This window comes from Mesoplodon bidens (genome assembly GCF_964165515.1).
Source record: "Mesoplodon bidens genome assembly, chromosome: X".
NCBI lineage: Eukaryota > Metazoa > Chordata > Mammalia > Artiodactyla > Ziphiidae > Mesoplodon > Mesoplodon bidens.
The window spans coordinates 142,664,279-142,804,830 of record NC_138163.1 but is presented as its reverse complement, the minus strand read 5'-3'; the positions used below and the strand labels follow the sequence as shown (position 1 = coordinate 142,804,830).

At 56.2% G+C, this 140,552-nt stretch overlaps 4 protein-coding genes and 1 long non-coding RNA gene across 9 annotated transcripts; all 5 read right to left on the bottom strand.

Moving 5' to 3' along the window:
* Positions 1-6,036: 6,036 nt before the first annotated feature.
* Positions 6,037-8,836, bottom strand: LOC308609570 (putative GTP-binding protein 6). Its single transcript, XM_081223267.1, has 6 exons — positions 8,701-8,836; positions 8,443-8,573; positions 8,046-8,116; positions 7,040-7,198; positions 6,750-6,838; positions 6,037-6,358 (listed from the first exon to the last, which is right to left on the bottom strand). The coding sequence occupies exons 1-5, from the start codon at positions 8,716-8,718 to the stop codon at positions 6,765-6,767; spliced, it is 453 nt and encodes a 150-aa protein (XP_081079393.1). The 5' UTR covers positions 8,719-8,836; the 3' UTR covers positions 6,037-6,358; positions 6,750-6,764.
* A 1,507-nt stretch (positions 8,837-10,343) lies between these two features.
* LOC308609569 (putative GTP-binding protein 6) lies at positions 10,344-13,154 on the bottom strand. The gene is made up of 6 exons (XM_081223266.1): positions 13,008-13,154; positions 12,750-12,880; positions 12,353-12,423; positions 11,347-11,505; positions 11,057-11,145; positions 10,344-10,665 (listed from the first exon to the last, which is right to left on the bottom strand). The coding sequence occupies exons 1-5, from the start codon at positions 13,023-13,025 to the stop codon at positions 11,072-11,074; spliced, it is 453 nt and encodes a 150-aa protein (XP_081079392.1). The 5' UTR covers positions 13,026-13,154; the 3' UTR covers positions 10,344-10,665; positions 11,057-11,071.
* A 4,307-nt stretch (positions 13,155-17,461) lies between these two features.
* Positions 17,462-22,367, bottom strand: LOC308609568 (putative GTP-binding protein 6). The gene is made up of 7 exons (XM_081223265.1): positions 22,252-22,367; positions 21,624-21,694; positions 21,366-21,496; positions 20,969-21,039; positions 19,963-20,121; positions 19,673-19,761; positions 17,462-19,281 (listed from the first exon to the last, which is right to left on the bottom strand). The coding sequence occupies exons 1-6, from the start codon at positions 22,319-22,321 to the stop codon at positions 19,688-19,690; spliced, it is 576 nt and encodes a 191-aa protein (XP_081079391.1). The 5' UTR covers positions 22,322-22,367; the 3' UTR covers positions 17,462-19,281; positions 19,673-19,687.
* Positions 22,368-22,410: 43 nt separating this feature from the next.
* On the bottom strand, positions 22,411-26,529 carry LOC308609571. 2 transcript variants are annotated; one of them, XR_014014312.1, is made up of 4 exons: positions 26,221-26,529; positions 24,806-25,055; positions 23,417-23,591; positions 22,411-23,285 (listed from the first exon to the last, which is right to left on the bottom strand). It is a non-coding gene; the product is annotated as an uncharacterized lncRNA (long non-coding RNA). The 2 variants fall into 2 exon arrangements; XR_014014313.1 differs by lacking the exon at positions 22,411-23,285 and having other exon boundaries at positions 23,322-23,591.
* A 19,811-nt stretch (positions 26,530-46,340) lies between these two features.
* On the bottom strand, positions 46,341-103,123 carry LOC308608454 (serine/threonine-protein phosphatase 2A regulatory subunit B'' subunit beta-like). 4 transcript variants are annotated; one of them, XM_081221559.1, is made up of 14 exons: positions 102,442-103,123; positions 80,906-81,091; positions 68,555-68,644; positions 60,429-60,532; positions 60,087-60,189; positions 59,267-59,341; positions 57,713-57,799; positions 56,484-56,640; positions 52,574-52,622; positions 51,941-52,030; positions 51,434-51,609; positions 50,664-50,782; positions 50,390-50,496; positions 46,341-47,122 (listed from the first exon to the last, which is right to left on the bottom strand). In XM_081221559.1, the coding sequence occupies exons 1-14, from the start codon at positions 103,057-103,059 to the stop codon at positions 46,972-46,974; spliced, it is 2,112 nt and encodes a 703-aa protein (XP_081077685.1). In that variant the 5' UTR covers positions 103,060-103,123; the 3' UTR covers positions 46,341-46,971. The 4 variants fall into 4 exon arrangements, with proteins under 4 accessions (XP_081077685.1, XP_081077686.1, XP_081077687.1 ...); XM_081221560.1 differs by lacking the exon at positions 68,555-68,644; XM_081221561.1 differs by lacking the exons at positions 68,555-68,644; positions 80,906-81,091.
* Between the last annotated feature and the right edge of the window lie 37,429 nt (positions 103,124-140,552).

Below are 140,552 nucleotides of genomic sequence, written 5' to 3'. Positions count from 1 at the left end.
TCCGTGGAGACCTGTGTCCTCACGGGGACACTGACCCACTCCCTCAGCCGCCGTGGGCGGGAAACAGCGAGCTTCTGAGGTACCTTGGTGGCTGCAGCCATCCTCTCCGCATTCAGGAAGACGGCGGTGATTTCCGGGGACCCTCTGATTTTCTCTAGGAAAAGAGGCTGGCCTCTCAGAGGCCTGCATGCCCACGATGTCTGTCTGGGGACCCTGCACTTTGGCCGTGTTCGCCGGACACCCCGAGTCTCTGAGCACAGTATTTGTCAAGTGTGGGTCGGGGAGGACCGGACCGGGTCCCTCGTCAGGGGAGTAGATCTCACACACATGGGGGTCCCGTGACCCCACGGGGACTGAGTGCCCGTTAGACAACAGATGGGCGGTGAGCGCCCCCCTTGGCACGTCTCCGGCTCTGAGCTGTGAGCTAGACATGGGTTTGGGGCGGGGACGTCGGGGTCCATGGAAGGCAGGGGTCACACGCAGGACCCCCTCCGCCGGGCACTGGCGGGGCGTGGGCTGGGCTGGGCTGGGGCGCGGGGCTGGCGTGCGCCCGACTCTCACAGGTCCCGCCTGTGTCCTGGGGCCTCGTTTGAATTCTCACGCGGGCGTGGTGGCTTTTGCCGTCTCATCCAAGTTCCTGTGAGGCCCAGAGGGACGGCCATGCTTGCTCTGTTTCTGGGAGGGTGATGGGGACACGTGTGCTGGACTCACCTGTCAGGCGCTCCAAGGTCCCTCTGCCGAAGATGAGCTTCCGGTCTGGCGTTTTGGTGGGCACCACCATCGTGTCCACCACCGACCAGCCATCCAGCGTGCGCCCCAAGCCCCACGGGAGGCCAGCCCCCCATCCCGTCCCCACGCCCCCGCCCCCTGGGAGGCCACCCTCGCACAGAGTCTCAGAGCCGCGGCCCCTCTGTGGCGCCCCTGCTTCGCTGTCTGTCCCCACTCCCCGGACACCTGGGTGCTGCCGTCTCTGGGGTCACCTGACCCTCCTCAGGGCACAGCCAGGACACAGGCCAGAGGCTCGGGAGTAGGGGCCGGGCAGGGCCTGAGGCCACAGAGCAGGGTCCCCCCATTCTCTGGGCTGTGCGGGGGTCCCCATCTTCTGGGACATGGGGGGTGGGGTCTCCCCATCCTCTGGGACATAGGGGGCGGGGTCCCCCATTCTCTAGGCCAAGGGGAGGCGGAGTCTTCTTGGGTGTGACTCCCCATGGGCCCGCCAGCTCGTCCCACCTCCTCCAGCTGCTGGTCGCTCAGGTCAGCAGGTGCTTGGTCACGCCTGACCTCCGTCCTTCAGCTGCAGGTCTGACCCAGCAGTAATCCCTGCAGGTGCTGTCTCTCCCGATCCCAGGTGCCGCGGCCCCAGCTCCGTGGTGAGAGCCTGCGCGGGGGCCAGCGGCCTCCCTCCTGCTGCGCTGCACAGCTGCTCGCTTGGGGGTCTGGCACCCCGCAACCCCACCCCGAAGGCCAGGGTTAGGATTCGGTGGGGATGGAAACGGAGAAGCACTTGTGCAGGTGACAGCCCAGGGGCACAGGCACCGTAAGGCACTGAACCCTGATCCCAGGACCACAGCAGGCTTCCCCTCCCCCACACATCAGCCCCTCCCCACAAAGGTCCACTTACAGCAGTTCCTTTCACCTCGTGCATCACGTCCAGCTATCGAGAAAAAATTACCAGGCGCACCAAAAGGCAACCCGAAGAGACACAGCAAGCGTGAGAACCAGACGTGCCAGGGATGCTGGAATTACTGGACCAGGAATTTACAACAACTATGATGAACGTGCCAAGGGCCCTGATGGATTTAGTAGACAGCATGCAAGGACGGATGGGCAAGGCAAGCAGAGGTGGAAATCCCGAGAAAGAACCAAAAAGACCTGCTAGAGATCACAAGCGCTCTGGCAGAAATGACGAGCGCCTCTCATGGGCCTGCTGGTAGACTGGACTCGGCAGAGAAAGGATCCCGGAGTCTGAGCATATGACAACACGGAAAATTAAACACGCCTGCTCTGCAAAGACGTCATCAGCGGACTGAGAAGTTAAGCCACAGACCTGGGAGAAAATACGTGCAAAACACGCATCCATAAGCACTGGTATCCAAAATATAAAAACAATTCTTAAAGTTCAGCAATAAGGAAACAACCTACTACAACGTGGGCCAGAGGCCGTAACAGACACCTCACCAAAAAGATATACTGATGGCAAATGAGCGTGTGACAAGATGCTCCACGTCCTCTGTCATCAGGGAAATGCAAACTAAAACAGCAATGAGGCACCACCACACACCTATCAGAACAGCCGAAATCCACAATCCTGACAACACGAAATGCCGACAAGCATGTGCAGCACCCCCCCCCCACGCATCGCTGGGAGGGACGCAAGATGGTACGGCCACGTTGGAGGATGGTCTGGCAGTTTCTTACAAAGCTAAACACACGCTTACCACACAATCCGGCTCTCACTCTGATCCCTGGAAGATCCTGCCCACTGTCAACGGACTTACAACTGTCCCCACTTCGTCGTTCTCAGAGTCTGGAGGACATCCACTGAGAGGGACGTCAGCGCACAGCAGTCACACGGGGGCCGCGTCGCCCCCGAGACGCCCAGGGATGGGGCCCGAGTCCCATCCTCCTCACCGGGGGCTATAGCCCTCCGCGAGCACCCAGTCTCGCCGGGTCGGCAAGCGGGTTCTCCTAGCACACCCCGCCCAGCCCCGGCGGGCCCACTCCTCACCGCAGTTTGTGTAGCCCACCACGGAGACCACAGGGATCTCCCGCCGCCTCCGCTGCGGGCCCAGGAGAAGCCTCTTCCGGCGGAGTCTGTCCAGGGCCTTCCGAATCTTCGCTTCCTTATCTTTCAGGAGGCGCTGCTGCCCCTGCAGGAAAGACTCTCCTAGAAACATGCAAGATGGCAAGATGTCAGTGGGCAGACACGAAAGGCGCAAGAGACACGGGGGTGCCTGCGGGGGACGTGGACAGGCTCCCTCTTGGGGCTGCAGGGACCCCCCTCCCCATCCCAGCCTGCTCCCCTGTACACTTGGCCCCCACACCTTCTGTCCTGAGACAGCTCTGCCCAGCGCGAGGCGGCCTGGCACTTCTGCCCTCTGAGGTCACCTGGGCTCCCCTTTACCCAGGAGGAAGAGGCCAAGGGGAGAGCCTCAGAAGGGCCCCCATGATACCCACAGCGGGCTGAGTGGTGCCCCAAAGATGTGTCCACACCCTGACCCCCAGGACCTACAAATGGGGCCTTATTAAGAAACAGGGTCTCTGCAGGTGTGATGCAGGGAAGGGTCTGAGATGAGGTCCTCCTGGAGGAGGGTGGCCCTACGTCCAATGACAGGGTCCTTCTAAGAGACAGAAGAGGAGAGACACAGAGGAGAAGCCACGTGAAGATAGAGGCAGAGACGGGAGGGACGCGGCCACGAGCCCAGGGACGCCCGGAGCCCCCAGAAGCTGGAAGGGGCGGGAAGGACCCTCCCCTGGAGCCTCCAGAAGGAACCAGCCCCTGTAACTCCTTGATCTGCTCTGCGGGACTCACGGAGGATCAATGTCTGTGGTTTTAAGGCACCGGTTCGTGGTCCTTCGTTACGGCCGCACCAGGGAAACACCTTGACACCCTCCTTTGACTGTGACCACGGACGAGGCCCCAGCAGGACCTCTGAGGGACGTCGTCCCCTTTGTAGGGGTGGTGGCCACGACACCCGCCCTTCTGAGCTCCCGGTGACAAGACGTCAGACACTGTACCTGACCCCGTGACGTTGCGGGAGTCCCGCCCTCGGCCGCCCAGGTGGGCAACGTGGTTTTTCAGGCAGGACCTGGCGTGGAAATGGGTCGGCGCAGGAGACGGGGGCACGTGCCCGTGGGAGGCTGGCACAGAGCCCTGGGTGGGGAGTGGGCATCTAGACAGGAAGAACAGGCTCGCTCGGGACCTCCCCGCCGCGTGGGCCTTCACGGGCGGGGACGCAGGGTCCCTTGCTGGGTGGCGCTCCTTGTGGGCCGCGTGCCCTGGTAGGTGTGCCGCTTGGCCACGTCCCCACTGGCCACATTCCACCCTCACCATCCTGGCAACACTCCAGGTAGGGAAAGCAAGAAGGGGTCCAAGGAGGGTTCCGTCTGCCCCGAGCCCAGGCTCTGCAGGTACCTGAGCAGGGGGAGCTCGGCCAGTGCCACCTGCAGCCGGGCCTCCTCGGTGCGGGCGCTGCAGCGGAAAATATTAAGAACCACCGTGAATCGGTCGAACACCCGCACGCCCCAGGCGGCTTCCACTTCTTTCTAGAAGATGGAGTGCGAGGGAGGGGACCTGTGGTGACCCCAGGTCCGTGGAGACCTGTGTCCTCACGGGGACACTGACCCACTCCCTCAGCCGCCGTGGGCGGGAAACAGCGAGCTTCTGAGGTACCTTGGTGGCTGCAGCCATCCTCTCCACATTCAGGAAGACGGCGGTGATTTCCGGGGACCCTCTGATTTTCTCTAGGAAAAGAGGCTGGCCTCTCAGAGGCCTGCATGCCCACGATGTCTGTCTGGGGACCCTGCACTTTGGCCGTGTTCGCCGGACACCCCGAGTCTCTGAGCACAGTATTTGTCAAGTGTGGGTCGGGGAGGACCGGACCGGGTCCCTCGTCAGGGGAGTAGATCTCACACACATGGGGGTCCCGTGACCCCACGGGGACTGAGTGCCCGTTAGACAACAGATGGGCGGTGAGCGCCCCCCTTGGCACGTCTCCGGCTCTGAGCTGTGAGCTAGACATGGGTTTGGGGCGGGGACGTCGGGGTCCATGGAAGGCAGGGGTCACACGCAGGACCCCCTCCGCCGGGCACTGGCGGGGCGTGGGCTGGGCTGGGCTGGGGCGCGGGGCTGGCGTGCGCCCGACTCTCACAGGTCCCGCCTGTGTCCTGGGGCCTCGTTTGAATTCTCACGCGGGCGTGGTGGCTTTTGCCGTCTCATCCAAGTTCCTGTGAGGCCCAGAGGGACGGCCATGCTTGCTCTGTTTCTGGGAGGGTGATGGGGACACGTGTGCTGGACTCACCTGTCAGGCGCTCCAAGGTCCCTCTGCCGAAGATGAGCTTCCGGTCTGGCGTTTTGGTGGGCACCACCATCGTGTCCACCACCGACCAGCCATCCAGCGTGCGCCCCAAGCCCCACGGGAGGCCAGCCCCCCATCCCGTCCCCACGCCCCCGCCCCCTGGGAGGCCACCCTCGCACAGAGTCTCAGAGCCGCGGCCCCTCTGTGGCGCCCCTGCTTCGCTGTCTGTCCCCACTCCCCGGACACCTGGGTGCTGCCGTCTCTGGGGTCACCTGACCCTCCTCAGGGCACAGCCAGGACACAGGCCAGAGGCTCGGGAGTAGGGGCCGGGCAGGGCCTGAGGCCACAGAGCAGGGTCCCCCCATTCTCTGGGCTGTGCGGGGGTCCCCATCTTCTGGGACATGGGGGGTGGGGTCTCCCCATCCTCTGGGACATAGGGGGCGGGGTCCCCCATTCTCTAGGCCAAGGGGAGGCGGAGTCTTCTTGGGTGTGACTCCCCATGGGCCCGCCAGCTCGTCCCACCTCCTCCAGCTGCTGGTCGCTCAGGTCAGCAGGTGCTTGGTCACGCCTGACCTCCGTCCTTCAGCTGCAGGTCTGACCCAGCAGTAATCCCTGCAGGTGCTGTCTCTCCCGATCCCAGGTGCCGCGGCCCCAGCTCCGTGGTGAGAGCCTGCGCGGGGGCCAGCGGCCTCCCTCCTGCTGCGCTGCACAGCTGCTCGCTTGGGGGTCTGGCACCCCGCAACCCCACCCCGAAGGCCAGGGTTAGGATTCGGTGGGGATGGAAACGGAGAAGCACTTGTGCAGGTGACAGCCCAGGGGCACAGGCACCGTAAGGCACTGAACCCTGATCCCAGGACCACAGCAGGCTTCCCCTCCCCCACACATCAGCCCCTCCCCACAAAGGTCCACTTACAGCAGTTCCTTTCACCTCGTGCATCACGTCCAGCTATCGAGAAAAAATTACCAGGCGCACCAAAAGGCAACCCGAAGAGACACAGCAAGCGTTGAGAACCAGACGTGCCAGGGATGCTGGAATTACTGGACCAGGAATTTACAACAACTATGATGAACGTGCCAAGGGCCCTGATGGATTTAGTAGACAGCATGCAAGGACGGATGGGCAAGGCAAGCAGAGGTGGAAATCCCGAGAAAGAACCAAAAAGACCTGCTAGAGATCACAAGCGCTCTGGCAGAAATGACGAGCGCCTCTCATGGGCCTGCTGGTAGACTGGACTCGGCAGAGAAAGGATCCCGGAGTCTGAGCATATGACAACACGGAAAATTAAACACGCCTGCTCTGCAAAGACGTCATCAGCGGACTGAGAAGTTAAGCCACAGACCTAGGAGAAAATACGTACAAAACACGCATCCATAAGCACTGGTATCCAAAATATAAAAACAATTCTTAAAGTTCAGCAATAAGGAAACAACCTACTACAACGTGGGCCAGAGGCCGTAACAGACACCTCACCAAAAAGATATACTGATGGCAAATGAGCGTGTGACAAGATGCTCCACGTCCTCTGTCATCAGGGAAATGCAAACTAAAACAGCAATGAGGCACCACCACACACCTATCAGAACAGCCGGAATCCACAATCCTGACAACACGAAATGCCGACAAGCATGTGCAGCACCCCCCCCCCACGCATCGCTGGGAGGGACGCAAGATGGTACGGCCACGTTGGAGGATGGTCTGGCAGTTTCTTACAAAGCTAAACACACGCTTACCACACAATCCGGCTCTCACTCTGATCCCTGGAAGATCCTGCCCACTGTCAACGGACTTACAACTGTCCCCACTTCGTCGTTCTCAGAGTCTGGAGGACATCCACTGAGAGGGGCGTCAGCGCACAGAAGTCACACGGGGGCCGCGTCGCCCCCGAGACGCCCAGGGATGGGGCCCGAGTCCCATCCTCCTCACCGGGGGCTATAGCCCTCCGCGAGCACCCAGTCTCGCCGGGTCGGCAAGCGGGTTCTCCTAGCGCACCCCGCCCAGCCCCGGCGGGCCCACTCCTCACCGCAGTTTGTGTAGCCCACCACGGAGACCACAGGGATCTCCCGCCGCCTCCGCTGCTGGCCCAGGAGAAGCCTCTTCCGGCGGAGCCTGTCCAGGGCCTTCCGAATCTTCGCTTCCTTATCTTTCAGGAGGCGCTGCTGCCCCTGCAGGAAAGACTCTCCTAGAAACATGCAAGATGGCGAGTCAGTGGGCAGACACGAAAGGCGCAAGAGACACGGGGGTGCCTGCGGGGGACGTGGACAGGCTCCCTCTTGGGGCTGCAGGGACCCCTCTCCCCATCCCAGCCTGCTCCCCTGTACACTTGGCCCCCACACCTTCTGTCCTGAGACAGCTCTGCCCAGCGCGAGGCGGCCTGGCACTTCTGCCCTCTGAGGTCACCTGGGCTCCCCTTTACCCAGGAGGAAGAGGCCAAGGGGAGAGCCTCAGAAGGGCCCCCATGATACCCACAGCGGGCTGAGTGGTGCCCCAAAGATGTGTCCACACCCTGACCCGCGGGACCTACAAATGGGGCCTTATTAAGAAACAGGGTCTCTGCAGGTGTGATGCAGGGAAGGGTCTGAGATGAGGTCCTCCTGGAGGAGGGTGGCCCTACATCCAATGACAGGGTCCTTCTAAGAGACAGAAGAGGAGAGACACAGAGGAGAAGCCACGTGAAGATAGAGGCAGAGACGGGAGGGACGCGACCACGAGCCCAGGGACGCCCGGAGCCCCCAGAAGCTGGAAGGGGCGGGAAGGACCCTCCCCTGGAGCCTCCAGAAGGAACCAGCCCCTGTAACTCCTTGATCTGCTCTGCGGGACTCACGGAGGATCAATGTCTGTGGTTTTAAGGCACCGGTTCGTGGTCCTTCGTTACGGCCGCACCAGGGAAACACCTTGACACCCTCCTTTGACTGTGACCACGGACGAGGCCCCAGCAGGACCTCTGAGGGACGTCGTCCCCTTTGTAGGGGTGGTGGCCACGACACCCGCCCTTCTGAGCTCCGGGGACAAGACGTCAGACACTGTACCTGACCCCATGATGTTGCGGGAGTCCCGCCCTCGGCCGCCCAGGTGGGCAACGTGGTTTTTCAGGCAGGACCTGGCGTGGAAATGGGTCGGCGCAGGAGACGGGGGCACGTGCCCGTGGGAGGCTGGCACAGAGCCCTGGGTGGGGAGTGGGCATCTAGACAGGAAGAACAGGCTCGCTCGGGACCTCCCCGCCGCGTGGGCCTTCACGGGCGGGGACGCAGGGTCCCTTGCTGGGTGGCGCTCCTTGTGGGCCGCGTGCCCTGGTAGGTGTGCCGCTTGGCCACGTCCCCACTGGCCACATTCCACCCTCACCACCCTGGCAACACTCCAGGTTGGGAAAGCAAGAAGGGGTCCAAGGAGGGTTCCGTCTGCCCCGAGCCCAGGCTCTGCAGGTACCTGAGCAGGGGGAGCTCGGCCAGTGCCACCTGCAGCCGGGCCTCCTCGGTGCGGGCGCTGCAGCGGAAAATATGAAGAACCACCGTGAATCGGTCGAACACCCGCACGCCCCAGGCGGCTTCCACTTCTTTCTAGAAGATGGAGTGCGAGGGAGGGGACCTGTGGTGACCCCAGGCCCGTGGAGACCTGTGTCCTCACGGGGACACTGACCCACTCCCTCAGCCGCCGTGGGCGGGAAACAGCGAGCTTCTGAGGTACCTTGGTGGCTGCAGCCATCCTCTCCACATTCAGGAAGACGGCGGTGATTTCCGGGGACCCTCTGATTTTCTCTAGGAAAAGAGGTTGGCCTCTCAGAGGCCTGCATGCCCACGATGTCTGTCTGGGGACCCTGCACTTTGGCTGTGTTCGCCGGACACCCCGAGTCTCTGAGCACAGTATTTGTCAAGTGTGGGTCGGGGAGGACCGGACCGGGTCCCTCGTCAGGGGAGTAGATCTCACACACATGGGGGTCCCGTGACCCCACGGGGACTGAGTGCCCGTTAGACAACAGATGGGCGGTGAGCGCCCCCCTTGGCACGTCTCCGGCTCTGAGCTGTGAGCTAGACATGGGTTTGGGGCGGGGACGTCGGGGTCCATGGAAGGCAGGGGTCACACGCAGGACCCCCTCCGCCGGGCACTGGCGGGGCGTGGGCTGGGCTGGGCTGGGGCGCGGGGCTGGCGTGCGCCCGACTCTCACAGGTCCCGCCTGTGTCCTGGGGCCTCGTTTGAATTCTCACGCGGGCGTGGTGGCTTTTGCCGTCTCATCCAAGTTCCTGTGAGGCCCAGAGGGACGGCCATGCTTGCTCTGTTTCTGGGAGGGTGATGGGGACACGTGTGCTGGACTCACCTGTCAGGCGCTCCAAGGTCCCTCTGCCGAAGATGAGCTTCCGGTCTGGCGTTTTGGTGGGCACCACCATCGTGTCCACCACCGACCAGCCATCCAGCGTGCGCCCCAAGCCCCACGGGAGGCCAGCCCCCCATCCCGTCCCCACGCCCCCGCCCCCTGGGAGGCCACCCTCGCACAGAGTCTCAGAGCCGCGGCCCCTCTGTGGCGCCCCTGCTTCGCTGTCTGTCCCCACTCCCCGGACACCTGGGTGCTGCCGTCTCTGGGGTCACCTGACCCTCCTCAGGGCACAGCCAGGACACAGGCCAGAGGCTCGGGAGTAGGGGCCGGGCAGGGCCTGAGGCCACAGAGCAGGGTCCCCCCATTCTCTGGGCTGTGCGGGGGTCCCCATCTTCTGGGACATGGGGGGTGGGGTCTCCCCATCCTCTGGGACATAGGGGGCGGGGTCCCCCATTCTCTAGGCCAAGGGGAGGCGGAGTCTTCTTGGGTGTGACTCCCCATGGGCCCGCCAGCTCGTCCCACCTCCTCCAGCTGCTGGTCGCTCAGGTCAGCAGGTGCTTGGTCACGCCTGACCTCCGTCCTTCAGCTGCAGGTCTGACCCAGCAGTAATCCCTGCAGGTGCTGTCTCTCCCGATCCCAGGTGCCGCGGCCCCAGCTCCGTGGTGAGAGCCTGCGCGGGGGCCAGCGGCCTCCCTCCTGCTGCGCTGCACAGCTGCTCGCTTGGGGGTCTGGCACCCCGCAACCCCACCCCGAAGGCCAGGGTTAGGATTCGGTGGGGATGGAAACGGAGAAGCACTTGTGCAGGTGACAGCCCAGGGGCACAGGCACCGTAAGGCACTGAACCCTGATCCCAGGACCACAGCAGGCTTCCCCTCCCCCACACATCAGCCCCTCCCCACAAAGGTCCACTTACAGCAGTTCCTTTCACCTCGTGCATCACGTCCAGCTATCGAGAAAAAATTACCAGGCGCACCAAAAGGCAACCCGAAGAGACACAGCAAGCGTTGAGAACCAGACGTGCCAGGGATGCTGGAATTACTGGACCAGGAATTTACAACAACTATGATGAACGTGCCAAGGGCCCTGATGGATTTAGTAGACAGCATGCAAGGACGGATGGGCAAGGCAAGCAGAGGTGGAAATCCCGAGAAAGAACCAAAAAGACCTGCTAGAGATCACAAGCGCTCTGGCAGAAATGACGAGCGCCTCTCATGGGCCTGCTGGTAGACTGGACTCGGCAGAGAAAGGATCCCGGAGTCTGAGCATATGACAACACGGAAAATTAAACACGCCTGCTCTGCAAAGACGTCATCAGCGGACTGAGAAGTTAAGCCACAGACCTAGGAGAAAATACGTACAAAACACGCATCCATAAGCACTGGTATCCAAAATATAAAAACAATTCTTAAAGTTCAGCAATAAGGAAACAACCTACTACAACGTGGGCCAGAGGCCGTAACAGACACCTCACCAAAAAGATATACTGATGGCAAATGAGCGTGTGACAAGATGCTCCACGTCCTCTGTCATCAGGGAAATGCAAACTAAAACAGCAATGAGGCACCACCACACACCTATCAGAACAGCCGGAATCCACAATCCTGACAACACGAAATGCCGACAAGCATGTGCAGCACCCCCCCCCCACGCATCGCTGGGAGGGACGCAAGATGGTACGGCCACGTTGGAGGATGGTCTGGCAGTTTCTTACAAAGCTAAACACACGCTTACCACACAATCCGGCTCTCACTCTGATCCCTGGAAGATCCTGCCCACTGTCAACGGACTTACAACTGTCCCCACTTCGTCGTTCTCAGAGTCTGGAGGACATCCACTGAGAGGGGCGTCAGCGCACAGAAGTCACACGGGGGCCGCGTCGCCCCCGAGACGCCCAGGGATGGGGCCCGAGTCCCATCCTCCTCACCGGGGGCTATAGCCCTCCGCGAGCACCCAGTCTCGCCGGGTCGGCAAGCGGGTTCTCCTAGCGCACCCCGCCCAGCCCCGGCGGGCCCACTCCTCACCGCAGTTTGTGTAGCCCACCACGGAGACCACAGGGATCTCCCGCCGCCTCCGCTGCTGGCCCAGGAGAAGCCTCTTCCGGCGGAGCCTGTCCAGGGCCTTCCGAATCTTCGCTTCCTTATCTTTCAGGAGGCGCTGCTGCCCCTGCAGGAAAGACTCTCCTAGAAACATGCAAGATGGCGAGTCAGTGGGCAGACACGAAAGGCGCAAGAGACACGGGGGTGCCTGCGGGGGACGTGGACAGGCTCCCTCTTGGGGCTGCAGGGACCCCTCTCCCCATCCCAGCCTGCTCCCCTGTACACTTGGCCCCCACACCTTCTGTCCTGAGACAGCTCTGCCCAGCGCGAGGCGGCCTGGCACTTCTGCCCTCTGAGGTCACCTGGGCTCCCCTTTACCCAGGAGGAAGAGGCCAAGGGGAGAGCCTCAGAAGGGCCCCCATGATACCCACAGCGGGCTGAGTGGTGCCCCAAAGATGTGTCCACACCCTGACCCGCGGGACCTACAAATGGGGCCTTATTAAGAAACAGGGTCTCTGCAGGTGTGATGCAGGGAAGGGTCTGAGATGAGGTCCTCCTGGAGGAGGGTGGCCCTACATCCAATGACAGGGTCCTTCTAAGAGACAGAAGAGGAGAGACACAGAGGAGAAGCCACGTGAAGATAGAGGCAGAGACGGGAGGGACGCGACCACGAGCCCAGGGACGCCCGGAGCCCCCAGAAGCTGGAAGGGGCGGGAAGGACCCTCCCCTGGAGCCTCCAGAAGGAACCAGCCCCTGTAACTCCTTGATCTGCTCTGCGGGACTCACGGAGGATCAATGTCTGTGGTTTTAAGGCACCGGTTCGTGGTCCTTCGTTACGGCCGCACCAGGGAAACACCTTGACACCCTCCTTTGACTGTGACCACGGACGAGGCCCCAGCAGGACCTCTGAGGGACGTCGTCCCCTTTGTAGGGGTGGTGGCCACGACACCCGCCCTTCTGAGCTCCGGGGACAAGACGTCAGACACTGTACCTGACCCCATGATGTTGCGGGAGTCCCGCCCTCGGCCGCCCAGGTGGGCAACGTGGTTTTTCAGGCAGGACCTGGCGTGGAAATGGGTCGGCGCAGGAGACGGGGGCACGTGCCCGTGGGAGGCTGGCACAGAGCCCTGGGTGGGGAGTGGGCATCTAGACAGGAAGAACAGGCTCGCTCGGGACCTCCCCGCCGCGTGGGCCTTCACGGGCGGGGACGCAGGGTCCCTTGCTGGGTGGCGCTCCTTGTGGGCCGCGTGCCCTGGTAGGTGTGCCGCTTGGCCACGTCCCCACTGGCCACATTCCACCCTCACCACCCTGGCAACACTCCAGGTTGGGAAAGCAAGAAGGGGTCCAAGGAGGGTTCCGTCTGCCCCGAGCCCAGGCTCTGCAGGTACCTGAGCAGGGGGAGCTCGGCCAGTGCCACCTGCAGCCGGGCCTCCTCGGTGCGGGCGCTGCAGCGGAAAATATGAAGAACCACCGTGAATCGGTCGAACACCCGCACGCCCCAGGCGGCTTCCACTTCTTTCTAGAAGATGGAGTGCGAGGGAGGGGACCTGTGGTGACCCCAGGCCCGTGGAGACCTGTGTCCTCACGGGGACACTGACCCACTCCCTCAGCCGCCGTGGGCGGGAAACAGCGAGCTTCTGAGGTACCTTGGTGGCTGCAGCCATCCTCTCCACATTCAGGAAGACGGCGGTGATTTCCGGGGACCCTCTGATTTTCTCTAGGAAAAGAGGTTGGCCTCTCAGAGGCCTGCATGCCCACGATGTCTGTCTGGGGACCCTGCACTTTGGCTGTGTTCGCCGGACACCCCGAGTCTCTGAGCACAGTATTTGTCAAGTGTGGGTCGGGGAGGACCGGACCGGGTCCCTCGTCAGGGGAGTAGATCTCACACACATGGGGGTCCCGTGACCCCACGGGGACTGAGTGCCCGTTAGACAACAGATGGGCGGTGAGCGCCCCCCTTGGCACGTCTCCGGCTCTGAGCTGTGAGCTAGACATGGGTTTGGGGCGGGGACGTCGGGGTCCATGGAAGGCAGGGGTCACACGCAGGACCCCCTCCGCCGGGCACTGGCGGGGCGTGGGCTGGGCTGGGCTGGGGCGCGGGGCTGGCGTGCGCCCGACTCTCACAGGTCCCGCCTGTGTCCTGGGGCCTCGTTTGAATTCTCACGCGGGCGTGGTGGCTTTTGCCGTCTCATCCAAGTTCCTGTGAGGCCCAGAGGGACGGCCATGCTTGCTCTGTTTCTGGGAGGGTGATGGGGACACGTGTGCTGGACTCACCTGTCAGGCGCTCCAAGGTCCCTCTGCCGAAGATGAGCTTCCGGTCTGGCGTTTTGGTGGGCACCACCATCGTGTCCACCACCGACCAGCCATCCAGCGTGCGCCCCAAGCCCCACGGGAGGCCAGCCCCCCATCCCGTCCCCACGCCCCCGCCCCCTGGGAGGCCACCCTCGCACAGAGTCTCAGAGCCGCGGCCCCTCTGTGGCGCCCCTGCTTCGCTGTCTGTCCCCACTCCCCGGACACCTGGGTGCTGCCGTCTCTGGGGTCACCTGACCCTCCTCAGGGCACAGCCAGGACACAGGCCAGAGGCTCGGGAGTAGGGGCCGGGCAGGGCCTGAGGCCACAGAGCAGGGTCCCCCCATTCTCTGGGCTGTGCGGGGGTCCCCATCTTCTGGGACATGGGGGGTGGGGTCTCCCCATCCTCTGGGACATAGGGGGCGGGGTCCCCCATTCTCTAGGCCAAGGGGAGGCGGAGTCTTCTTGGGTGTGACTCCCCATGGGCCCGCCAGCTCGTCCCACCTCCTCCAGCTGCTGGTCGCTCAGGTCAGCAGGTGCTTGGTCACGCCTGACCTCCGTCCTTCAGCTGCAGGTCTGACCCAGCAGTAATCCCTGCAGGTGCTGTCTCTCCCGATCCCAGGTGCCGCGGCCCCAGCTCCGTGGTGAGAGCCTGCGCGGGGGCCAGCGGCCTCCCTCCTGCTGCGCTGCACAGCTGCTCGCTTGGGGGTCTGGCACCCCGCAACCCCACCCCGAAGGCCAGGGTTAGGATTCGGTGGGGATGGAAACGGAGAAGCACTTGTGCAGGTGACAGCCCAGGGGCACAGGCACCGTAAGGCACTGAACCCTGATCCCAGGACCACAGCAGGCTTCCCCTCCCCCACACATCAGCCCCTCCCCACAAAGGTCCACTTACAGCAGTTCCTTTCACCTCGTGCATCACGTCCAGCTATCGAGAAAAAATTACCAGGCGCACCAAAAGGCAACCCGAAGAGACACAGCAAGCGTGAGAACCAGACGTGCCAGGGATGCTGGAATTACTGGACCAGGAATTTACAACAACTATGATGAACGTGCCAAGGGCCCTGATGGATTTAGTAGACAGCATGCAAGGACGGATGGGCAAGGCAAGCAGAGGTGGAAATCCCGAGAAAGAACCAAAAAGACCTGCTAGAGATCACAAGCGCTCTGGCAGAAATGACGAGCGCCTCTCATGGGCCTGCTGGTAGACTGGACTCGGCAGAGAAAGGATCCCGGAGTCTGAGCATATGACAACACGGAAAATTAAACACGCCTGCTCTGCAAAGACGTCATCAGCGGACTGAGAAGTTAAGCCACAGACCTGGGAGAAAATACGTGCAAAACACGCATCCATAAGCACTGGTATCCAAAATATAAAAACAATTCTTAAAGTTCAGCAATAAGGAAACAACCTACTACAACGTGGGCCAGAGGCCGTAACAGACACCTCACCAAAAAGATATACTGATGGCAAATGAGCGTGTGACAAGATGCTCCACGTCCTCTGTCATCAGGGAAATGCAAACTAAAACAGCAATGAGGCACCACCACACACCTATCAGAACAGCCGAAATCCACAATCCTGACAACACGAAATGCCGACAAGCATGTGCAGCACCCCCCCCCCACGCATCGCTGGGAGGGACGCAAGATGGTACGGCCACGTTGGAGGATGGTCTGGCAGTTTCTTACAAAGCTAAACACACGCTTACCACACAATCCGGCTCTCACTCTGATCCCTGGAAGATCCTGCCCACTGTCAACGGACTTACAACTGTCCCCACTTCGTCGTTCTCAGAGTCTGGAGGACATCCACTGAGAGGGACGTCAGCGCACAGCAGTCACACGGGGGCCGCGTCGCCCCCGAGACGCCCAGGGATGGGGCCCGAGTCCCATCCTCCTCACCGGGGGCTATAGCCCTCCGCGAGCACCCAGTCTCGCCGGGTCGGCAAGCGGGTTCTCCTAGCGCACCCCGCCCAGCCCCGGCGGGCCCACTCCTCACCGCAGTTTGTGTAGCCCACCACGGAGACCACAGGGATCTCCCGCCGCCTCCGCTGCGGGCCCAGGAGAAGCCTCTTCCGGCGGAGCCTGTCCAGGGCCTTCCGAATCTTCGCTTCCTTATCTTTCAGGAGGCGCTGCTGCCCCTGCAGGAAAGACTCTCCTAGAAACATGCAAGATGGCAAGATGTCAGTGGGCAGACACGAAAGGCGCAAGAGACACGGGGGTGCCTGCGGGGGACGTGGACAGGCTCCCTCTTGGGGCTGCAGGGACCCCCCTCCCCATCCCAGCCTGCTCCCCTGTACACTTGGCCCCCACACCTTCTGTCCTGAGACAGCTCTGCCCAGCGCGAGGCGGCCTGGCACTTCTGCCCTCTGAGGTCACCTGGGCTCCCCTTTACCCAGGAGGAAGAGGCCAAGGGGAGAGCCTCAGAAGGGCCCCCATGATACCCACAGCGGGCTGAGTGGTGCCCCAAAGATGTGTCCACACCCTGACCCCCAGGACCTACAAATGGGGCCTTATTAAGAAACAGGGTCTCTGCAGGTGTGATGCAGGGAAGGGTCTGAGATGAGGTCCTCCTGGAGGAGGGTGGCCCTACGTCCAATGACAGGGTCCTTCTAAGAGACAGAAGAGGAGAGACACAGAGGAGAAGCCACGTGAAGATAGAGGCAGAGACGGGAGGGACGCGGCCACGAGCCCAGGGACGCCCGGAGCCCCCAGAAGCTGGAAGGGGCGGGAAGGACCCTCCCCTGGAGCCTCCAGAAGGAACCAGCCCCTGTAACTCCTTGATCTGCTCTGCGGGACTCACGGAGGATCAATGTCTGTGGTTTTAAGGCACCGGTTCGTGGTCCTTCGTTACGGCCGCACCAGGGAAACACCTTGACACCCTCCTTTGACTGTGACCACGGACGAGGCCCCAGCAGGACCTCTGAGGGACGTCGTCCCCTTTGTAGGGGTGGTGGCCACGACACCCGCCCTTCTGAGCTCCCGGTGACAAGACGTCAGACACTGTACCTGACCCCGTGACGTTGCGGGAGTCCCGCCCTCGGCCGCCCAGGTGGGCAACGTGGTTTTTCAGGCAGGACCTGGCGTGGAAATGGGTCGGCGCAGGAGACGGGGGCACGTGCCCGTGGGAGGCTGGCACAGAGCCCTGGGTGGGGAGTGGGCATCTAGACAGGAAGAACAGGCTCGCTCGGGACCTCCCCGCCGCGTGGGCCTTCACGGGCGGGGACGCAGGGTCCCTTGCTGGGTGGCGCTCCTTGTGGGCCGCGTGCCCTGGTAGGTGTGCCGCTTGGCCACGTCCCCACTGGCCACATTCCACCCTCACCACCCTGGCAACACTCCAGGTTGGGAAAGCAAGAAGGGGTCCAAGGAGGGTTCCGTCTGCCCCGAGCCCAGGCTCTGCAGGTACCTGAGCAGGGGGAGCTCGGCCAGTGCCACCTGCAGCCGGGCCTCCTCGGTGCGGGCGCTGCAGCGGAAAATATGAAGAACCACCGTGAATCGGTCGAACACCCGCACGCCCCAGGCGGCTTCCACTTCTTTCTAGAAGATGGAGTGCGAGGGAGGGGACCTGTGGTGACCCCAGGCCCGTGGAGACCTGTGTCCTCACGGGGACACTGACCCACTCCCTCAGCCGCCGTGGGCGGGAAACAGCGAGCTTCTGAGGTACCTTGGTGGCTGCAGCCATCCTCTCCACATTCAGGAAGACGGCGGTGATTTCCGGGGACCCTCTGATTTTCTCTAGGAAAAGAGGTTGGCCTCTCAGAGGCCTGCATGCCCACGATGTCTGTCTGGGGACCCTGCACTTTGGCTGTGTTCGCCGGACACCCCGAGTCTCTGAGCACAGTATTTGTCAAGTGTGGGTCGGGGAGGACCGGACCGGGTCCCTCGTCAGGGGAGTAGATCTCACACACATGGGGGTCCCGTGACCCCACGGGGACTGAGTGCCCGTTAGACAACAGATGGGCGGTGAGCGCCCCCCTTGGCACGTCTCCGGCTCTGAGCTGTGAGCTAGACATGGGTTTGGGGCGGGGACGTCGGGGTCCATGGAAGGCAGGGGTCACACGCAGGACCCCCTCCGCCGGGCACTGGCGGGGCGTGGGCTGGGCTGGGCTGGGGCGCGGGGCTGGCGTGCGCCCGACTCTCACAGGTCCCGCCTGTGTCCTGGGGCCTCGTTTGAATTCTCACGCGGGCGTGGTGGCTTTTGCCGTCTCATCCAAGTTCCTGTGAGGCCCAGAGGGACGGCCATGCTTGCTCTGTTTCTGGGAGGGTGATGGGGACACGTGTGCTGGACTCACCTGTCAGGCGCTCCAAGGTCCCTCTGCCGAAGATGAGCTTCCGGTCTGGCGTTTTGGTGGGCACCACCATCGTGTCCACCACCGACCAGCCATCCAGCGTGCGCCCCAAGCCCCACGGGAGGCCAGCCCCCCATCCCGTCCCCACGCCCCCGCCCCCTGGGAGGCCACCCTCGCACAGAGTCTCAGAGCCGCGGCCCCTCTGTGGCGCCCCTGCTTCGCTGTCTGTCCCCACTCCCCGGACACCTGGGTGCTGCCGTCTCTGGGGTCACCTGACCCTCCTCAGGGCACAGCCAGGACACAGGCCAGAGGCTCGGGAGTAGGGGCCGGGCAGGGCCTGAGGCCACAGAGCAGGGTCCCCCCATTCTCTGGGCTGTGCGGGGGTCCCCATCTTCTGGGACATGGGGGGTGGGGTCTCCCCATCCTCTGGGACATAGGGGGCGGGGTCCCCCATTCTCTAGGCCAAGGGGAGGCGGAGTCTTCTTGGGTGTGACTCCCCATGGGCCCGCCAGCTCGTCCCACCTCCTCCAGCTGCTGGTCGCTCAGGTCAGCAGGTGCTTGGTCACGCCTGACCTCCGTCCTTCAGCTGCAGGTCTGACCCAGCAGTAATCCCTGCAGGTGCTGTCTCTCCCGATCCCAGGTGCCGCGGCCCCAGCTCCGTGGTGAGAGCCTGCGCGGGGGCCAGCGGCCTCCCTCCTGCTGCGCTGCACAGCTGCTCGCTTGGGGGTCTGGCACCCCGCAACCCCACCCCGAAGGCCAGGGTTAGGATTCGGTGGGGATGGAAACGGAGAAGCACTTGTGCAGGTGACAGCCCAGGGGCACAGGCACCGTAAGGCACTGAACCCTGATCCCAGGACCACAGCAGGCTTCCCCTCCCCCACACATCAGCCCCTCCCCACAAAGGTCCACTTACAGCAGTTCCTTTCACCTCGTGCATCACGTCCAGCTATCGAGAAAAAATTACCAGGCGCACCAAAAGGCAACCCGAAGAGACACAGCAAGCGTGAGAACCAGACGTGCCAGGGATGCTGGAATTACTGGACCAGGAATTTACAACAACTATGATGAACGTGCCAAGGGCCCTGATGGATTTAGTAGACAGCATGCAAGGACGGATGGGCAAGGCAAGCAGAGGTGGAAATCCCGAGAAAGAACCAAAAAGACCTGCTAGAGATCACAAGCGCTCTGGCAGAAATGACGAGCGCCTCTCATGGGCCTGCTGGTAGACTGGACTCGGCAGAGAAAGGATCCCGGAGTCTGAGCATATGACAACACGGAAAATTAAACACGCCTGCTCTGCAAAGACGTCATCAGCGGACTGAGAAGTTAAGCCACAGACCTAGGAGAAAATACGTACAAAACACGCATCCATAAGCACTGGTATCCAAAATATAAAAACAATTCTTAAAGTTCAGCAATAAGGAAACAACCTACTACAACGTGGGCCAGAGGCCGTAACAGACACCTCACCAAAAAGATATACTGATGGCAAATGAGCGTGTGACAAGATGCTCCACGTCCTCTGTCATCAGGGAAATGCAAACTAAAACAGCAATGAGGCACCACCACACACCTATCAGAACAGCCGGAATCCACAATCCTGACAACACGAAATGCCGACAAGCATGTGCAGCACCCCCCCGCCACGCATCGCTGGGAGGGACGCAAGATGGTACGGCCACGTTGGAGGATGGTCTGGCAGTTTCTTACAAAGCTAAACACACGCTTACCACACAATCCGGCTCTCACTCTGATCCCTGGAAGATCCTGCCCACTGTCAACGGACTTACAACTGTCCCCACTTCGTCGTTCTCAGAGTCTGGAGGACATCCACTGAGAGGGGCGTCAGCGCACAGAAGTCACACGGGGGCCGCGTCGCCCCCGAGACGCCCAGGGATGGGGCCCGAGTCCCATCCTCCTCACCGGGGGCTATAGCCCTCCGCGAGCACCCAGTCTCGCCGGGTCGGCAAGCGGGTTCTCCTAGCGCACCCCGCCCAGCCCCGGCGGGCCCACTCCTCACCGCAGTTTGTGTAGCCCACCACGGAGACCACAGGGATCTCCCGCCGCCTCCGCTGCTGGCCCAGGAGAAGCCTCTTCCGGCGGAGCCTGTCCAGGGCCTTCCGAATCTTCGCTTCCTTATCTTTCAGGAGGCGCTGCTGCCCCTGCAGGAAAGACTCTCCTAGAAACATGCAAGATGGCGAGTCAGTGGGCAGACACGAAAGGCGCAAGAGACACGGGGGTGCCTGCGGGGGACGTGGACAGGCTCCCTCTTGGGGCTGCAGGGACCCCTCTCCCCATCCCAGCCTGCTCCCCTGTACACTTGGCCCCCACACCTTCTGTCCTGAGACAGCTCTGCCCAGCGCGAGGCGGCCTGGCACTTCTGCCCTCTGAGGTCACCTGGGCTCCCCTTTACCCAGGAGGAAGAGGCCAAGGGGAGAGCCTCAGAAGGGCCCCCATGATACCCACAGCGGGCTGAGTGGTGCCCCAAAGATGTGTCCACACCCTGACCCGCGGGACCTACAAATGGGGCCTTATTAAGAAACAGGGTCTCTGCAGGTGTGATGCAGGGAAGGGTCTGAGATGAGGTCCTCCTGGAGGAGGGTGGCCCTACATCCAATGACAGGGTCCTTCTAAGAGACAGAAGAGGAGAGACACAGAGGAGAAGCCACGTGAAGATAGAGGCAGAGACGGGAGGGACGCGACCACGAGCCCAGGGACGCCCGGAGCCCCCAGAAGCTGGAAGGGGCGGGAAGGACCCTCCCCTGGAGCCTCCAGAAGGAACCAGCCCCTGTAACTCCTTGATCTGCTCTGCGGGACTCACGGAGGATCAATGTCTGTGGTTTTAAGGCACCGGTTCGTGGTCCTTCGTTACGGCCGCACCAGGGAAACACCTTGACACCCTCCTTTGACTGTGACCACGGACGAGGCCCCAGCAGGACCTCTGAGGGACGTCGTCCCCTTTGTAGGGGTGGTGGCCACGACACCCGCCCTTCTGAGCTCCGGGGACAAGACGTCAGACACTGTACCTGACCCCATGATGTTGCGGGAGTCCCGCCCTCGGCCGCCCAGGTGGGCAACGTGGTTTTTCAGGCAGGACCTGGCGTGGAAATGGGTCGGCGCAGGAGACGGGGGCACGTGCCCGTGGGAGGCTGGCACAGAGCCCTGGGTGGGGAGTGGGCATCTAGACAGGAAGAACAGGCTCGCTCGGGACCTCCCCGCCGCGTGGGCCTTCACGGGCGGGGACGCAGGGTCCCTTGCTGGGTGGCGCTCCTTGTGGGCCGCGTGCCCTGGTAGGTGTGCCGCTTGGCCACGTCCCCACTGGCCACATTCCACCCTCACCACCCTGGCAACACTCCAGGTTGGGAAAGCAAGAAGGGGTCCAAGGAGGGTTCCGTCTGCCCCGAGCCCAGGCTCTGCAGGTACCTGAGCAGGGGGAGCTCGGCCAGTGCCACCTGCAGCCGGGCCTCCTCGGTGCGGGCGCTGCAGCGGAAAATATGAAGAACCACCGTGAATCGGTCGAACACCCGCACGCCCCAGGCGGCTTCCACTTCTTTCTAGAAGATGGAGTGCGAGGGAGGGGACCTGTGGTGACCCCAGGCCCGTGGAGACCTGTGTCCTCACGGGGACACTGACCCACTCCCTCAGCCGCCGTGGGCGGGAAACAGCGAGCTTCTGAGGTACCTTGGTGGCTGCAGCCATCCTCTCCACATTCAGGAAGACGGCGGTGATTTCCGGGGACCCTCTGATTTTCTCTAGGAAAAGAGGTTGGCCTCTCAGAGGCCTGCATGCCCACGATGTCTGTCTGGGGACCCTGCACTTTGGCTGTGTTCGCCGGACACCCCGAGTCTCTGAGCACAGTATTTGTCAAGTGTGGGTCGGGGAGGACCGGACCGGGTCCCTCGTCAGGGGAGTAGATCTCACACACATGGGGGTCCCGTGACCCCACGGGGACTGAGTGCCCGTTAGACAACAGATGGGCGGTGAGCGCCCCCCTTGGCACGTCTCCGGCTCTGAGCTGTGAGCTAGACATGGGTTTGGGGCGGGGACGTCGGGGTCCATGGAAGGCAGGGGTCACACGCAGGACCCCCTCCGCCGGGCACTGGCGGGGCGTGGGCTGGGCTGGGCTGGGGCGCGGGGCTGGCGTGCGCCCGACTCTCACAGGTCCCGCCTGTGTCCTGGGGCCTCGTTTGAATTCTCACGCGGGCGTGGTGGCTTTTGCCGTCTCATCCAAGTTCCTGTGAGGCCCAGAGGGACGGCCATGCTTGCTCTGTTTCTGGGAGGGTGATGGGGACACGTGTGCTGGACTCACCTGTCAGGCGCTCCAAGGTCCCTCTGCCGAAGATGAGCTTCCGGTCTGGCGTTTTGGTGGGCACCACCATCGTGTCCACCACCGACCAGCCATCCAGCGTGCGCCCCAAGCCCCACGGGAGGCCAGCCCCCCATCCCGTCCCCACGCCCCCGCCCCCTGGGAGGCCACCCTCGCACAGAGTCTCAGAGCCGCGGCCCCTCTGTGGCGCCCCTGCTTCGCTGTCTGTCCCCACTCCCCGGACACCTGGGTGCTGCCGTCTCTGGGGTCACCTGACCCTCCTCAGGGCACAGCCAGGACACAGGCCAGAGGCTCGGGAGTAGGGGCCGGGCAGGGCCTGAGGCCACAGAGCAGGGTCCCCCCATTCTCTGGGCTGTGCGGGGGTCCCCATCTTCTGGGACATGGGGGGTGGGGTCTCCCCATCCTCTGGGACATAGGGGGCGGGGTCCCCCATTCTCTAGGCCAAGGGGAGGCGGAGTCTTCTTGGGTGTGACTCCCCATGGGCCCGCCAGCTCGTCCCACCTCCTCCAGCTGCTGGTCGCTCAGGTCAGCAGGTGCTTGGTCACGCCTGACCTCCGTCCTTCAGCTGCAGGTCTGACCCAGCAGTAATCCCTGCAGGTGCTGTCTCTCCCGATCCCAGGTGCCGCGGCCCCAGCTCCGTGGTGAGAGCCTGCGCGGGGGCCAGCGGCCTCCCTCCTGCTGCGCTGCACAGCTGCTCGCTTGGGGGTCTGGCACCCCGCAACCCCACCCCGAAGGCCAGGGTTAGGATTCGGTGGGGATGGAAACGGAGAAGCACTTGTGCAGGTGACAGCCCAGGGGCACAGGCACCGTAAGGCACTGAACCCTGATCCCAGGACCACAGCAGGCTTCCCCTCCCCCACACATCAGCCCCTCCCCACAAAGGTCCACTTACAGCAGTTCCTTTCACCTCGTGCATCACGTCCAGCTATCGAGAAAAAATTACCAGGCGCACCAAAAGGCAACCCGAAGAGACACAGCAAGCGTGAGAACCAGACGTGCCAGGGATGCTGGAATTACTGGACCAGGAATTTACAATCATCAACTATGATGAACGTGCCAAGGGCCCTGATGGATTTAGTAGACAGCATGCAAGGACGGATGGGCAAGGCAAGCAGAGGTGGAAATCCCGAGAAAGAACCAAAAAGACCTGCTAGAGATCACAAGCGCTCTGGCAGAAATGACGAGCGCCTCTCATGGGCCTGCTGGTAGACTGGACTCGGCAGAGAAAGGATCCCGGAGTCTGAGCATATGACAACACGGAAAATTAAACACGCCTGCTCTGCAAAGACGTCATCAGCGGACTGAGAAGTTAAGCCACAGACCTGGGAGAAAATACATGCAAAACACGCATCCATAAGCACTGGTATCCAAAATATAAAAACAATTCTTAAAGTTCAGCAATAAGGAAACAACCTACTACAACGTGGGCCAGAGGCCGTAACAGACACCTCACCAAAAAGATACACTGATGGCAAATGAGCGTGTGACAAGATGCTCCACGTCCTCTGTCATCAGGGAAATGCAAACTAAAACAGCAATGAGGCACCACCACACACCTATCAGAACAGCCGGAATCCACAATCCTGACAACACGAAATGCCGCCAAGCATGTGCAGCACCCCCCCCACCACGCATCGCTGGGAGGGACGCAAGATGGTACGGCCACGTTGGAGGATGGTCTGGCAGTTTCTTACAAAGCTAAACACACGCTTACCACACAATCCGGCTCTCATACTCCTTGCTATTTGCCCAAAGGATGAGAAAACTTACAGCCGCACAAAAACCTGCACATCGATGTTTATAGCAGCTTTATTCATAATTGTCAAAACGGAAGCAACAAAGATGTCCTTTAGTACATGACTAGATAAGTAAACTGTGGTCTATCCAGACAACAGAATATTATTCAGCGCTAAAGTGAAATGAGCTGTCAGGCCATGAAAAGACATGGAGGAACCTTAAATGCATATGACTGAGTGAAAGAAGGCAGTGAGAGAAGGCTGCAGACTGTGTGATTCCAGCTCTATGACACTCTGGAAAAGGCCCAACAATGGAGACAGTAAAAGGCCCACTGGTTGTCAGGGGTTTAAGAGGGGGAGGGAGGGATGAATGGGTGGAGCACAGGGGATGTTCAGGGCAGTGAAACTACTCTGTGTGATGCTGTAACGGTGGATACATGTCACCATCCATTTGCCCAAACCCACAGAATGTACACCACCAGGAGTGAACCCTAATTAATGTAAACCGTGGACTTGGGGTGACGACGTTATGTCAACATAGGCTCGTCAGCTATAACAAATTCACCGTCTGGCGGGGATGCTGAAAACGGCAGAGGCCATCCATTGGTGAGGGCACTGAGTATATGTGAAAAATCTGCATACGTTCCTCTCAATTTTGCTGTGAAACTAAAAGCACCCTAAACAAAAGTTTTTAAGAAAAAAAAGGAATGAAGCACTGACACAGGCTACGACATCCGTCTGCCTCAGAAACGTGGCGCTCAGTGAGAGAAGCCAGACACACAAGGCCACGTATCACTCACGTGAAATGTCCACGACAGGCAAATCCACGGGGCCAGAAGGCCGATTCCCGGTTCCCAGGGGTTGGGTGCGGGAGAAGCAGGGGGGAGGCCTGCTACTGAGGGCACAGGGTCTCCTTCCGGGGAGATGAGCACGTTGTGGAACCAGACACAGGTGGTGGCTGCACAAGGCTGTGAACGTACTAGTTGCCTCCGAGTGGTACCCTTCAAAGCGGTTCATCTTACGCTCTGCGAACTGTATCTCAATAAAGGTCTAAGAGGAGGAAAGGAATACGGAGAATGCCACCCCTCCCCCGCAACTGGGTCACTGCTCTGCTCAAACCCAGAAGACCTGTGATGACCTGACTCCTCGCATGGCTGCACCACTGCAGTGACTTGCCTCTGACAGCCCCGAAACAGCCGAGGAGCGGCGGTCCCAGGAGGGCCCAGGACGTGCTCGCTCAGGAGCCCTAACCCTGGACACTGTCCCTGTTCATCCGTGGGGTCCGTCTCCCCAGGCCATCCAGGACCACCCTGGTGAGACGGCCCCGTCCCCGCCCCCCTCCGTCCGCCTTCCCGCTGGGTTCTGAACACAGCACTCAGGTCAGGCGGCGGGCTCCTGCCTGGCGTGTCTGCTGTCCCCCCAGCCCCACCGGAGCGGGTACAGTGGGGTTGCTGATGGCCGAGGGCCATGGAGGCAGGTCCCAGGCGTCTCAGGGGCTCAGCCGGGCTCACGGTTTCTGCTACAAAGGGCCTGTGAACACGCCTGTGCACAACCTTTGGGCGCAGTACTCAGTGGTACACAGTGAAAGCGGGTCAATAAAGGCTTAAAGCTGAGGGACACACCCCGTGCAAACCGGCGTTAGTTGTTGGATTCTCTTCCTTTACAGATGGGGATGCTGCGCGCGGCAGCAGGGCCGAGCGACAACCTGGGGCGCGTCCGAAAGGGGAAGGGGCCCCGGACCCGCTGTGTGCACGGGGGAAGGCGCCCCAGCCCAGAATTAGCATTTCCAGGCCCGCTGCAGGGATGCGGCTCCCGGGAGCGGGTCGGGTGGGGGCGGCCCAGCCTCCGAGTCCCCGCCCCCATAAGCCCGGCCCTAGGGGTCCCAGCCCTCGGAGTCACGCCGCCATAAGCCCCACCCCTTCAACCCGGCCACTCAGGAGCCCCGCCCCCGACGTCCCCGCTCTACGAGCTCCAGCTCTCGGAGCCCCGCTCCCTGAAGCCCTGCCCTATGGGCTCCAGCCCTCAGAGTCACGCCCCCCAACACCACGCCCCTTCAGTCCGGCCAATCAGAAGTCCCGCCCTTCGGCGTCTCTGCCCAGAGCGCCAGACCTCGAAACCCGCCCCCGGCGTCCCCGCCCTTTAAGTTCCGAGACTTGGCCCTCTTCATGACTCCCACCCCCACCCCCACCGAGTCCACGGCCACAGTCCCGGTCACCTCGGGTCCCCTGCGGCTTCCCGGGTCCCCACTTGACGTCAGGGTGAAGCAAGCACACGCGCTGGGCTCCCGCCGGCAGCAAAGGGTCCCTCCTCAGCAGCTCCTCCTCCTCCGCTTCCTCAGCCTCCTCCTTTCCTCCAGTCCGACTTCTCCGGCCACCTGCATGTGGGCCCCGCCCCCCACCCCCTCGCCCCTCCGGGCCCCCCAGGCCCCCGCGGAAGGCGGCGAGCGCGCGCTCGGGGCAGGGTGGCAGCGGCGGCGCGGCCCTCGGAGCCCCGCAGCCACGAACGACGCGAAAGAGCCAGGACCCCGGGCGGACAGCTGCTCGCAGGGCGCACATACCGCAAGCGCTCCTACGCCACGGGCGGGGCCTCGGGAGCGTGCTCTCGTGCAGTTGCCCATTGGCCGCCCGGGTCACGTGCTCGCAGACGCCTGATTGGTGCGCGCGGTCCGGGCCGGGAGGCCAGTCTGGGACGCCGCAGCCTGGGGATATGCTTTTCTCTGCCGCGGGTGGTCGAGGCGACCTCCCAAGGCAGGTGGTGCCGGAGCAGGGCCCGGCCGGGCACCCAACCCGGTGGGCGCTCCCCCACGCTCGCCACCTCTCCGCGCCCCGGTCAGGCCTCCGCGCAGGGTCCGGGTCCGGTCCTGGGGATCAGTTCCATCTGGGGATCAGTTCCGGAACCCTGAACTCTGCCTTGGTGGATCCGAGTGTGGCTCCAGGGGTCCCAGACCCTGCCTTGGTGGGGGTCCGAGGGCGGCCCCGGGAGTCCCAAACGCTGCCTTAATGGTCCGAGTGCAGCCGTGGTGTCCCAGGTCCTGCCTTAGGGCTCTGAGTGTGTCACAGGAGTCCCAGATCCTGCCTTGGGGGTTCAAGTGCATTTCTGAGGGTCCCAGACCCTGCCCTAGGCGTACAAATGCCCACCCGGGTCCTAGACGCTGCCTTAGGGGGAGTCTGAACTCTGCCTTAGGGGTCCCGGTTCAGCCTGGGTTTCAGACCCTGCCTTGGGGAGGGGTCCCGGATCTTACCTTAAGGGTCCGAGTGCGGCCCCGGGGGTCCTGGACCCTGCCTTGGGGATCCAGTCCCATCCCTGGAGGTCCCGGACTTTACCTTGGGGTCTGGAGTCTGGACTGGATCGGTATTGCAAACACTGCTTGGGGGGTTCAAATCCAGTCCGGGGATCTGAAGTCTATGGTGGTAGCTTGACTGTGGCCCTGGGGGTCCAGGCAAGTCGCGGTGGATCCTAAATTCTGACTTGGGGCTGTGTGTCTGGCCCAGAGGTCACAAACTTGGCCTTAGAGTCTCCTGTCTGGCCCTGGCAGGATGAAGTCAGCGCTGGTAGCCCGAGTGTGGGAATGCAGCCCGGGGGCCCAAGACCCTGCCTTGCCGGTGGGGGTGGGGGGTCCTAGTGGGACTCCACAGGTCATGAACCCTGCTTTGGGGGTCCCATCCTATTCCTGGAGGTCTCAAACCCTGTCTTGGGGGTTCCACTCCATCCTCGGGGATCCCAGACCCTGGCTTATGGGATCTGAGTGCAGCCCTGGGAGTCCCCAGCCTTGCCTTGCAGGCCCAAGTCTGTGACAGTGCATTCCCAGGCTCTGCTCTGGGGGGTTGGAGTGCCGCCCTTTGGGTCCCAGACCCTGCCATGGGAGTCCAAGCCCATCCCCAGGGGCCCCTGACTTTGCCATGAGTGTCCGATGCTGTCCTCCTTCAGGGGTCCCAAATGCTGGTCAGAGCTTCCCAATAGGATAAGGGGGTGTTCCAAAGTCTGCGATGGTAGCCTGAGTGCAGCCTTGAGGGTGTGAGTCATGCTAGGGGTCTCAGGCCCTGCCCTGAAGGTCCGAATCCAGCTGGCAGATGGAGCTCGGTTCATGATAGCAGAGTCCTCGGCATCACAGAAAGTGGGAGGCGGGCTGATTCCAAAGGAGCACCCCTCGCGTTCACACTGTAATCAGTCATGTCCTCCTGGCAAAACTTAAAGATGGCATATGGTGTGGAGAGCGTCACAAGGAACCCCAGCCGTCTCTAGGGGGGTCTTGTTTTTACGGGAGAATGGTTTCAATGGGAATGTTCCTTCATAAGTGTCTGCAGAAAGCCATGGCCTTTCTGATGTTTCAGGAGACGGTGTTCAACCACATCACTGTAACATAGAGAAGGAGGGAGACCCCAGAGGGACGTGGAGACGTGTGGCCTGAAACGGGGTTGCAGACACAATTTCCATTTAGGAATGGGTGTGGAGGCTGAAAAGGAACCTTTGAGGCCAGGACCTGTCATGTGCACAGCTTGGCAAGTGTGGTCAGGCTGTGCACAGTTACAAGTTTAAATTGAGATGGAGATTATCAGCCTCAAAGAAAATGGGTGAAGGCTTAGAATCTTGACCCAGGGTTGCCAGTGGGGCCCCGGACAGGTGGTCATTCCTGGGGGCCATTTCCCCGTGGATAGAAGGAGAGGCGGAATTAAAACCCCCAACACAGAAATCACGCATGTGTAAGTTCTGGTGGCTGGTCCTTTTGTGGCTAGTCCCCCTGCCCTCCTCCATCACAACGGCGGGACACAGCCGGGAGGCCCAAGGAACGCCGTAGACCGGGTCCTGTTAAAACCTTGAGCTCCTTTGTCCCAGCCAGCACGGGTGCGTCCGTCCGTAGGGCCGGCTCCGGTGCTGGGGTTGTGCAGGGCTGCATGGGGAGGGTGGCTGACTGCTCCGGTCCTGCCACGCCACCTGGCGGGAGATGCGGAGAGGTCACCTCGTTCCAAGCCCTCCTGCACGGCCTTACTTGGGGGGTGGAAGGCCCGGAGCTCCTGTTTCCTGAGCACTCGGTCTGAGGGAAGCGCTGGTCCCCTCCTGCACACAGACCTCTCCGGCTTTTCTCTGCTTTGGGACTTGTCTCTGTGCTGCCCTGGCGTCGTCACCAGGCTGTCCCCCAGAGCCTGCCTTCTCCGGGGTTTCCAGGGGTGTGTGGGGGGAGAGTTAACAGACTCGATCATGAGGTAACGCAGTTGTTTACTGCTTTACTATTGATCGCATGTCATACGGCTGCTGACAGAGGGCAGATGGTTTCCCCCTGAGTACGCTGGGAGCCCTAAAACCTCACCGAGATGAAACTGCAGGCCTCTGTGGAGACGACTCAGCAGACAGTCGTAGAACATCTACCACTGTTCATGGTAAACAGCATAGATGTTGGTGTGACGACGATGATGAGGCTGCGGGAGGAGCTGGGAAACCGGGTGAAAGAAGTGACCGCTGCCTGGTGTCGTCCTGTGAAGGCGGGTTCCCAAAGGTGCACCGAGGGCCACAGGGCTGGAGACACAGCGTAGACCGCAGCTTGCAGTGGAACATATTCCATGTCCTTGATTCTCTCCTACCAGTGATTTTGAGACACATCGTTGATTTAAAAACTTTTTACCACCCTTCCCACCCCCAACGCAAAAAAAAAAAAAAAAAATACAGACAAGCCCCAGCCATTACAGATTTGCTTGTGGGGGTGCGGTGAGAAGTCTCGGATTCACGGACGATCCTGCACTTAGAACCAGCGGAGCTGGTGGGTCACCTCTCCCCCTTCGCAGCAGTAGGAAACGATGACTTTGATGCGGTGCCTCTGTCCCCATGGTTGTTGCCAGTTTTTTTCAGTGGTTCCCTTTTGTAACTTGCTTCCCTCTACTGACAAGAGGTGTTAAGAAGTCTAATGATGGGCTATGCACTTAAAATCCCCAGGGTTCAGGGGTGTCCGCACCTTTGCGAGAGATGTCGTGGGTGAGTCGGGGTGGCAGTGTCATTACATGGCTTACAGCTTCAAGGGCTGCATTTAGCAACGTGACTTTTCTTGTACCTTAGATGAAGGTCTGGCCAAATTGTGATGAAATCAGAGTCTGTCTCAAAAGGCAGTGTCCCTGAGAATGTGTGTAAATGCTCCTTATTAGGGATTTTGTCAGTACAACAATCTGCTCAATTTATATACGTTCGTTACTTGGGCTTGAAAATGCATTTTCCCTCCATGGAAAAAAGTGACATCTTTGTGTAGATACTTAGAAGGTGCAGAAAAGAACCCAGAAGGAAATAAAGATCACCTACAATATGACCATACAGAGATAACTGTTGTTAAGATTTTGTTATGTATTTTTCCAATTTTTTTAAGGTACATATACACACAGGTTTGTGGATTTATATAGTATATATTGTTTTATAAAATTTTTAACTTAAATTGTGTCCTGCATATACTTTCAGTACATAAAGTAGCACTGTGTCTTGACTGCGTAGAATGTGATTCAGTGGCTATTTCATCAGTGACTTCATCCCTCATGTTAACTGGGCTTACATGCACGCCTGGGGATGTGACTGCCGTGTGGCGAGGTTACTGTTCTCTAGTCACTCCTCATGCGTTTCATATGAAAATAAGTGGCAGCCCGACTATAATTTGGATAGTTATACCGGGCAAATCACTGAAATGTAGAGGAGTTTCCCATTTGGGCATTAAGCGTGAGTGAGTGAGAACCGTTTTTTCTTAATTGAAGTGTAGTTGATTTACAATGTTTCAGATATACAGCAAAGTGATTCGTTTATATATATATATATATATATATATATATATGTGGTTTTTCATATTTGGCTTTTATTGTGTTGAGATAGCTTCCTTCTATTCCTAGTTTTCTTTTTCTAATCATGAAAATGTGTTGAATTTTGTTGAATGCTTTTTCTGCATCAATTGAGATGATCATGTGGTTCTGTCCCTTAATTCTGTTGTTGTGGTGTCTTATTTTGATTTTGCATGTTGAACCATATTTGTAATCCAGGAATAAATCTCACTTGGTTATGGTGTATAATTCTAATACGTTGCTGAATTTGATGTACTAGTATTTTTGCATCAGTGTTCATAAGAGATATTTATCTGTAGTTTCCTTTTCTTGTAGTGTCTTTGGGTTTGGAATCATGGTAATGCTGGCTTCATAGAATGAGTTAGGAAGTGTTCCTTCTTCTTAAACGTTTGGAGAAGTTTGAGAACGATTGGTACTAGTTCTTTAAATATTGGGTAGAATTCACCAGTGAAGCCATCAGATCCAGTGCTTTTCTTTGGGGAGATTTTTGATTACTGACTGAATCTCCTATTAGTTATAGTGCTATTCAGATTTTCTACTTCTTTGTGACTTAGTCTTGGTAGGTTTTGTGTTTCTAGGATTTTTCCATTTCATCTAGTTATTCCATTTGTTGGTGTACAATTATCCTTAGTACTGTCTTAGAATCCTTTTTTTCTTGTTCTGTAGAATTGGTAGTAATGTCCCCACTTTCGTAATTCTGATTTTAGTAATTTGAGTCTCCACACTGTTTTCCTTAGTCCACCTAGCTTTAGGTTTGTTAACTTTGTTGATCTATTTGAAGAACCAACTTTTGGTTTCATTGATTTTTTTTCTATTGTTTTTCTCTCGTCTATTTTATTAATCTCTGTTCTAACCTTTATTATTTCCTTCTCTTTGCTAGCTCTGGATTTCATTTTTTCTTGGTAATTCCTTAACTTATAAAGTTATGTTGTTGCGATCTTTCTTGTTTATTAGTGAAAGCATCATACAGCTATAAATTTCCCCTTAGCACTACTTTCCCTGCATCTCATAAGTGTCGGTATCTTATGTTTTCATTTTAATTCATCTCTAAATATTTTCTAATTTCCCTTGCTATTTCTTCTTTGATCCATTGATTATTTAAATGTGTGTTGTTTAATTTCCACAGTTTTGTGAATTTTCTGGTTTTCCTTCTGTTACTGATTTCTCACTTTATCCCATTGTTGTCAGAGAAGATAACTTTGTATGATAGCTATCTTTTTAAATCTATGGAGACTTAATTTGTGGCCTAACATATGGTATCTCCTGGAAACTGTCCCTTGTGCACATAAGTGGAAGGTGTGTGCCGTTGTTTTGGTATTTGCCTGGTAACCTAGTTGGTTTGTTGTGTTCATTTACCTTTTCGTCACTTATATTCTGTCTGGTCGTCCCATTCCCGAGAATGGAGTATTGAAGCCACGAACCGTTTCTGTAGTGCACTGTCTGTTTCTCCTTTCATTTCCACTAACATGGTATATCTCATTGTTTCTTAAGATATTACTTGATTTTTTTCATCAAAGTCTTGTAGTTTCCAGCCCACAGATCCTATACCTATTTTGTTAGATTGATACCTAAGAACTTACTTTTTAGGGTGCTCTTCTAAATGGTGCTGTTTTTTAAGTTTCAGTTTCCAGTTTTTCATTGCTTGTTTACAGAAGAATGACTGATTTCTTCATACTGACCAACCTTGTATCCTGCGGCCTTGCTAATAAATTCAGTTTTGATTTCGAGGAGACTCTTCGGTTACGTTCTTTGGGATGTTCTGCGCAGCCCATGACGTCATCAGCAGATAGGCGTGGCTGTATCTGTTCTTTCCCAGGCTTACTGGGCCTTTCATTCCCTTCTCTCCCTTCCACTGACCAGGACTCTGGGACACAGGAGGAGCGGCCGTCTCTGCCCTGTTCTCGGCCCAGAGCACATGCAGGTGTGCACCTGCATCCCCTCCTGCATAGGAAGGACACTGGTGCCTGCAGTGCTCGCTGGTGCTCAAGGGCAGCCCTGCCAGCCACAGGGAGCAACTTTTACCTTTGGCCTCGACTTGTCCTGTTAACATCTGAGGAGTGGGTTAAAAATGAGATACAAAAGGCATTTTCCGCAGTATTATGTATAACAGCAGTAAATGTCCCAAGGGGGAGTGGTGGTTAACTGAGTTACGTTACATCCAGGGCTGGGGGGCACAGGCAGCAGCAGACAAGGTGTTGAAGAACTTCAAAATGTTTTAAACCTGTGTGTGTGTGTGTGTGTGTGTGTGTGTGTGTGTACACTTGTCGTTTTATTTTCCTGAAGACACCTGGGAGCATGTGGCTGAGGTGAGGTCCCTTCCGTGTACTCGAGTCAGCAGTGCTTCCTTCAGCCAAGACCAGGGGCCTGTCGCAATGGGGCTGTTGGTGGCAGGGAGCCACCTGGGCTCAGCGCTGTAGCCTGTGGACATTGGCCACAGTCCTGTCGGGCAGCTGTGTCCACATGTGGCCCCTGGTTTCTGCTGTCGAGGCCATACCCCCAGGTTGTGCCATCTCCAGGCATGACCCCTGGGTTCCACCATGAACCCAGGGTTCCGTCATGATTCCAGGCTCTGCCGTGACCCCCAGGTTCCACCATGACCCTGGGTTCCACCATGATTCCAGGCTCTGTGACCCCACGAGGCTGCGGTGGTCTCGACCCCTCCTGCCAGGCCACTAGGCTGTGCCCTCCCCGGAAGCGCAGGGAGAGCGGTTCCCTGCCTGTGTTTTGTGGTCTCACTCATCCCACAGGACTTCTGTCCCTAGTCGCTGGCCTGAGTTCCCTGTCTCCATCCTGGGTCCTGACAGGTGGGGTGATGGGTGCCCTGTAACCCTGCAGACAGGGTTGGGGGACAGGTCTCCAACCCTCCAGGCATGCACATGGACCTCCCTGGACGCTGGTGGTTCATGGCCATGGTGGCAGGTCAAGGACCCCGGCTGTCAGGCTGTGGCAGGGACAAGGGCGGGGAAGCCCCCATGGAGGCTGGAGGCTGTGATGCTCCCCTCAGGGCCCAGGGAGGATCAGAAACCCTGGCTGAGGCCCCGCCTGCAGACCGTGTCCCCTCCCCCGACCCCAGATGGGGTGTTCGGTCCCCTGTCCTCAGACCCAGTGTCTCGTCACGGGTACCTAATAGTTCACATTCACAGGTGTGCTCACCGCTGCCTGTCGCCCCCAGGCCACGTGGGTCGAGTCCTATGAGCAGGTCGGAGTCTCCCTGCTGGACCTCATCAGCCGGTCCAGGGCTGCAGCTGCGAAGAGGAGCCTCACACGGGTGCTTCCTGGCGTCCTTCACACTCGGGTCCTGAGGCGCACTCTCCTGCCCAGTCAGTTTCCAAGAGACCAGGCAGGCTCGGACCTCTTGGAGGGGCTGGCTTAGGTAAGGGGCTGGCTTGTTTCCTGGGCAACGTTATCTGGTATCTCAGAGGGAAGCGGGACTGTGTCCACCCAGGGAAAGAGACGTTCACGTCCTGACCCCAGAGCCTCAGGACGTGACCTCGTTTGGAAGTAGGGCCTGGTTGTGTAAGTAGGTGAGACAGGGGCCTTAGGGTGGCCCCAGTCCTGTGTAACTGCGTCCTTATAAGATGAGCGGAGACACGGACACAGAAGGGAAGCCACGTGAAGATGAAGGCAGAGACGGGAGGGACGCGGCCACGAGCCCAGGGACGCCTGGAGCCCCCAGAAGCTGGAAGGGGCGGGAGGGACCCTCCCCTGGCGCCTCCGCACTTCCCAGCTAGACGGCTACCGTGAGTGGGCCTGAGCTGAAGGCAGCACCATGGCGCTGACCATCCGGTCTTGCCCGCGTGGCGCCCTGGGGAGCGGCTCTCACAGGACACAGACCAGCGAGTTGTTTTCCCTTGAGACCGTAGGACGCTGGTCCTGTAAACAGGCAGGCCTGTCTCACCCTTCCTCCTGGGCTCTGGTCTCACAGGGGACTGGGCACCGTGTGGGGCTGGGCGTTCAGCCTCTGCACAGGACCCCTGGGTGTTGCTGAAAAGTGCGGGTTACACCCCAAGAATGACGGAAGGTGAAATTCTCATCTGTCTCTGGGGATCTGACTCTCCAGGGGCCTCGTGTGAGTGGAATCACACAGTATTTGTCCTTTTCTGTCTGGCTTATGTCACTGAGCATAATGCCCTCAGGGTCATCCACGCTGTAGCCTGTGTGAGAATTCCCTTCCTTTTTAGGCTGAATAAAATTCCTTTGTGTGGATGGACCATGTTTTGGTTTTTTGTTCACCCATCAATGGACACAGGTAGTGTCTACATTAATGCCTCATGTCTCATAATATTCAGGGAGGAACTCGCTCAGTGCAGCCGCAACTCAGATGGGCCACCTCCTCTGTCCTCACGGGGTCCTGACACCCGGTCAAGGGGGTTCATTCTCGCCAGACTCGGCATCAGGAGGGGGTTTTTGACACCCCACATTGGGTCTCCTTCCTGTGAGACCCTGTGTTGTTTTTTTTAAAACATCTTTGGAGCATAATTGCTTTACAATGGTGTGTTAGTTTCTGCTGAATAACAAAGTGAATCAGCTATACATATACATATGTTCCCATATCTCTTCCCTCTTGCATCTCCCTCCCTCCCACCCTTCCTATCCCACCCCTCTAGGTGGTCACAAAGCACCAAGCTGATCTCCCTGTGCTACGTGGCTGCTTCCCACTAGCTAGCTATTTTACGTTAGGTAGTGTATATATGTCCATGACACTTTCTCACTATGTCCCAGCTTACCCTTCCCCCTCCCTGTGTCCTCAAGTCCATTTCCTATGTCTGAGTCTTTATTCCTGTCCTGCCCCTAGGTTCTTCAGAACCATTTTCTTTTTGTCAGATTCCATATATATGTGTTAGCATACGTTGTTTTTATTTTTCTCTTTCTGACTTCATTCTGTGTGACAGACTCTAGGTCCATCCAGCTCACTACAAATAACACAATTTTGTTCTTTTTTATGGCTGAGTAATATTCCATTGTATATATGTGCCACATCTTCTTTATCCATTCGTCTGTCGATGGGCATTTAGGTTGCTTCCATGACCTGGCTATTGTCAATAGTGGTGCAATGAACATAGGGATTCATGTGTCTTTTTGAATTATGGTTTTCTTTGGGTACATGCCCAGTAGTGGGATTGCTGGGTCATATGGTAATTCTATTTTTAGTTTTTTAAGGAACCTCCATACTGGTCTCCATAGTGGCTGTATCAATTTACATTCCCACCAACAGTGCAAGAGGGTTCCCTTCTCTCCACACCCTCTCCAGCATTTGTTGTTTGTAGATTTTCTGATGATGCCCATTCTAACTGGTGTGAGGTGATACCTCATTGTAGTTTTGATTTGCATTTCTCTAATAATTAGTGATGTTGAGCAGCTTTTCATGTGCTCCTTGGTCATTGGTATGTCTTCTTTGGGAAGATGTCTATTTAGGTCTTCTGCCCATTTTTGGATTGGGTTGTTTGCTTCTTTAATATTGAGCTGCATGAGCTGTTTATATTTTGGAGATTAATCCTTTGTCCGTTGATTCCTTTGCAAATTTTTTCTCCCATTCTGAGGGTTGTCTTTTCATCTTGTTGGTAGTTTCCTTTGCTTTTCACTTTCAAGTTTCATTAGGTCTCATTTGTTTGTTTTTATTTTCATTACTCTAGGAGGTGGACGAAAAAAGGTCTTGCTGTGATTTATGTCAAAGAGTGTTCTTCCTATGTTTTCCTCTAGGAGTTTTATAGTGTCCAGTCTTACATTTAGGTCTCTGATCCATTCTGAGTTTATTTTTCTGTATGAGTGTTCTAATTTCATTCTTTTACATGTAGCTGTCCAGTTTTCCCAGCACCACTTATTGAAGATACCATCTGTTCTCCATTGTATACTCTGGTCTCCTTTGTCATAGATTAGTGGACCATGGGTGCATGGGTTTATCTCTGGGCTTTCTATCCTGTTCCACTGATCTACATTTCTGTTTTTGTGCCAGTACCATATTATCTTGATTACTATAGCTCTGTAGTATAGTCTGAAGTCAGGGAGTCTGATTCCTCCAGCTCTGTTTTTTCCCCCTCAAGACTCAGCTTTGGCTGTTCAGGTCATTTGTGTCTCCATACAAATTTTAAGATTTTTTCTTCCAGTTCTGTAAAAAATGCCATTGGTAATTTGATAGGGATTGCATTGAATCTGTAGATTGCTTTGGGTAGTATAGTCATTTTCACAATATCGATTCTTCCAATCCAAGGACATGATATATCTCTACATCTGTTTGTATCATCTGTAATTTCTTTCATCAGTGTCTTATAGCTTTCTGCATAGAGGTCTTTTGTCTTCCTAGGTAGGTTTATTCCTAGGTATTTTATTCTTACTGTTGCAATGGTAAATGGGAGTGTTTCCTTAATTTCTCTCTCAGATTTTTCTTCATTAGTGTATAGGAATGCAAGAGATTTCTGCGCATTAATTTTGTATCCTGAAAGTTTACCAAATTCATTGATTACCTCTTGTAGTTTTCTGGTGGCATCTTTAGGATTCTCTATGTATAGCATCATGTCATCTATAAACAGTGACAGTTTTACTTCTTCTTTTCCAATTTGTATTCGTTTTATTTCTTTTTCTTCTCTGACTGCCGTGGCTGGGTCTTCCAAAACTATGTTGAATAATAGTGGTGACAGTGGACATCCTTGTCTTGTTCCTGATCTTAGAGGGAATGCTCTCAATTTTTCGCCATTGAGAATGATGTTTGCTGTGGGTTTGTCGTATATGGCCTTTACTATGTTGAGGTAGGTTCCCTCTCTGCCCACATTCTGGAGAGTTTTATCATAAATGGGTGTTGAATTTTGTCAAAAGCTTTTTTTTTTTGACATCTATTGAGCATGATCATATGGTTTTTATTCTTCCATTTGTTAATATGGTGTATCACATGGATTGATTTGTGTATATTGAAGAATCCTTGCATCCCTGGGATGAATCCCACTTGACCATAGTGTATGATGCTATTAATGTGTTGTTGGATTCTGTCTGCTAGGATTTTTGCATCTATATTCATTAGTGATATGGGTCTGTAATTTTCTTTTTTTGTAGGATCTGTCTGGTTTTGGTATCAGGGTGATGGTGGCCTCATAGAATGAGTTTGGGAGTGTTCCTTCCTCTGCAATTTTTTGGAAGAGTTGGTGAAGGAGATGGGTGTTAGCTCTTCCCTAAATGTTTGATAGAATTCACCTGTGAAGCCATCTGGTCCTGGACTTTTGTTTGTTGGAAGATTTTTAATCACAGTTTCAATTTCATTACTTGTGATTGGTCTGTTCATATTTTCTATTTCTTCCTGGTTTATTCTCAGAAGGTTATACCTTTCTAAGAATTTGTCCATTTCTTCCAGGTTGCCCATTTTATTGGCATAGAGTTGCTTGTAGTAGTCTCTTAGGATGCTTTGTATTTCTGCCATGTCTGTTGTAACTTCTCCTTTTTCATTTCTAATTTTATTGATTTGAGTCCTCTCCCTCTTTTTCTTGATGAGTCTGGCTAATGGTTTATCAATTTTGTTTATCTTCTCAAAGAACCAGCTTTTAGTTTTATTGATCTTTGTTATTGTTTTGTTTCTATTTCATTTACTTCTGCTCTGATCTTTATGATTTCTTTCCTTCTGCTAACTTTGGGTTTTGCTTGTTCTTCTTTCTCTAGTTCCTTTAGGTGTAAGGTTAGATTGTTTATTTGACATTTTTCTTGTTTCTTGAGGTAGGACCGTATCGCTATAAACTTCCCTCTTAGAACTGCTTTTGCTGCATCCCATAGGTTTTGGATCGTCGTGTTTTGTCATTTGTCTCTAGGTATTTTTTGATTTCCTGTTTCATTTCTTCAGTGATCTCTTGGTTATTTAGTAACATATTGTTTAGCCTCCATGTGTTTGTGTTTTTTACGTTTTTTTCCGTCATTGATTTCTAATCTCATAGCGTTGTGGTCAGAAAAGATGCGTGATATGATTTCAATTTTCTTAAATTTAGTGAGGCTTGATTTGTGACCCAAGATGTGATATATCCTGGAGAATGTTCCATGCACACTTGAGAAGAAAGTATAATCTGCTCTTTTTGGATGGAATGTCCTATAAATATCAATTAAATCTATCTGGTCTATTGTGTCATTTAAAGCTTCTGTTTCCATATTAATTTTCTGTTTGGATGATCTGTCCATTGGTGTAAGTGAGGTGTTAAAGTCCCCGACTATTATTGTGTTACTGTTGATTTCCTTTTATAGCTGTTAGCAGTTGCCTTATGTATTGAGGTGCCCCTATGCTGGGTGCGTATATATGTATAATTGTTATACCTTCTTCTTGGGTTGATCCCTTGATCATTATGTAGTGTCCTTCCTTGTCTCTTGTAACACGCTTTATTTTAAAGTATATTTTATCTGATATAAGTATTGCTATTCCAGCTTTCTTTTGATTTCCATTTGCATGGAATATCTTTTTCCATCCCCACACTTTCAGTCTGTATGTTTCCCTAGGTCTGAAGTGAGTCTCTTGTAGACAGCATATATATGGGTCTTGTTTTTGTATCCATTCAGCCAGTCTGTGTCTTTTGGTGGGAGCATTTAATCCATTTACATTTAAGGTAATTATCGATATGTATGTTCCTATTCCCATTTTCTTAATTGTTTTGGTTTTTTGTTGTTGTTGTTGTTGTTGTTGTTTTGCAGTACACAGGCCTCTCACTGTTGTGGCCTCTCCCGTTGCGGAGCACAGGCTCCGGACGCGCAGGCTCAGCGGCCATGGCTCACAGACCCAGCCGCTCCGCAGCATGTGGGATCTTCCTGGACTGGGGCACAAACCCATGTCCCCTGCATCGGCAGGCGGACTCTCAACCACTGCGCCACCAGGGAAGCCCTGGGTTTGTTATTGCAGGTCTTTTCCTTCTCTTGTGTTTCTTGCCTAGAGAAGATCCTTTAGCATTTGTTGTAAAGCTGGTTTGGTGGTGCTGAACTCTCTCAGCTTTTGCTTGTCTGTAAAGCTTTTGATTTCTCCATCGAATCTGAATGAGATCCTTGCTGGGTAGAGTTCTCTTGGTTGTAGGTTCTTCCCTTTCATCACCTTAAATGTGTCATGCCACTCCCTTCTGGCTTGCAGAATTTTTGTTGAGAAAACAGCTGTTAACCTTATGGGAGTTCCCTTGTATGTTATTTGTCGTTTTTCCCTTGCTGCTTTCAATAATTTTTCTTTGTCTTTAATTTTTGCCAATTTGATTACTATGTGTCTCGGCGTGTTTCTCCTTGGGTTTATCCTGTATGGGACTCGCTGTGCTTCCTGGACTTGGGTGGCTACTTCCTTTCCCATGTTAGGGAAGTTTTCAACTATAATCTCTTCAGATATTTTCTCGGGTCCTTTCTCTCTCTCTTCTCCTTCTGGGACCCCTATAATGTGAATGTTGTTGCATTTAATGTTGTCCCAGAGGTCTCTTAGGCTGTCTTCATTTCTTCTCATTCTTTTTTCTTTATTCTGTTCTGCGGCAGTGAATTTCCACCATTCTGTCTTCCAGGTCACTTATCCATTCTTCTGATTCAGTTATTCTGCTACTGATTCCTTCTAGTGTAGTTTTCATTTCAGTTATTGTATTGTTCATCTCTGTTTGCTTGTTCTTTAATTCTTCTGGGTGTTTGTTAAACATTTCTTGCATCTTCTCCATCTTTGCCTCCATTCTTTTTCCGAGGTCCTAAATCATCTTCACTATCATTATGCTGAAATCTTTTTCTGGAAGGTTGCCTATCTCCACTTCATTTAGTTGTTTTTCTGGGGTTTTATCTTGTTCCTTCATCTGGTACATGGTCCTCTGCCTTTTCATCTTGTCTGTATTTCTGTGAATGTGATTTTCATTCCACAGGCTGCAGGATTGTAGTTCTTCTTGCTTCTGCTGTCTGCCCTCTGGTGGATGAGGCTATCTAAGAGGTTTGTGGAAGTTTCCTGATGGGAGGGATTGGTTGTGGGTAGAGCTGGGTGTTGCTCTGGTGGGCAGTGCTCAGTAAAACTTTAATCCACTTGTCTGCTGATGGGTGGGGCTAGGTTCCCTCCCTGTTGGTTGTTTGGTCTGAGGTGACCCAGCACTGGAGCCTACCCGGCTCTTTGGTGGGGCTAATGGACTCTGGGAGGGCTCACGCCATGGAGTACTTCCCAGAACTTCTGTTCCCAGTGTCCTTGTCCTCACAGTGAGCCACAGCCACCCCCTGCCTCTGCAAGAGACCCTCCAACACTAGCAGTTGTGTGTGGTTCAGTCTCCTATGGGGTCACTGCTCCTTCCCCTGGGTCCTGATGTGCACACTGCTTTGTGTGTGCCCTCCAAGAGTGGAGTCTCTGTTTCCCCTAGTTCTGTCAAAGTCCTGTAATCAAGTCCCGGTAGACTTCAAAGTCTGGTTCTCTAGGAATTCCTACTCCCGTTGCCGGACCCCCAGGTTATTAGGAAGCCTGACGTGGGGCTCAGAACCTTCATTCCAGTGGGTGGACTTCTGTGGTATAAGTGTTCTCCAGTTTGTGACTCACCCACCCAGCAGTTATGGGATTTGATTTTATTGTGATTGCGCCTCTCCTATTGTCTCATTGTGGCTTCTCCTTTGTCTTTGGATGTGGGCTATCTTTTTTGGTGAGTTCCAGTGTTCCTGTCGATGATCGTTCACCAGTTAGTTGTGATCCCAGTGTTCTCACAAGAGGGAGGGAGAGCACGTCCTTCTACTCTGCCATCTTGAACCAATCTCCTGGATTGCCTTTTGAGTTTTACTTTTGGGACGGGTTCTTCTCTGTTTGCAATCTCTGACCCCCCGGGGGCTTTTCAACGAGGGGTGAGGACACAGTCTCACCGGGTTTTTCTCCTTCCTTTGTTGGGTTTTCCGTGCCCCCTGGAGACTGCATCTGCACGTGGCTCAGCTCAGCTCTGGTCAGCGTGGCTGTGTAGCCTCACCGTGGCCGCCTCGCTGCCCTGGGGGCCCCACCCTCCCCACAGAAGGAGCGTCCCCGGTTGAGGGCCCAGCACGGCACCCTTCCTGCCATCTGCAGGAACCCCAGGGCATCTCAGGGGCCGGGTGAGGGCACCACTTACCTACATGTGCGTCTGCGTCTGCCCGGGACAGGCGTCCCTCACCCCAGGGCCTCTGGGCAGTTCCTGAACCCGCCTGCTCTCTGGTCAGTTCCTGAACCCGCCTGCTCTCTGGTCAGGCTGCAGACTGTCCCCTCCATAGACCCGCCCACTTGGGCATCCCCGCACACCCGACCTTGGCCCATCCTTACACAGGGTACCAGGGAGGGCCCCGTGCATGAGCTTCGTGTTGAGTTTGGGGACTTGTGCTGCTGACAGTGATGCGGGGAGGGGTCTCCCCGTCCCTCGGGGTGGGCAACTGTCTGTCCTCTGTCTCATCTGAGCTGTCATGTTGTCATGACGACGTGCAAGGCGGCTGGTTTTCTGATTCTTCGTCTTCGTGGAAGAGTTGACCCTAGAATCGTGGAGTCCGGGGTGTGGCGAGTGGCTGTCTCACGCTGGGTTGTGTTTCCTCGTGTGTTTCCCACACCAGCACCCCTGCCTTCACATCGGGGGTTACTCACAAGTGTCGGCAGATTCTCTGAGGAGCCCGCCTTGAATCGGGGGCCAACCTGGTCTCGGTCCCGAAAGCATCTTGGAGGAGATGGTGCTGTTCTTCTCACCTTGTCCACTCGTCTGGGTTCGGCACCATGTCTGAGCCATGGTAGGGACAGCCTGCAGCCCCCGGGCCTCAGGCTTTCTTGCTGCTGCTGCAGATTCTCCCATCTCGGGGGTTGACCCCGTCCCTCGCGCACTGCAGCGGTTTCTCAGGAAGGGCTGGGACGGAGCCCCTCTCTTGAGCATGAGCACTGGGCGGGCGGGTCCTTCAGGATCCAGGGCTGTGCACAGGCCAGGTGCCCAGCTTTCCCTGGACAGCCGTCGGACGCCCTTTACCCTCCCCGTCCTGCAGCGACGTGGCGACCCGCCTCCCCATTTCTGCAGATTCTGAGATCTTCACACTCTGGTTTCACGTTAGGTTTCCTGCAGTTTGCTCCTGGGAGGCAACAGCCTGGTTTCTTTCTCGTTGTGGAGTAGCCTGAAACGTCCAGACGATCCCCAAATTCTAAGAACCGAGCATCGGCGTTGGTGGCCACGTCGGGCCCCACGCAGGCTCTTCTCTCTTGGTAATGAGTCGTGAGCGTCTCCCCTGGTCAGCGGGTTTCCATCCGGGTCGTTGTGTTGAAAGGCTGTGAGGGCGTCCGTGGATCGGAGGTGACATGGCCGGTGTGGGTGTAGCTGGATGTGGGCAGACTCTGCCCCCAGCATCTCGGCCGTGGATCAGTGGCCTCCATGTGTGTGTGTTGCTGTGGATCTGTGCCCCCACCCTGGCCCCGTGTCTCCAGCCTCAGGGGTCCCCGTTCACCTGCACAGCATCAGCCTGTGGGTCACCCTTCCCTTGACCACACACCTGTTTCCCAGGACCCTGTCATTACTTCGCCTCTGGGGGAGGCAGAGATGGGGAGGCTCCTCCGGATTCTTCTCTGGATTGTCTTGAACCTGGGTCACCTGGGAAGGGGGCTCTGCCCTGCTGTCTTGGTTGACAACCTGATCCAGACACCGGCCCACTCCCCTGAAGTATGGGGGCCAGGGGAGGCCCCAGGCAGGTCTGGGGTCCGAACCCCTGTGGCTCGGCTCAGACCTGGGTCACAGGCCTGTGGGTGTGGCCACGGTGCACAGAGGTTTTCCAGCCTCTGTTGGGGGTGAGCAGACCCACCCCCTTCCCCTGTAAGGAAAGGGGGTGTCAAGGTCGCGATGGCTTCTCTTGGTAGAACATGCAGATATGGATCCCCAGACCTGGGACACTGCCTCCTCCCACCCCTGCAGGTTCACCCGGACCCTGGCATATTGGGTGCCCCCAGACCGCCCACCCCTGCACATGGGAGGGCCCTGACACGCCTGCGCGTCCGTGGACACATACAGCCTGGGCAGCAACCCCACTGAGTTCATGTGCGTCCCCTGCCACTCCACGGGGCTGCTGGCTCACAGCCTGGTGCTCACGCCACCCACTGGGTGCACAGGTTAGCTTAGGTCCCGCCCCTCTGCCTGAGCCCCGCCCATTTCTCTGAGCTCCAGTTCCCTCCCATCAGAACTCTGCCAAGTCCTGAGCCCCGCCCACCTCTGGCCCCGCCCTAAGTCCTGCCCCTCCTCTGCACCCACCCTGGCTCTAAGCCTCACCCCTCCACCTGAGCCCCGCCCACTTCTCTGAGCTCTAAGTTCCGAGCCCCGCCCACACCTGGCCCCACCCACACTGGCCGCGCCCCTCCTCTGGGCCCATCCCTGTATAAGCCCTGCCCTCTCCCTGAGCCCCGCCCCCAGGGATGGGCAGGCCTTTGCCTTCCTGGAGGCCCGAGGCCCCGGAGCCCCAGGGGAAGGACAGAGGAGGACCACAGCCGCCAGCACGTCCCCAACCTCGGCGTCCTGCTCCTGCTCGGCCAGTTCTGCAGAATCCTGGCAGAGCGTGAGTGCCCAGGCGGCGCCGTAGTGAGGAGGGCCGGGGGGATTCCCAGGGGGCAGGGCGCTCCCCCGCCCCCGAGCCTCCATGTCCCCGCACGGCATTCTCGCCGTGAGCGTGGAGAGGGGGCACAGGTGGGCTCCTGGAGGGTCCCCTCCCCTCCCCTGTCCCCATCCAGGTACCCTGTTACTGCAGGCTCGCCCACCTGTGGGACTCCATCCCCGAGGGTGTGCAGGCCTTGGGGGAGGGGGACACGGAGCCTGTCGACAACACGTTGCCGCCCCCAAGGGGTCTGTGGGGAGGCGGGGGGTGAGAGGCCAGCGTCCTCAGAACAGGGAGCGGCCTCGGGAGGGAGCAGCGGCCCTGCTGGGCCACCGCGGCTGACCACTCCTGCCACTGCAGAGCTGCCCGCGGGGACGAGCTCCACCTGGACCCACTGGCCGACACCTCCGTGGTCGGCAGGGAACCCAGAACCGTCTGCAGGGTCCCCAGTCCAGCAGGTGAGGCGTCCCCTGCGTTGTGGGAACTTGGGGGGCAGCGAGGGAGCAGGTGGGACTTTGCAGCCACCGGGGTCTCCCAGCTGAGACCTGAGCCCAGCGTGGGGATGGGAGGGGCCGCTGTGCAGTCAGCACCAGGGATACAGGCCCTGGTCCCAGTGACCCAGGGCCACTGTGTACACCATCACCAGCGGCTGGCTGGTTGTCAGGTGGCCCAGGCCCCGCTGAGCTACCCCAGGTGCTCTGATACCCCAGGTGTGGACTGGGGCTTGCTTGGGAGCCTCAGGCGTGTGCCCAGGCCCACGTGGCTCAGACCACTGGGTTGGGGGCACCCTGGGGTTCTGACGTCCCTCCTGACTCCGGGCTGGGGCAGTGCTGCCAGGGCCCTGGGACGGCCCTTTAGGAGCAAAGGTGCCCCCCTCCGGGGCACCCTGTGCAGACCCCGCGTGGTCAGTGCACCAGCCCGGGGAGGGGGGGCTCCAGGCGGGAGTGCGGCTGGCCTTGCCCCCAGCCATCTTCATGGCCCCCACAGCCATGGCAGGTGAGGGTCCCCCGTCTGCCTTCTGGGGACTTGCCAAACTGTCCCTGAACTGACTGGGAACCACCCTGTGGGCGGCCAGGCCGACCTCTGGCCCCGTATTTGTTGGTCCCGGGCTCTAACGTTTGTGCATCTGTCCATGTGTCCTGAGCACCTGTCCTGTCTGTCAGCAGGGCGGGTCTGACTGAAAGCAAGCCACACTGCCGGAGCTCACATTGGCAGTTCCTCCTCCATCGCCAGGGGCCCAGGGGCCAGCGTGTGCCAATGACCCAGGCCTCGGGGCCCCCAGGCTGCGGGGCGGGTGACGGCAGCCCTTGCCCAGGACAGGGCTGTGTGACCATCAGCTGGGGACCCGCCTGCCCCCAGCCCACTCAGTGGCCAGTCGCCGTGCCCGGCTTGGAAGGCAGGTGCCAGAGCTGGCCCTGCTCCCATCCGTGGGGCTCGGTGCATGGTGCCTGCGGCCCTGTGTGGCCCCACGTGGTCTGGCTCCTCCTCTCGCTGCCGGCCCTGCCATGGGCGCGTCTTCTGTCCAGCGCCGCGGGCCCAGCTGCAGGGTGGACAGACTCATTCCCTGAGGTCTGCTTAGCACCCAGACCTTAGACGACCTGTCCCCGGCCTGGGCAGGGGGCTCGTCGGCCACCTCCCCTTCGACACGCGGGCTGCGCCCTCCCCGTAAGTCTCAGGTTGGTGCCGACTCAGCTGGGCGGACCCGGGAGTGGCCCGAGCGGCGTGGAGGGTGGGCGTCGGGACCTCCCCGTGGTGTCCGCACGGAAGGCTCGCACCCCGTCACGCACAGGTCAGAAGTGACCGCAGGTGAGAGTGGCCATCCAGATGGCGTCAGCCCCCGCACCGCGCCCAGAGGGTCAGGCTGCGAAAGCCCGGGGACCTGCGCCCCCGGCTCCCTGCCCTGAGGGCCGCCACACCCTGTGGTCTCCCTGCAGTGACACCACTGTCTGTCCCCACGTCCCTCTGTGACCTGAGTTCGAAATCCCTGGCCGCTGTGTCCGTTTTTGTCCCAAGGTGAGCCTGGGGCTCAAAATCTTTAACTTCTTTATTTGAAAATACAAACGTGATCTCATAAAACGTTTTTAAACTGCTCTGCACGGCAAATAAAACTCAACTTTACATATGCTGTACATTTACACAAAAACAGTTAAAGATATGCTGACGTGGGCACTCCCTCTGGGGGAGAAGCTGCGGCCGGGACAGTGGCCCCTGCGGGGGCGCCCACGGGATGGAGGCGCCGGGGCTCTGGAATGTTCCTGACGACCACACCCCGCCCCGAAGTCAGCGCACATCCACGACCGCGGGCAGATCTTCTGGGGCGGCGCCTGGTTGCCGCTCAGCCAGACGACGCGAGCCTGGAAACACCTACACTTGGAAGCTGGACAGCGGGGCCGAGGTCACCCTGCCCGCCGGGGACGCTGGGGCGTGTGCGTCCTCACCGCCAGGCCGGGCCTGGGGCCCTCGCACGCGCATCAGCTCCTCCGGGGTGGGTGGGGACCCACATCAGTGACCATGACCGTCTCTGACCAGCTCCTGTGCTGAATAACTAAGAATGTCTCTCCATACAAACGCACTTCACTTCCTGTAAAAGGGCTCAACAAGCACACAGTTCTGTTCCTGAGGCAGAGGCTGCGCTCACGCCCCACGGAGGCCACAGGTCACGAGGGCGGCAGGTCGTCACCCCCGCGCTCGTACTCATATAGCTCGACGGCGCCCAGGCCGGTTGGCACCTCGAAGAAGGGCCTCTGGGCCAGCGGAGACCGCAGCGCACTCAGCTTCTGGTCCACGGGGCTGAGCTCCGCCTCGTACCTGTAGGGAGGGGCTTGGTGAGGACGCGGGCGGGCGCGCACCCCCCTGTGCTCCCCTACGGCCACAGGTGCTGCTGGCAGCCCCCTGGCGCGTGGGCGCAGGGCCGCCACACCGACGGCCTCCTTGCTGAGTCCTGCCCGTGGGGAAAACAGGCCCGTCTTCCACCCAAACTCCTCCAGAGGGTGGGCGGAGGCCCCCTCACTGTTGCAGGAGGCCGTGACCCCGATTCCAGGGTGGCTGCCAGGAGGCCAGCGTGAGCCCGGTGCCAAAGCAGGGCACAGTGTCACAAGGAAGTGCGAGTCACCTCTGCAGCACAGTCCAAGGACAAACGAGAAGGCCCACGTACTGTGACCAGGTTTGTCACGGGAAGGCAAGGCCGGTTCAAGCACGAGAACCTCGCCGTGTCTGTATCGGCAGACGACAGGCGAGCAGCCATCTGGCCAAAAAGGCACCTGACAAAGTGCAGGACTCAGAGCCTCCGCGGACGGCAGTGAAGCGCGGTGTCCGCAGGCTGGGGAAGCACGTGGGCTGAAACATCCCACAGCAGCGTCACGCTTTCCGGGCAGCGGGGGACTCCACACCTGACGTGGGATCAAGGCCACGCCGTCCCCCATCACCACTTTCATTCAGCATCGTGCCGGGTGGCGGAGGAACCACAACACGATGAATAAACCACATTTCTCTAGGTCACCAGTGAACTGCCGGGATGGAGACTTTAGCAGGACCTTTTCAACACTAAAAATGACGACGTACTCAAGTACAAATCTCACAAAATACGTGTAAGATCCACACACTGGAAACTACAAGACACTGGCAGGAGAAGTCAGAGACCTAAATAACCGGAAAGGGTGCTTTGTGGATCAGGAAACTCGATGTCACTAAGGTGTCACTGTTCCCAGAGCACGCGTTCCTTCCTCAGAGTCTCAGCTTAATATTGTGTAGAGACAAGCTTGTTTGTAAACATCCACGTCCAAACAAAGGAACCAGGACAGCCAACACCGCGCTGGAGGATGCAGGGTCTCACCACGCAGAGGCCGGGCTTCCTCGGAGCTGCAGGAAGCACAGCTGGTGGGGGGGGGGGCGGTGCGGCAAGAGGCCAGCCACACCTGTCACGGGACAGACGGTCCCGAGACCAACTCACAGGTGGTCACCTGGTCACAGTGCCAAGTCTCACCATGTAGAGACCAGGCTCAGCCCAGTAAATGTCCCCCAGGCTCTTCCTGGACAGTCAGGCCGACTCTATATGATTCACACAGAAGCCAGAGCAACCGGAGTGACCAAGACGATTCTGAGCGAGACCAGAGTCAGAGGCCTTGCTACGTGAGTCCACTGCCCACACCCCGAGGCCACGGCAGGCGAGACGGCGTTGCACTGGTGGCTGGACAGAGATGAGCGTCAACAGAACCGAAGGAGCTCACAGACCCCACAGACACGGTCAATTGATTCTCAACAGAGATGCCGATTTGGTGGCCTTGCGTTAAACTGGACATCCACGTGCATAAAAAAGTAACCTGGACCAGACCCCATGCCCCCCAGAGGAGGTCACTCAGAGCAGATCACAGACCCAGCGTAAAATGAAAAACGCTGAAACTTCCAGAAGGGTCTCTGTGGCTTTGGATTAGGCAATCCTTTCTTACACATGACACCAAAGCCCAGTCCACGAAGACAAAGTGACAAATGGCAGTTCATCAAAGTTCAGAGCGTCTCCTCCGTGATACACAAGGTTAGGAGAAGGAAAAGATACACCACAAACCGCTAGGAAATACAAGTCCCCTCCCTCCTGAAGGACTTGTATCCAGAAGACGTAAAGAACCCCTGAGACTCCATCAGAAGGAAACAAGTAACCCACGATGGGGAACAGAAGACACAGCCCTTCACCAGAAAAGAGCAACAAGGACACGAACAGCTAAAGCCGGGATGCAATCCTGCTGCACACGTACGAGTGGCTACAATTTAAAAAACAAACCAACCGTAACCACGGCAGAGCCGGCGAGGATGTGGAGCCGCGGGAACTCACGCCCGACGCTTGCGGGGGCGCAAAGTGGCGCAGCCACGTGGGAAGATGGGTGGGCGGCTTGTGGAGGTAAAGGTGCATCTGTCTACCAGGCGACCCGGAACCCCCCGCCCAGGTTCTGAGCCAGGAGATGAGCGCTTACAGCCCCACAAATCCAGCTCGCGCAGCTCGACAGCAGCACTGGCCACGCGTTCCCAGGCCCGAAGCAACGGACACCAGCAAGCCAACGTCCCCTGCTGGTGAGGACGCAGCCAGGTGTGGAGGGGCCCCACCTCCTGACGCGCCCAGGGACCCGCGGGGCTCTCGGAGGCCTCGTGCTGAGAGCAAAGGCGGGCCTGGAGGGGGTCCACCTCCATGACCTTCTGGAGAAGGCCAAACCCCTGGACCAAAGACAGGGCCCGAGGGTGGGCGGGACCTCGGGTGACGGGCGTGCTCACCCTCCTGCCCACTCTGAGCCCCCTCGGGGTGGGAGTCTGAGGACCCCTGGGCAGGCAGCACTGCTGGCAGCAAACTGAAGCCCCCCCTCAGAGGCGGAGGGTGACCCTCGGGCCCCGGGCTCCACTGCCCCCCCGAGCACCACACGAGCAGCTGTGCCAACCCCGGCCCTGGTGCCGAGCAGCCACGCCAGGGGAAGAGGCAGGTCGGGAGGCTCTGGGCGGGACTGGCGGGGGTCCGAGCCCGCCAGGGACCCAGGCATGAACACTGGACCCCAACCCTCCTCTACCGCAAGGCTGCTTTTAAACCTGAGGACCAAGGCCCTGGGGGAGACGCCCAGTCCCCGGCCCCGCCCCCCTCACCTGTCCACACCCGTCAGCCACGGAGGAGGAGCATCGTCAGCAGACGTGCCCACTGAGCTACAGCCACGCTCCCCGATGGGAGACTCCACGAGGGGCCGCCCCTCCGCAGGGGTGGGGTCTGCGCCCCTCCAGCCGTCTGCCGGTCCCAGCCCCAGAGGGCGGAGGGAGCTCGGGAGACGGGGCCCTGGAGGAGCCCATGGGAGCCGGGGAAGGGACTGCCTCAGCAGGAAGCCCTCCCGGGCTCAGGGCGGCGTGAGGCCGGGCGGTGGGGCAGGGGGCGGGGGGCTGAGGGCCCGGCCTCCGTGGGTGCCTGCCCTCGGGGCGGGGAGGCGGCAGGTGGAGCGGAGCAGGCGTCTCTTGCCTGCGGCCTCAGGCCCTGGGCCGGCGGGCTCCTCGGGCTGTGACACGGGGCGAGCGTCCCCGCGTCCCGGGCCCCCGTCTCCGCCGCACCCTTACCCGTCCTCCCAGGGCTCCCCCACGGCCTCCTCAGCCACCAGGATGTCGTACTCCTCAGCGGCGTACCTCTCCCAGTCGGACAGCTCGGGGCCCTCGCTCTCGCTGTCCTGCGGGAAGCATGCGCGTCGTGTCACACGGTGGGGGGGACCCAGAGGTGCCCCCATGCGCCCCCCCCGCCCCGCCGCGCTCCCCCTGCCCCCACGCCCCCACCATGCGCCCCGCGCCCCTCCACGCCCCACGCCCCCACCATGCGCCCCCCCGCGCCCCCCCTCACCCTGAACAGCGAGATCTGCTCCCTCTGCTCGTGGTCCAGGTACTTCTCGATGTTGAAGAAGGTGTCGAAGAAGACGCTGGCCAGCTTGCACCTCTTCAGGTCGTGAAGCGTGATCCTCCCTGCGGGCAAGGGCGGCACGTGAGCACACGCAGCTCCCACGCACGCCCAGGAACCACGTCCCCTCCGTGCGTGCGTGCGTAATGACACGCCTTAGGACACGGCACCCCCTGCCGCGAACCGGGCCACGGGTGTGGGCAGAGCCCGGGGGGTGGGAGGGGTCGGGAGGCAGGGCCCAACGCAGTGAGGGCCGCCCGCGAGTCACCTGAGGGGGGGACCCAAGCTGCCCTGGACCCGCGGACACGGGGCAGGAAGGCCCAGGCCACCATGGCCCCCGGTGACGACACCTGAGACCAGGGTCCAGGACATGGACGCACGACACCGACTGAGGCGGGTGGCTTCAGGCAGACCCTCCCTTTGACGCTGGAAGGTGTCCTGGGCGCCCCTGGACGGACGCACCTGGGGGGCTCCCGGCTCCCACACCCACGACACACACCCCGGGGGCCCCAGCACAGGGCCGGACGAGGGGGAGCCGAGGGCGGGGGGCCTCTGCAGTGCCCACACTGGGGTTCCCGGCTTGGCCTCCCCACGTGGGCCCTGAAGGAGCACAGGCACAGGGCCATGGGGTCGGGGGACCACCTTCCCAACCCCCAAGGACCCACTCCCCCTGGGGTGCCCCTGTCTCACTGGGGGACCCCACCCCCAGGCACCACCTTCGCTCTGGGGCTTCACAAGGTCCAGCATCTGGCACAGGCAGTCCTCAAAGGGCAGGGCCTCGATGGCCATGCTGTCCAGCCGGCGGCACTGCTCCTCATAGAAGTATTCCAGCTCGAACATGGACAGCACCCCGTCCCCATCCAGGTCCATGCAGCGGAACCAGTACTCAATGCTGTGACACCGGGCCACGGTCAGCATGGACGCCCAGGACGGACCCCACCACCTGGGGACGCCTCCCCCAGTGCGAGCCCCGCGTGGGACAGACACCACCACCCGGGGACGCCTCCCCCAGTGGGACCCCGCCTGGGACAGGCGCCACCACCCGGGGACCCCCCCCCCCAGTGCGAGCCCCTCCTGGGACAGGCGCCACCAGCCGGGGACCCCCCCCAAGCGCGAGCCCAGGTGGATCATGGGGCGGGGGCGCCTTGGCTCAGGGGTGAGCTCTAGCCCCTGCTTCTAAGGGTTCCAGCAAGTGGAGCGGAGGGCAGCTGCCAGACACTCACCTGGTCGGGGTTTTCTTGTCTTCCTCAGAGATCAGGAACCAGACAAAGTCAGCGTAGCTTATTTTTCCTTCTTTCTGCACTTTTTTCCCTCTGGATTCAGGGCCGGAATCGAGAGACAAAGACTGCGTCAGGGAGAAGCAGCCTGAGGCGGGGACCCGCCCACCTTCCCCGGGGCGCAGGGAACCCTGCGTCTGGCCCAGGCCTGTACCCTTGGCTCCTACTCGGGACAAGGCCTGAGAGAGACCACGTGACCCGGAGGAGGGTCCCTGGGGCCCAGCTCGGGCAGGAGCAGCCGCCACGGTCACAGCCACCTCACAGCCTCTGGTGCAGGGGCCTGTGTCCCCGGACTCACGACCTCGTGGCAGAGGCGTGTATGCGTCCCAAGTTACGACCCCGTGTGACGATGGCGTGCCCCTTACATGTGACCTCATGTGGCTGGCATGTGTCCCCCGACTCGTGACCTCGTGTGACAAAGGTGTGTACGTGTGTCCCTAACTCACGACCTCCTGTGACGATGGCACGCACTCCCAGAGCACGGCCACCTCACATCAGGAGCGAATGAGCCAGAGCCGGATGTGCGTGTGCAACGTCAGCCCAAACCCTGACGAGCCCCGCTGGGCGGCTGGGACGCACCGCGTCACGGCTCCGGAGAAGATCCTGTCGATCATCTTGGTGGATATGGCTGCAAAAGAGGACGCAGGCCGTGAGCCCCGCACGCTGCTCCTGGCCCAACGTTGCGGCCCTGCAGATGGCTGGGCGGGGCCCAAGCCCAGTCAGGGGAACCCTCGGGACCAAATCTCCTGCTCCAGGCCTCCCTCGGGCGCTGCCCGGCGCGTTCCAGTCCAGGACCTGAGCCCAGAGCAAAGCCGGAGTGAAGAGCTGGCCCAGGGGCCCCAAGACAGAGCGGCCGGTAAAGGCAGGACGCGCACGTCCACCCTCTCAGAGGCTCTGCTTCCAAACACTGTTTGTTGTGATCAGCACACAAGTGCGTCCAACCCCCAGGCAACTAAGAGGATGAAAGAGTGAAAGACATCAAATTAGTCGGCTGGGGCTGCCATAACGAAGCACCGCAGACGGGGCGGCTTAAACAGCACATGTTATGTCTCCCCCATCCCGAAGGCTGGAGTCTGAGATCCCGGTGTGGGCAGGGCTGGTCCCTCCCGAGGCCTCTCTCCTGGGCGTGTAGACGGCCGTCTCCGCCCTGTGTCCTCCCAGGGTCGTCCCTCTGTGTGTGTCTGTGTCCTGATCTCCTCTTCTTATAAGGACACCAGTCCTCTGGGATCAGGACCCACCCTAGTGACCTCACTGTACCTTCGTCCCCTCTTTAAAGGCCCCATCTCCAAATACAGTCACATCCTGAGGTCCCGGGGGTCAGGGCTTCATCGTGTAAATTTTGGGGACACTTTGCAGCCCATATCCAAGATCTATAACCACGAAAATGGAGAAATAAAGACAAAGTGTCTTTTCCCCCAAGTCATCCTGCCTCAATGAAAGTCACCTCTAATGGGAAATGACTGGATGGTATCAGAGGCTGAACAGTGTTTCTCAGAAAGAGATGTCCACATCCTCACTCCTGGGCTGTGAACAGGACCTTATATGGAAACAGGGTCTCTGCAGATGTGATGCAGTGAAGGGTCTGAGATGAGGTCCTCCTGGAGGAGGGTGGCCCTACATCCAATGACAGGGTCCTTCTAAGACACGGAAGAGGAGAGACCCAGACACAGAGGAGAAGCCCCGTGAAGACAAGAGGCAGAGATGGGAGGGAGGCGGCCCCAAGCCCAGGGACGCCTGGAGCCCCCAGAAGCTGGAAGAGGCGGGAAGGACCCTGCCCTGGAGCCTCTGGAGGGACCACAGCCCTGGGACACCCTGACCTCAGACGTCTGGTCCCCAGGCTGGGGGAGGATGGATTTTAAGCCCCTGATTTGCGCTCATCCGATACAGCCGCCTCAGGAATCCCCTCCTGGAAGACAGTCCTTCATAAATGCGTTGATTTTGGACCTCTGGCCTCAGAACTGGGAGGATGATTTCCTGTTCTTTGAGGGTCCGCCCCCACCGCCCGCCATGACGACAGCCCCAGGGACCTGCACAGCTGACTCACTCACTGCCACGGCCGGCAATCTGGGAGCAGAGCCCGCTCGTCCGTGGGACCCGCGACAGGTCAGCCCTGCCTCTCCGCCCACCCCTCCCCATGACGTAAGGGGGAGCCCCGCCGCCTCTCACGCAGGACCTGGCAGGCCAGGAACCGGCAGGTGGAAGCGGGGGGACGCGTCACGGCGCTCACGTCCACAGCTGGGGGGCTGTGCCCGAAGCCACCCAGTGTCCTGTGCTGGCCGCAAGACCACGGTCCCCACAGTCGGTCGTGTCTCGAGGCCACAATGCCACCAGCCCTGGCTGGTGACAAAGCCCCGACACCGGTCCCACGAGATGCCCTGACGTGAGACCTCGACGGGGTGGACACAGGGACACGGGGATGTGGGCCCCAGGAGAGGGTTGTGGGGACGGGCGGGGACAGGTGACCCCCGATCTGGGGAACCACGTGCCGGCCACCACGGGTCTGTGCCTGGAGCTATTCCCGAGATCACAGAGGGAGTTGGAGTTGAGACCAGGCGTCGACTTTAGGGACCGAGTTGAGAGAGACCCATGTCCGCTCAGGCGTCCACAAGCCAGCGCTCACGGCACCCTCGCGAGGCCAGTCTGAGAGATACAGCAAGCAGACGGTGCCCTGGGGAGCTCACATCAGGGGACCATCCGGGCCCCATCGACCACAGATGAAACACACGCCCGGAGAATCAGAAATTCGGGCGTGTGTGTGGGTATGTGAAAAATCCGTTACATGAAAACGTGCAGTCTTAAGAAAACTGTTTCTAAAACTAAGAACCCACGGCGCACTTAAATTCTGGCCCACTCTGTGCACCCTGAGCATGTGACTTCTTGTCACAGGAGGTGGGAGGTGATCATTTTCTCTTATCACAGAAGCGTTTACACTGGATCCCCCCGCTGCTCCTGAGCTGTGCGCAGGCCACAGTTCACCTTCTCAAGCCTCTGTGATGAGAACGCACGGAAGCTCAGCCAAACCCAGAAGCCAGAAGTGAAACCTCTCAGGGAACCGCGTCTCTGCTCCGCCGTTCCGGGCCCTCAGAATGGCTCCTGGAGGCCGCCGCCGCCGTCCCACCCGCTGCAGCCCAAGTGGCCCCGAGCTGGAATTTGGCCTCGGGACGGTGCCCAGAGCCATCCACGCAGACAGGGCACCATCCACTCCGCGGACAGGCCGCTCGAGGCCCCAACACAGAGCAGGAAGCCGCGGGAGGAGGGAGGGAGGGAGGGGGGGAACGCTGCCCCACCTGCAGAACAGGTGTTTGCTCAGCTACAGGAACAGGTGCTGGGAGCTCAGGGCGACACCCAGACTGGCCCACGCCAGGGCTCATCAGGAGACCTGGCGTGAAATGACGGGTGAGGTGGCCCCCAAATACCTGAGGACAAATGGAGGGGAGGTGGGGCGGGGAGAGCCGGGGGATGGACGGATGCGGCCTGTGTGGGGCAGCCGCTACCTCTGCTCAGGACGGGGGCTCCACGCCCCCCAGAGAGCGCCTCCACCAACGGCAGGACCTGTGCGTCCCAGTCCCCGCAGGTCCTGTGCTGTGTCCCGTGCCCGCCCCGGTCCCTGTGGGTCCTGTGCTGTGTCCCGTGCCCGCCCCGTTCCCCATGTGTCCTGTGCTGCGTCCCGTGTCCGCCCCGGTCCCCATGTGTCCCGTGCTGTGTCCCATGTCTGCCCCATTCCCCATGCATCCTGTGCCGTGTCCGGTGTCCATCCCGGTCCCCGTGGGTCCTCTGCTGTGTCCCGTGTCCGCCCCGGTCCCCGTGGGTCTTGTGCTGTGTACCGTGTCCGCCCCGTTCCCCATGCATCCCGTGCTCTGTCCCGTGTCAGCCCCGTTCCACATGTGTCCTGTGCTGTGTCCGGTGTCCGTACCGGTCCCCATGCGTCCTGTGCCGTGTCCTGTGTCTGCCCCATGCCCCACGCGTCCTGTACTGTGTCCCGTGCTGTGTCCCGGTCCCCATGTGTCCCGTGCTGTGTCCCGTGTCTGCCCCATTCCCCATGCATCCTGTGCAGTGTCCAGTGTCCGTCCCAGTCCCCGTGGGTCTTCTGCTGTGTCCCGTGTCCGCCCCGGTCCCCACGTGTCCCGTGCTCTGTCCCGTCTCTGCTCCATTCCACGTGTCCTGTGCCGTGTCTGGTGTCCGTCCCGGTCCCCAGGGTCCTGTGCTGTGTCCCATGTCCGCCCCAGTCCCCATGCGTCCTGTGGCGTTTCCCGTGTCCGCCCCGGTCCCCAGGGTTCTGTGCCGTGTCCTGTGTCCGCCCCGGTCCCCAGGGTCCTGTGCTGTGTCCCTGTCTCCCGTGTGTCCTGCAGGAGGACACCAGAGGCAGTACAAGGTTCAGGCCTCGAGGGTCAGGGAAGGCAGCCATGCTGGTCTCCCTGGAGACGCAGGAGCCCAAGGGCAGCGCCCGCCCCAGTGCTGTGTCCCTGCTGCCCGCAGGCCACGTCCTCACCGTGGTCATTGTGCCGGGCCAGGTCCTGCGCGTCAATGAGCAGGTCGTGGTCCGTGTCCAGCTCCCAGAACTTGCAGTAGATGACGTAGAAGTGCTCGTAGGAGAAGAACTCCGTCAGCTGGTTGATGTCCACCTCATCTTCCAGGAGCGCCACGTTCTGCCACGACAAACCCAGAAAACCGCTGCCAGGCACCCCCGGCTGCAGCGTGGGGACGGGCCTCCCGCAGGTGGGAGCCCCCCCAGGAGTCTCACGTCATGAGGGCGGAGGGTCAGAGCTGGTGGAGACCTGCTTGAGGGCTGGGAGCCCAGCACCCAGGTCGGGGTGCACCTGGTCAGGGCCGCGAGACTGCAGCACGGAGCAGCCCAGGCACGTTTGCTCCCGTGGCCGGGGGCTCCCGAGGCGAGCGGGTCGGCCCCGCCCTTGCTGTCATGCAAGGTCCACAGAACCCGGGTGCACCCGCTCCCCAGAGGGCGGGGCCGTGCCTCCGGGACGGACGAGGGCAAAGGAAGGGCACACGACGAACGGAAGAAGAAAAAGCGTGGGCGGGTGGATAAGTGAGAGGCAGGACAATGAACGGATGACGGACGAGTCGGGGGGTGAGGGGTGGATGACGGTGGAGGGCTGGAAGGTGGGTGGGGTGACGACGACAGGTGGGCAGGTGAACGGGGTGACCGCTGGGAAGCTGGGTGCTGGGTGGGTGGAGGGAGGGGGAGGGAGGCTGGGAGGGCGGACAGACGGATGACCCGGGGTTGGTGTAGCGATGGGTTATGGTGGTGGGGGACGGATGCAGGGACAGGCGATAGGGTCGGGGAGGAGTGGGTAATGGCCGGGCGGGGGGACAAGAAAGAAGGTGGACGACGGGTGGGTGGACTGCATGGGAGGAATAGGTGATGCGTCAGTCGATGGAGGGACGGGTGACAGGCTGGTGGGTGCAGGGAGACACGACGGGTGGGCGGACCGACGGACGACGTGTATGTGGGTAAAGAATGCGCTGCTGGCGTGTGGGTGGAGAAATGGATGGCGCTAGGGAAGGGAGGGAGGGGGTCCGGGTGGGGTAATGAGGACAGCTGGGTAGACGAGTGGGGTGACCGCTGCCAGGCTGGGGGAGGGATGGGGCATTGATGGGGGGCGGGTGCGGGGGGGTGGATGGGTCGCGGTGGAAACTGGGGAGGATGAGTGGGCGGCGCATGCAGGAGGCCCCGTGTCCCCTCGGCCAGCCGCCACACACCTGCAGGAACGTGCTCCTCCGGAGCTCTGCGCACGTGATCCTCCCGGACCAAGACCTGTTGACCGTGTAGAAGATCCTCTGTATGACCTGTAGGAGGAGGCCCGTCGGCTAAGCACTGGGACGCTGGGCGCTGGGGGCCCCGCACGTGACTGTGCAGCAACCCCACGTGTGGTCCTGCAGGTACCCGGCCTGGGACCTCGCCTACGAACTCCTGCCTGGCCTCACCAGGAGCTCCGCACCCTGGACCGCAGGGCCCCGTGTCGCCGGCAGAGGGCGACCGCCCCGCACATCATCAGACGGGGGTGGTGGGGGGAGCAGTCCCGCCTCCAGCTGCAGGGAGGACACAGGTGGCAGGAGAAGCGGACCCGCTGCCACGTGCGGGGGGACGTCCGGGTGAGACGGCCGCCCCTGAGCTGGGACGGCGTGGGCACGGAGTTCCTGCGTGGCTGGGAGCCCGTCTTACACTGCGGGTGGTTTGAGAGACTGCCCCCAACGCTTCCACGGACACTCAACTGACCACTGAGTGAAAAACGTTAACTTAAGGCCAGAGAGTGCCCCTGCCCCCTGCACAGTGAGGCCCACCTTGGCCACGGGGCTCAGCTCCGCTCCCAGGTGGGGATGTCCCCACCTGTGATACCCCTCGCCTGTCCCTGTCACGGGCCGTCCCCTCACCTGCCCTCCTCCCGGGGCATCCCCGCCAACCTGTCCTCGTCCGAGACATCCCCTCCCCCCCTCCCTGCTGGAGGCTGTCCCCTCCCCCCGGACGTGCCCTGCCTTCTTGTCCTGTCTGCACAGGGAGGTCGGGGCATGGGAACGGAGCACCTGGAGCACAGCCCCGTTCCCACGCTGCGCTCCCTGCCGCCGCTGGAATGAGGCACGGCTCCGGGGACGGCTCCTCGGCCACGAGCCCTCAGGGCGACGCGGACCGGTGAGGGGGCGGAGGGAGGCCTGGGGAGCCGCGGGCACGCGGACTGCCACGAGCGTCCGCTCCGCGCCGCACGACAAGCGCGCCCCCGGCCGGCGTGCCATGGGGCCGCCGCGCCGCCCGCCTCCACCTACAGCCGGAGGGCGTCCTCCCCCCGTGACCTCAGACCGGGGCGGGGGCTGGGCCACGGGGTCCTCGTGTCCCCGAGCCAGGCCGGCACCCCGCCTGCAGCGCTCAGAGCGCCGCGCTCCAACTCGCTGGGAGTGCTTGCCTGGACCCGAGGAGACCGGGCCCTCAGGAGGAGGGTCCCGAGCGTCCTCTGAGGCCCCTCCTGCCCAGAGAGGGAGACCGCTGGGTCTCTGGACGTCCCCTCGCCTGCCCCGCCCTGTCTGACCCCGGGGCACGCGGCCAGGACCACCCAGGCTCTCGCTGAGTGCGCCCAGCTGGGGACCCAGGGGGGATACACAACCCGCCCGCGCCCGAGGCCCACACCCGCTTCCTGGTGAGAAAGCGGGCCGTAAAGGGCCATGGGTCCAGGAGCTGGGTGTCCATTCCCTCACGGTGGGCCTGGAGCCCGGGCCTCAGGCGCCCACGGAAGCCACAGGGGCAGCGGACGTGCTCGTACTCACTGTGGTGATGTAGCGGGAGTGGAACTCTGACGCTTCCTTCAGGAATGCCAAGCCCGGGTGGGTGTTCACCACGTCCTGCACATGGGGGACAGGACACGGCCCTGGGATGTGCCGCCAGGCCCAGGGATAAGAACGCACGTGTCCACCACCAACATCCAGCTTCACACATCCAGCCACAGAGCCGCTCACGCGTCACCCCAAACACACGGTTACATGAAATCACATCAAATTAACGGATCACACAGAATCATCTGGGCCACGAGCTAAGGAAGCACGTCACCTCTCGCGGCCAAGGGTAATAATCTGACACGTGGAAATGTATAAAAGACCACTGTGGAAGTCCATCCCGGATTCTGAGAAAGAAACCTTGCGATATCCTCACTCAACAGACCACTGCAGTCCCAGGAACCCTTTAAGTCTCTTCCATTCAAATGGTTTTGGTAACTTTGGTTACTCCGTGTTCACGGGAAACACGCGGGTAACCAGGGACCGCCTTCGATTCTCCTCTACAGGATGTAACACAGAGCGCTAAATAAAACCGTGTTTACAGGAACCAGAACGGCATTTGGAAACAAGCGTTCTGCAAACCGCGACCGGCCGGGGTGCCCGGCGCCCCGAAGGTGCTAAGCCCTGTCCAGCTCCACGCTCCGCAGGCTCAGGTGTGGAGCTGTCCACGCCGTCCTGCCTCTCACGTGGGTTTGGAGGGGCTGCATGGAGCCAGCTTCGGAGGAGCCCGCCCGCCCGCCCCTGGGGTGCAGACACTGGGGCGCTCCTGCGAGGAGGGGGCAAGGGCGTGTGCGGCGGGGAGGCGGGGCCGCACCTGCAAGAAGGGGACGAAGTCCTCCTGCGCCAGGGAGTTGCCGCCGGGGCTCGTGAGCAGGTGGACGAACTTGGCCGCGTCATCGTGACAGCTCTGGAGCATCCTGGGCGACAGAGAGCACCCTGGCTGCACCCCGCGCGCGCGTCCACAGGCCCCTCCCCAGACTCCGGGGTCGGGTGCTCCGTGAGGACGGGCACAGACGGATGGGGCCCCGCAAGGGACACGACGGCCGTGCCGGGCACCCCTGGACATCCGTCTCATTCCCTTACTGTCCCGGCCGCAGGAGCACCGGCCAGTGGAGGCAGAGGCACGGCCGGGCCACCATCCCGCCCCGGGACTCACTTTCTCCACATGGCGACGAACTTGTGCACGGAGACGGAGCCCGTGCGCTCTCCCCCGGCGCCGCAGAAGAGCGGCCCCTTCCAGTAGAGCGGGCAGCCGCAGGCCTGCGGGGGGAAGGGGGGACGACACAGGGTTAGCGCGCGCTGGGACCCCGGCTGCCCGAGCCCCCGAGGCGGCCGGGCGCGCACCGCGTGCAGACAGCCCTACCGCGCAGCCCAGCGCCTGCGCCAGCCGCAGGGGCCTCGGGGGGAGGAGCAGCCTCTCCCAGTGGACACTCCGGAGACGCTGACGGAAACGGCGCTCCCGAGTACGGGGCACAAACCACCCGCCCCAACTGGTGGCGGCTCATAAGCAGCTGTACAGAGGCAACGAGCACGTCCCCAGCCCTGAACGTGCAGCACCTCCGATGATGCGTCAGGACGGCGTAAACGACAGAGCAGGTCAGGAGATGCTCGGGGTACGACAAGGCCGAGGCTGCGGCCCGGGCACATCTCCGGGGTCGGGGCGACCGCAGGGCCGACAGCGCAGGTGCTGACCGGGAAGCAGGCGGGAAACCTGCGCTCTGAGCTTCCCTCCCGAAGACGCAGAAGAAGGGCGGAAACAACGAAGGCTGAGAGAAGAGACAGAGAGGGCGGATCCGCGACAGAGAAAAGCCAGCACGGCCGAGCCAGCTCTGCGGAAAGCCTCTACGCTGGCAACAGCCCTCAGCGACACTCCTGCAGGAGCAGAAAAAGGAGGCGCGCGCTCCGCACATCAGCGGTCACTGCAGAGCCCACCAGCGCCGCGCAGACAGGCAGTGGACACTCCCAGCAGTGGAGGCCGGGCAACGCGACAACTGCAGGCGAACGGGCGGACTCCTGACTAGTGAACGTGTCTAACCAGAACTGACAACGGACATCAGACGGTTCTACATTTCAAGAGAGCGAACCCGTGGCTTAAAACCTTCCCACTAAGAAAATCCCGGGCCCAGCTTTAGGGAAGAAATCACGTGGATGTACCCACACTCTTCCAGAGAATGGAAACAAGGGACGTCTCCCAACTCCTGTTACGAGGCTGCACGTCCTGGACCCGGACACCTGTGAAGGGAGATCAGGCGCCCTCAGCTCCCAGGAACAGAGACGCCAACATCCCCCACAAATCCAGGCCGCCAAATCAAATCCAGCAGTAAAAAAAAAAAAAAAGAAAAATCACAGTGAAACAAACAACAGGCCAGGAAACTTAAGAACAGGAGGGAACACAGCACTGTAATTGGGGGTGTACACAGGAGCCCACGGCTCGCATCTGCACGTGGGGAAGCGCGCAGGCCAGCTCTGCCCTGAGCTGGAACGGGACAGGCTCCACCAGCAGAGATGGAGGAGGGGACGCTCGGGGCAGAGACAAAGGCGAAACTGGTCATTCAAAAATACGTGACGGTAGGGAGAATTCCGAAAGGGTTACGAAATACCAGAATGACACTAAGTCCCCTACACATGAACGAGTTCCATCCCGAGAGCACGTTCCGAAGTCCAGTTTGTCCGTAAGTCCAACAAAGTCAGCCTAGGTACCCAACTAACACAATCGGCTGCATAGTACTGAACTGTAACAGGTTTCTAATGCTTTCCATGCAAATGATACATTAAAAACAAACACAAAAGATGAAAAAAACATTTTTACAGTCCCTTGAAAAGTACAGTAGTGCAGTACAACAGCTGGCACATGGGGGCTGGCATCGAGGGAAAAGGCCAGAAGGGTTACTGCCTGGAGGAGGGGGAGGAGGTGGGAGATGGTAGAGCTGAAGGGTCGCCAGCAGTACCCGGCGGAGGGCCAGCTGCAGTGCCACTCGCACTCGTGCCTGACGCTGACAGGAAGCCCGTTTGCATCTCGAAACGTTCCCAACTTGAAGGTTGTGTACGTAGGGGACTCACGTGTAACAGAAAACCAGCAAAGCTGCGGGATCCCAGGACAATGTACAAAAATCAATTATATTTCCACACACTGGCAACAAGCAATTAGAAAATAAAAAATGTTAACAGTGCCGTCCATGAAAAGCATAAAAAACATCAACCTACAGGTAAACGTAACTGAAAGTGCGAGATCTCTACAAAGGGAACGAGAAAGCGTGGCTGGGAGAGATCAAAGACCCCCCAAATGGAGGGACAGACCATACAGATTCCTGGACTGGACACTTAATGCTGCTGACACATTTTGGACCGGAGACGTTATTACAGGAACAGGCGTTAGTTTCTGCAAAAATCCCCCGGTCAATAATGTGTTAAAATGTCAACTGTTCCCCAGATGACCCACAGATTCAACGCAAAGCCAATGCACACCCAGCAAGGTGTGTTTTGCAGAAATCAAGCAGCTCATTCAAAGCCCACATGCAAACGCACACGACTGTCAAGCCTTCCGTGCAGTCACAGCAGTGAGGCTGTGCATCAGGGCAAAGAGGAAGTGGCCAGTTTAGGGTCAGACCCCCCACGTGCCACCCACCAACTCAGCACACAGACAAAGCTGGCGGCAGCTCAGAGGGAACGAGTGTCTCTAGTGAGAGCCCAGCTGGTCAGCGGGGCAACTCTACAAAACCATGAGGGAGGGATCCCAGCCCCAAGCGTGGACGGTGAAACTCCAGAAGGAAATGTAGGAGATCGTCCCGATGCTGGAGAAGCAAAGGTTCCCTAAACGTGACTCAAACACCAAAACTCTGAAAGAGAAGGTGGGTGAGCTGAACCGCTTCCCCACCAGAACTCCGGGGCAGAGGTCACCGAGAGCATAAAAACAAGCCGCAGACCAGGAAAACGTTCGCAGGGCATTATCCTGACAAAGAGGTCACACACAGACTTTAAAGCAAAGGTACAGGAAAAAAGGCAAAGGGCCCAAGAGAGCGACAGGCCCTGCAGGGAAAAGGGTGTGAACACGGCCAGGACTCCGGAGGGAGAGGCAGAGGAAAGGCGCAAACCGGGTCCCCACAGAAGCCCACACGGGCGATGGCGCTCACAGGACCCGGGTCACGGGCATCGCCCGCAGGTCGGGGAGCTGCCGGCAGATAGTCTGGCAGGACGCACCGCCTGACCCGAGCACCGGCCATGCACGCCCGTGGCCAGGGGCCGCCCTGGGGGAGACCACCGGAGTCCGCTCCTGCCCACTGCGCCAGGCCCAGAACGTACCGGCGCCTTATCCTCGGAGCCCCAGGAGGGAGCAGCCCAGCTGCGCGGGAGCCGTGCGTGTGGACGCTCTGTGGCTTCGCGCACACGCTGGGGTGGGGACCACGGGGCGAGGTTCGGGCACAGTGTGGGCTGAAAGGCCTCTGCTCCGTGCAGGTGAGCGCGCGTCCTGGGGCGACGGGCAGCAGAGGCCTCCTGCCAGGGATGCTGGCGCCAGGGCCCCAAGGGGGCTGCGTGAGCCGGGGCGTGGAGGACACTGGCTGCTCCCCGGGGCGGGAGGCCGCAGGCGGCAGGGACAGGGGAGCCAGGGGCCTCGGGCATCTCGCCTGGGGTGCTCGTGCGGACACGTGAGAGCTCGCTGGGCGGACTTGGGCGACGGCACCGTCCCGTCCCACGGCCGTGCGTCCGTCCACCGCACGGCAGTGGTGTGCCCTTGCCCGTGGGGTGACGCCTGCATTCCCGTCCCCAGACGAGCGGCGCCTGCACTTCCAGGGCCACCGCCCCCCCCACAGGCAGCTGCAGAGTCCATCCTAACGCTGTCACTGTGACCTCTGTCCGCTACCTCTCAGGACCGTCTACAAACATTCTAAGGGAACGGGAAACACCAACTCTGAAATCCAGAGGTACGAAGAAACGCGTTTAAAAATACGGTAAAATGTCACCCTGAAAGGAAAAACACACGACATGGTAAGGTTTTACAGGTTTGTAACGTCTATCTAGTGTACGTGATGGGAGACCCGGGCAAACGTCGAGGCCCGTGTCACCCCGTCAGGAGCAGTCCTGCGGTGACCCCGATCCCCGCCCTCACGCCCTTTATGGCACCCCCCGACGCCTGCGCACACACAGAGCTCTCCATCCGTCCACACAGCCTGTCCCGAACACGGCAGCATCTGGCTGGGGCCTGGGGTCTGGCTCTTCTCACGTGGCACAGGGCATCTGACGTCCACCCGTGCAGGACTCTGCATGTGGACCATGAGCAGGTGCACGCTCGTCTTTGCCCGGTTCCCCCTACGGGGCCCCTGACCGCGTGGGATCCCCTCAGAGAGGGAGTCCCAGAGCAGCTGTGCTCCCGCCACGAACACCTGGTGCCGGGAGCGTCTTCTGCTCTGATATTTGGCCTCTGCCCCCGGCTCCTGACACGGAGCCCCCAAGTCCCTTGGAATCTCCTGGGGGGACGGGAGCCTGTTTGGTCGTGGGTGGGGCTGTCCTTACAGAGCTCACGCCATGGTTCCTGAGCCAGAACTGTCAGCCCCCGGCATTCTCTGCAGAGGGCGAGGGCAGAGGCGGAGGGAAGCCTCGATCATGCGCACGGGATGAAGCCTCTGAAACACCCCCTAAGGGAGCGGGTGCGGGGGCCTTCTAAGTTAGGGAACGAATCCACCGCACCAGGACAGAGGTGCACCCCAACTCCACCAGGACAGACTGCTGCACTGGGGACCCCCGACGCCCCACCGCGACGCCTCTTCACCAGGCCGCTCACCTGCACCCCTCATCATACCCTTTATAAGGATCCCTTTATAGTGAACTGGTGTTTCCCTGAGTCCTGTGGGCTGCTGAGCAAACTGCGGAACTCAAGGGGGGGCTGTGGGAACCCCCGGAATCCAGAGCCGGTCAGATGGACACACAGGTGACAGCCTCGGAGTCGGGCCTGGCGTGTGCAATGAGGGCGGCCCTGTGGGTTCAGCAACCCCCGTGCTAACTCCAGGCCGAAGGGCTCAGAACTGGACGGACTGCAGGATGCCCAGATCAAAGCCCACGCGTGTGCTGACAGAGGCCTCCGTGCGCAGGGAAAGGAAGCGGAGACTGTCCTTCTCACGGATCAGCCGTTTGCCCCTCTCTGTGTTCAGAGAAGCGGGTCCACTGATCGCGGGCGCGCAGGCTCCCGAGAAACATGTCTCAGCAAGAACAAGAGTCGTGTCGCGATGACGGGAGAGAAGACGGGGTGTGAGGATGGAGCTGATCTGGGGACAAGAGGTCCTCACACGACACAGCCGCCCACAGAGGCACAAAGGCCACGGCCCCCAGCCCACAGCTCCCCGGGGAGACCCAGCAGCCACTCAGCATCAGGAGCAGCACCCTCTCCCGTAAGCGACGGAACAGGCAGAAGCTGCCGAAACGCCGGGACCTGGACACGCTCGGAACCCAGGGAGCAAACCGACACTCAAGGGCTGGAGGACCTTCAAGTGCACGTCTACCAAGACGACCACCCTCAGCCCAGAAAACACGTCTCAGTACATCTGGAAGCCCTGAGACCAGAGCACCCCTGCCCACGACAGAACGAAACTGGAAATCAGTAACCAAAACATGTCTAAACAAGCTGCAGGAGTTGAAAATCAAAACAACGAAATTCTAAACAATACATCGGCCAAAGGAGAAGTTACAAGACAAACACAAATGTAGTTTGCACTGAATGAGAAGGAAAAAAAAAAAACACGAACAAACCCCAAAACCAACACATCAACAGCGTGTGGGATGTCGGTCAAGCAGCACCGGAAGGAAGTCCACAGCACTGAGTGCTTGCGTGAGCAAAGCAGAAAGGCTGAGTGGACAAAGCTGCCTCGTAAGAAACCGCAAGGAGACCACTTAGCCCTACTGTGAGCAGAAGCGAGGAAACAATGAGGACGGGAAATCGATGCGATAGGACATCAGTACAAAAACGTCAGCGAAACCAAAAGCTAAGTTCTCAGGAAAGGCCAGGAGGATAAAGAGCTCGGGGCCCAGCTGACTGAGGGTAAAGACAGAGAACACCAGTGCCAACATCGCAAGGGGCAGAGGGAGGTCAGTACCGGCCCTAAACGTGCGGAATCTCATCAGCGACGTGCGCCGATAAGCTCCCCAAGTCATGGGAGCCGGGCACACACTTGAAAGACGGGGACGACCCCATCAAGTGCAGCGTCCACAACCTTCCCAGGGAGAGGATGTCCAGCCCCGACGCCGCACTGTGAATTCTGCCAACGTTTAACGTAGAACACCAGCCCACTTCCAAACACGCGGCTCCAGAAAAGAGGGCAATAGCCCAACCAAGTCCGTGAGGCCAGGCCACCCTGCTACCGAGCCAGAGAACTCACTAGACAAGGCATCTCCAGATGGGAGTTTCTCCTGAGCCGGGATTTACACCCTAACAAGACACAAGCAATCAGAATCCAAAAGCACGTAAGGAGGAAGAGACAGGATTTATGATGAAATGGGATTCATCCAAAGACGCAAGACAGCTTGAGGGAAGAAGAAAAACCACAGGAGCACTCAATACGTGCAGAAAAGCACTGGGCAAATTTCAACACGCCTTCAAGATTTTACACAGTAAAAGGGCTCTCAGCAAACTAGGTTCCTCAACCTGATACAGGACACAGGAGCAGCTGCAGCTCCCACGCTGCGTCTGCGGGGAGCGACACGCCCTGAGGCCGGGGGTTGAGGGCTATGCTGCTCCCACACCCCGAGTCAACGTCCTCACGGAGGCCCAGCCAGCACAGTGAACAAGGCAAGAAAGAGGATACAAGACACGCAGATTACAGAGGAAACGGGGACACTCTCTTGATCTGTAGAGCACCTGATCCTCTATTAGAAACTCCTAAGGAACCTGGAGAAACTGACCTGATGAGTATGTTTCGTCCAAAGTCAACACACAGAAAACCAACGGTAGTTCTGTACCCTTCCAGGAACAGCCATAAACTGAAGTAAAATAAGGCTACTGACAGGATCATCAGATATGAAACACGGGCTTGTGCCCAAGTATTCATACATTTGATGAAAGATGAACATGACAAAACGGTACTGAGAGAAATTAAGGATGACTTAAAGTCTGAGAAATGTCGGGGTCATAACCCAGCAGACGCGATGTTGGAAAGGCGTGGATTGTCCCCAAATTCACCCACACACTCAAACGATCACAACCCGAATCCCAGCAGGCTTCTTTCGCAGACGTGGGAAAGGTGATTCTGAAGTTCATGTGGGAATGCAGAGACACCAGAACAGTCTCAGCACTTGAGAATCAGAGAGAAGCAGGAAAATCAGCACTGCCTGAAATGAACACAGCAGTGAAGCTACAGCAGCGGGGCCAGTGCTGTCCTGCTGTGACAGACAACCCGTCACCGACACCCAAGAGCGTCCAGGACAGACTCACGTGCAGCGATTCCTGTCGGAAGGAGGTGCCGAGGCAAGTCAGCAGGAGGACGAGGTGCCCAACGAGCGGGTCTGGGGCCACTGGACTCCGTGTGCACAGATGCACCTTCCCTCCTACCCCACGTGTGCCAGTACCCAGCTCAGAGTGGAGCAGAGACCTGAAGCGAAGAGGCACCCGAATCGGCCTTGAGAAGAAAACACAAGAGAAAAATCCTACTGGCCTTGGATTTGCCAACACTTCCCATCAAGGATACAAATGCATAAACCAAGTAGGGAAAAAATCTGAAAACTGGACACAATCAAAATGCAAAACGTTTGCAATTCCAAAGACTGTTACGACATCAGAAAGACAAGTGAACATGGGGAGAAAACGTCTGCTACACAGCACCTCTGACGAGGGCTTGTATCCAGAATGCATGCAAAGCACATATAACTCAATAGTAAGAAAACGCCAGATTTTTAAATGGGCAAATCATCTGAACAGGCGTGTCATCAAAGAAGACATTCAATGATAAATGGGCACATTTAAAAGATGCTCACCCAGTACTGTCAGTCATTAGAAATGTGCAAATTACAAGTTATCTCCATATACCCAAGAGGATAGAGCTGTGGTCTGAATGTTTGTGTCCGCCCCCCACGGCCCGTGCAAAGTTCTTATGTTGAAACTTAATCCCCGAGGTGATGGTGTCAGGAGGTGGAGGCTTTGGGAGGTGAGGAGGTCATGAGGGTGGTGCCCTATGAACGGGATTAGTGTCCTTAGCAAAGGGACTCCAGAGAGCTCCCTCACCGCTTCCTCCATGCGAGGGCACAGCGAGAAACTTCTGTACCCCAGAGGACAGCCCTCACCAGAACCAGCCCTGCTGACACCTTGATCTCAGACGTCCAGCCTCCAGAACTATGAGGAGTAAACTTCTGTTGTTTATAAGCCACCCGGTCTGCAGGATTTGGTACATCAGCCTGAACCAAGACAAATGGCTACAATTAAAGAGAGAGAAAAGCAAGCGTGCTGAGGATGTGGAGCGACGGGAACCCACACGTGCTGCTGGGGATGCAAGACGGCGCAGCTGCCGTGGAAATCAGCTGGGTTGTCCCTCGGTAAGTCAAACACAGAATTACCATATGACCCAGCAATTCCACTCCTAGGTATGTGTACACACACACACACACCACTGCCCACCCCCTCCCCATAGCCAAAAGAACTGAAAACGGGACCTCACACAAACACTCATACTCAAAAGTTCACAGTAGCACTGCTCACAGCAGCCAAAAGGTGAAAACCACCAAACGCCCATCTATGGATGGTGGAATAAGCAGAATGGGGTCCAAGCACCTAATGGAATATGACCCAGCCATGAAAAGGAGTGAAGCTCTGACACAGGCTACCACACGGATGGACCTTGAGGACATGATGCCAAGTAAAGGAAGGAAGTCAGACACAGGACAATTAGTGTATGGCTCCATCAATATGAAATATTTAGAATAGGCAAATCCACCGAGACAAGAAGCAGATGAGTGGTGTCAGGGGCTGGGGGAGGGGGAAGGCCGTGACTGCCAAGGGGCCCAGAGCTTCTTTTGGGGTGATGAGAGTGTTCTGGAACTAGACAGTGGTAAGGGTCATGCAACACTGTGTATGTAATAAGGGGCTCTAAATTTTAGATTTTAGAATGGCTAACATGCCGATAGATTTTTATGTGAATTTTACCACAATTAAAAAAAATAAGTACCTACTCTGTGATTCTGTTTACATGAAGTTCTAGGAAACTCCACTCCACAGTGACAGAAAGTAGACCAGTGGGGGCCTGGGGCTGGGCCAGGATGGACTGGAAAGAAGCCAAGTTTGGGGGATGCTGGAAATGCTTCTCATCTCAATTGTCTGCCTAGCTTCATGGGGATTCACACACATCAAAGCTCACTAAATGGTACACAGTAAACATCTACTGTTTACCTCACATCAGTTATACCTCAAGAGAGCTGCCAAAAAAAGAAAAAGATGCTGATGAGAAACAAACACATAACCAGGGATTGAACATAATCATTAGGGAAATGAGACACGAAGCCACAGTAAGTGACCTCTGCACAGGCACCAGCTCGGCTAAAGTTAAAAAGCGTCAACACCAAGTGCTGACAGCTTACAGAGCAACTGGCGTCTCACACACTGCTGGCTGGACACACATAACGGACAGTCACACTGGAAGACAGTTTTACAGTTTCTTATAAAATTAAAGATATAGTCACCAGATGACCAAGCAATTCAACTCTGTAGCATTTCTTACCTCAGAGAACTTGCAAAGGTGTTGCACAAATCCTGTGTACAGACATACACAACAGCTTTATTCATGAGACAAAACTGGGAACAACCTTTCATCCACCAGTAAACAGATACACCAAGGGACATGCGTGCACAGAATGCTACTCAGCAGTAAATGCTAAGGACAAACATTGACGATTAGGCTGGGTGAAAGAGGCCAGAAAAACCCAAGACAACCCACCACATGATCCCATTCATGTGAAATTCTAGAAGAGGCAAAACAACAGCACCATAGGGCCAGGGAGTGAGGGTGAGGTAGGCCAGGACCTGGGACCCTTTGCTGCAGGGCTTGCACATGGACAAATGTCTCCTCCAGCAACAGATAAAATAAACTACAAGGGACTAAAAATAACTGCACACACGTGCAGCTGGGGCAAATTATGAACAAGACACAAGAAAGTCAGAACCTAACTGTCACTTCTGCGGTGCCAGGAGCAAAAGCAGGGTCCTGCACCCATGATCCCTGTACACGGCACCACCAAAGGGGTGGGCAGATGCCCAAGCCACTCCCTCTGGCCCAACCCACTGATCAAGGAGTCCAAGGGACGTCCCTGGGAATTAGTGTTCCCTACCTTGCCGGTGATGTGGATCCACAGGGGTGAACATTTATCAAATTCCGTCAAACTGTATACTTAGAACTGGGGAGTCTAACTCTGTGTCAATTATATCTCAATAAAGCTGACTGAAAAATAACTGTTCAAGAAGCTGGAAAAAAGTGACAATAGAAAAAATGTAAGAAAGTAACAAAAATGAAAGCAGAGGTTCATGAAGGAGATGAACAAAAAATTATTCAATGAAGCTGACAGATTCTTATCTGAAAAAATATAAATTAACCTCTAGCATGACTAGTCAAAAGGAATCAGAGATAAATAACCCTACAAAGACAAAGGGTCAAATGTTCAGATTTGATGTTCTTGGATTGAAAGAATCGATGCTGCCAAAATGAATATACTACCCAAGGCAATCTACAGATTCAATGCAAACCCTATCAATTTACCAATGGCATTTTTCGTAGAACTAGAAGAAAAAATTTTTAAATTTATATGGAAACACAAAGACCCCCAAATAACCAAAGCAATCTTGAGAAAGAAAAACAGAGCTGGAGGAATCAGGCTCCCTGGCTTTGGACTACACTACAAAGCTACAGTAATCATAACAGTATGGTCCTGGCATAAAAACAGACACACGATTCAATGGAACAGAATAGAAAGCCCAGAGACAAACCCATGCACCTATGGTCAATTAACCTATGACAAAGGAGGCAAGAATATACAATGGAGAAAAGACAGTCTCTTCAATAAGTGGTGCTGGGAAAGCTGGACAGCTACATGTAAAAGAAATAAATTAGAACACTGTGTAATACCATACACAAAAAAAGCTCAAAATGGATTAAAGACCTAAATGTAAGACCGGATATTATAAAACTCTTAGAGGAAAACAAAGACAGCCACTCTGGCATAAATCACAGCAGTATCTTTTTGGACCTAGCTCCCAGAGTAATGAAAATAAAAACAAAAATAAACAAATGGGACCTAATTAAACTTACAAGCTCTTGCATAGCAAAGGAAACCATCAAAACAAAACAAAAAGACAACACACAGAGTGGGAGAAAACATTTGCAAACGAAGCAACTGACAAAGGATTTATCTCCAAAATATACAAACAGCTCATGCAGCTCAGTATGAAAGAAAACAACGCAATTGAAAACTGGGCAGAAGACCTAAATAGACACTTCTCCGTAGAAGACATACAAATGGACAAAAAGCACATGAAAAGATGCTCAACATCGATAACTATCAGAGAAATGTAAATCAAAACTACAACGAGGTATCACCTCACACTGGTCAGAATGGCAATTGTTAAAAAATGTACAAACAATAAATGCTGGAGAGGGTGTGGAGGAAAGGGAACCCTCCTACACTACCAGTGGGAATGAAAGTTGGTGCAGCCACTGTGGAGAACAGTGTGGAGGTTCCTCAGAAACCTAAAAACAGAGTTGCCATGTGATCCAGCCAACCCACTCCAGGGCATATATCCAAAGAAAACCACAATTTGAAAAGATAAACGCACCCCAATGTTCATTACAGCACTATTTACAATAGCCAAGATATGGAAGCAACCTAAACATCCATCAACAGGTGAACGGATAAAGATGTGGTACATACGTACAATGGAATATGACTCAGCCATCAAAGAGAATGAAATAATGCCATTTGCAGCAACATGGATGGACCTAGAAATGATCATACTAAGTGAAGTAAGTGAGACAGAGAAAGACAAATACCATATGATATCACTTATATGTGGAATCTAAAAAATGATACAAATGAACTTATTAACAAAACAGAAACAGACTCACAGACTTAGAAAACAAACTTATGGCTACCAAAGGGGAAAGGCAACGGGGAGGGATAAATTAGGGGTTTGGAGTTAACCTATACACCCTACTACATACAAGACAGATAATCAACAAGGACATACTGTATAGCACAGGGAACTCTACTGAATATTGTGTAATAACCTAAGTGGGAAAAAAATTCTGAAAAACAAATAGGTATATGTATAAGTGAATCACTTTGTTGTACACCTGAAACTAACACAACATTGTATATCAACTATACTCCAAAAGAAAACAAAAATTGTAAAAGAATCATACAAGAAGATAAGGAAAAGCTTTAGAATAATACATTTATAATCATGCCAAGGATTGTTTTAGAAAAAAACATAAATAACCAAAATCGACCCCAGAAAGTAAAACCCTTAATAAAGCAGTAACGTTAAAGGAAATTAAAACTCAAAGAGGAAAATGTGGAGGAAAGAGATCACGGTGGAGGAGGAGAAGGACGAGAAGGACGTGGAACTCACGTCCTCCCACAAATACATGAAAAATCCACCTGCGTGTGGAACAGCTCTCACCGAACACCTACTGCACGCTGGCAGAAGACCTCAGACTTCAGAAAGGGCAAGAAAATCTCCATGGAACCAGGCAGGGCAAAACAAAGAAGAAGAGAAAAAGAGAGAGAGAGAAAGGAATGGGGACAGGACCTGGGCCCCAGGGAGGGAGCTGTGGAAGAGGAAAGGTTCCTGCACCCTGGACAGTGCCCTCGCTGGCAGGGAGATCAGCGTGGACAAAGAAGGAGCTTCAGGGCCTCAGAGAGAGCACAACAGCAGGTCTGCAAAAGGCAACACAGACAGTGACCTGCACATACGGTGCTCACTGCTGCCCTGTGCTCCCCAGACTGAGACACCCGTCCACTGGGGCGGGCGGGGGCTGGGTGCTGAAGCTTGGGCTTCAGAGGTCAGACCCAGGGAGAGGATGGGGGTTGGCCTGCCGATGCAGGGGACACGGGTTTGTGCCCCGGTCCAGGAGGATCCCACATGCCGCTGAGCGGCTGCGCCCGCGAGCCATGGCCGCTGAGCCTGCGCGTCCGGAGCCTGTGCTCCGCAACGGGAGAGGCCACAACAGTGAGAGGCCCATGTACCACACACACACAAAAAAAAAACCTAGGAAAAAATCAATAAGACCAAAAGCTTGTTCTTTGAAAGGGTAACAAACCCAACAAAAATTGACAAACCTCTGGCCAGGCTCACCAAAAAAAGAGAGAAGACTCAAACAAAATAAGAAATGAAAAAGGAGAAATATCAACCAATACCACAGAAATACAAAAAACCGTAACAGAATACTATGAACAACTATATGCCAACACATTCGACAACTTAGAAGAGATGGACAACTTTCTAGAAACATAAAACCCACCAAAATTGAATCACAAGAAATAAGATACTTTGAAAGCCTGAAAACTGGAAGTGAAATAGAATCTGTAATAAAAAAAACTCCATACAAACAAAAGTCCAGGACCAGATGGCTTCACAGGCAAATTCTACCAAACATACAAAGAACTTTTACCAATCCTTCTCAAACTCTTTCAAAAGACTGAAGAGGAGGGAATACCCCAAAGACATTCTATGAAGCCACCATCGACCCAATACCAAAACCAGACACTACCAAAAAAGAAAATTACAGGCTAATATCTTTGATGAACATAGATGTAAAAATTCTCAACAAAATACTAGCAAACTGAATCCAACAACACATAAAAAAGATCATACAACATGACCCAGTGGAGCTCATCCCAAGTTCACAAAGATGGTTCAACATATACAAATCAATGTGAAACACCACATCAACAAAAGAAAAGACAAAAACCAAATGATCATCTCAATAGATTCAGAAAAAGCACTTGACAAAATTCAACATCCATTCATGATAAAAACTCCTACCAGAATGGGTATAGAGGAAACATATCTATAAACATAATAGAAGTTATTTATGACAAACCCACAGCCGATATACACTCAACGGGGAAAAGTTAAAAGCCTTCCTGCTAAAATCTGGAACAAGGATGCCCCCTCTCACCACTTCTATTCAACATAGTATTGGAAGTCTTAGCCACAGCAATCAGACAAGAAAGAGAAACAGGTATCCAAATTGGAAGGGAAGAGGTAAACTTGTCACTATGTGCAGATGACATGATACTATATATAGAAAACCCTAAAGACGCCACACAAAAACTACTAGAACTGATAAACGAATTCAGCAAGGTACCAGGATACAAGATTAACATACAGAAATCAGTTGCATTTCTTTACACTTTAACATACAGAAATCGGATGCATTTCTTTACACTAAAAATGAAAGAGCAGAAAGTGAATGTAAAAAAAAACAAAAAAACACCAAACCCCCCCCCAAAAACTAAGGAATAAACCTGACCAAGGAGGTGAAAGACTTACATGCTGAGAACTACAAAACATTAACAGAGGAAGTTAAAGATGATTCAAAGAAATGGAAAGATATCTCATGCTCCTGGACTGGAAAAATGAGTATTGTTAAAATGGCCATACTGCCCAAAGCAATCTACAGATTTAATGCAGTTCCTATCAAATTACCCATGACATTTTTCACAGAACTAGAACAAATAATCCTAAAATTGATATGGAACCATGAAAGACCCAGAATTGCCAAAGCAATCCTGAGGGAAAAAAACAAAGCAGGAGTCATAACCCTCCCAGACTTGACAAAATACTACAAAGCTACAGTAATCAAAATACTGTGGTACTGGCACACAAACAGACATGTAGATCAGTGGAACAGAATAGAGAGCCCAGAAATAAACCCACGCACCTACGGTCAATTAATCTTCGACAAAGGTGGCAAGAATATACAATGGAAATAAAACACTTTCTTCAACTGGTGGTGGGAAAGTTGGACAGATGCACGTAAATCAACGAAGTTAGAACACACCCTCACACCATACACAAAAATAAACTAAAAATGGCTCAAAGACTTAAATACAAGACATGACACCATAAAACTCCCAGAAGAGACATAGGCAAAACATTCTCTGACATAAACCGTACCAATGTTTTCTTAGATCAGTCTCCCGAGGCAACAGAAATAAAAACAAAAACAAATGGGACCTAATCACACTTTACAAGCTTATTTTTGCACAGCAAAGGAAACCATGAACAAAACGAAGACAACCTATGGAAGGGGAGAAAATGTTTGCAGAGGATGCAACCGACAGGGAACTGATTTCCAAAATATCCAGCCAGCTCAGCTACTCAACAACAAAAAACACCCAATCAAAAAATGGGCGGAGAACGTAAATCGACATTTCTCCAAAGAAGACAGATGGCCAACAGGCACATGAAAAGATGCTGAACATCGCTAGTTATCAGAGAAATACAAATCAAAACTACAATGAGATACCACCTCACACTGGTCAGAAGAGCCATCATTAAAAAGCCTACAAATAACAAAGTGCTGGAGAAGGTGTGGAGAAAAGGGAAACCTCCTACACTGTTGGTGGGAACGTAAAGCTGGTGCAGCCACTACGGAAAACAGTGTGGAGGTTCCTCAGAAAACTAAAAATAGAGTTACCATATGTTCCAGCAACCCCACTCCTGGGCATATATCTGGAGAAAACTACAATTCAAAAAGATATATGCATCCCTATATTCACAGCAGCACTATTCGCAACAGCCAAGACATGGAAGCAACCTAAATGTCCAGAGACAGAGGAATGGATAAAGAAGATGTGGTACATATATACACTGGAACATTACTCAGCCATAAAAAAAGAATGAAATAATGCCATTTGCAGCAACATGCATGGACCTGGAGATGATCATACTAAGTGAAGTATGTCAGACAGAGAAAAACAAGTATCATATGATAACGTAAATATATGTGGACTCTCAAAAATGATACAAATGAACTTATTTACAAAACAGAAACAGACTCACAGACATAGAGAACAGACTTTGGTTGCCAAGGGGAAGAGGGGTGGGGGAGGGATGGATTGAGAGCTTGGGATTAGCAGACGCAAACTAGTATCAGGTTGGCCAAAAGGTTTATTTGGTTTTTCTTTGTAAGATGGCTCTAGTAGCACTTAGATGTCTTTAACTTCATTCAAAACAATTTTGTTAGACTGTATGTGGCAGCTGTCATACCAGCATGCATTTAAAAAAAGACTTATCAAAATTGGTTAAATTTTTGTGTAGCCATTTTAATATTGAAGATGGGAGAAAAAAAGCAACATTTTCAGTATATTATGCTTTATTATTCCAAGAAAGGTAAAAATGCAACCGAAACGCAAAAAAACGATTTGTGCAGTGTATGGAGAAGGTGCCATGACTGATCGAACGTGTCAATAGTGGTCTGCGAAGTGTCGTGCTGGAGATTTCTCGCCGGACGATGCTCCACGCTAGGGTAGACCAGTTGAAGTTGGTAACAATCAAATCCAGACGTTAACTGAGAACAGTCAATGTTACACCACGCGGGAGACAGCCGACATACTCACAATATCCAGATCAAGTGCTGGAAATCATGTGCACCAGCTTGGTGATGTGAACCGCTTTGATGTTTGGGTTCCACTTAAGCGAAAAAAACCTTCTTGACCATATTGCTGCATGAGACTCTCCATTGAAACATCATGAAAACGTTCCATTTTTAAAACAAATTGTGAAGGGTGATGAAAAGTGGATACTGTACAATAATGTGGAACGGAAGAGATTGTGGAGCAAGCGAAATGAACCACCACCAACCACACCAAAGGCCGGTCTTCATCCAAAGAAGGTGATGCTGTGTATATGGTGGGGTTGGAAGGGAGTCCTCTATTGTGAGCTCCTTCTGGAAAACCAAACGATTAATTCCAACAAGTGCTGCTCCCAATGAGACCAACTGAAAGTGGCACTCGATGAAAAGCGTCCAGAATCAGTCAACAGAAAACGCATAATCTTCCATCAGGATAACACAAGACCGCATGTTTCTTTGATGACCAGGCAGAAACTGTTAGAGCTTGGCTGAGAAGTTCTGATTCATCCACCGTATTCACCAGACATCACACCTTTGGATTTACATTTATTTAGGCCTTCACAAAATTCTCTTAATGGAAACAATTTCAATTCCCTGGAAGACAGTAAAAGGCACCTGGAACAGTTCTTTGCTCAAAAACATAAAAGGGGGCTTCCCTGGTGGTGCAGTGGTTGAGAGTCCGCCTGCCGATGCAGGGGACACGGGTTCGTGCCCCGGTCCGGGAAGACCCCACATGCCACGGAGCGGCTGGGCCCGTGAGCCATGGCTGCTGAGACTGCGCGTCCGGAGCCTGTGCTCCGCAACGGGAAAGGCCACAACAGTGAGAGGCCCGCATACCACACACACAAAAATAAATAAATAAATAAAACAAAAGGTTTTGGGAAGATGGAATTATGAAGTTGCCCGAAAAATGGCAAATGGTAGTGGAGCAAAAGGGTGACTACGTTGTTCAATAAAGTTCTTGGTGAAAATGAAAAATGTGTCTTTTATTTTTTACTTAAAAACCGAAGGCACATATATATACAATGGAATATTACTCAGCCATAAAAAGGAACGAAAATGGGTCATTTGTAGAGACAGGGATGGACCTAGAGACTGTCATAAAGACCGAAGTCAGAAAAAGAAAAACAAATATCGTATATTAAGGCATATTTGTGGAATCTAGAAAAACGGTACAGATAAACTGGTTTGTAAGGCAGAAATAAGAGACACAGATGTAGAGAACAAACATATGGACACCACGGTGGGGAAGCAGGCGTGAGATGAACTGGGAGATTGGGATTAACATATATACACTAAGCTGTATAAGACAGATGACTAATAAGAACCTGCTGTATAGCACAGGGAACTCCATTTCAGTGTACGGTAGACACTAACAGAACACTGTAAAACAACTCTACCCCAATTAAAAATAAGTTGTAAGTATGTGAGGTTATGGATGTGCTAACTAACATTACTGTGGTAATCATTTTGCAATAAATACATCTATCGAATCACTATGCTGTACACCTTACACTTACACAATGTTGTACGTCAATAAACTCAATAAAGCTTACACAATGTTGTATGTCAATAATCTCAATAAAGCTAGAAATAAATAAATAAGTACAAAACCCAAAACCGAAGTCACTTTTTGGCCAACCCAATATATATAGAATGGATAAACAACAAGGTCTTACTGTATAACACAGGGAACTATATTCAATATCCTGTAATAAAGCATAATGAAAAAGAATATACAAAAGAATGTGTGTACCTGTATAACTGAATCACTCTGCTGTACAGCAAAAATTAACGCAACAATGTAAAACAACTTTACTTTAATATTAAAAAAGTGGAAAAAAAAGTGAAAAAAATCACCCAGATAATGGGAGAAAATATTTGCACACTATATATACCCGATAAGGGATTCTATCTAGACCGTATAAAGAACTCTTACAATTCAACAATAAAATGACAAATACCTCAACTGAAAAAATAGTCAAAGGATCTGAAGAGACGTTTTTCCAAAGAAGACATAGAAATAGCCAATAAGCACATGAACAGAGGCTTAACATTAATCATGAAGGAAATGCAACTCCAAACCACAAGGAGGCACCGCTTCACACACACTAGGATAGGATGGTCTACAATCAAAAAGGCCACAAGTGCTGGCGAGGATGTGAATACACGGGGGCCCACACACGGCGCTGGTGGGTGGGAAAGTAAAGCGGGGCCGCTGCTTCAGAAAACAGTCTCCTAGTTCCTCAGACAGTTAAATAGTGTTACCGTCCAACCCAGCAATTCACTCCTAAGTATCTACCCAAGAGAAACGCAAACATGTCCGTCTACACAAAAACTTGTAGCACCTGAATGTTCACAGCAGCACCACTCACAAGAGCCAAAAGGTGGAACAACCCAAGTGTCCACGAAAGGATGAATGGATAAATATGTAAAGGAATATTAAAAGGAGTGAAGGGACTTCCCTGGTGGCGCAGTGGTTAAGAATCCGTCTGCCAGTGCAGGAGACGTGGGTTCGAGCCCTGGTCCGGGAAGATCCCACATGCCGCGGAGCAACGAAGCCAGTGTGCCACAACTACTGAGCCTGCAAACCTAGGGCCTGTGCTCTGCAACAACAGAAGCCGCAAGGAAGAGTAGTCCCCGCTCGCCGCAAGTAGAGAAAGCCCGCGTGCAGCAACGAATACCTAACACGGCCAAAAATAAATAAATTTATCAAAAAGGAGTGAAGCACGGGCTACAGCGTGGACGAACCTTGAACACATGATGCTCAGTGAGAGAAGCCAGACAAAGGACACACAGTGTGTGATTCCACTTAGAGGAAACGTCCAGAACAGGCAAATCCACAGAGACAGAAGGTAGATTAGTGGCTCCCTAGGGATGGGGGGAAGGGGATGGGGGGAAGGGGATGGGGGGATGACAGCCAAAGGGTATAAGGTTTCTTTCTGCGGTGATAAGAATTAACTGTAGTGATGGTTGCACAACTCTGTGAATACACTAAAAACTACTGAGTTGTATACTTTAAATGGGTGAATTGTGTGGCATGTGAATTACATCTCAAAAAAAGCTGTTAGAAAAAGAAGAGAAGGCAACTGCTGAAAACTGAAAGCAAAAGGGAGCACATGAATTTATTCAGCAAACAGAACAGGAGAACTTTTCAGAATGCACATAACGGACAGAGGATCAGCCACCAGGACTTAGAAATTTTACAGGCGGAGAGGGAGAATGAAAAAAGAGAACTCACCCCAGCAGCACCAGGGGCAAAGGAGAGGCACAAGCAACCCACTGAAGAAACCTAACGATGAATTCAGAAGCACTTTGTAAAAGCAGCCTGACCCACGGGGGACCAGGAGGTACAAACTCAAACACCCAGGAAATGCCTGCGCGCAGCTGCCAACGACACAGAGAGCTGGGGGGCTGGGTGCGCGGGAACCTCCCACGGGGGCACAACTCTGCTAGGCAACCTGGGGCATCTCATGGAGGTGAGGGTGAGGACTGTCCTCTGTCCAGCAAGCCCGCCCCCAGGGTGAGACACCAGAGGGACCACGTGGAACCCAGGTCCCTCGCCACAGGCAGACAGCCAGCCATCGGGGATGGACGAATACACCGTGGTGTGTTCCCACAACAGAGGGTGCAGCAACCAAACTTACTGGGCGTCCACACGCGGGACCCTGACACACACTGTTGGAAGGAAACACCGATATTGATCAGGGATGCGCACGGCGTGAGAACACCTGGGTTAAGTTTAAAACCCCACACACGGTGTTGCTCCATGTGGACTATGGGTCCACATGCGTCCGCCCAGAACACCACCACCCTGCACAGCAGAGACACAGAGCCCCTGGGCAGGGTCCCTCCAAGCTGCCCACACCTGGGAGGACGGCACACAGACACGCCCGAGGACAAAGCGTAGCACGAACCCCTCTGTGCCTCAGGTCGCTAAGGACCGAAGTAAGCGGGACGCAGGCGAGGTGAGCTCACGCGTGGCCACGACACAGGGGGGCCGCGGGCCACGGCTCCGTGCGCGGACACCCACCTTGGCCACTCTGCCCATGTCCCCCATGGTGGCCCTCTCGTGCGGGAACTGGGCGAAAGTCCTCTCGATCTTGGCGATGCTGGCGTCTACGTTGACGGTGTCCTGCGGGCGGCCTCGGGGGAAGTAGAACGTGGGGATACTCAGGCTGGCGGCGGGTGGCAGGGGCTGCTCCTTCCTCGTCTGCACCTGAGAGAGAGAGCGGTGAGAGCACCTGCTGCCCGCCGGTGCGCACTGAGCAGGCGCGGGCTGGACCAGAGCGGCTGCCCCGAGCCCAGCGAACCCGACTGTGGACAGAACGCCCAGACCATCGCCGGACTGACTGCAGACACGGGAGGTGATGCGGCCCGTGGCGGAGCGCCACACACACAGCCCTGCTTCGCCCGATCCTGCCTCGGGCATGACCCCTCAGGACAAGGACAGCTGCTGAGAGAACCTGCCCTCCTGCCTCCCGGGAGGTCAAGGTCGGCACAGGCGGGCTGTCCCCTCGTTTGCATCTCGCGCCTGGAACCGCCTGTCCCCACACCGTCCTTCCCTGTGGATGGGATGTGAGGCAAGCGCCGTGGCCGAGCATGGCCCTCAGAAAGCACCGCAGCCCCGAGGGCTCGGCGTCCTGGCACAGGGAGCAGCCGGGAGCCATCCTGGAGCGCACACCGCGCCTTCCAGACGGCAGCGTCAGGATGTCTGCCTGGTGGCCGGCGGGGTGACCTGTGAGCTCAGTGCAGTCACAGGTCAGAAGCGTGCACCACGCACGCAGAGGAGGGCTGCGTTCGCCAACACCCCTGAGTAGACGGAACCAGCCAGTGGAACCACTCAGGAAGCACCTGCCGGGAGTGGATGCGCTGGGACTGGGCAGGTCTGGGGAGGCCCGGAGGGTGGCCGCACTCGGTGAGGCGTGCTGTCCCTGGACTGTGGGACACTGTCCCCCTGCATGATGTGCAGTGTCCCTCTGCACTGACCCGGGAAGGCCTCCTGGGTGCCAGAAAGAGCTGCCCCGAATCACGGCCCGTAATGCCCACGGAGACTCACGCATCCGGGCGTCCCTGACGGGCAGGGACGGGGAAGCACGGCCCGCCTCCTAGACACACCCCAGGTTCCCTGGGGACACGAGGACACACCCCGGATTCCCTGGGGACACGAGGACGCACCCCCGGGTTCCCTGCGGCTGGGGACACGAGGACGCACCCCCGGGTTCCCTGCGGCTGGGGACACGAGGACACACCCCGGGTTCCCTGCGGCTGGGGACACGAGGACACACCGTGACGCAACAGGAAGAGCCCAGGGTCCTGGTGGGAAGCGCTGGAGCAAGGGAGGAGCACCCAAGGCCTCAGGCCACGGGACCGGTGGAGGATGGGGAGTGACCAGGTGTTCCAGAGAGGGGACGGCGAGGGGTACGCCTGCCAGCGAGGTCTGGGAAACTCAGAGCACACAGGGCACTACAGACACACGGAGCCCACGGCCCCTGGGCATCCAGAGACACACGCGGAAAAGCAGATGGAAGGCAAACGCAGGAGAGGGGGCTCACAGGCAGCACTGCCCGGCCAGGGGTGGTTACATCCAGGGGGTTGGAGCGGGCAGCCAGGCCCGCACAGCCAAGAACAGGGCGCGGTGGCGGTCTGCTCACGGCGGGGTGCCCCCATCCCAGCTGCCCCGACCAGGCACACACAGCACAGCTCCACGCCCACAAGTGCCAGGGGCCCCGCCACCGGCCTGCAGCCGAGGCGCAGCACACGGCCTTCAGGAGTCACGCCGTGCACTGATGCTAACGTTGTGAGTGGACGTCACCCCTACAGCCTACGACCCAGACTGCTTCTCCACCCGCGACACAGCAGGAGACGGCAGGCACCCGCCTCGGTCACACCTCGAGACCTCCAGCAACCCCTCGGTCACATCAGGGACCTCCCGCGACCCCTCGATCACACCTCGGGACGTCCCGCGACCCCCTCGGTCACACCTCGGGACCTCCCGCGACCCCTCGGTCACATCAGCGACCTCCTGCGTCCCCTAGGTCACACCTCGGGACGTTCTGCGACCCCTCGGTCACATCAGGGACCTCCCGCGTCCCCTGGGTCACACCTCGGGATGTCCCGCGACCCCTCGGTCACATTAGCAACCTCCCGCGTCCCCTGGGTCACACCTCGGCACGTCCCGTGACCCCTCGGTCACATCAGTGACCTCCCGCGTCCCCTGGGTCACACCTCGGGACGTCCCGCGACCCCTCGGTCACATCAGCGACCTCCCGTGTCCCCTGGGTCACACCTCGGGACGTCCCGCGACCCCTCGGTCACATCAGGGACATCTCGCGTCCCCTCGGTCACACCTCGGGACGTCCCATGTCCCGTCAGCCACATAGGGGATGTCCCGCGTCCCCTTCCGTCACATCGCGGATGCCCCATGTCTCCTGTGTTTCCTAAGGCCCCAGCTGACGAGGCAGCTGTTCGGTGCTCCATGACCTTGCACGGGGCAGTGACCTTGCACAGGGCGGTGACCTTGCACGGGGCGGTGACCATACCGAGAAGAGGTGGAGCCCTCATGAGTCAGCCGTACCAGGTCCGTGTGGCAGCCTGGGGACACTGGGCGACGAGCTCTGTGATCACCACGGGGCCAACGTAATCCTGAGGGACTGCGTGCAGACTTGGCTCAGTCCTGAGAGACGAGGGGAGAGCTGGGAGGCGCACGGAGAGGAAGGAGAGGAACAGCAGGCGGCCCTGAGGGCCGGCACGGCCACGGGCTGGGGCAGCGACAGCACGGGCATGGGGTGGGGGGACAGCAGGAAGCGGGAGGACAGGCCCCAGGGGAGCCCCTGCCCCGGGAGGGGCCGCGGGACGCCTCGGCCCACGTTCCATTCAGACTCGGCCCTGTCGGCGCCCAGGGACAGAGGCTGACCCCCTCCTCCCAGCCCTAGGACGTCCTGGCTCCGGGATTTGGTTTCGCGGCAGAGCTGCTGGGCTGTGATGCCCGCCTACGGTGGCAAAGAACAGCCGCGGGGGAAGCGAGACCCAGCGCCGGCCCTGCGGACGGAGAGATTCGAGGGTTCACGTGTCTCCTGGGGATGCCAGGCTTCACCTGGGGAAGGTTTCCCCCGGGTTCACTCCTCTGGGCAGGTTCAGTTTTCCCCAGTTTGCCTCGCCTCTGTGTGGAGGGCAGGATGGAGCGCAGGCCCCACGTCCTGGCTGTCACCTGTAGCAGCTCATGGCTCACGCCAGCGGAAAGGGCTGCTGGCTTGCACGGACGCCTCTGGCATCCTCCCCGGCACGGCGGCACTCAGCGCCGGGTGCCACCATCGCCCATCCCCGAAGCAGCCGGGCCGGCTGGTCCCAGGGCAGGTATCCCCACCTGCCAGGCCACGGCCGCAGACACACACAGACGAGGTGCCGCTCAACATGCGCTCTTTTCTCCGCTGTCAGGACGGGCATGCCGCCCTCCCCAGCCACCCGGGAAGCGGAGGGAAAGGCAGCCGCCAGGGACACGGTGGAGCCGAGCGGAGCCTCCTGAGAGCAGTGAGCTCCCCCCACGTCCCCAGCTCCACGGCGCCTGCCCCTCGGTCAGCTTGTCGACCCCTCCTGGGAGAACTGGGCTCGGGCAGGAAGCGACACGCTCCCAAATGGAAGGTCTGAAGTGCAGGACGGAACGAAGGGAAAGGAACGTGGTGCCGACCTGGGTACGTCCACGCACGCGCCCTTCCCACACGTCGGTGAGAAGAATATTGTTTTACCTCCTCTTTAAAGACTCTCGGGACCACAACGTGAAACGGGAGGGGGCCGGCGGTGAAGGGCTTGAAGGTTCTGAGTTCGAGGGTGAAGATGCTGACTCTGTACCTAGAGAAACGAAGTCACTGCCTTGTAAGACGAGCAGTAAGCTAGTATTAACTACTCCGGCGAGGAAAAGATAAAAAAGAGGGAAAGGAGAGCATGAACAGAAACATAAATAAGATGTGAAAATAAATCAGAACGGATTCATAGTCCTTATAAATGAAAATGGGTGAAATGTTCCAATTAAAAAACAAAGATCAGATGGAAAAAAGAAAGAGTGACTTACAGGAAACACATGTAAGATGTAAGGACACAGAGGCTGAAAACTTTTAACAAGTGGAAAAAGATACAGCAGCCAAGAGTGACAAAAAGAAGGCTGGCATCGCCATATTCACGCCCAGATGGGGCTGAAGGTCCGGATGTGACAGAGAGAGATGGTCAGGACACCACGCTGGGCGTCCATCACGGGAAGCTCTGCCGACCCGGAGCTGACCGGTGCCCCAGCACAGCCTCGGCGCCGACCAAGCCAAGGTGCTGGGGAAATGCAGGGACGCGGCACAGAGGCAGGCCAGGCCTGCTCCCCCGGCACCCCTGACGGACCACCGGATGACGGAAAAACAAACAGCTGGGCACGGACACGGGAGATTTTTCAGTGTAATCTCTGGGCCATAAATAGAGCGCGGCCGGCACAGCTGCAGGACACGCGTTCTTTTCCAGCACACATGGCGCTGTTGGGAGCCGGCCACCTCCAGGCCCCAAACAGGCCTTAGCAGAGCCTGAGGGGACCACGGGGGCTGATTCCTGAGCTACCGGCGGCCAGGCTGGACGTCCACAATGAAAGCAGACGTGGCACAAATACGTGTGTGTGTGTGTGTGTGTGTGTGTGTGAGACAGACAGACAGACAGGGAGGATTCTCAAGCAGGGCTGACACCTCTCAGAAGCCAACACAGCAGGTGGGGCACTCAGCTCCCAGAGCAGGGCAGCTTCCCTCCCAGCGACACGCCTGACACCCGCCTCCCGGCTGTCACCCGGGCACCGGTCAAGAGGACACCTGCTCGCAAAAGCTATTTCTGTCGCCGGCACGGCCACCAGCGCAGCCTGACTCATCACGATTCCAGGCAGCACGGAGACGCCCGGGGCCCCCAGAACACAGGAGGGCTGAAAACTCGGCCTCATGGGAAAGCACGGCCATCCCTGCGCAGCGGCAGGGGCCCCGGGAGGTGGGCCCGCACAAGTGTGCGCCCAGGTCAGCCTTCTCTAAACGCAGCCTCGCACGGCCAGCGCCCCCTCGGGCAGACGCACTAGCTGGGGCGGCGGAAACGACCGCGGCTCCGACTCTGCCAGGGCAGGACGCAGGGCGAGCGTGGCACAGCCCGGGGGCAGCAGCCAGCGGGCCGCCCCATCGGAGCCGAGACCCAGGGGCAGCGGCCGAGTCCGGCGGGCGGCGCAGGGACAAGGGCGGGCACAGCACCCATCAGAGTCCACCACCGGGCTGGGAGGCCGTGCAGGCCAGAGCTGCTTCTCTTCCGACCCCAGGGCCCCTCTCCACCGGCTGGCGGCAGGCTCCCCAGCTAGACCTGCCAACGGCCCGCTGGACGGACAGCAAGAGTCCAGCTGTGAAAGTTTAAAGCAGAGGCGCCAACCAAAACAAAGATGAGAACGGCTGGCCCTGCGCGTGGGTTTGTTCAAAAGTCCTCTAGCCACCACAGGAGAGGGACCGGCGTCGAGGGGCCACATGAGCCACGGAGGTTTCCAGGGGAGAAAAGGCGGCTGGAGAGCAAACTCTCAGACCCACGAAGCGATGGGCCGAGCAGGGCGGCTGCCGTGAGGGGACAGGCTGGGGCTCCACGTCCACGAGGCAGGGGCCTGAGACGTCGGCTGGGTCTGCACCCCCAGCCAGAGGACGCTGGGGCCCACAGGGCCGGAAGGCAGGGCTGGGGGCATGGATGGGACGGGGGGCAGCGTGAGGGGTCACATCTGTGGGCTCAGGGACCTGGGGGCCCACGTCCGACCCCTGGGTACTGGGAGCATGGATCAAGGGGGTACTCAGGGCCCACCCTGCGCAGCGCCGTGACCCCGTGCGGTGTCCGGAAACGGTCAGAGTCCCCAGACCAGGCTGTCACCGTGTGGAGGAGAGGTCAGGTCAACACCCAGCACTGTCCTCCAGGGGCGGCTGCGCTGTGTTCTCGGTGCCCCATGGGGCCCGTGCATCCACCTGAAGGACCCCACGGGGAAGCTGGACGGGCGTGAGCAGGACCAGGGCACAGTGACAGCGGAGGAGAGTGTGTGCAGAGCCCGAGAGTCAGTCGCCGGGGGACGGAGGGTCGGGACCCGGCTTGGACAGGGCGGGCAGCACGGCCATAGCAGGCCCGCGAGGGCTTGGGACAAGGTCTGAGGGACGTCGCGGGGCTGCTCAGAGCGCGCAAGGCGCGGGCGCCACAGGCGGGGCAGGCGGGCGGACACGGGCCGCAGGGGCAGGACAGCCTCCCACGCACGACACAGCCTCGCTGCACACCTTCCCTTGGCCCCGAGTCCAGCGCGGATGCCTCACGCTGGCAGCAGGGCCGGCACGTACGAAGCATCCCCCCAATCCCTTCACAGTCCCCCTCTGCCCACAAGGCCAACCCCACCTCCCTCAGGCCATCCTCTCCGGCCACGCCCCCATCTCCACACCTTCCCCAGCTGCCCTCCGCCCCCATCATCTCCCCACGCCCCCCCAACTCCCCACGCCCTGAGGTCTGCCGACCACCCACGGCTCTGCACCGAGTCCACGCTCAAACACCAAGGGGTGAAGGAAGCCAGGAAAACTCGCCTCCCCGACACTCCCCCGATGCCCGCCCCTGAGAAGCACTCACTCCACGCAGCACGTGCAGACGTTCGTGGGAAACGTCATTGGAACACATCTGCCATAACGTGAAACTTCTTCCTCTTAAAGGCAACCGCGAATCGCGTATCCCAAAAAGTGATTCTGTAAGACGAACAGGCGTCCTGGAACAACCGGGCTTCCATGAACAGTTCTGCGTGGAGCCAGGACCCCCCATACACCAAGATCAAGTCACAGCCGCCGTGGGGGGAGGAGGAGGGCTCCCCAATCCAGGGAACACCCCGGCGCACCCTGTGTGCACCATGTGTGTGCCACACACACAAACGGTAACCAGCAAACATCACACCTCCTCTCTAGAAGATCACCCTTAGCTGATTCCACTTTAAGGTCTCCACGTTCAGATTCTAAATAGACTTTCCTTCTCCACAAGCAACAAACATACAAGCATCAGCCACTTGCAGACAGAATTTCACAAGTTGAAGGAGAGAAGTCAGACAAAAAAGTACCAGAAGCCCTGTAAAATTTGAGACATGTTCCCAGGAAAAACATCCAATTACACTACCAGCAGAAAGCAGGTCTTTTTTCCCACCCCAAACAGCCTGGTTTGATTCGATGTGATTTTTTTTTGGGCCACGCGATGACCTTTAACTCCTCGCCTGGGCGAAAATACAAGTGATGAACGTGCCAAATATCCGTAAGGCAGCAGAACCTCCAGTTGCCAAAAGATCCCAGGTGGCCATGACTTTTAAATTCCATAGTCCCCTTACACGAATTTACAAAGCACACACGAGGCACAGACACGGGGTTTGCTTCTGTGCGCGCTGAGGAGAAGCGCCGTGATGTTTACAAGCCGAGTCGTCACTGAAGCCGCGGAGAAGGCGCTCCGGCTGGTACGTGCCTGCGATAAAGCCCTTAAAACATCGCAGGCGCTCCGGCTGGTACGTGCCTGCGATAAAGCCCTTAAAACAACGCAGGCGCTCGCGGCAAGCCGCGCTCTCCTTTCCAACAGCGCTGCGCTGTTATTACCCAGGGCTCCACACGCTCCAACGACACTGGGAGGCTCGCTGCGCACCTGCGGAGGGTCAAGTCCCCAAGCCTCCTACTGCCCGAGGTCGACACCTCCCCGCCTCGCGCAAGACCCACCACGACGTTGCCCCGCGCCGCGCCCGGGGTATCCGCTGCTAGAACTCCAGGAAAGGAGATGCCGGCGGCTCCCTTCACAGCGCTTTCCCTGACAAACCGCACGGGCACACCTGCTCTCTGCGCGCACGGGCGCTATTCCAGGGGAGCCGCGCACGGGCGCAGGTGGAGCCCCCCGAGCCCAGGCAGCCCCCCACCCCAACCTCGCCAGAGCGGCGAGGAACCCGCGGACGCAGCGGACCCGTCCGCCCGCCTGCCGCACCTGCTGGAAGGCCTTGAGCCTCTTCTTGAAGCGGGAGGGCAGCACGAAGTCGCAGCCGCGGGCCAGCGAGGCCAGCTCCTGCCGCAGGTCGGGGTCCTGGCGCAGGGACAGGTCCCGGAGCCGCATGTCGGCTCGCATGGGCCGCCGGGGCCCGGGCCGGGCGCGCTCGCGGGGCTGGAGCTGCGGCTGGCCGGGGCCGGCGGGGTCGGGGCGGTCCAGACGGCCGGGCTCAGCGCGCTCCATGCATCGCCGGCCGGCGCTCTGGGGGCCGGGCCTCGGGCGCGCGCATTCCTCAGGCGGGGCCGGGCGGGCGCACGCGGCGGCGGCGGGGACAGGGGAGGCGTGGCGGACGCGCGGCCCCTCCCGCGGCCCGGGCTGTGCTCCGCGGTGCAAGACGGAGCGCCGGACGCCGGCCCCGAGCTGGCCTGCTGCGCGCGGAGGCGGCTCTCCCGCCGAGAGCCTCCCTCAGCTCAGCCAGTAGGCAGGCCGGCAAGGGCAGCGGACCTGGAGACGCCGCCTGCCGGCTCCTGGGAGGGTGGGCCTTCTCTCCGGACAAGGGCAGCCTGTCCAGGACTAAGAGGAACCTGCTACAGAGCCCGCGGCCGGCGCCCCGGCCACGCCCGCCCGACAGCCCACGTGCGGCCCAAGAGCTGGTACTTCGGGAAAACGGCCCCAAACGAAGGGGCCACCCACCAGCCCTTCAGGAGTTGAGAAGATACACTTAACCGGCAGAGGACGCTCTGACGGCCTTTGTGTAAAACTCGGGGTTGGGGTGGAACTCGGGGTCTTATAGCTTTCGCCATGGCGTACACGGCTGTGTAGAGTATAGTGGGACGCAGACGACATAGATGGTGTGCGTGGTGTGGAATACGACACCGATGACGCATACTATCGTGTCACGTGAGCCATGAGAGCACGCGACTCAGCCCCTAACACGAGGCTGAAGCAGCAGCAGAGCCAGGCCCCACCTCTGGGCGGTCTTTCCCCCCACATACCGTCTAGATCAGGCCTGCATGTCCCACCCCTGAAATCCCAGGACCCCAGGAATGCCTGTTCCGGCCAAAGCTGACCTTCCCTGCTCCCTTCCCTCTGCCCCCAGACAAAGATGTTGGGGAAATGACCCCGGGGGGTCGGAAGGCACTTCACCCACCCACCCTCCTCCTTGTCTCTCTAATGGACTTTTTTGGGTGGGCGGGAAGTTTTTGTTTTACAGAGACGCTGGGCAGAAAGTAGAGCTCCCGTGGGCTTCCCCTGCGGAGCGCAGGTTCCCTGTCACAAACACCCCGCACTGGGCGCTGCATCTGTTACAGCGATGAGCACACAGATGACCCCATACTGATGCTGCTGTGAACAGAAGTCCGCGGTCCCCCCTAGCGCGCGTCGTGGTGGTGCACGTTCCGTGGGTCTGGACAAACGCACAGAGACGTGTGTCCACCATTACAGCATCACGCAGCGCGGGGTCGCTGCCCTGGAGCCCCGGGGCCCGGCCTGTTCACATCCCTCCCCAGCACTGACTTCTTACTGTGTCCGTATCCTGTCCCAACCCTAGCTGGGGTCTGCCCGTCCCGGCGTGTCCCCTAGCCGGGATCGCAGGGGTCTGCCCGTCCCGGCGTGTCCCCTAGCCGGGACCGCAGGGCTGCAGCCTCTCAGACCCGCTTCCTCTTCCACCTGCACCATCACCCTGCCCCAAACTCCTGTTCAGGGGGCCGCCCTCTCTCCGTCCTTCCCCTCTGCCTCTTTCCCATCTCTTTACCCTATTCCGTCCTTCTCCCCATTCCTGGAACATCCTCAAAGTTTCAGAGGTTGGCTGGCGACCCCTCTGGCTCTCCGGACACACAGACAAGGGCAGTGTATGCACCACACCGTGGCCACAGAACCAGCCTAGCTGGTGTGAGACCACAGGGCCTAAGCTCTGCCCCGTCCAGACCCGGACACAACACGCAGGAAGGCCCCCAATACCACGCTCCGGGCAGGGACCAGGCTCAGGACAAACTTCTGATTTCAGGGTGTCGGCAGCGGGTCATCAGTGGCTCAGGGAGACTTCCGGGCCCAGGCGCAGCCCTGTCACTCTGCGCTACGCCTCTGCCACGAACGGCCGCACCTGCAGGTTCACTCTTGTTCCCCCTTCCCCTGCAAACCCCAGGGCAGAGGTGCTCCTCCTGTAGCTTGAAAAACTGTCCAGGTCCTCCACTGCTGGCCCCTGCTATGCAGCTCCTCCCAGGGGAAGGCAGAGCATGTGTCCTGCCCCAGACCTGGGCTTGTCCCTGGGCCTGGCCCTGGCCCTGGCCAACCAGCCCACGGGATGGCCGCAGGTCCCGTGCTGGCACAGACTGGGGAACACAGACTGCCGAGAACACAGGGGCTGCTAAGCCCAGGGGTGAGTTTTCACAGCAAAGCTCGGTGCTGCTGCACTGAGCAAGAGAGACGAGCACAGGGGCAGCTGGGGCAGCACAGGAGCTGCCCGCAGGGCCTCCCGGCCACACAGACGCTGCGTGTCCAAGTCAGCTCTCAACTTTCCTGCTTTAAGTTTCTGTAGCGATGCTGGTACGCGTGCGTCAACTGCAGTGCTGAGGGTGCGTGAAACCGACACGGAGAGAGTCCCCAAGACCCCTCGCTTGTAGCTTACAATTTGGCTACAAACCAGAAATTTAACCCAAGTAGAAAAAAGGAATCTTTTACTCATTTCTCCACTTCTAGGTAAACTGGGGAAAAATCCATAGCTCCTCCAATGCTCAAAGGTAGCTCAGGAGAGAGGGAGACCGAGACCCCCAGCAACCTTCAGTAACGTTTCTGCCCCAGAGCAAGGGCTCACCTGCAGGACCCCGGACGGAGGGAGGAGGTGAGGAAACAGGCCGCAGGCCACGGGGTGGAGTGGGCCCGGCTCAGGGAGGCAGCTGATCCTGCGCAGCACTGACGGCTCCAGGCCGCTCCACAGATGGGGAACATCTGCCCCCCGCGGCCACTGCTCTGAGAGCAGCACACCCACCGAGGCAGCGTCTAGAACCACGCGGGCGCTCGGCACGTGCAGACACAGCATCACCGGCTCTCTTTCCCCTCCTTCAGCCCAGGCCTTGGTGCTCCGGAACCTGAGCCACTAGCCAGGCTGCAGACCCTGTCACGAGGAACAGAAAGAGCCACGGGGGCCAGGGGGCGGCCCCTCGCTGGCAAAACATCCGTGAAAACTCCTCTTAGCCACGCCCGGTATGGACGGCGCCCAACTCCGGCGGTGCAGACCCTGGGGCTGGCAGCAGGCCACGGGCACCCCTGAGGCCCCGGGTCTCCATGGAGGCCTGAAGTCCCCGGGACAGCAGAGAACAGCCCACCCCTGCCAACAGCACCCGCTCCGCATGTTGCTCATCCCATGATTCTCTGAGCTTGGAGCCAAATGCTGGCCAGAAAAACTAACACGTGATGGACTGTCCACAATTTAGCGTCGATTCAGATAAAATAACGATTCCCAACGATTAGCTCTGCAGCCCAGCTACAGAGTCACCTGGGCCCTGGCCCATCTCCTGCCCCAGCTCCTAAATGGCCCAGAGGCAGCCAGGCCACGTGCACACGAGATCCCCAGACGGAGGCGGCCAGAGACAAGGAAGTGCCAGCCTCCTCGTGTGGTCTGAGCGATCTCAGAAGGCTCACGGCGCTTCCCCTCTGGCGAAGGAGTTTTCTGGAAGTCTGTTCTTAAGTTTCTGGACTTATCTGACAGCGCTGACCTCTACGCTGCTCTGTGACGACAGCGTGTTGTCTGTAGGACGGAAAGGATCTGACGTTTGTTCAAACGGGCTCTGTGGTCTGGGACTCGACACCCAGGGAGGTATCTTTCAACAGTGACGGTGAAACTTCTGCTTCCAGACAAAAGAGGAACGGAAACCAGATTCACCCCCTGCCTAGATTCTATAGAGCATTTTAAGGAAAAAATGATACCGACATTGAACACTCTTACAGAAAACAGAGCAAGGAGTAACCATTCCCAGCTCCTCTTGGGAGGCCAGCATCCCCCTGACACCACGGCCAAGGACATCACACAGAAGGTGGGAGACGGGTGTCCCCCGACCACAGACACACTGATCTCACAACACGGGAGCCCTCAGAGCCCAGCAGCGTGCGAGATCATCAGCTGGGATCAGTGGATTCATCCAAGGAAGCAAGGTTGGTTAACACCCACAGATCAAGTGAGAAAACATCACGTGATCATAAAGAACTGGACAAGATTCAACACCCATTCATGTTAACAGTTCCCAACCAACTAAATATACAGGGTAGCTTCCTCAACCTGCGGAGGGCGTTATGAAAACACCTGTATCTATGTCATCCTGAGGAAGACGGGATGCTTTCTGGCTGAGCCGGGACAAATCGAGCACCTCCCCTCTCAGCGCTGCCCCCTGACCAGGCCCCGAGACCTCAGCTGAAGTGTCGGGCAGGAAGGAGAGTCCCAGGCACGCCGGCCGGGAGCGGTGACGCGGGACAGCTGTCCCTCACGCCGGCACGTCCCTGGTGCAGAGTCCTCGAGCACCTACCGACCACAGAACTGATCAGCGGGTCAGCGACTTCACAGGGTGGGGACTCAAGTGCACGGCTGTCGGAAGTCAGCACGCGGAGGTGCCGGGAAGACAGTTCCACTCCCAGCAGCAGCACAAGGAGCAAACGCCCCAGCAACTCGTCTAGGGGAGGCACCGTAAGACCTGTCCACCCAGCCAGAAACCCCGCGGACAAGGACGGGAGCCTCCATGACGGGTGACCCGCACTGCCGGGCGGCCACTGCCCCACAGGGTCTGCAGACAACGTGGCCTTGATCTAAACCTCAGCCGCCTTTTTGTGTAGAACTTGGCACCATGATTCTAAACATCTACGGCAGCAAAAAGCACCCAGAAAAGCCATCCCAACAGCCGTGCACCGGGGTGGGCAGGGTGCTGGTTTCAGCTCACCAGAACGCGGGGCGGCCTGCACAGCGACCTGCAGCGCACGCACAGGTGCTCACAGGCGCAGGACAGAAGGTCCAGGAACCATCCAGACACCTGCGGACACGGGACTTCCGGCAAAGGCGCCGGCACAATTCAATGGGAAGTCATTTCAGAAAGCGACGCTGCAGCAATTGAGTAATCACGTACAAAAAAGCACGCTTCGAAACTTACCTCAGACTACACACAGAAATTAACCTGAACGAGACCATAAGTCTAAGCATAAAAGCGAAATTTGGAAAAGTTCTAGAGGAGACACAGGAGAAAACCTATCTACCCTAGGGTATGACAAAGATTGTTTAGATTATGGACTATACTTTTGGGAACATCAAATAAGCAATAAATTGGACGTCATCAAAATTAAAAACTTTTCTGCTTCAGGAAACACTAATAAGAATATAAGAGAAGGTGAAGGAGACTGAGATACAGACTTCCAGTTGCAAAATAAATGAGTCAAGGGTATAAATGTACAGTGTGGGAAACAGTAATTATGTAACATCTTTGTAGAGTGACATATCATTACTAGATTCATTGAAATGTATAGAAATGCCAAATCACTATCTTGTAGAACAAGAACATAGTTTTATAGGTCAATTATACTTCAAAACAAACACTCATAGCAAAAGAGATCAGATTCCTTACTAGAGGAAGTGCAGGTGTGAGGAGGGAATTGGATGAGGAGGTCAAAAGATACAAACTTCCAGTTAAGGGATACCTGTGTACTAGGGATGTAATGCACAACATGGTAAAAATAATTAGCACCGCTATATATGGAAGTTGTTAAGAGTAAATCCTAGGAGTTCTCATCACAGCAAAAGAAAAGGTATCTTTTTTTTATATATCTTTAATGTTGTATCTATATGAGATAACGAACTATACTTATCCTGGTCAGCATTTCACCATTACGCGAGTCTAATCATTACGCTGTACACCTTAAACTTAGGAAGTGCTGCGTGTCAACTATATCTTGATAAAAGAGGTAGAAGAAATGGAACATAAGAGAAGTCATTCACTAGGAAGACAATTTGCAGATCCTGTACGTGATAAAGGAGTTGTATCCAGCATACACACAGGACTTACCAAGTGAATAAGAAAACCAACGACCCAGTGGGGAAAATGGTAGAGGATCTGAACGGACACTTCAGCAAAAAAGCCCAACATCACCGTCACCAGGGAAACGCAGATAAAGCCGCAGAGGTGCCCCCAGAGGCCCACATTCCAGAACGGGGCAGGTCAGAGGCCTGGCGATACCCAGGGCTGGTCAGGATGGGGCAGGAACACCAACCGCGCAGCCCTTTGGAAGGCAATCTGACAGTCTCTTCAACAGCAAAATGCACATGTGCCATAAAACTCAGCGATTCCTCCTTAGGCCCGTCCCTAAGGTGAGTGCAGACATGGTCCTCACGAGGACTCACGGGCGAATGTGCTCAGCACGATACCCGTGAGCTCAAAGCCCAGGACAGGCCCAGGGTCCAGCAGACACAATGCGAGGCAGCCCCGCTCAGGGAGCAGTGCTCAGCAAGGAGATGGGGTGCAGAAGCACGCGCTTGAACTCGGTGAGCTTTATGGGATGAAGGACACGAGAACGCAGCTGGTAAAAGTCCGCCTGCAGTTGCAGAGGAGACCTCGGACTGCTATGGACGTTGTTGAGAGCCCTGGCTGCCTCGGGGTGGCTAAGGCGGGAGAGGGTTTGTGCACAACTATTAACGTCCCTGGAACCCTAAATGGAAGGGCACCGCATCTCCAAAACTAAGCCATCCACTCTCGGCCAGCCAGAGGGACACTACAGCTCTGCCCTGGATGGTCTGCCGCAGCTCTGCACAGCCCGGTGACCTGCAGCACCCTCCAGCACACGACGCTACCGACACCAGGCCACCCCACTTCAAAGCGGAGACGCGGCTGACACACTGGGAACAGCACTTGCCAGCCACTCTGTGGCAGTTGGAGAAGCCCAGGTCACAGTCAGCCAGGACCTCCACCCAGGGAGGCAACAGAGCCCTGCAGCTGCAGGCCTGAGAGGACCCCATCAGCCACAGGCAGCCCTGCAAGTCCAAGGACCAGCAGCTGCCCCCCACCTCCTCATGGAGACCACGGCACCCACGTCCTCCTGGAGACCCTGCACCCACCTCCTCGTGCAGCCCCCCAACCCTCCCCTCAGCCCCTGGCCTCTGTATCCTGAGGAGCCCCGTTCCGTTGCCTCTGACCCCCTCCTGGGTGCCCAGCTAGGTGCTGGTGCCACCCCCAGAGCTCCGCCATCCTCCCCAGCAAGCGTCCTCCAGGACCCCCCTGCGTCCCTTCTCCTGGGGCCCCGGGGATCCTCAGGGACCCGTGCACCACGCGTCCTCACTCTCCCTTCCAGCACAGCCTTGCAAAGGTGCTTCCTTCTTCCAGGACCACTGATGGGGCACCTGCAAGAGGCAAGGAGCAGGGAAGGCCCAGCCCCACCTCCCTGGGGCTGCAAAGCAGACAGACGCGAAGCAGGTGGCTCCAGGGGATGAAGAGGTGCACGGTGGGTGGTCAGGCTGGCAGGACACGCAGCACAGCCCGGGAGCCGTTCCCAGGCCCAAATGCTGCCCCCGACCCCCCACATGCGAGACAACCACCACTCTGGCCCCGGCGGGTGCAGGGGGAGCATCCACGGGGACCCTGCCGCCTTCCCCCGGTGGGGACCCAGAACGGTCGCACCCGGCCCCTGAAACGCGAACTCTGCCCAGAAGACTCTGATCCAGGGCGCTCCGGAAACCTCCTCCTTTCGTCCCGGTCTAATTACACACGCGTCCGTACCAACAGCCCGTGTCGGGACACGAAGTGCTCTTCAGCACGCAAACGTACTCTTGGAACACGTCTGCGTGGACAGGCTTCCTGTGGGACCGCGCCTTCCTGGACACCCGAGCCTAACCACGCTGTTAAGAGCAGGCAAACAAGGAGCCGTGACAGCGGGGTCTGACCTCTGACCCACCACAGGCTCTGCTGGCTCTGTGCTCGTCAGGACACTGCAGCCCGGGGCAAGGAGGTGACATCGTGAAGGGACCGGCCAGCCGGCCTCCCGAGCAGACCTCGGCCTCGGCGCTGTGCGCACGGTGGGTGGACGACTGTCTGCGGGGCGGGGGGTGGGTCGGGGGCAGCCCTGGTCTCCACCCCAGATGCCGGGGCCCCTCCCCCAACCGCAACAACCAGAAACGTGGCGCACGCGGCCGCCGGGTGAGCAGTGGTGCTGTGGCCGCAGACCGACACACTCACTGGCCCCCCGGGCTCTGTGCTGGCAGCTGGTCTCGGGGCACCGGCAGCTCAACTTCCACCTAATCCTGAAAAGCACAGACTCCAGAAACGGCACAGCGTCACTCGGACAGACACGTTCCAACGTGGGAGCACCACGGGCCTACTTCCGAAAGCACGGACGCCTCCGCCGTGGCCCCCCCGCAGGCCCGCTCGTGGCGTGAGCACAGCGGCTCCGAGCGCCCAGGGCCCCTGCTCCACAGCTTCCCCGCAGGGAGCTGACGGTCCCGTCCTAACCGCGCGGACCAGAGGCGGCGCACGCGCGCGCGTCGGCCCAGCTCCCGCCGCAGTCACGCGCGCCGGCCCCTCCAGCCGCGCCTCCTGCGGCGACGCCACTTCCCAGCCAAGGTGAAGACTGTGTAGACGGCAGGGCCCCGGTCCTCCTGCGGGGTCCGAAGTGCCTCCCCAGAGCCCCCCCCCCCCGTCCCCTGCACTGACTGACTGTCCCCACTGCTCCGAGCACGGGTCCTCCCAGGGGTTCCCAGCAGCAGACCCTGGAACGGGGCAGAGACGCAAATTCCACCACCACCGCAGCCCCCGAAACTGGAATTCTGGAAAGGGGCTCAGCAGCTGTTTTCACGGGCCTCCCTTGCACCTGTCCACCTGTCCCCAGGACACCCACGCATCCGTCCAGCCTCAGGACTCTCCCGTCCACGGCCCACCTGTCCCCAGGACACCCACGCATCCGTCCAGCCTCAGGACTCTCCCGTCCACGGCCCACCTGTCCCCAGGACACCCACGCATCCGTCCAGCCTCAGGACTCTCCCGTCCACGGCCCACCTGTCCCCAGGACACCCACGCATCCGTCCAGCCTCAGGACTCTCCCGTCCACGGCCCACCTGTCCGCAGGACACCCACGCATCCGTCCAGCCTCAGGACTCTCCCGTCCACGGCCCACCTGTCCGCAGGACACCCACGCATCCGTCCAGCCTCAGGACTCTCCCGTCCACGGCCCACCTGTCCCGAAGACCGTCTCATCTGTCCCTGCATCCGTCTGTCCCCAGGGCCCTCCTGAAGGATGTCATCAGCTCCGCCAAGCAGGTCACCAGGTCACAACACTCACAGAGGATCCCATAGCGCTCTCTGCTCTGGACCTGTTCCCAGATTGCCCTTCAAGGCTCTGAAAGACCCCCTGAGTCTGACGCTGACCTGAGACCCGCACAGTACTGCCTAGAGTGCTGAGAAAATGAATGCTCCAAAGAAACAAGTGTAAATCCTAGGCAATTCTGTCACAAACAGGGCTGAGGGGTGGTACACAGCTCTGCTCTAGACAGTCACTAACCCAGCTCCTGAGGCCCTGGGCTCTGAGGCGCCGCCATGAGGACTCCCCCTGGAGGCACACACCACCGGCGACTGTGCAGGTGAGTCCTCCGGGGTGGGGAGGGCCCTGATGCTGCCCCCTACAAGCCCCACTCAAAGGTCCCATCCCACGTGGGGCAACATGATGGGCGCGTTCTGCCTTGGTGGGGCCCTGGGGATAACAGAGGCCCAGGCTGAAGGCGCCTGCTCTACGGGGAACCCATGGAGACGCCCCCCGGCTTCAGCTCCAGCACCCTCCTGAACCAGAACTAAACCAGGGCTGAGCCAGGACCACTGAAGCAGGGCCCTAAACCAGGACTGAACCAGAGCCCTGAACCAGGTCTCGTGAACCAGGGCTCCTAAACCAAGACTGATCCAAGACTCCTGAACCAGGTCTGAACCAGGACTGGATCAGGGCCCCTGAACCAAGACTAAGCCAGAGCCTCTGAACCGGGACTGGACCAGGTCTCCTGAACCAGGACTGGACACGGGCCATGAACCAATGCTCCTGAGCCAAGCTAAACCAGGACTGAACCAGGACTCCTGAACCCGACCAGACAAGGGCCCTGAACCAGGACTGAACCAGATTGAACCAGGACCCCAGAGCAAGGAGTCAAACACAGCTCCTGAACCAGGGCCCCTGAACCAGGACTGAACCAGGACTGAACCAGGGCCCCTGAATCAGGACTGAACCAGGACTGAACCAGGGCCCCTGAACCACATCCTCTGAACCAGGCTCCCCTGGACTGGGTTCTGCCATGTAGTGTTCCCCCACCCAGGCCTCAGTGGCCATCCAGTGGCCGAGCCTCAAGTCGGCCCCTTTCGACCCAGCAGCCTGGACAAGGCCTGGGGAAGCTGGTCCACGGGGGGCCCACAGGCAGCTTTGGGGGAGCTGAGGGCTTGGGGGCGAGGCGATACCCACCATCGCTGGGGAGTGGGCTGTGGCCAATCTGCATCTCAGGCCCCTCAGGCTCCTCATGGAGCCCTCTCTGTGGCCAGTCAGGAACAGGAGTGGCGGCCCAGGCAGCACCCAGGTGGACGCCGGGTACCAAATGAGGTGCCCTTGGCGGGCACATGCAGGCTGCAGGTGCCGGGCCCTGTTTGGGAGGCCCGAGAAGACAGGACAAGATCACGCACACCCCCCCACCACGTGATCGCGAGAAACCTCCAGGTTCCACTCGTCAGGAAGAGAACGGAGGGCGTCTAGGTTCGCACCGCTTCAATGTGGCAAACTCCTGACCAGTGATTAAAAGTTCTCAATATTTCCCCTCCTTCCTGCACAAAGATTCTCGTTGATGCCAACTACGAAAACCAGAAATCGTTCTTCACTAAGAGATCCACAGAATGCAACGTGGCCAAGCTCAGCCCCTCTGTGAAGTCACGGTCACCGGGCAAACTCAAGGCTCCCGTCAGACATGCTCTCAGGATCCTGACCTTCTGCTCTGAGGACTTCCAGGTCCTTTCTGTCTCCAACACATCTGCTGGAAAATCTAAGGACGCGTCAAAGTAAACACACGTGCCTGCTGTGTGTACACGCATCTGCACGTACCCACGAGCGTGTCTCCAAGGAACGCACTTCTAACCTAGAACATGGTCACATGTCCTGAGGGAATCAATGGTTAACTGGATACCCCCAAAACTACAAAACGGCTGCAGAGAAAGATCTAAATAGATGGATAATAAATTTAACCAAGGAGGTGTGACACCTGTATGCACACAACATTGCTGAGAGAAATTATGGGACACGTAAGTAAATGGAAAAACATCCAGAGCTCATGGGCTGGAAAACTCAACTGTTTTGGGGTATCAGTTACACCCAATTGTTCTACAGATTCACTGCAATCCCAATCAAAATGCCAATAGGCCTTTTTTGTACAAGTTCATAAGCTGATTCTCAATGTTAGGTGGAAATGCGAATGTCAGCATAGCCAGAGCTGTTTCAAAAGAACAGAGTTGGCTGTACACCACCCACTTTCCACATGTTAGTCTACAAAGCACCCCAGAGTGAGAACACAAACACAGATCAGTGGGTTAGGGATGAGAAAATAGACCCAGACGCATACGGTCAATTGATTTCAGACAATGCAACTCAATGGGAAAATGATAGATTTCAAAACTGCTGTGTACCTGGATATCTTACACCACATGCAGAAACTTACATGAAATGGATCAGAAATTTAAATGCAAAAGTGAAAACCAGGAAGCTTTTAGAAGGAAGAGAGCAGATAATCCTGAGAGCTTGGGATAGGCACATATTTCGTAGATCGGATGTAATAAATAAGAACCATAAAAGAATAAAATTGAAAGAATCAAAAAACTAACAGCTTTTGCTTTCAAAACACATGTTAAACAAATGACAAAACGGGCCAAAGACTGAGGAGAAATATGTGAAAACATGTGTCTCATAAAGGAGCCGCACCCAGATTCTACATAAAGAGCCCTTACAACTCAATGACAGAGAAATACCCCGTTTTCAAAAGGGGCAGCAGATTTGGACAGACGGTGCACAATGGCTGATACGCGATGAAAAGATGCTCGCCGTCACCAGAAAACAGGGAAATGCAGATAAAACCATGACACACAACACGCCCGCCGGGACGGCTGAAGTAGAAGTCTAAGGACAGCCAGTGCCGGGGAGGCGTGGACGAGGACCCGCACGCACGGCTGGGGAAACGGGACGTGACACCTGCCTCAGAACAGTGTACGGGCTTTGGAGGCTTTTCAGGTTTTTTTGTTTTTTTAAGTTAAACACACACACAGCGCACAGCCCAGCAATTCCACTCCGAGGTCATTCATCCAAGAGAGATGCAAACACCCGTCCACACGAGGTTCTCAGCAGCTTCATTCATGAGAAGCACACGCAGAAACAGCTCGAGTGGCCTCCAGTGCTAAAGTGACAATCAGGCTGTGGTCCATCCACGCAACGGGACCCTACTCGGCAGGGAGAGGGAAGCAGGGCCCGCCGCACGGCGGCAAGCACCTCAGACAGATCCTGGGAGCCGGAGTGGCTGCCTGGGGCGAGGCGCGCGCGGGGCCCTGGGGGCGGGAAGCGCTCTGCTCCGTGGTGTGTCCACATGTGTGACGACCGGCCCACACACCTATAGGCACCATTCACTGTACGTGAACTAACCCCCCACAAACTGGACTCTTCAAAAATCAAGGGTTAGGGGCCTCTCTGGTGGCGCAGTGGTTGAGAGTCCGCCTGCCGATGCAGGGGATACGGGTTCGTGCCCCGGTCTGGGAGGATCCCATATGCCGCGGAGCGGCTGGGCCCGTGAGCCATGGCCGCTGGGCCTGCGCATCCGGAGCCTGTGCTCCGCAACGGGAGAGGCCACAACAGTGAGAGGCCCGCATACCGCAAAAAGAAAAAAAAAAAAAAAAAAAAAAAATCAAGGGTTAAGAACAAGCCCCCACCCCCACCCCCACCCCCGTCCCTAACACCTCTGGGAAACCAGCAGACTAAGTGACGGGGGAAGTCCCTCCTCCTGATATGCTCAGCGCTGCTGATGGGATGGATGCGGGCTCAACCGAAAAAACTTAAATGTCATCAGCAAGTCCCAGTGGAACAGTCACACTCCTTCAGGCTTAGGCGTATGCTAGGGGTACGATATGCAGCAACCATACGTTTTTCCGTAACACCTGGAGACGCTTTATTACTTTTAACCGACACAGTATTAAATATCAAAAAGCACCTTTTTAAAAAAATTAAATATACTGCTGTCCAGCTGTCCTTATTGTAGATAAATGGAGCATAAAACCTCTAGGTTCAGAAGCTAGGCAGAATAGAAGAAGCTGAGCCATGGATAACTAAAACCAACCGGAAACAAACTCCAGAATGACGACCAACTTGGGAATCTGTCAAAGACAACATTTTTCTGTGTGCGAGACTTTCTTGGCAGGGGGAAGAGACTAGACGTGCAAGCGCTTTCACGCCTGACATTCCTCCAGCATCTTCGACCACCCTCAGCTACACGTCGGTAGGCGACCCGAGTTACCTCCGCAGGCGTTAGAAGGAAGAGTAACTTACTACTCTCGTCCCTGCGGATCGACGAGGCCCTCGAACAGGTGGTCCACTCCGGGCACTAGAGGCGGCTCCCAGGGGGAGAGCGGTGGACGCGGGGGACGGGCTGGGCGCCACTGGGCTATCCAACCCGCGCGGCCTGCAGGCGAGGGCCGGGGCTGCGAACGGGGGCCCGGGCTGTCCTGAGTCTCCCCCGACCCCCTCGGGCCCCCCGGGCATCTTGATCCTCTGCAAGCAGTCTTGGAGTACTGCCTGCGTGCTGGACTCGCTGAGCCAGCACAGGAAGAGCTCGTCCACCTTCATCTTCAGGACGGGCTGCAGGACTTTGCCGGGCGGCATCTCCGGGGCTCGGCCCCTCCTTCCAGGGGGACTCCTTCCTCCTGCACAGGTGCCTGGAGCCGGGACCGAAGTCCGGCCTGAATGGATCTCCGCGTAGTAGGCGATGGCCGCCGGAGGGGACGAGCCCCACGGGGGTCCCGGACCCGTGGTCCCGGGTGAAGTCGCCCGGCCCGGCGGGCGTGGCGCGCCCGGGGCCCGGTGAGGAGGCAGCGGCCCGGCGGGCGTGGCGGGCCCGGGGTCTGGTGTGGCATCAACTGCCCGGCGGGCGTCGAGGCCCGGGGTCATCGGTCAGGGGTCAAGGGGTACGGCGGCGCCCCGCCCAGGGGCTGCGCGGACTCGGGAGCCCGGCGGAGGCGGAAGGCCGGACCGCGGCGCGGCCCGCCCAACTCAGGGCAGCTTCAAAACGGGCGCGCCAGCTACGCTCCCAAAGAAGGTCGCTTATGTTGTGCGTCACCGTGACGCGCGGCATCATCACGGCGCCGCCCATCGGCGCCTACGACTCCAGCCGCGGCTGTGCTGGGGCGCTTCGGTGGGCTGGAGGGCGCTCAGGAGCTGGAGCGGGGGCGGGGGATGGCGGGCACCCCACCCCATGTCTTTCAGCTTTTAGGTTTTCTTGGGGTGGGGCCCGCACCAGCCACGTGCCCTTATGTCCGCGGAAGTGCAAGCATGGGCGGTGCGATCTCGCCGGGATGGGCGGGGTTAGTTGGCTGGTCTGTTGGGCACTACAGTGCATGCCTGTAGTGGCGGCGCTCGGGAGGCCCGTCGGTCGAGCATGAGCAGTGCGTGCTCGCCGGGAGCTAGTCGGAGACCGGGCATTGTGCGCGGACAGGGCGCGGTACAACGGAGGAGCATGCGCAGTGCGTGCCCGCCGACGGCGGCAGCGAGCACGCGCGCTGCGGGAGCGAGCGGGAGGTGGGCGTGCCGGCGGTTGCGGGGAAATGTAGTTTTTAGATAAAACGGGCCCCTTCGGACCGCAATGGTCACGGTTACGTTAAGTTTGTTAAATGATAGTGACGGGTTGGAGGCGTGCAGCTGCTTTAAAGCTGGCCTTTCAGGCTGAGAATGAACTGCTTTTGTAATTGCAAAAATAATAAATTAATTTTGATGGAAGTGGAAGTAATTACTTAAGTGACTTTGGCCCCATGACTAGCTTATTTCAGTTTATCCTTTTAATAGTGTCTATAAATAATCCACACAGCACACATGCACCTCTTTTTTTTTTAATGCCTTGATTTTTTTTTTCTTTTCTAAGTTTTTTTTTTTTCCTCTCTTAACATTATTTTAGAGTTTTCACTTGGGTTTGCTCTTTTTTAGGAGGGAATTTCGAGGTCTTATGAGCTGGGCTCTCCTATTTCTCAGGAGTATAAATATAACTAGACTCACTAAATAACTCTTAAACTATGGTTTTATTTTGTGCCTACAATGATTTCAAACTTCGTTTGTGTTTGTTGACTGAAGAAAAATGCACAGCCTAAGAATTGAGAATTATGTTTTATTCCGTGGACTTGCTGAGGACTTAAGCCAGGGAGGTGGCCTCTCAGATGGCTCTGACGGGCTTCTTCCAAGAGGTCAGGGAGGAGCCAGGGTACAGAGGCCTTTTTTTGCAACAAAAAATAAGATAGTTGGAAGGTTACTGTTAATGAAAGAAAAACAGACATCTCAAGTTAATGAATTTAGCACTTTTCTATGGATGGGAAGATGCTAAAGATAGGAAATCACTTTTTTGATAGGCACCGTAGCTACCTGGGACCAGTATCCTGCTTTTCTCCATCCTGAGTCCCCCCAGGGTGTACAGTCCAGGGTGCCTGCAGTGGCTGAGGGCTTGATGGATGCAATAAACTTCGTTTACTGATATGGCTTGAAGATAAAAATTCGACTATCCTGGGTCAGGACAGGGCCATAACGCAGGAATTCTGTGTGGTTGTTTCTGTTCATTGGGAAGCTAATGCTTGTGTGCGCAGGCTGTCACTTCTGGAGAGAGGTAGATATTAATACACGTCTCTGAGTTTATCACATACACACATCTTGTCCAAGAACAAATGTGCTTTTCACTCGGGGTCTGTAAACGAGCTGCCATTCATCCACGTGGTTTTGGGGGGAAATGGTCTTTCTGAGTCCCTGCACAAGACGGCTTTATACCCTGGGGCTCGGCGGGGCCTAAGGAAAGGTCTGTGCGTCTGCCAACGGGACAGCAACAAACTCCGGGAAGGAAACAGAACCTCCTTCAGTCTGTGCGGTGGATCCTGCCGCAAAGGACAGAGAGGTGCTGTGTGGCCCGAGGACGGCGGGGCAGAGGCCGGAGGGGCCTGGGATGTGCACCGCCCACCCCTGAACAGAGGCAGGACTCTGCTGATGGCAGGAATGGAAGCACAGCTGGCTGCATCCGCCTTCCAGGGGTGGCGGAGGTCTCAGGGCGGTGTGTGTGTGGGGGAGGGGGGCGGTGGACAGCGTGCACGTGGAGAGGAAGATCCCAGAGGGCCCCCTGCGGGAGGGCATGCACTGCGCATGCTCCCCATGTGGGAGGGCGGAGCTTATCCAGGGGAGTGGGAGGGAGGGCAGTCCTTCCTTCGTCCATGGGAGCCCAGGTCCCTTCTGTGGCCGTCAACTCAAAGCCGGTGGGACGCACCAGCTTCAGCCCCATGGGCAGGCGCTCCAAACATCCTGTGGCTCTGAGTCACACCCGCCTGTCACCAGAGCCCAGGTCGGGTGGTTGATTGCACACTCAGGCGTGAGGCATGAAGACGCCCTGGACAGAGTGTGCTATGTGGTCAGTCTCACTGGTCCTGGGCTGACCCTGAGCTCCAAATATACGTGTTCTGTGCAGCTAGAGGTCAGAGTGATCAAGTTTATATCTGCCACGGCTATCCCACCTGAGTTTCTTCTTTCTTCCCTCCTTCCTTTCTTCCTTTCTCTCCTTCCCTCTTCCTCCCTCCCTCCCTCTCTCCCTCTCTTTCTTTCTTTCTTTTTTTTTTGGTGTTTGTCTTTCTTGTGAAAACGGACTCCTGAACAGCCACGGGGGTGCATGTGTTTGATTTCAAGTGACTTCCTCTCAAAGTACTTAATGGGGAGTTCCATCAAGTACAGTGTGGAGGCTCTTTTCTGACTGGCGTGTCTTTTCCATCTCTGTCTTCTCCCTTCCTTGTCTTTATTTGCTTTGCTTTATTCCCGACTGATTTCCTTTTCAGCCTTGGTTTCTTGCTGGATAAGACTTCCTTTCAGACCATGCGAAAGTGGAGGAAGTGGCTGGTGCATCCCATCACTGTGGGGCAGCCCCGGCAGACACATCCCCTTACGGGAATACTGCACATTCCCTGATTGTCGAGGAACCATTTCCTTCCTGTGAACCTCGCTCACCCCTGCACCCTCTAACTTGGGGGACTCAGACAAACCCCGGACCCAGTGCCCCCGAGTTTCCCTCCATTGAAAGCAAAGTGGTTTTGGGGAAAGGTTTCCAGACACAGAACCAGGGATCAAATGGCCTTTGAACATTTTTTCAGCATTCATTATGTGCTAAGGTTTTCCTGCAGCCAGGACAAAAAGGAGGGGGAAATCCATTGAACTTTTGCTATATAAGTAGTAGCATTTTAGGTAAAATGCGATATGGACCTGATAATTAAAAACAAAAATTTTTTTTGTTAGCACCCATTTTGATAAGCTTTCAAAGAATAAGAATGTTGAACAAAAGAGGAAAAATGAAACGAATTCATAGCAGTTCTAACCAAACTAAAGAGAACTGAAAAGTCTCAAATGCTAAAAATAAAATAAATAATAATAATTTTAAAGATTGGAGGGGGGAGGGATAAATTGGGAGACTGGGATTGACATATACACACAACTATATATAAAATAGATAACTAATAAGAACCTACTGTACAGCACAGGGAACTCTACTCAATTCTCTGCCATGGCCTATATGGGAAAAGAATATGAAAAAAAAAGAGTGTGTATATATAACTGATTCACTTTGCTATACACCTGAAACTAACACAACATTGTAAATCAACTATACTCCAATAAAAACAAAACCAAAAAAAAGATGGGGAGTGTGCATATAATCTGCCTTTTTATCCACAAGAAAGGGTTTTACAGAAGTTGTGTATGTGCATGGTTTTGTACTATTTATAACGAAACTTTCCAGACATCCACTGATGGTCTTGATTCAACATCCCAGCTCTAAATGCTGGCTCAGGACCCCATCCTCTAAATGACCTTTGACTCTGCCCCATTTTTTGTTGTATTTGTCCAGCTGTCAGCTGTAATGGTTGTGATCCGCTGTAACTTCATGACATCAGCTCGCCCGCCTCTATCAGTCCCTTGTCTTTTAATTTACTAACAATTTATTTGTTATGCTGGGACGCAGCATAATTAAATGGGTTAGTATTGGGTCGTCTGAGTGTGTGCAACACGCCTGAGGACATAGATAAATAAAACAACTCATGATCTCAGAGATCCGGTAGTGGAATGGGGTGGGAGAGGGGAATTATTTAATTAGATAATTCAATGTTCAATTATACGGTATGATGCAGAAGGATGATAGAAAAGTGAAAGTGGGGAGACAGGACAGGCTTGCGGGGGGTCGGGGGGAGCGCTATTTAAGCAGAGTTGTTAAGGATGATTAATAGTGGAAAGCAGGCTGTGTGGAAAGAACACACAAGAATTGAAGCTAGAACCATTGTTTGAGGGTCTGTCGTGAGGGGCTTCTGTGCCAGGCAGAGACTTCGGACATTCTCTTGTACAAATACCTTAAATTAGGAGGCTGGAAAAATAGTGATCATGTTAAGTTATGGTGGGATAGTTGGTAAAACCATGACTTGCATTAACCTGGGAGGCAAAACATGTGCCTTGTACACCAGCAGCTCTGGGAAACCATCTAAAAACAAGACTGCAGGCTGGTTGTGACCAACTGCATTCCATCAGTTTCTACATGAAAGAAAAGTAAAGAATGGGCCAGTTTGCCACCGGAATTTTACAGAGAATAAGGCCAAGCCCCCAAACTGCAGGGTTAGAAATTGAATCCATTTTCTTTCATCCAATCAGAAGTGTGTCCACATAACACAACCTTGGAGAAAAGACCTAATGCGGGTTTGATTCCCTTTGTGAAGACCTCTGAAAGAACTAGAGTGGGCAAATTGGGGTTGGGGGACTCTGAAAAACAACCCAGAATCCTTGTCACTGAGTTTAGAGAGAAGGGCCAGCCCATGTCAGCCAACTCTGAGCCGTGGATACAGATGCGCAAGGGAGAAGAAATGATTGTTATTGTAACCACAGAGTTTGGGGATGGTTATTACACACCACTAACTGCCTGATACACAAAAGGCAGACTGTTGAAATGCAAAAGGCAGGGATTGAAATGATCCAGTATGTCTGAGGCCTTTAACTCTGACAGTGAGGAGGAAGATGAGTTACAGGCATGGGAATCTAGACAACGATTCCAAGGCTGTAAGGGATTTTAGCGGGTGCATTAGTTGCCTAGGTCGGCTGTAACAAAAAGCCACAAACTCAGTGGCTAAAAACAACCCAAATGTCCTCTCTCACGGTTGTGGAGGTCAGAAGTCCAAAATCAGTCTCACTGGCCTTCAGTCAAGGGCTGGTTCCTTCTGGGGTCTCCAGGGGAGAATCTGTGCGGTGGCTTTTCCAGCTTCTGGAGACAGCTGCCTTCCTGGGCCCGTGGCCCCTTGCTCCATCCTCAAAGTTCATCACTCCAATCTCTGTTGCTGTAGTCGCACAGCCTTCACCTCTTCTGCCTTCAAATTTCCCGCTGCCTCCTCCAAAAAGGACCCTTGTGGTGACATTGGGGCCACCCAGATAATCCAGAATCACCTCCCATCTCAACACCGTTGATTTCATGACATCTGCGAAGTCCCTATTACCACTGGTGTTAATTTCCTGGAGCTGCCATAAGGAAGTAGCACAGCTGGGGGCTTAAACAACAGACATGTATTTCCCAGTCCTGGAGGCTGGAATCTGAGATACAGGTGTGGGCAGGGCTGGTCCCTCCCGAGGCCTCTCTCCTGGGTGTGTAGACGGCCTCTCCTCCCTGTGTCCTCATGTGGTCGTCCCTCTGTGTGTGTCTGGGTCCTGATCTCCTCTTCTTATAAGGACAGAAGTCCTATGGGATCAGGACCCACCCTAGAGACTTCATTTTACCTTAATCACGTCTTTAAAGACCGTATCTCCAAATACAGCCCCATTCTGAGGTCCTGGGGGTCAAGACTTCAACACAGGAATTTCGACAACACGGTTCAGCCCGTAACAGGTGAAAGGGTGGGCTGGGGAGGGGTCTTGGGAACATGAGACATCGTGAACGGTAGCCATGACTATTGCCTGGAAACCTCACCTGTCGAAAAAGCAGCAAAGAACTCAGAAGCAGAGAAAAGACTGCTTCTTCTTGCTTCCTCTTTATAATTTCTGTCTCTTTATTGAAATTCTCTTGGTCTCCTTTAGCTCTTTGAGGTTATTTTAAGCATCCATTTAAAGCCTGTTGGGGACTTCCCTGGCGGTCCAGTGGTTAGGACTCCGTGCTTCCACTACAGGGTTCAATCCCTGGTTGGGGAACTAAGATCCAGCAAACCATGCGCCATGGCCAACAACAAGCAAACAAACAAAACAACAACAGAATAAAGTCTGTTGAGTGAGTGCAATGTCTGGGCACATACTGTGTGATTCCTTTTATGTGAGATGTCCAGAACGGGCAAATCCATGGAGACAGAAGGCAGATCAGTGGTTGCCAGAGGCTGGTGGAGGGGGATGGAGAGTGACAGCTCATGGGGACGGGGTCTCCTTTCGGCATGGTAGAATGTTCCGGAACAAGACAGAAATGGTGGTTGCACGATATTGTGAATGCGCTTAATGTCACCGAGTTGTCCAGTTTAAATGCTTATTTTTATATCATGTGAATTTCACCTTAATTTAAAAAATAAAAAAAGAAAAGAAAGCACACAGGTAGAGAAAAAATGAGAAACAGCCAAGAAAGGGACCCTAGGTCAGGAGCCGGAAGACTAGATGTGGTGGAGTGTTTCCTCTGCCGTCCCCTGAATATTTGAGGCTTCCGAGCAGACTCAGCACTAAGGCGAGTGCTGCTTCTTGTTTTGCCTTAAAAGCGCCTGGTGACGTAGGTCTGATTAGCCACCCGTGTGTAACTGATGGGGGCATTTGAAGCAAGTTGACAAGTGGCTGGGAAAGTTCGGAGAACGAAAACCCAGCCAAGTCATCCCAAGCTTCGTGTGGCCTCTGAAAAGGGAAACACTGTTCTGATGGAGATGACTATTCCCTCATCACCCCGGTGTAAGGGATTCAACAGGGGCCCCCAAAAGTTATGCCCTCATCTTGACCCCAGAACCTGTGGATGAGACCTCATTAGGAAACAGGGTCTTTGCAGGTGTGATGAAGTGAAGGGTCTGAGATGAGGTCCTCCTGGAGGAGGGTGGCCCTACATCCAATGACAGGGTCCTTCTAAGACACAGAAGAGCAGAGACACAGACACAGAGGAGAAGCCACATGAAGATGGAGGCAGAGATGGGAGGGAGGCGGCCACAAGCCCAGGGACACCTGGAGCCCCCAGAAGCTGGAAGAGGCAGGAAGGGTCCTCTCCTGGAGCCTCCGGAGGGAGCTCAGCCCTGGGACACCTTGACCTCAGACGTCTGGTCTCCAGGACTGGGGGAGGATGAATTCCCGTGGTTTTAAGGCCCCCATTTTTTGGGTGATGTGTTACGGCAGCCCTGGGACATTCACACTCTGGGTCCTTGTGAAAATGGGGTCGTCCTGGAGGGAAAGTCCAGAAATCTGAGCTTTAATCCAGCCCCATTGTCCGAGATGCTCTGTGAAACTCTAATAAGTACACTGTGTCAATTTTGCGTGTCTCAAGTCGGAGGAGAGGAAACAGAAGAAGCAGAAGAAGCCAAGAATGGCTGGCGCCCCATCTCACAAGAGAGCACGGAGGTTGCTTCTCCCTCCCCTATAACTCCTCAGGCCTGCATCCTGATCCATCGGAAGGAGACCCTGACAAACACCTCTTTGTCCTGGACCCTCTCACGGCCACTTGTTTGGCAACATAAAGGGTCCGTTGAAAAATGCTCCTTTTCCACTTTCACGTCTAATTGAATTCTCTCCCTGACGCGCCCCCCCCCAGTTCCCCACGGCGCTATTTCAAGGTTTTGATGATAAGGAAAAGAATCTCGTATTTGGATAATAAAATTTTCTGACTTGCCTTCTGCCACCTTCAACTCAATTTCCCGTCCCCGGAGACGATGTGTATGATAGAATAGAATCAAATTCCTTATTCATGGGGAAAAAGCTCCAGTTTAATCTGAATATGCAGCACTCTGCACGGGTCAGGGTGATGGATGGCATGTGGAAATGCTTCTGGGGCAGGTAATCAAATGGGAGAAGGCACGGCGGGAGAGCTGGAAATAATGAAGTCGATTGAATATCCCTGCAAAGTGCAAAAATGCACATTACACCGCGAGACCCCGCATCCTCCTATTACTGTACCAATAGCAGCTCTGTCGCAGTGGAAAAAATGATAGGTCACAAATTAGGACTTAATGTATGGGAGCACATGGAAATGCATCCGCTGGGCTGGGCAAGGTGGCAGCCACCTGCCACCGCGGTCATGGAGAAGGACAGATGTCCTCGCAGGAAATGAACAGAAGCTGTGGGTCTCGCCAGACCTTGACGTGTGTCCGAAGGATTCAAAGGAGAAGATGAATCTGCGGGAGCCGCAGAGAATTGGAAACACCTTGTTAGAGACAAGCATGGGAATTCACAGCATGGACAGCCTGGAAGGTTGAACCCTGGCCCATCCCAACACCAGAGGCAGGACTGGGGTTCTCGGGCATAGAGGTGCATCGGGGTGGAGAAATCAGGCTGAAAAGGCAGAGATTTGGAGCTTGGAAGGAGCAGCCCAGGTCCTAGGCTGCTGGGCCCTGCGCTTTCACTGTTCTGGAGAAGCACACACGGGAATGTTCCTTGCTGTCTCAGGTGCCCCGTCCCTCAGCCTGCTTTGGTGGGGAGTGATGAGAGTCACCGTGGTCCAATGAAACCTGCCCACAAGGAGCGCGTGGGGAATGTGTGTTCCGTTGTCTATTTATGCTGCGAACGCTGGGTGTTTAGTTTGTTTCTTCCTTGGTCATCAAGGCAGGGACGTTGTAGAGGGAGACTCGGGGGCCTTAGTGTGGCGACACGTCTTTCTGGAAAGTATTTAGGGGAGGAAGACTCTGACTTCCCATCAAAGTCCCCTTGAGACACGTGCGATTTCCACAGGGTCCCAGATACAAGAAGGGGCTCAGCACCGTCCTTGTGTGGACTGGACGGTGAAGCCGATCATTAGATCCCCAGACACAGGGCTGGACCAGCAGGGCATAGGGGACTGAGATGTCAGACTGACCTCCATGACCCCAAAATCATCCCCTGGGTGACCTCTGAGACCCCACCATCCCTGATCTGTCACAGACATGGCCTCACAGTGCCCTGGACTCCCTGATCTGTCACAGACATGACCTCACAGTGCCCTGGACATAGACATCATCCTAGGTGACCTCTGTGACCTCACCATCACCCAGGTGACCTCTATGACCTCTGTGACCTCACCATCCTCTGGGTGACCTCTGAGATCTCTGTGACCTCGCCATCCTCTGGGTGACCTTGACGTCGCCATCCCCCAGGTGATCTCTGTAACTGAGCCATCCCCTGGTCTGCTCTCAGGCATGACCTGGATGTGGGTGGGCCCTGTCCTTGGATGACCCCAGTGACCCCAGCTACGCCCACTTTTTTTCTCTCAGGTCACCGCTTTTCCAGCCCTTCCTCGCCTGGGCACAGGTGGGAATCCAGGTGGCCCCGCCCCGCCCATCACACTGATCTCCTGGGCTTGACTCATGGGCAGTAGAGCAGGGAGCAGGGCTGTGCAGAGGGCCCTGCTGTAGGAGGCTCTGTCCAGCCCCTGGCCGCACCCCCAGCCCCGCTGCTGGGGGAACCAGGTGGTCTCCGGATGGTCACCTGGCAGAACCGCTCTGTCGCTATGGTGGTTCCCAGAGCTACCGGAACCCCTTCCTTTTGTCTATGACCCAGAATGTCACATGCTGGCACACAACTGTTCCGTTTTATAAAATTTAGTTTTTAATTTATTCAGGTGAAATAACATAAAATTAACCATTTGAAAGTGGGTAAGTCGGTGGCATTGAGCACATTCACAGTGTTGTACAACCACCACCTCTATCTTCTTCTCATCCCCCCAGGGAGTCCCCGTCCCCATCAGCTGTCACTGCCCATGCCCCTCCCCCAGCCCCTGGTAACCATGAACCCACTTTCCATCTGTGGATTTTCCTGTTCTGGACGTTTCCTATCAATGGAATCACACTGTGTGTCCTTCTGCGTCAGCTTCTCTCACTGAGCATCCTGTGTTCAAGGTCCAAACGCGTTATAGCCTGTGTCAGAGCTTCACTTCTTTTCATGGCTGAGTCATATTCCACTGTGTGGATGGACCCCATTCTGTGTATCCATCCATCTATCCATCCATCCATGGACACTTGGGTGGTTTCTGCTTCGTGCCTGCTCTCAATCGTAATGCTACGAAAGCCTTCATGTTTTTTTTTTTTTTTTTTTTGCGGTACGCGGGCCTCTCACTGCTGTGGCCTCTCCCGTTGCGGAGCACAGGCTCCGGACACACAGGCTCCGCGGCCATGGCTCGCGGGCCCAGCCGCTCCGCGGCATGTGGGATCTTCCGGGATCGGGGCACGAACCCGTGTCCCCTGCATCGGCAGGCGGACTCTCAACCACTGCGCCACCAGGGAAGCCCAGCCTTCATGTTTTAAGGGAAAATGGTTATCATTCGCTGTGTCACTGAGGTCTACTCGGGGACCAGAGCTTTGACTCAGCCACTCTGACCCTCAGTTGCCTCCTTGGCAATGTTGCCTTCATCACAGCCCTCACCTGGCAGATTCTGACACACATTAGATGAGCTGACATGGGAAAGGCACTCACAACCATTCTGGAACCTTGCAATGAGGGCTCGGGATGTAGTGTGGGCCCCTCGCTGGGGTCACGTGAGCCCTGCTCACTTTCAAACACCCACACAGACCCTGCCCTGCCCCCACCGGGCACAGACCATGGTTATGGGCTGGACGGTGGCCCCAAAAAGCTACGTGCATGTCCTGACCCCCAAAATATGGGAATGAGGCCTTATTTAGAAACAGAAGCTGGAAGAGGTGGGAAGGGCCCTCCCCTGGAGCCTCTGGAGGGAGCAAGGCCCTGGGACACTTTGACCTCAGACATCTGGTCTCTAGGACTGGGGGAGGATGAATGTCTGTGCTTTTAAACCCCCGCCTTTGCAGTCATCGGCCACCTTGAGGAACCCACAGAGTGGGAGACATCAGAAACTGAACACAGCCTGTCAGCCTGGTGCCTGGGTGTGGGCACAAGTCCCAATGACCGTCTTAAACAGTGCAGGGTGGCGTCTTGTGACAAACCATTCAAACGAGGCTGCCCCGACCCCGTGCTCTGTCTGCCCCCAAGGTTGAAGAGGCCACACGCTCAGCTGCTCTGGCCGTGTGCCGTGTCCCCCCAGGAGTCTCGGGAAAGGCATTTCCTCGTGGGGACAGCTGAGCACAGGCTTGTGCTGGCAGCACATAACTCGGGTTATTTTAAGGGCTCTCGTCAATGCCCCAGGGGTTACGTACCAGCAAATTTCAGGAAATCACAGCCACGCATGGCATTAAAGCTGCATTACTGCCGGGCTCTGGAATCTGAAGAATGTCATTAGCTCCTAATCCTCACCGGTGACCTCGGTCGGGCTCTTCAAGGAGAGAGAGGCACTGAGCAGTGGGCTTTCGCTGGAGGGAGGGGATGCAGAACCCGTGTGGGTTCAGCGGGCATGGTAGTTGGTGCTGCGTGCATGGGGCTGGGCACGGGCACGGGACAGGATGGTTCCGTAGCAGCAAGAAGCGCCTTCATCCACCTTCTGATGGGCTTTCCTGGTGACGTCACATGCACGCTCCCACAGGGCTGGTGGCAGTTCTTTGGTTTTTTTTAATTTTAAAAAAATATGTATTTACTTTATTTATTTTCCTTATTTTTTTCGGCTGTGTCAGGTCTTAGTTGCAGCATGCGGGCTCTTCGTTGAGGCACGTGGGATCCTTTGTTGCAGCACGCGGGCTTCGCTCTAGTTGTGGCGTGCGTGTTTTCTCTTCTCTAGTTGTGGCCTGCAGGCTCCAGGGCGCTCTGTAGTTTGCGGCACGCGGGCTCTCTAGTTGAGGCGCGCGAGCTCAGTAGTTGTGGCGTGCGGGCTTAGTTGCCCCGCGGCATGTGGGATCTTAGTTCCCTGACCAGGGATCGAACCCACGTCCCCTGCATTGGAAGGCGGAGTCTTTACCACTGGACCACCAGGGAAGTCCCAGGCTGGTGGCAGTTCTGATGTTCAAACAGAGCAAACGCCGTCAGTGGGAGCTGAAGAAAGTCCCCCACCACAGTCAGGAATGTGAAGGGTCAGACAGCTCTGGCTTCTGTGGTGTCTGAACTTCTCTGCTGAATTGCCGTGTTCTGGCCACAGGGAGCGTGGCAGAGTCAGAACTGGGTTTCAGGGAGGAAGTGGGTTATTCACTGGGGATTTGTTTCTGACCCACTTTAAAACCAAACCTCATCGTGTTGCCCAAACCAATTAAATTCTTTCTGTGCAAATGCACTGAGAGGGTGGACATTTGATGCTTTGAAAAGTAACTCATGTATTGAGCTTGAGTTTCCTTCCAGACATGGGATGAAAGGGAAATAGACAGTAGATAGATAGATAGATTAGATTAAACTAGATGGATATATAGATTAGATAGACAGACAGATGATAAATAGGTAAGTAGAAAAATGATAGCTAGATTAGATTAGGTTAGATTGATAGATAGATGCCAGATAGATAGATAGATAGGTGATATGTATTTCCTTTAAGATACATACACATATGCCACTTGGAAATAAAGAGTTTATGAGATACGTGAATATATATATAATGTGTATTAAAATTATATAATTATATATTATAGTTTATAGTATTCTATAACATGCATACAATGTGCATCATATAAAATTGTACAATACGTAGTTATATATTACATACATATAATACATATGTATACATCTTATGTAACATAACTTTAATATATATGTACATATCATATAACAATATAATATTAGATGCTTTGTATTATGATACTATATTATTACATAGTATATATGTTATATAATTAACATAGTACAATATAATAATACTATACACTATAAGTTTCATATGCACATGACACATGCATATATTATTATACAATACAGTAGTATGCTACATTATATATAATTTGACTTCTTTTTTTTTGCATCATTTTTACAATCCAACAAATTATTAAGATGGCTTTGAAGTTTTACACATGGATTCCAACCTTGTGCCCACCCCACGGAGTGAATTCTCTGGAGTCTTCCTGCCTGGAACCTCCCCAGGGCGGCCGTGCGGTGGGGTCTGTGGACAGGTGCTGCCTTCCCACTGGGGTCAGATCTGCGTCTGGCCAGAGAGGGATTCAGGACAGCCCCTGCCTGGGTGGCTTGGGCCCCAGAGGCTGCGGGTCCCCAGCTGCGCTTCTCACCTGCTGTCAGGCACGGCCCAGGTCCCCCCGCCTGGATGCCAGAGCAGCTTACCCACACTGGTGCGCCACGAGCACTGAGGTCCACAGAACGCACCTGTGGGCAGGTTTCCCATCTTTCTCTTTCCCCCTTGAGCCTGTAGACTTGAAATGCTGACTGTGCCCCATCTCTAGGTGTGGGAGAGGGGACCTGACTTTACAGCAGCTGATGGGAGGGATCACAGGCCTCAGCTGGGGGGATACCCACTGCAGAGGCCACGGGCTCAGGTCACGACCTGTCACCCCAAATGCCCAGGGAGGATCCCCATGACCTGTCACCCCATGACCTCAGGTAGTGTCCCTGAGAACTGCCACCCCATGCACCTGGGGAAGGTCCCCACAACCTCTCACCCTATGTGCCTGGGGAGGGTGCCTGGGTTCTTCCACCCCACAACCGGGGGCTGTGCAAGGCTGGGAGCCAGGCTCCTCTGTTAATAGGTTTGTGTGTCCACCTCTTTTATTAGCAGTTTTCTCATTAAAAGCTGAGAAACCCAATTAAAAGCTGGAATCCATCCCTTGTAAGCAGGAGCCATCATCGGCTCACGCTTTTAGAAGGCTGCACCCACAAGCCCTTGATGGACCCCGACCTGTAGGGTCTGCATGCACAGGGAAGACAGTGTGTCCCCCCCACCCATCCCCTGGGGGGGCATAGCCATGTCCCCTTGGATGTGATAAACGCTCCAATGGAGGCGTCAACCAAAAGCCCCCTGCAGCTCAGACCTGCTTGCCTGGCAGGGGCTGTAGGTCAATAACGCACAGTTATGGCGCCACTGAGGGCGCGATCCAAGCAGACTGTGTTGTTACAGCTCGGGGGAGGGACCCCCAGACTGATGCCAAGAGCCAGGAGGACGCCTGGGCTGGTACTTTAGCTCGTGAATAAGAGTGTGGTGGAGACACAGGTACACAACCAGAGTGAGGACCCGGAGAGGGAACACTGTGTATTCTAAGAAAGGGCAGCGCCAGCGTGAATCCTCGGGGTGAGCCAGCGAACGTCAAGGCGTGGACGGGAGTTCGCGGGACCAGGATGGCCTCTCCGGGCTCCGCCTGGGCCATCTCTGCAGAGCAGGGAAGTAGACCAGATGTCGTCAGGCCCGCGTCTCCCGGACGCCTGACCCGCCGGAGTGGGAGAGTTTATTTCTGGCCACAGCACAAGTGGACTAGATTCCGACACTCTAAAAACATCCCCGCGAGTGTGCAGGGGCCATCTGTCCGCATACCTCTGCACCCGACACCTGATACTGGGCGTCCTGGGCAGCTCTATTTTTGGAGGGCAGCTGCAGGAAGGATGAAACCGTGTGGTTTTGCTGTGTTGAGTGGGGGATGACGGAGGGATTCCCAGCCCGGCTAACATTTTTATTCTTCGGGCTTCCTCCACTCAGCTTATGAAAGAGGGGTTGAAACGTCCGAATGAAGGGCTTGGGTGCCACGAGGGAATGACAGCCTCACGGGGTGTCTGCGATGGGATGCTCTTTCTCGTGGCAGAGATTAGAGGCTTTCTCGCTCGGTTGCAAAGGCTGTGCTTTGCGGCGGTGGGTTCTCACGCTTTTCCTGCCAGGCCAGCTCGCTTTTGGGGGGGACCCTTTTGTCATTCAGTGCATCTCGTGGAGCCTGACCCTATGTTCGTAGTTAATTCCCCCACTCCCGTCTGCAAGCCTTTGGCTCTGCAGGAACTCATGGTCCAGGTTCTCTCCAGGTTGATAGCACAGAGCTGCTGCTTCTGATGGCCAAGAGTTCCCCACATGAGCTTCCCTTTTTGGGTCTAGATTCTCATCCTGGTCTCCCTGCAGCGCTGTGGTGGCCCCAACGGGCTTTCAGAGATGCACTTACATTCTGGCTGAACCCCCAGGAAAGCAAATTCAAGCAAAAGCAGCTAACAGCTTCCCCGGGACAAGCAGGGCAGTGAAGGGATTGTTGTACATATTTTTCTTTTCCTGCAGCAGTGTATGATTTTTATTTTTTTAATTAAAATTTTTTCTTATATTATTTTTTTTGGCCGTGCCCCGCGGCATGTGGAATCTTAGTTCTCCGACTGGGGATTGAACCCACGCCCCCCGCACTGGAAGCATGAAGTCTTAACCACTGGACCACCAGGGACGTCCCAAGTGTATGATTTTTAAATATGAAGCCTCAAGGATCCCACTAGTCCCTACCCTTCTTCCTTGTGTATTGAATCAATCCCCCCGACACCCCTAGGAGCTAGCCTCCTGGGTTCTCAGAGGCTGGCTTGTTTAAGGGAAGCATGCGTGAACTTTCTTCCTTGTCATAAAGGAATAAGATGACCCCATAGCTGGCCGTGGTCTCAAGGCATTTGGACACTCCCGTAGCTCGGGTGCTGTGTGCTGAGTCTTGAGGTGGCGGAAGCGGGTGAGATGTGCCTTCAAGGTGGGAGGCTGGAGAAGGTGGGCGGGGTGGCTGGGGGAGTGGGGAGCAGGGTGAGGGCCTCCCAGACAGAAGAGACGGCCGTGCAAAGGGAAGCAAGCAGGAAGCGGGAGACCGGTGTGGCTGACACCTGTGATGGGCTGAATTGTGTCCCCCAAACTCATCTGTGACCCCCAGGACCTCAAAGTCTGACTGTGTTTGGAGACAGGGGTCTTTATAGAGATAATCCAGTTAAGATGAGGCTGTTCGGGCGGGGCAGGGTCCGCTGTGCCCGAGGCCTGGATAAGAAGACCCTGGGGCCTGAGCAGCTTCTCGCTCAGAGCCCCTAGGAGGGGCTGCCCTGACTCCAGACTTCTGGTCTCCAGAACCGAGAGAGGATAGACTCCTGCTCTTTTAGCCCCTCGGCTGGCAGCCCTTTGTTAGACCAGCACCAGGACACTCATACAGAGCCACACGGGGCAGGGACACTGGATAAGCATCTGTGGGGACACCATGAAAGGACTAGGCAAACCCAGAAATGGCCAGTGACAGCCCCTTGCTGGGAGCACTCCAGGGAACACGTCCCGCTCCTGGCAAATCCACCGTGTATGTCATCCTGCTAACCAGGAATGAGTCGGCCCTGGCTCTTGTTTTATGCCTGACATTTGATTCTCACGTCTCGGACAGATTTGGGGGCTGTCTTACTGCTGCCTAACGACTTCAGTGGAAAGAGAGGTGCTGAGAAAAGTTCTTCTTTTGATCACTTATTTTTTCCCAGATTTGTTTTAAAGCCATTGTCGTAGTCTGCTGGGACTGCTGTAACAAAATACCCCAGGCTGGGGGCTTAAACAACAGACATTTATTTCTCACAGTCCTGGAGACTGGGAGTCCGAGATCACGGTGTGGGCAGATATAGTTCCTGGTTTGCAGACAACCACCTTCTTGCTGTGTCCTCACATGATAGAGAGAGAGCTCTGGTCTCTTCCTCTTCTTAAAAGGACACTAATCCCATCTTGAGAGCCCCACCCTCCATAACCTCATCTAACCCTAATCACCCCCAAAGGCCCTGCCTCCTAACACCATCCCACTGGGGGTTGAGGCTTCGACATATGAATTTGGGGGGGGATACACTCAGTCCATTACAGCTATGCTGGTGAAAGTTTTAAAGAGATTTAAATAATAAGGATGTAGGATATGTAATCACCCACATCACTGGCATTTCTGAAACTCTGAATTCCTTCGACTAGATCCTTATTTCCCCCTGATGCTGTTTTCCTTCTGCCTGAAGGAAGTCCTTTAATGTTTCTGGAATGTGGATGAGCTAGAGATAAATTCTTTCAGTGGTCCTGCCCCTGAAACATCTTTGGTTTTGCCTTCATGTTTCAAGTCCTGGGGGAAGATTTTATAGGGAAGGATGTTGATGCTGTGACATAAAATAAGGTGTTTTTGGACTGTCTGGATGTCACGTCCCCATTGGAGCACCCCCCCCGCCCCCATTAGAACATATACCCCTGAGGACAGGGAACAAGTCTGTTTCACCCACTGCTGGGACCCCCAGCTCCTAGATCTGGCCTGGCACTGGGTTGGCGTCTACATAAGTTTTGTGTGATGAGTACACGAGTGGATGAGCTGGTGAGGCAGCATGTTCTGTTGAGAGTGAGAAAAGATGAGCTTAGGTGGGTTTCTCTAGCAGACCCCCTCCCTGTCTCAGAAGAGCACGGACACCGTGCCCCATCGAAGCTGTCTGCGCAGGGAATAGGCGTGCTTTTCAGTGTGAAAACCAGCACTGTGGATCCCACCTTTACTATTCCTTTACGCTACATCAATTTGGAGTAGAGGTGAGTTGGGAAAAAGGGAGGTTTGTTCATAAGTTAACGCAGTATTTTTTTTCGCCATGTCCTCGCCCGTGGATATTAAGGAAGGCTTCTATTACAGGACGTAGTTCTGAGCATTCTGGAACATTCCGATGCTAGGTGAAGCTGCCAGAACAGAGCCCTGCCCCCTTGGGCAGGAAAGGGAGGGGGGGTGAGTCGTGGGCCTGATGTGTTGGGGTCAGTATTTTCCTAGTTGGGAAAATATCACCCCTGAATCTCATTGCTCAGCACTGCTGTGTGTCTGCAACCGCGATTTAGGAATAAAATATCTGTGGAGAGATGGGTGTGTGTGTGTGGTTGCCGAGGCTGGCAGGAACGGGCCGTGACACGGCGGTGGGGGGAGGGAACTTCCTTCCTGCCCCTCCTTCTCTCCCTCGATGCTCAGGAGGGGGCGTCAAGGGCAGGACGCGAGGGGGTCGGGCGGGAGGTAGTCGCAGGGTTTTCTCCACCTGGTGGATACCTGACACCTGAATGGACGATGCACCTCTTTGGGGCGGGGCGGTGTCATCCTTCTCCGTTTGAAGCAGAGGGACCTGGGACACCGCGGAGTTGGGGTACGCACGACGGAGCTGAGACGACTCGCAAGCAGCTGGACACTCTTGTAACTCCCAACGTGCACCCGCCGTGCACTCTGATCGCCCCGTGTGCACGGCAGGGCAGAACCACCTGAGGGCATCCTGATGCCGTCACACCAACAGGCCTCTGGCCACTTCAAAAAAAAAAAAAAAAAAAGCAAGATGAGCATATTCCAGTTGGGGGATCAGGGCTCAGTCCGGACCTCCTGTCCCAGAGGCTCCCAGCTCAGATATCGACTCCCTGTTATTAAAGCTCTTTGTTATTTTCCTCCAGGTTGGAAACAGAAACTGCCCTAAATCATAGCCATACGATTTCATTCCGGAAGCGACACGGTTTGGGGGACGCAGGACTCCGACTTCCGGCACCTGCACTTGCCCGTGTCAGAAACCCCTCCTCCCTGACCCCCATCCTTCATACACAGTAAGTGCTGATGGACTTAAGTCATCTCTGAGACAGCCCTGAGTCGTCAGAGTTTAAAGAGAAAAGCAGGAGGGTCACGCAGGACGCTGACCATTCTCTGAAGAGAAACGGCCCTAGATCCGCGGCAGCTGTTTCATGACTTCTCAAAAGGATGTGGACTTATTTTATAAATGGAAGAATTTTTTAATCAAGTCATAAGACGGGATGTATAAACTCCATTATTGATTACATGCTCGTAGGATTAGACTTCCTTCCTTCCCTCAGGTTTCTGTGGGGTAATTTAATCCGAACTCTTACTTTGTATTTTTTTTCTTTTATTACTTCATATGACAGTACATTGTTGGAGCCACAAGTTGAATAGCATAATTGTTTTTTCTTCCCAAGGCCAAAAAAAATGGGCTTTTTGTTCAAGCAGGTAATAATTCTGGACAAAACGTCATGGTTTTAATGCAAAAAAGTTCTACCAAAAAATAAGAAGAAAACCCCAAACCGCTCACTGACATTTATGCATGTATGTGCACCTTTGATCTCAAACGATGTGGCCGTGTAATCTCTTTTTCAAAGGAACAAAAGAGTGCTTGGTTGTAAATAGTCTGTTGGAACATTTGCTTTGTTACCTAGTTTTAAATAAACCTTTGTCACTGCCTGTGTCACCTCCTTTGTGGGCTGTGGGGACCCCAAAGTGTCCTCGTCTTTCTGGGCCACGCCAGGCTGGGTAGAGCGCCAGATTGGGGGTCCACTGCGACCCCTCCTATCCCGTCCCTGCTCTTTCCCTGGTGTTTGGTAAACTCAGACATTGAAGGTCTGTGTTTCCTTTGGCCTTGAGAGGGTTTTTTTTCCCAATCAAGCTTTTGTTTTCAAATTGAGGTAAAATTCACAGAAACGTTTTTCTGCCCTTAATCCGGTTAAGGGAGATCTTTCTGTTCCTCGTGTATTGAGTTTTTATCATGAAAGGTGTTGGATTTTTTTTTTTTTTCAAATGCTTTTCCTACATCCATTGCAATGATCGTGGGTTTTTTTTGTCCTTTATCTTATTCGTATAGAGGATGACATGGATTGATTTTGTAAAAAAGGGGCTTTATTGAGATATAGTTCACATAACACAATTGACCCATTTAAACTGTTCTATTCAGGGCTGTTTTAATGTGTTCAGAGTGGACAGTCATCACCCCAGTCAATTTTAGACCATTTTCGTCATCTTAGAAAGAAACTCCACATCCCTTTGCCACGAACCCCAAACCCTCCCCCAACCCCCCAGCCCCTGGCACTGTAAGAGGGACCAGCCAATCCTGACTCCACGTTGGATCTGTTTCTTTCACTTTAACCCTTGCTTCCCGCTGCTTTTGTTCACGAAAAGGATACTGTCTACACACAGTGGTCTGCCTCGGGGAACCCTGCCGCTCTGCCTGGATGTTAAACCAAAGTGTCTTTGTTCAGGGAAGCATCCGGACCCTGCCCACCTGCGGATGGCTGTGAGAAAGAAGAAATGAACACGTCCCCTCCCCGAGGCTGGCCATTCCAGGGGATATTTGCAAAGCTTACGGCCTTTTTACTTTACTTCCTCATGTCCTCCCCCTCTCTGTGCTATAAAAGAAACTGGCATCCAAACCCCGATAAGATGGTCTTTTTGAGGCACTTGTCTGCCATCTTCTCGGTCTGCCGGCTTTCCAAATACAGTCGTATCCCTGCCTCAGCACCTCATCTCTGATTTATTGGCCTGTCGTGCGGCAAGCAGAGTGAGCCTGGACTCTGTAACAGCACCACTAACCCACTTTCTGTGTCTCTGGATTTGCCTGTTCTGGACGTTTCCTATCAATGGAATCACACAGTGTATCTGCTTCTCTCACCCACTGAGCATCGTGTGTTCAAGGTCCATCCACGTTGTAGCCTGTGTCAGAGATTCACTCCCTTTCATGGCTGAGTCATATTCCGCTGTGTGGCTGGACCCCATGTTGTTTATCCATCATCTATCCATCCATCTGTGGACACTTGGGTTGTTTCCACCTTTTGCTGATTGTGACTTGTGCTGCTATGAACATGCATGTACAAATTTTTGTAAACCTGGTTTCGATTCTTTTGGGTACCAGCTAACTTGTATGCAGGGCTCTGAGTAGGGGTGTCCAGACTGCTGAGGACAAGGCACCTAGGTGTCCTTTATCCAAGAGTTGGCTTTGCTGTCGCTGCGGTGGCCTCAGGGACACATCCTGCCCTCTGCACCACGGCAGCTGGACGGATGGGCGAGGGTCCCCGAGGGTTTGCTGGGAAGAACCACGTGGGACAGACAAGATTGGTCCACCTGGAGAATCCACAGCCCTCGGGCCCAGGGCGCCGTCTTGGTCGTGGGTGTGAGTGTCTGGCAGACGGGAGGCTGCAGGCATCAGGACTGGCTCCATGTTGATCTCTGGAAAAGAGCCCCGGGCCCGAATTTTTTATCTGGAAATCTGCTGACTCAGTTGGCCAGGGAGCCTTCCATCCAGACACATAAATGTAACGTAAGGACACGTAAGGCAGTCGTACTAAGGCTTGTCATGGAGCCGCGTGTGGCGAGGTGTGAAAAGTAGGCAGCCTTGGTGTGAAGAGCGTAATTATGAGCCTTGGATACGGCAAACCCACCTCTTTGCTCCTCTGGGTCCCCGTATCAGCACCGTCATCTCAACACAAACGGAAGGACTCTTTCAGCTCCAGCTCCAGCGGATGAGGGTCCTGGTGTGGCCGAGTCCCGGGAGCGGCTCGTAGAAATGAACACGAGATGCCGAGGAAGAGGAAAGCTCCACATGGAACAAAGATGGACCAACGGTGAGCTGGCTGAAGAACACACAGCTGTCTTCCCGCTGATTCCAGAAGATTCCAGAAGGACCTTTTCTCAGCGAGGGTGGGCAGAAATAAAACAGAAAGGAGATAAAGGAAATGGCGGTGCTGTGACTTAGTCCTTTGGGGGGACATTGCCTAGGTACCAAATGCTTGTGAAAATTATGGAAAAGGGCATCTTCAGAAAAAGCCGTCTTGTCTCATTTGGATTCTAATGAATGACGCACCCCTCAGACAGGCCACGACTGTCAGGTCTGGGTGGGTGGTGGTTCGGAGTCCAGCCCATGGGCTGCACGGTGGAGGAGTATCTGCCTGGAAGCTCCCTGTCACAGAGAGCAGAGCCCTCATCCTCGACCTATGTGACCCACGCCGGCCAGGACGGAGGTGTCCCTCTTCCCTTGTCCTGTATTTCCTGGTCCCACCTTATTAACCGATGCTTGTCTTGTACTCGTTCAGGCCAGAACCGGCCCTGAGTTGGAATCTGGGGCTGAGGTTGGCATAGCTGCCATCTGCGTAACTGTGTGTTGTTTAGTTAATCCCTGAATAAATGGGATCAGAGCCGCTGCTGGACTCCACCTACTTGGCAAAACTATGGAACTCAGATGTACCTCTTGGGATTCTTAAAAGCTACCCCAGGGGGGCTTCCCTGGTGGTGCAGTGGTTGAGAGACCGCCTGCCAATGCAGGGGACACGGGTTCGTGCCCCGGTCCGCGAAGATCTCACGTGCCGCAGAGCGGCTGGGCCCGTGAGTCATGGCTGCTGAGCCTGCAAATCCTGAGCCTGTGCTCCACAACGGGAGAGGCCACAACAGTGAGAGGCCCGCGTAGTGCAAAAAAAAAAAAAGCTACCCCAGCAAACTCCCTGCTGGTCCAGTGCTTAAGACTTCCACTGCAGGGGGCATGGGTCCCATCCCTGGTTGGGGAACTAAGGTCCTGCATGCTGCGCGGTGCAGCCAAAAAAACAACGATACCCAAACCGTGGTCCGTGGTCATTCCTCCTAAGACTGTCCTGGACCCGGCCTCACACCGGTGGGCAGTTGTGCAGCTCTATTGAGTATAAATGTCCTTCAGAGATGACCCTCGGAGGTGAATCACCTTTTGGATTTTAGAGAATCTTCTCCAAAGGCTCGCTTCGGGGAGGCTTACAGAGAGGGTGGGAAACTTCAGGGCAGACCATCTTTGAGACCCTCCCTCACACACCCGCCGGTCTGTGGGTTGGGTGGGTGACACCGGGGCATTCTACAGAGGGAGGTGGGGTTGCCTTTGGGATTTGGGGCCTGAAGCTCAGGAGAAGGGGCGGTCCACCTCTCCGGGAAGCACGTGCCCGGTGGAGCTAGCTCAGGGCTCCTGGGTAGAGACCCGCGCTCGACTTTTCTTTTGCTATGGTTTCTGAAGTCTTTACAGTTTCGTATAGTTCGATGAACTTTATTGCAGAAAGAAAACGTGTAGTAAGACTTTTAAAATTGTGGTAAAATACACATCATGTAGAAATGACCATCTTAACCATTTTTAAGTACACGCTTTAGGGGCATTAAGCACATTCATGGAGTCATGCAAGCATCTGCAACATCATCCCCAGAACCACTTCATCTTCCCACACTGAAGCTCTGTTGTGGTTAAACACTCACTCCTCATCCCCCTCCCCAGTCCCTGGAAGCCACCCTCCTGCCTTCTGTCTCTAGGAATCGGACTCCTCCAGGGACCTCATATGAGGGGACTCACACACTATTTGTCCTTTTGTGTCTGGCTTTTTTCACTCAGCATCATGTCCTCAAGGTCTGTACCATGTGTCAGAATTCCTTTCCTTTTTAAGGCTGAATAATATTCTACTGTGTGGATGAACGAAAATTTGTTTATCCATCCATCCATCCGTGGACACTTGGGTTTACACCCAATACCTCTGTGAGCAAGGCTGTGCAAATATGTCTTTGAGACCCTGCTTTCAGTTCTTTGGGGCAAACCCCCAGAAGTGGGATTGCTGGGTCACATGGTAGATCTATGTTAATTTTTTCCGCAGCAGCTGCACCAATTTACATTCCCACCAACACGGATAAACCTTCCCTGTGAAAAGTTCTGTTAACAACTGCGGGGCTGCAGACTTTTTTGGTGTCAAGTGTGTTTGAGGGTATTTCGTGCGGTGTGTGATTTATACATTATCTCACTTGATTTCCTGGCAGGTCTGGGGACGTGGGGTCTGCTAGGGGTGAAAATATGGCCCCAACCTATACCTGTGCTGGGAATCAATGCGTTCTAAAGCGGAGGCTGGTGGCGATTTGCGCCACCTGGTGGGCTAGAGGGAAATGACAATCGCGGCCGAGCCCTTCCAACCTCTTCTCGCAACAAGGTCTTCAAGGGTTCTCGGCTTGAACACGGAAGCCTGGCCGCACACAGGAGCCCAAACCTTGCCTGACAGCACGGAAACGCTGGTCTCTGCAAACCCTGCCCCGCACGTCAGTTTATCCAGGACCGTAACCTGGGACGTGGCCCCCTCTCAGGTGTGTCTGTTCCACGTCACACGGCCATCCTTCTCCTGGTCGCAGCCTCGGGGGCGGGGGGCGAGCAGCTGCCGCGGGGGGAGGAGGACAGCTGGGCATGACCTCCTGCCTGGCCAGGTGGCCTCCTTCCGCTTGGCAGGGCTGGCGGGTCTGTTTACCCGTCTTCGTGTGCGTCGCTATGGCCACCCAGTGTGACATTTCCTGCCTTGTCCCCCAGGGGAGTGGGCTTTCTATCCTGCAGGGATGACTGGATGCCCTCCCTCTCCCAGGAGACCTCCCCACTCTGGACCTGCTGGAGGAGAGGGATTCCAGGGGATGGGAGGGAGGTTGAGGGGCTTGGTCAGGGAGCTCGGGGTGAAAGGTTTGGAAGCAGGGGGCTGGGCTACGGAGATACCGAGCTCATTCTCCCAGGCTGTGGGCTGTCGGGTCCAGACACCCACCCATCTGTCAGTAATCTCTCAATAGCTCTATCTTTTACCTATGCATCCATCCATTGTCGATTTATCTCTTATCTGTCATCTAGCCACCCATCTACCCATCTATCAGTAATCTGCCTATATCTCCTTTATCTATCTATCTATCCATCCATTCATCCATCTATCTATATCTATCTATCTATCTATCTATCTATCTGTATTTATCTATATCTATTGATCTCTATCTATGTATCTATATCTATCTATATCTATGTATCTATATCTATCTATCTATCTCTATCTATCTCTATCTATCTCTATCTATCTATCTATCTATCTATCTATCTATCAACCCTCCATCCATCCATTGGAGATTCATGCTGTGAAGAAAAGGAAAGCAGACACGGGCACATCAGGATGGCAGTGTGGATGCGTGCACGCGCGCGCGTGTGTGTGTGCGCTTGTGAGTGTGTGTCGGACACATGATCGGGGTATTTGAGCAGAGCTCCGAAGGACATGAAGGAGGGCGCCGTGTGGGCAGCCAGGGGAAAGCACTGCAGGCACAGGGACCAGCGTGAACACACACGCCCGGGGTGTGTGTGGTGATGCAGCCGAGGTGGACAGACCTGGGGGCTTGGGGAGCAGATGGTGCCGGCCTTGCGAGGCTACTGCGGTCCTAGGCTTTCTCCCTGAGTGACATGGGGGACCATGGGGGACTTTTTTTGGTATTTTAAATTTATTTTTATTGAGGTGAAATTCAGTAACATAAAGTTAATCCTTTTAAAGTAAACGACTCAGAGGTATTTAGCACATTCACAATATTCTGCAACCACCACCTCTGTCTGGTGCCGGAACATGTTCGTCCCCTAAAGGGGACCCCGACCCCGTGAGCAGTCACTCCCCAGCCCCTGGCACCACAAACCCACTTTCTGTCTCTGTGGATTGGCCTGTTCTGGATATTTCCTACCAACGGAATCACACACTGTGTGTCCTTCTGGGTCTGGCTTCTCTCACTGAGCATCGTGTGTTCAAGGTCCATCCACGTGGTAGCCTGTGTCAGAGCTTCACTCCTTTTCATGGCGGAGTCATATTCCACTGTGTGGATGTACCCCGTGCTGTGTATCCATCCGTCCCTCCATCCATCCATGGACACTTGGGTGGCTTCCACCATTTGGCTCTTATCCACAAGCAGAATTTTGAGGCTGGCTTGCTGGATCTGTCTCTGGCTCCAGGTGAGAACTGACCATCGGGGAGAGTGTGGGACCAGAGAACCCAGAACTGGGGCCTAGACCTAAGACCAGTTCACACCCCAGGTGATGGCAGAGACCTTCCCGGACCGGGGCACAAACCCGCGTACCCTGCATTGGCAGGTGGACTCTCAGCCACTGCGCCACCAGGGAAGCCCCTGATTCCTCTTTTTTGATTAAAGTATAGTTGATTTACAATATTATATTAGTTTCAGGTGTACAACATAGGTAAATAGTCTTTAAAAACATGAATAGTCTTTACTACTTTTAAAGACTGTACTCCATTTACAGTGATTATAAAATTTTCCCTGTATTCCCTGTGCTGTACCCAGGGAATTTAATAGCTTATTTAGTTTATGCCTAGTAGTTTGTATCTGTTAATCCCCTCCCCCTATCTTCCCCCTCCCCCCTTCCCTCTTCCCACTGGTCACCACGAGTTTGTCCTCTGTATCTGTGAGTCTGCCTCTGTTTTGTTGTATTTGTGCATTTGTCTTTTCTATTCCACATGTGAGTGATATCATACAGTATTTGTCTTTCTCTGACTCATTTCACTTGGCATTATGCCCTCTAGGTCCATCCATGTGGTCACTCTCCTTTTAAAGGCACCCAGAGCGGCTCAGACCTAGAGGCACCTGGGCTCGCAAATCTCCATGAAATGCCTTCCCTGGCTGTGGCCCCATCCATGCCACACCCTCTGGCCCAAGCCCGGCCAGCACTGCCCTCAGCCTCGGGGACCGTGGCGCCCTCCCTCCGAGTGAGAGACCTGAACCCACACATTGGGGAGATGTCACAGCCTCTCACCCTCTGGGTCCTGGCTGGCAGCTGGGCTCACGCAGAAAATCCAGCCGCCCCCAAGCTGGGGGGTCGGCTCAGGAGTGGGGACCCCGGATGCCTTGGGGCTCAGGTCTTTTTTGGGCCCGTGTAAAGAAACAGGATCTGCGCATCTAAGACCTTGGGGCCGCGCCTTTGCCCCTCAGCTGTCACAAGAGCTGTGTTTGTATGGTTGCTGGGAGATGCAGGGTTATAAATAGGAGGGTCAGCCAGGGTCAGAGCCAGTCATGGGCCAGGACAGGCTGCTGTAAACAGTGACAGCCCGGGCCTGGCCTCTCGACGCTGTGGGTTACGGGGGAGACGACGCCTTCACAGATTACGCCGGGGCTTCGTGATGCCGTGCGCACACAGTGACAGCGGCTCTGCAGACCCCAGCGTGTGAGGGCCAAACGTTTCCTTGTCTGATCTCCGTTTTCAGAAACACGGGCAGGGGGCTGGCTGGCGAGGTCTATGCTGCTTTTAGGACACACAGTTTTGAGTCACTTTGCCCAAGAAACGGGCACCAGCCCGGAGGGGTCAGGCGCCCGCCCCTGCTGCCTGGTTGTCTTTGCAGGAACAGCTCACAGGCGGACCGACCCCTGGGCGTGTACCGTGGCTTCAGAGAATCTCTGTCTTTTTCTGCAGTGTTGCCTGCGTGAATGAAGCAGCTTCAGTGTCCTTTGAAAAGCACACAGAATTTCCCAAAGTCTGAATTCTAGGAGATACGGATGCTTGTGAGCTGGAGGGGGTCGGGTAGGAAAGCGGAAGAGTTCAGAGAAAACCTGAAGACTGTAAGATGGACCTCTCAGAAGTCCGGTCATCGGGGTGTTTGTTCGAGAACGGTGGATGTGGGTGTGGAAAGGGGGAAAATCAACCCTGAAACGTTACCCGGGAGGCACTGGGGGCTTTGTGCAAAGGGGAGGAGCCGCCATTCCTGCTGATCACCCCAGGGATCTGGGGGGACCCCAACCCCTCTGAGTCTCCCTGGTGCTGAGGTTGCAACGACCAGGCCGCCATCCTGCAGAATGGGACGTGGCCCCGGCGTAACTAAGGTCCCAGGGGAAAGAATGCAGCTGTGCTGCCCCCAGGGACCCGTCCGGCAGGGCTGGGTGAACGCTCCGGAGGGGACGCTGCCCCCCCCTCCAGGGCATGTGGTCTTGTCCTCCTTCACGCAAAGCTGGCACGTCTGCTGCAGGATGCTGACCCTGTCGGGTGCGGATCAGCCGTGGGCATCCTCACCTCCAGGAGCGCACTCGCCCTGGCTCGGGTGACGGCGCCCTTATTTTGGGAAGGGGTACGCGGGCCCACGGGTGTGTGGCGCTGTTGGGGCCACGGAGGGTGGAGACGCCCCATGTCAGGTTTAGGCAAAGTTGGGATGGGAATTGGGACGCTGTGTAAGGAGCCCAGAAGGAACCCCACCACCACTTGCCGGGGCCTGGAGTGCTCCCCGGGGCTGGGGGACTCCAGGGTGGACCTGAGGGTCCCTGCTCATGGGGGGCCCACCGGCCACGGAACTTCACGCATCGGTGGTGCCGATGGTCAGACTAGCCACGCTGCAAAACAGAGTCCAGAATTGCTGTTTAATGTTTCCCAAATGAGAGGGAATGGGGGTATGGTGGTGCCGTGTATGGTGGAACGGGTGGCCCTAACAGGCCAGAATTTATGGCTTTTCCTGCAAAGGGTCATGGCAACCAAGCCTCCTCGGCTTGGTCAGGACTAAATTCGGGTGATGAGTTTCCTGGGGTTTTTCTTAACAAATGACACCAACTGGGAACTTAAAAGCACAGGAATCCATCCTTCCCCATTCTGAAGACCAGACGTCTGAGGTCAAGATGTTCCAGGGCCATGTTTCCCCCAGAGGCTCCAGGGGAGGGTCCTTCCCGCCTCTTCCAGCTTCTGGGGGCTCCAGGCATCCCTGGGCTTGTGGCCACATCCCTCCCGTCTCTGCCTCTGTCTTCCCGGGGCTTCTCCTCTGTGTCTGGGTCTCTGCTCTTCTGTCTCTTAGAAGGACCCTGTCATTGGATGTAGGGCCACCCTCCTCCAGGAGGACCTCATCTCAGACCCTTCACTGCATCACCTCTGCAAAGATCCTGTTTCCACATAAGGTCCCTTTCCCCAGGTGGACAGGAAGCTGGGGTCTCTTTCATAAGGACACTAACCCTTATGACCACGCTCAGGACCTCAGGACGTCCCAGAGGCACCATCTCCATCACAAGCGTCAGCCTGTCACACCTGCTCCCTCACTTTCCTTTCCTGTGAGACGGGACTGGAAGGGCTGGCTCTGCTGCCCTGGGGACCCAAGACCGCCAGCAGCTCACAGGGCTGTGCCGTCCCCCTCTTCCCCGCCTCCCACTCCCCAGGAACGCTGTCCTGGGGCTGAGCGCAAGTTGCCTCGTCTGAGGTCGGACCATCTATAAGCCTTACAGTGAAATACGACCATGCGGACCAGACATCCAGGTCTGCCGCGTTTATAAGCCTGGACGGCTCTACGCACCGGCTGGGGGTCCTTATTCCTCTCCCTGCTGGTGAAGGCCCGTCCCCCTGCGTCTGCGAGCCACAGAGGCCCTGGGAAAGTGTTGTTTGTTTATTGGGTGTAAACGTGTGTGTAAGAGAACAGTGTGGGGGGCTCTGGACAGCCCCCGTCTCCCGGGACGTGAGGTGGTCACAGGAGGACTGCCGCCGGGGCAGAGCTGGGGGCCTGCGGCGGGGGGGGGGGGTTTGCACGGCTGACCGCGGAGGAGGCTGAGCTGAGGATATGGTCCAAGTCGCGGGCCCATCGGCTCAGGTCTGAAGCTGCCTGGGGCCGGGGCGCGTTGGATGCAGGCAGGCGGAAATTCATCACCACCTTGCTGGAGGCGGGGCGGACGTCCGGAGCCGCCTGGGCTGGGACTTCTCTGTCCCACGCTGGCCGAGGGCGAGGTCCTCGGAGTGCTGTCTGCTTCAGGATGGAGACCTCGGTGATCCAGGCAAAGAGGGCCCCTTCCTCCTCCAGACCCTGGGCAACGAGACGTGCCTTTGAGATTCAGATCCTGCCCAGGGCTGGGTCTCCTGTCTGATCCAGGAGCTGGCGCTCAAACGCGTTCTCCCCAGTAACGGTACGGTGGGACTTCGGGAGAGTAGACAAAACACAGCGATGGAAGCACGATCATCTGCCAACAGAGGCTGTGTCCCCGTATGTATGGCTGACTCGCCCGTCTCCCAGGGTGGAGGGAGGTCCGGGGCGGGGCAGGGTCCCTGTTCCCTTGCTGGCTCCTCTGCTTTGCTGTACAGATGGGGTCCAGTCCTCTTGCTGCTCCGGGATTGCAGGTAAGAAGGGTAAGTTTTCAGTCGTCTGGGGTCAGGGAGGGAGTCTCTTTACTAAGCTGAGGTCCTAAGTTACTGGGGTCACAGCCCCACCCAGTTTCCAGCTCAGCTCGAGTGTTTTACCTGTAAACGTCTGAGTTATAATCAGAAATGCTATCCAAAAAGGAAAGGGCGATTCCCACGCTTCAGGGTGAAAAATGAAGATGAGGTCTCCCTGCGCAGCCACTGGAGAGACGGTCCCCAGTGTCACCACCCTGTCCTGTACGTACACAGGCATCACCGCCACCGCCAAGCGCCTCATCCTACCCACTTCTGTAAAGACCCTATTTCCAAATACAGTCTCATGATGGGGTCCTGGGGGGTAAGGGCTTCAACATACCTCATTTGGGGGACACAACCCACCCGTGACAGTTTTGGGTTTCTTTTTTTCTGTAAAAAATAGTCAAGGGAGTTAAGAGCCGTGCGGGGCACCTCCGGACATGTGGGCGGTTTTGAGTGTAGGTTTGTGGATTACACGGGTCTCTGCCTTCATGCCAGGGTGGCGGGTAATACCCTTCGTTTTACTTTTTAAGAGAATCACCCCAAGTTTCCCGATTTATGTGTTTGGACAGGAGATCTTTATGGCACAGGTTTGAAAAGCAAGAAGATCGTGACCAATAAAAAAACTGCTTTCCGTGAAGGGTTAACTTCCTTGGCAGTGATCATAATTGCTTTGGGGTTTCCCACAGTTTCTTAAACGTTACATTAGCAGATGTTATATAATTAACCATAGCTCGAAAAGGATATCAATTTACACATCATTCAAATAGCAAATAATTTTTTTCTACAGTCTTATGCTCTGTGTTTTGAAATGTAATAGGACATGATAGACGTTTACGTAGGAACTTAATTTTGTGCAAGCCTGCCAGAGCATTTCACCAGTTTTGAGGTTTTCTTTACTTTTTTGAGTTTATTACAAGTAGAAATAACAGTGGTACTTATTTTGCTATACCATACCCAGGACGGACTCCCTGGGCTGCCCGAAAGAAGGAAGTGTGTCTGCGGCCACTGGGCGGGGAACCTGCCTGGCACAGACACAGTATGCGGTGGGGCCGGGGCGCCTCGCCGGAGATTCACCTGTGTGGGCACCAGGGGCCGTGCGGACAGGTGGCCTGGGCTTCTGACCGTGGCTCCAGCACCTGCTGGGTCTGCTGTGCGGGCAGTAAAGGGGTTATTGTGCCGGGTGCGGCTCCCTTATGCTGGACCCGTCACCTCCCGGATCCAGGCGGACGCTTGGTACCTGCCCCGGAGAGCGGGCCTCCTTTCTTCCTGCAGAGGCTCTGGAGGGGTCCAGCTCTGCCCCTCCAGGCCTGGCTGTCCTCCAGACCAAGACAGAAGGAAAGTTTCTCTTGGCTTTTGCAAATCATGAGATGCTGGCCTCTGATTGCAAAAGCAATCCGGACAGCCTCCTGGTAAAAAAATTCCAGAAAACAATGAAGGAAAAAAGAATTGAGTCTTAAGAAAAGTAAAGGTGAAAATAACGCCAGCACCTTGAGAGAGTTTTGGGTACGTACTTTGGTGTCTTTCCCTCTGTTTTGTTTTGTTTTTTCCATGTGTTTCCTTCCATTTCTCCCCCCTAATCAATTATCTGGGCATCCACATTGATCGTCCTCTCCCCCGCCCCCCCAGGGAACAGATAACACACATCTCGTCTTATAAGTTAGGGATCCCACCAGATTTACGGCAGTTGCTTTTATACCCAGCATGTATTTTTCCAGTGAAATTGTGTGATGAGCAGTCTTCTTGCCATGAAAAACCTTTGAAAATGTCTTTTCTTTTTCCCAGTGAGGATGCTATTTTGTGGTGTGGCTCCTCCATGGTTGATTCAGCCATTTCCTTGATGTCCGAGCGTTTCGTTTGTTTCCAAATTCAACACAAGAAATTTCTCAGCGAGGATGGTGCCCACACACGATCCCTTGGGCACAGCTCTGATTTACGACTCTGGGAGCAGATCCCGGAAGGAAGGGAGTGGATGAACTTTCTCGAGCCTTTGATCCCCAAACGCTGAATTGCTTTCGCAGAAGGCTTCCCCATAGCAGGAAAGAGCCGTCCTCTGCTGTGGTATCGGTTCCCCTGAAGCCTGCCAACCTCACCGCGGAAAATGGCTCTGTGGGAGTTTCCAGTGGCTGCTGCCACGAAGGCCCAGACTGGGGGCTTAAAACCCCAGGCATCCATCCTCCCCCCAGTCCTGGAGACCAGACGCCTGAGGTCAAGGTGCCCCAGGGCCGCGCTCCCTCCAAAGGCCCCAGGGGAGGGTCCTTCCTGCCTCATCCAGCTTCTGGGGGCTCCAGGCATCCGTGGGCTCGTGGCCGCCTCCCTCTCGTCTCTGCCTCTGTCTTCACGGGGCTCCTCCTCTGTGTCTGGGTCTCTCCTCTTCCGTGTCTTAGAAGGACCCTGTCATTGGCTGTAGGGCCACCCTCATCCAGGGGGACCTCATCTCAGACCCTTTACTTCATCACATCTGCGAGGATCCCATTTCCAAATAAGGCCCCATTTGTAGGTTCTGGGGGTCAGGATGTGGACCCGTCTTTATTGCGGCACACCATAAAGCCTATAACACAGTTTTTTTTTACTGTTTTGTTTTGCATTTTTGGGGGAACCACCGGGGCTGTAAACTCACCTCATTTTTCTGTTTTTCCCTGTAAAACGTCTGTACGTGTTTTTATCCCTTTTTCTGCCACGAGTGGCTGTTTGCTTATTGGTTCCCAAGACCTTTGGTAACAAACCTCCCTCACTGTATTACTTGCCTTGTGAATTTTCTTCACATCTGTGCATCTAAAGTTTCTGTGTCGCCGAATTCTGCAAACTGATATTTTAAGGTTTTTCATAATGGGGAGGCCTTCCTGGTCCTGGAATCTCGGAAACACTTGTGTGTTTCCTCCGCATTCTTTTCATGCTTCTGCTTTGCCGATCCACACGGGATCCGTGGTGGAGTCTTTTTCGGGGCGAGTTTCCCACGTGATGGTTTTGCCCTGTGGAGTGAAGTCACCAGGACGTAGGCTAAGTGGTCCGTCCTCACCCACTGGTTCTGCGTTGTGGGTCCTTGTGTGGGAGGTATCCCTTTAACGGTTTCCCTTTAAGTTTTTGTCTGGAATATGGCAGACCCCCAGGCCGGGGTTGGGGGTGGCCTGACCAGCAGTCACGTGGGAATAGGGGAGACACAGCCCTTGCTGTTGCACCAGCCCTGGGTCAGGCCGGGGGTCCCGAGCCAGTGACCCCAAGGCGGACACCTTTGCTACGCAAACTCCGGCTTCCTTCCTGTATGTCTGTCTCCCTTTTCCTGGTTTTTGGGACCCCTGGGAACCTTCTGGTTCGGGCCACCCCTGGCCCTACCCAGGAACCTGGTAAACTTGGGGAGGAGGCCTTAATGGCCAGCCCAGGCCTCATGCGTTTCCCAGCCAGACAAGATGTGTGATTTGACAGCTGCCTTAAATTCCTCCCCTGCAGAAAAAGTGCGGGGTTTGGGGCACCTGCAGGGGGGCTGGGGGTTGGAGGGTGGTGCTCCTTGTGTCCCTGGAGCCACTTCATGTAGGTGGCTGCCGGCTCCGATGGGCAAGGAGCCTGCTCTACAGCCCATGGTGCTGGCAGAAGATTTATCACGTGCGTGGCCTCGGAGACGCAGAAGGAAAACAGAAGCTGTAAGTGGTTCTGGCACTTGGAGGGGCCCCGGGGAATCGGCCCAGAAAACGCTTTTCTCCTCCCCACTATGCCTCATGGGCATGCCCTGTGGAGTTCACCTGAGTAGATGCTGGCTGAGCATCCGCTATGAACACTGAAAGTGCATAGACAAACAAAATGATATATAACTGCTGCTTGTGGGGAGTTCCCTGGGGGGATGTGACCTCGCAGGGTGTGCAGAAGGGAAGAATGAGGATGTCAGCTCAGGCTGGTGACAGAGTTGCCCAGGAAGAAGGAACAACATGTAAACCAACACCTAAAGGGCCAGGAGAAGCCAGCCATGTGCCGGGAACAGCAATCAGGCAGAGGGAGCAGCATGTGCAAAGACTATGAACTGGGAAGGAGCTTGGCATGTCCTGAGATCTCAAGGCCGTCAGGGTGGTATAAGGGCCAAGGGGAGAATTCCTGGGGGTTGGGGGTGTTTAGAGGCAGTCAGAGACCCTGTCATGGAGGCCTTGCAGGCCTGGTGAGGGGCCCAGAGTCCACTCAAAGGACAAAGGGAAGCAGAAGGCGGCGTTGGTGTCCACCTGTGTCCCGTTGCTCTGACCCACTCAAGGCTCTCAGACCCAGAGTCCAGGTTCTCACACCCACACAGGGTTCTCTTGGGGCTGTGCAGCCCACCGTGTGGAAGGTCGTGAGAGCATGGAAGTAACCCCCACCCTCAGAGGTGAATCTCAATCAGTCCAGTCCTTCTTCCCTGCATCCCCACAATCACTAGTCTACGTTCTGCGTCTGTGGATTTGTCTGCTCTGGACGTTCTGCTTCCTGAGGCTCTGGGGACCACAGGGAAGGGGGGATGGGGGCTCCCGAGGAGGCTGGCGGGGCTGGGGGTGTCTGTGTGCATGGAGGGATCATACACGGTGGTTTCCTGGACTCCGCCTACAATGGAGCCAGCCTGAAGGGCATAGAGAGAAGGGAAGGCTCTCCCTCCCTCCCTCCCTCCTTCCTTCCCTCCCTCCCTCCCTCCCTCCCTACTTCCTTCCCTCCCTCCCTCCTTCCTTCCCACCCTCCCTCCCTCCCTCCCTCCCTCCCTCCCTCCCTCCCTCTTTCCTCATCTCCTCACCTCTCTCAGGAGACGCCCCCAGGCACCCTGGGAGGCTCACAACCCCGGGCTCTGTCTCCGAGCAGCACTGATCGCAGGCAGCCTGCCCCCGGGGACCCTGCTGCGTGGTGGACAAGGTGACCCAGGACATCAGACCGACCGTAAGAGGCAGGGGCCTCTGACGGGCGCGAGCAGGGCAGGTAGGGGGAGAGGTGGGGCCGATGTCTCCAGAGAAGGGATGAGGAAGGGCCCGACGGGGGCGGGAGCAGCTCAGGCAATAGCTTGGAGGCTGGGGAGCCCTGGACTCGTGGGGACTACCTGGGCAGTGCGAGGGGTACAAAGGTCTGTGCCAGTGTGGTGGGGACAGGGCCGCACTGCTCCTGGCTTCCTAGGGCCATTCAAAGGCTTTTCTTTCATAACAAGGTGTCTGGAACACAAAACCCAGAGCCCGGCCGCTCGCCAGCTGTGTGACCAAGGGCAGGTGTCTTGATCTCTCTGTGCCCCCGTTTCCTCATCTGTAAAATGGGGCAATTATGACACCCATACAGGGCAGAAGAGCCATCACTCAGCTATCGTTTGCTGATGCTGTTTCCAACCCGTGGAAATGTAGGACACAGGCTCACAAACCTGCAGGAGTGGGGAGAGAACAGAGGGGGTCAAGGAGGCTGCCGCCGGGCCCCGCAGGCCCTGGGATCTCGGGGCCAGAGCCTTTTGTCTGTCTGTGGAGCTGGATGGCTAAACACAGAACATGGCTCAGAATGTTCCAGGATGCATCTCCTAAAAACAAGTCCACACGACCTCTAAGATAATTATCCATCCCCTAAACACAGAACACCAGTTCGTATTCCAATGCCTACAGTTCTCCCCTCAGATGCACGGCGTGTTAGCTTTGCTCCCCAACCAGGTTCACGTGGAGGCCTGCGAGGCTGCCTGTCCTGAAGGATGCTCCCTAGGCCGGGAGGAAGGCAGCTGCCACTGACTCTGGATCGGAGCCCCGGATCTGGGTGCCCGTTCCCCGTGAAGCCACACGATGGCGCTGTCACCCACGGAAATGCAGAGACTTCCTGGCTTGTGCAGAGTTTTGAAATACTTATTTCCTTTACCAAAGGCTTTTAAATTTTTCTCTGCTGACCAGCGGGAGAAAGAGAAGGCTGGTGTTTCCGGTTTTTTAACAAGGCTGGTGTTTCCGGTTTTTTTTTTTTTTGAAGTTCATTATAAACCAGCATCAACCCTCCCCCATCCCGACGGGGGTTCCTAACTTGGTCCAGGTTACACTGCAAACCAACTAATTCAGAACTGACGTTGGCATGCCTGCAGGCTGCGCCTAACAAACCCATTCCCTCGGCCACCTTTCTGACTTCTCCCGGCTTCTCTGCATTTAAGGGTCATGGCGCAGACCTGATGAAAACCGACGGGGAAAACAGGTTCCCTTAAGGCCCCGTGTCCACGCTGGCCAGCCAGTGATCCCAGTGAAGAAAACGTCAAAAACCAGGGTGGCGTGGAATTGTCCAGAACACGCTGAGCAGAGTTCTTGCTGCTTCCAGACATGTGCAGGGCGTCCGGCGCTGTTCTCACGTTACCCCGGCCACACGCGGGCAGCTGGTGGCCACGGGCACGGCTGAGTGTGCGGGTGTCCCCTGGCCTCCCTGCTGGAGACGGTCTTACCCAGCCTTGCCCTGGAAACACCGCTTTCCCAGCAGCTTCGCCGGGAACTGCACTGTCAGCCTTTTGGAGTTTCCTCGAGAAATTTTTTTTTTGGCAGAAATCTTTTAAGAGCCAACAAAAGTGCATGAAATGCCTTGCTGTCGTCCTCCGTGGAGACTCACGTTCTGTGGGCGCGTAAGGATCTCTTGATGCCCGTGTGAATTATTTAGGGTCACAACCGGGATTTCTTGCTGTTTAGACAGATCCTGCTCTTCTAATTTCTAAGAAGAATGAATGGAAGTTTCTGGAAGTGGGATGTCCTTTATGGTTCGTTTGCACTAGGATCAGTTGCACGGAGAGGCTTGTCCCGAACTGACGTGAGGTGTGCAGACCCCCTGTTTAAAGAGCCGTGAGGGCCGCTGATGGCTGCCCACGGGTGGTTCTAGGAGTTCAGGGGCCACTGATGGGCCAGCCCGAAGCTGCTTGTCACAGTGGTTGGGAAAGGGTCTCCTGCTGCCATGGAGACCATGACCTCAGAGGTCTGGTCCGTTCTTACCTGCTCTTGTCCTGCTGGCTGGGCACTCCCTTCTCTGCAGGCCCTGCAAAAATGCCGCACGCAGCAGCTCCTGGGTTTTGACACACGTTGGGGATGTGATGATGAAGCATTGGAGCAACTTCTGCAAAGTGGCCCCGTGTAGCCGGGGCTTCCGAGGGGGAGTGGTTCTGCGGGGACGTTGAGATGCTCTGATGTGCTGGTGGGCGAGGAAGGCCGGGCTGCAAAGAGGCCACTTGTGCTCCCAGCTCCCAGCCGGGATGGGTGAGGGGAGGGACAGGGCATTTGGGGCAGGAGCGGGGGCCCTGGTGTGGCAGCAGGTGGCAGGGAAAACAGCAAGCAGAGGGGACTCTGTCCAGCCTTTCAAAGGACCCTAGAAAGCCGTGAACGGAGAGGTTCAAGGCCGTCATCCTGACCCCGGTGACTCTTCATGAAATTTAAAGTCCAGCTGTCGAGGCTGCTTGGAAAGATGACATCCCAGGGTAGCTTCTATTGGGATCAAGGAGCCAGGCCCCCCGGAGTAAGGAACACAGACAGGAACCAGCTCTGCTTCCTAGAGCAGCTTGAACAAATGAGATGCACTGAACAGCCCACGTGTCCAAGGATGGATGGATGGATGGATACACAGCATGGAGTCCATCCACACAGTGGAATGTGACTCAGCCACGAGAAGGAGTGAAGCTCTGACACAGGCTGCCACGTGGGTGGATCCTGAGGACATTATATTCAGAGAAATAAGCCAGACACAGAAGGACAAATACTGTCTGATTCCACTCACAAGAGGTGCCTAGAGCAGTGAAATCCAGAGAGACAGAAAGTAGGAGGGTGGGGGCCAGGGGCTGGGGGAGGGGGATGGGGAGTGAGTGTTTC

Bases quoted from the DNA above. Each gene is read 5' to 3' on its own strand.
- LOC308609570 (XM_081223267.1), bottom strand. The intron at 7,199-8,045 runs GTACAGTGTCTG...GCATGTTTCTAG, and splicing joins CCGCAACATCATGGGGTCAG to GAGAGTCTTTCCTGCAGGGG. The intron at 6,839-7,039 runs GTGAGGAGTGGG...GATGTCCTCCAG, and splicing joins GGTGGGCTACACAAACTGCG to ACTCTGAGAACGACGAAGTG.
- LOC308609569 (XM_081223266.1), bottom strand. The intron at 11,506-12,352 runs GTACAGTGTCTG...GCATGTTTCTAG, and splicing joins CCGCAACATCATGGGGTCAG to GAGAGTCTTTCCTGCAGGGG. The intron at 11,146-11,346 runs GTGAGGAGTGGG...GATGTCCTCCAG, and splicing joins GGTGGGCTACACAAACTGCG to ACTCTGAGAACGACGAAGTG.
- LOC308609568 (XM_081223265.1), bottom strand. From the start codon at position 22,321: ATGGTGGTGCCCACCAAAACGCCAGACCGGAAGCTCATCTTCGGCAGA. The intron at 21,497-21,623 runs GTACCTCAGAAG...TCCATCTTCTAG, and splicing joins GGATGGCTGCAGCCACCAAG to AAAGAAGTGGAAGCCGCCTG. The intron at 20,122-20,968 runs GTACAGTGTCTG...GCATGTTTCTAG, and splicing joins CCGCAACATCATGGGGTCAG to GAGAGTCTTTCCTGCAGGGG.
- LOC308608454 (XM_081221559.1), bottom strand. From the start codon at position 103,059: ATGACCCCGGGCCTCGACGCCCGCCGGGCAGTTGATGCCACACCAGAC. The intron at 56,641-57,712 runs GTGTGTGGCGGC...TTGTCGTGGCAG, and splicing joins GGAGGAGCACGTTCCTGCAG to AACGTGGCGCTCCTGGAAGA. The intron at 51,610-51,940 runs GTGAGTGTCTGG...CCGGTGTCACAG, and splicing joins GACAAGAAAACCCCGACCAG to CATTGAGTACTGGTTCCGCT.